The 144179-nt window shown below is 42.4% G+C and overlaps 2 protein-coding genes across 2 annotated transcripts in view; both read left to right on the forward strand.

The window, feature by feature from the left end:
- The first annotated feature begins 18103 nt into the window (after positions 1 to 18103).
- Positions 18104 to 83980, forward strand: adss1 (adenylosuccinate synthase 1). Its single transcript, XM_078562501.1, has 13 exons — positions 18104 to 18343; positions 28570 to 28672; positions 34082 to 34144; positions 45600 to 45650; positions 45853 to 45919; positions 46608 to 46715; positions 50196 to 50277; positions 57419 to 57545; positions 59721 to 59875; positions 68868 to 68992; positions 70013 to 70110; positions 83308 to 83457; positions 83681 to 83980. The coding sequence occupies exons 1-13, from the start codon at positions 18170 to 18172 to the stop codon at positions 83731 to 83733; spliced, it is 1356 nt and encodes a 451-aa protein (XP_078418627.1). The 5' UTR covers positions 18104 to 18169; the 3' UTR covers positions 83734 to 83980.
- Positions 83981 to 129897: 45917 nt separating this feature from the next.
- The window catches only part of siva1 (SIVA1, apoptosis-inducing factor), a 15072-nt gene continuing 790 nt past the window's right edge, over positions 129898 to 144179 (forward strand). The window contains exons 1-4 of the mRNA XM_078562502.1: positions 129898 to 130098; positions 138636 to 138869; positions 141678 to 141834; positions 143043 to 144179. The exon at positions 143043 to 144179 is cut by the window's right edge and continues 790 nt beyond it. Of these exons, the coding sequence (XP_078418628.1) occupies positions 129981 to 130098; positions 138636 to 138869; positions 141678 to 141834; positions 143043 to 143091 (558 nt within the window). The 5' untranslated portion in view covers positions 129898 to 129980 and the 3' untranslated portion in view covers positions 143092 to 144179. The remainder of the gene's footprint in view (positions 130099 to 138635; positions 138870 to 141677; positions 141835 to 143042) is intronic.

The following is a 144179-nucleotide window of genomic DNA, read 5'->3' on the forward strand; positions in this document are numbered from 1 at the left end:
TCCTTCCCTAAAGGACATTAGTGAACCAGGTGGGTTTGATAACCTGGCCTCTTCCCATGAGGAGAAGCTGGGGATTTGCCCCAGCATTAATACATAAACCTGCCTCAGTTGAGTACTGTAGCCTGTGATTCACCTCAGAGTTTGCCAATTAAGATCTCTTCTCTTAAAACACTGTCTCATTAACATTGGCCTGAAGCCAATTCTAGGGTAACGGGGAGTGCTCAAATGAATTGAGTGGCAATGAGAGTGGCGATTGGGATAGAATCTAAAGCACCTTCTTGCTTCTCTAGGCTTCACGAGAATGTTGGGGTTTTTTTCAGATTTACCTTTGTGGACATTTAATCTGAAGAGAACCTTCTCAACAGCAGCCACTATTCTGAGATACAGGCTAGGTTAAACATAGCACCGTCATAACATACTTCATATACCAAATATGCTGTTATTCATACAGAAGATAACTCAATGATGTAAATTTGAGTTTAGTGGTATCAGTTGCTCCTTGAAGTGATCCTGTTCCCTGCTATGTTTTACACACTGCCCTGCATCTACTAGTATCGCAGCAATGCCTGGTCATGTAAGAATGAAATCCCCTGGTGATGTGAACCACATTTCTAGAGTCTAAAGGGAACTCCTGCTCTTCCAGGCTTCACAATAATGTTTTTTCAAACTTACCTTTCGTAGATATAATAGTACCCTTAGCCTGAAGAACAACCTACAGCAGCCAGAATTCTAACTGTGCATGAACAATTAAAAGGCTTGTTTATGCATGCACTTTCTTTAAGTGTCTCATTTACTTCCTGTCAGCACTATTTTTGTAATGCATCTTCTGACATGCTATTTCCATCATGCCTGTCTGTCATGCTTATCTGCCACAATAAGTCTTAAACTAAAAATGTGGGGGGAGGAGGGTTAGGAGAGGGAAAATTTATAAATCTAAAGAGAAAGGTCAAGGCCATGGAGCAGTGTGGGGGGTGGTTAGCTTAGATGACTATAATGTGATGCAGAATGACACCAGCAGTGCAGGTTCAATTCCTGTACGAGGTGTGGTAGTTCATTGAGGTCTGCCTCCTCGTTTTGTGGCATGCTTGATGAGGAACGGTGTCCATCAAGCTACATATTACGAATTGTCTCTCTCTAAAGGAGAGAGATGCCTAAGGTCCTTGTGGACAATTGCTAACAACCTTGTTTTGTTACCTTATGGAGCGATTCAGGTAAAAATAAGCAAAGTATGATAGGAAAAGACAAGAATGCCAATAGTACATCAGTGAATAAAGTCAAATCAGGGAAAAAGGTAAACAGTTAAAATTAAAGTCACTTTATCTGAACGCACAAAGTGTTCATAACATTATAGGCAAATTGATGGTGCAAATAGAAATAAATGGGTTTGATTTAATAGCCAGAATTTAAACCCACTCAAAACTCATTCACTTCCACAGAGTGAAAATTGAGCCCTATGGTTTGCATGGTGACCAAGGTTGGGAATTAAATATTCCAGGGTATTTGACATATGAAAAGGTAGACAAAATGGAAACGAGATGGGGTTTGCCCTAATAATAAGGGGTGACACAGAATCATGGAATAATTGAATAGTTCTGGCCGTTGTGTCCATGCTGGTTCTCCATGAGAGCCACTCAGCTAGTCCCATTCCTCTGCCTTTTCGCCATAGCCCTGCAATTTTTTTTCAAATTATCCAATTTCCTTTTGAAAGCCGTGATTGAATCTGCCTCCACTACATTTTCAGATCCTAAACATTTGCTGTGTAAAAGGTTTTTCTTCATGTCACCATTGCTTCTTTCACCAATTACCTTAAATCAATGTCGTCGGGTTCTCAATTCTTCTGCCAATAGGACAGTTTCTCCCTAACTAGCTTATCTAGACCCCTCATAATTCTAAACATCTCAATTAAATAGCCTCTCACTCATCTCTTACCTAAAGAGAACAGCCCCAGATTTGTCAATCTATCCTTGTTTACATGTGATATATGGCACAAAAACAGGCCATTCAGCCCAGCCAGTTCATGCTGGCATTTATGCTCCACTCAAGCCTCCCCTCATCTGTTCTCATCTAAACATATCATTGTGGCCCTCTCTTCCTTTCTCCCTCAAGAGCTTGTCTCACGTCCCCTTAAAGGCATCTTAAGAGTCATTTATAGCACAGAAGGAGGCCATTCGGCCCATTGAGTACACATCAGCTCCCTGTGGAGTTATCCTGTCAATTCCACTCCCTGCCTGATCTCCGTAGCCCCTCGAATTTCCTTTTGAAATTATTGATTTTTTCCACTTCCACCACATTCGTGAGCAGCGAATTCCAGGTTATTACCAGCCACTGCGTAAAAATGTTCTTCCTCACATTCCCTCTTCATCTCTTGCCCAAAATCATAAATCTGTGTTGCCTAGTCCTTGTACCATCAGCTAATGGGAAGAGGTTTTCCTTAGAATCAAAGGTTGGCAGGAAGAACAATGGGCTACCTTTAAACAAGAGATAGTTTGGGCACAGTCAAGATATAATCCCATAAAGGGGAAGGGTAGGGAAACAAATACAGAGCTCCCTGGATGACAAAAGAGGTGGAGGTTAAGATGAAGAAGTGTGCTTATGACAGATGTCAGTGGGATAATACAACTGAGAACCAGGCTGAATATAGAAGGTTCAGAGGGGAAGTGAAAAAGCAAATAAGGGAAGGAAAAGGGGATATTAAAAGAGATTGGCAGCTAACATAAAAGGTAATCCCAAAGTCTTCTATAGGCATATAAGTAGTAAAATGGCGGCAAAAAGAGGTGTAGGACCGATTAGGGACCAAAAAGGGGATTTACACATAGAGGTGGAGGACATAGATGAGTTATTAAATGAATACATTGCATCTGTCTTTACCAAGGAAGAAGATGCTAACCAGGCCATTGTGAAAGAAGAGGTAATTCAGACATTTGAGAGTTTAAAATCGATAAGGAGGTGAGTATTGGATAGGCTGTCTGTGCTTAAAGTTGATAAGACACCAGGAACTGGACAAGGTGAATCCACATAGCATTGTTACGATCCCTGTAGAGACTGACAACTTTTGAAAAATTATTTGAATTTTCAGTGACTGCCTAAAAGGATCATACGAGAAGATTTCAAGTTTTAAGATTTTTACTGTAACAAACTAAAAGCAACATTCGCTAAACACTAATTGTTTGGCAATTTGTACTCTAAACTACAGAAAAGAAATCCCCCATTTAGCTTTTAACATAACTAAAAGTGCCACGCCATGATTAGACTACATTGTCCCTTTAGTGGACACCTTATTGTCCCGGAACCAGTCCAAAGTTATTTTTGGCTTCTGATGGCATGCTTCCTTTTCCTTTCCCAGCTGGATAACTTCTAATCCCATAACTGACCTTCACTTTGAGGGTTACACTGGAGATTCTTCCATCTAACCTACGCCAGGTGAATCTTCAAGCCTCCTTTAAATTCTCATGAACTTGGTCTCTTCAATCTGAGCATGAACTCCTACCCATGTTCTGCATTTTCTCTGCTTCAGGTGTAAGTCTGGCTGCTTCTATCTCCTTTCTGTCTCTTAGATGGCTGCAGATTGACATGTGTCTGTGAGGTTCAGTAATATCTTAGAAAGCCCACAACACAAGACTACAATAGCTTTCTATTTGCTTTTCCCTTCTCAAAACTCATCTGCATGGCAATGTGAATTACATGGGCCTTATATCCAAGCAGAAATGCTAAATAGCTATCTTTCAACTCCATTCTATCTTGAAATTAAACAGACAGTTTAAAGTATAACCAGATATAAAGCCTAACATTCCTAACACCTCCCTGCGAGGTTTGGAGATTAACAGTCTAATCACAGTCAGCTCAACTGCTTTTGCCATTGTCTACAGGTGTGAACATCTTGCACCTTCTACCCATTAGGTCAAGCTGGGCCCCACTGTCCGCTCAGTAACCAAGCACCAAGCCTTGTTGTCAGGCAGAATTCAGAACAGGTCACATGAACCCCTTCATTCCTCCATTTTGCCTTAAATTAAAGAGGCATTCCCAAAATATAACAATCTTATAAACTTCATATTTGTAACACTATTCATTTCAACCACTCCCTGTGGCAGCTCGTTCCACAGGTTAGAGGCAACTGAAGTCCCTTATCCCTTTTTCTGCACCGTCTCCACATAAGAAGAATGGTGAGGAAGGATCTAGGTTTGGAAGCACTGGAAACAGGAACAGTGTGGGCAGAGATAAGAAATAACAAAGGTCGGAAAATGCTGTTTACAAGCCCCCTAATCATAGATCTACTGTTGGACAGAGTCTTAATCAAGAAATAAGAGCAGCTTGTGACAAAGGCAACCACAAAGGCAAGGTGGGGATGTTCACTGATGATCGCACAATGTTCAGCACCGTACGCAATTCCTCAGATATTGAAGCAGTCCATGTCCAAATGCAGCAAGACCTGGACAATATCCAGGCTTGGGCTGACAAATGGCAAGTAACATTCCCACCACACAAGTGCCAAGCAGTGACCATCTCAAACAAAAGAGAATCTAACCATCGCCCCTTGACATTCAATGGCATTACCATCATTGAATCCCCCGCTATCAACATTCTGGGGGTTAACAGTGACCAGAACCTGAACTGGACTAGCCATATAAATACTGTGGCTATAAAAACAGGTCAGGCACTAGGAATCTTGCGACGAGTAACTCACCTCCTGACTCCCCAAAGCCTGTCCACCATCTACAAGGAACAAGCCAGGTAGTGTGATGGAATACTCTCCACTTGCCTGGATGAATGCAGCTCCATCAACACTCAAGAAGCTTAACACCATTCAGGACAAAGCAACCCGCTTGATTGGCACCCCGTCCACGAACCTTCACTCTCTCCACCACCGACGCACAGTGGCAGCAGTGTGTACCATCTACAAGATGCGCTGCAGCAACTCACCAAGGCTCCTTCAAAAGGACCTTCCAAATCCACAACTGCTACCTACAGAAGGACAAGGGCAGCAGACATATGGGAACACCACCACCTGGAAGGTCCTCTCCAAACCACTCACCATCCTGATTTGGAAATATATCACTGCTCCTTCATTGCTGCTGGGTTAAAATCTGGAAGGCCCTCCCTAACAGCACTGTGGGTGCACATACACCACATGGACTGCAACAGTTCAAGAACGCAGCTCACCACCACCTTCTCAAGGGAAATTAGGGATGGACAATAAATGCTGGCCTAGCCAGTGACACCCATAACCCATGAATGAATAAAAAAAAATGTTTTTTAAAGTTCGGATGCAGCTTCCTCTATTTCTTCTCTCTATTAAGAGGGCACAACGATTACCACCAGGCTCACAGAGGCCATTTCTGGTGGAGGAAGAGGAATCATAGAAAAGTTATAGTGCAGAAAGAGGCCGTTCAGGCCATTGTACCTGTGCCAGCCAAAAAGAGAAAAAAGAAACTAGCCGCTCATTTTAATCCCACTTTCCAGCACCTGGTCTGTAGCCCTGCAGCTTACAGAACTTCAAAGGTACCTGGATCTGCATTGGAAATGAGTTGAGCGTTTCAGCCTCAGCCACCAACTTAGGCAGTGAATTCCAGATGCCCACCACCCTCTGGGTGAAAAAGTTTTTCCTCATGTCCCCTCTAATCCACTACCAATCACCTTAAATCTACATCCCCCTGGCAGCGACCCCCTAGCTAGGGGAAACAAGTCTTTACTGTCTTCCCTGTCTAAGCCCCTCATAATTTTGTACACCTCAATTAAGTCACCCCTTAGACTCCTCTGTTCTAAGGAAAACAACCCCAGCCTCTCCAATCTCTCCTCATAGCTGCAATTTTCAAGCCCTGGCAATATTCTTATAAATCTTGTAGACAGAGACACAGAAAGAAAGAGGGAGAGACAGAGAGAGAGAAAGAGTGACAGAGAAAGAGGGTGAGAGAGACTGGGAGATAGAAACAGAGAGAGAGAGAGAGAGGCCGAGATAGAGAGACAGAGAGAGAGGGAGACAGAGAGACAGAAAGAGAGAGACTCACTCTAGAGCAATTATGTCCTTCCTATAATGTGGTGACCAGAACTCTATACAAAATTCCACCTGTGGCCCAACCAGCATTTTATACAGTTCCATCACTACATTCCTGCTTTTGTATTCAATGCCTCGCCAATAAAGGAAAACATTCCACATGTTTTCTTGATCACCTTGTCCATCTGTCCTGCCACCTTCAAGGGCCTGTGGACATGGACTCTCACTTCCTCAACCCCTCTCACTAATTTCCCATTTATCGAGTATTTCCTTGCTTTGTTTGTCCTCCCCAAATGCATTAACTCACACTTTTCTGGATTGAATTCCATTTGCCAATTTCCACCCACTCAATCAAAACATTGCTATCATTCTGGAATCAACAGCTATCCTATTCACTATCAACTACACGGTCAATTTTTGTGTCATCTGCAAATTTCCCAATCACGCCTTCCACATTTAAGCCTAAATCATTAATACATACAGCAAACAGCAAGGGTTCCAACACTAAGCCCTGTGGAACACCACTGGAAACCGTTTTTCATTCGCAAAAACATCCGTTGACCATTGCCCTTTGTTTTCTGTAACTCAGCCAATTTTGGATTCAACCTGCCATCTTCCCCTGTATCCCATGAGATCTCACTTACCTGACCAGTCTGCCATGTGGGACCTTTGTCAAATGCCTTCCTGAAATCCATGTAGACAAGATCCACTGCACTACCCTCATGAATCCTCCTTGTTAATTCCTCAAAAAAAATTTATGAAGTTAGTAAGACACAATCTTCCCCTAACAAAACTATGCTGACTATTCCTGATCAATCCATGCCTTTTTAAGTGACAGTTTATCCTGTCTCAGAATCGTTTCCAATAATTTCCCCACCACCGAAGTCAGGCCGGCCTATAATTTTCTGGCCTATCCCTGGCACCATTTTTAAATAATGGTACAACGTTCGCAGACCTCCAATCCTCTGGAGCCTCACCTGTATCTAGTGAGGATTGGAAAATGATCCTCAGAGCATCCATTATTTCTGCCTGTGATGTTTGTGTTTAACGTTTATGCTTTCTTGTAATAGGACATTTTAGTTAAAAAGAAGTGCTATATAAAAAAAACCTGCCAGTAGGGTGTGCTAAGTCCCAAATGTATTGCCCTCTGGTGTAGAAAAAGAATAAAGGAACTTTCCGGTTTTACACAGGAAGTGGGTGTTCAGAAGCAGGTACATGTATGTGTGTTTGTATTCTTAATTGTTAATAAATAACAAAACACTTCAAATGGCGACGAGGATGGGATCATTATTAGGGGCTTTAAAGGCTTTTGATCTGACTACTACGGACTTTGTAGTTTATGTCAAGCAAATGGAACAGTTTTTCATTGTGAATGAGACTGAAGAGGAAAAGCAGGCCTCAGTGTTTCTTACAGGTATCAGAATGAAAAATTTCACTTTACTGGGAAATCTCATTGCTCCTGACAAATCAACAGATAAAAGCTTTAAAGAGCTTGTGAACGTTTTGAAAAAGCACTTTGATTCCAGACCAGCAACTATTGCCAAAAGATTCAAGTTTCACTAAAGAGAACAGCATGAAAGTGAGTCAGTTTCCCAGTTCCTGGCTGAGTTAAGAAAATTAGCGGAACATGGTAACTTTAAAGGTTACCTGGAAGAAGCTTTGCATGATTGCTTGGTTTGTGGACCAAGAAATGAAAGAATTTAGCATAGATTGTTAGCAGAGCAAGAGTTGACACAGAGGAAAGCATTCGAGATTGTGCAAAGCATAGAAATGGCAGAGAAGCAAGCTGGAGATTTGAAAGGACATTCTAACAATGCCGAAGTTAAAATAGTAAAGTCATGGAATACTTGCTTCCAAACATGTTACTGCTGTAATGGAAAAGGGCATAATGCAGAAGTCTGTAAGTGGAAAACCACTGATTGTCGCTACTGTGGGGAAAAAAAGGACACATACAGCGTGCATGTAGATCAAAGGCTGATCACACTAAAGCAGTAGCACCAAGAAAAGGGCATCATGAAGAGCATAAAGACAAGTCGCACTTGAAAATGTACAGATAGTTTAAAAAGATGCATTACTTGGAAACAAAATACAAAAGTAATGCGAGTCCAGGTGAGACAGAAAGTGAAACAGCAACAATGCAGAAGAGCAATTGTATCGCATTCAGTCTGATCTGAAACGAGATGAAGGACTAAAAATTGGCATTGCCTTAAATGGTAAAATGGTTGAAATGGAGGTTCACACTGGAGCATCTGTTTCTATTGCTTCGGAGAAGACATGAGAGAAAATTTTCAAGAAGTGCTGATTGGAGGAAACCCTCCTCCAGCTAAGTAGCTACACTGGTGAGCCTGTACATGTACTTGGAAAAATGTCCGTTCAAGCTAAATATTGAGATCAAATAGCAAAGTTGCCACTTATCATTGTGAAAGGGGATCGTTCATCACTTATGGACAGAAGCTGGCTAAAAGAATTTCAGTTGGGCTGGAATAAAATAAATAAAGTACATTGCAACCCCATGTTGCAGTCCTTGTTAGACAATCATACTGATGTCCTCAAAGAAGGTCTTGGAGTTATTAAAGACATTGAAGCCAAACTTGCTGTGAAGGCCGAAGCTTCTCCAAGGTTCTTCAAACCACGTTCAGTTCCCTACTCAATGTGACAGAAAATCGAGCAGGAACTAGAACGACTTGAAAACTTTCAAATAATTGAGAAAATTGAGTGGGCAGCTCCTATAGTCCCTGTAGTGAAAGATGACGGGTCTATCAGAATATGTGGTGACTATAAAAACACCATTAATCCTTCACTGGAAGTGCATCAGTACCCCCTACTGAAAATTAAGGACCTGCTCACTGCTCTGAATGCAGGTGAATTATTCACAAAGCTTGACCTATCACAGGCATTTTTGCAAATGCAGCTAAGTAAAGATTCCAGGAAGTATACAACTATTAGCACACACAAAAGTCTATATCAATTCAAACGATTACCATTCGGAATCGTGTCATCACCAGCCTTATTCCAGCAGACCATGGATAAAATACTGCAGGGCCTCCCTGGTTCTGCTTCCAAAACGACATGCTCAAGACCGAGATAACCTCCCAACTCATTTGGAGAGCCTAGGCAGGGTCCTGCCTAGACTGGAAAAATACAGCACCCACTGTAAGAAATCCAAATGCTCGTTCCTGAAGCCCTCAATGGAGTTCCTGGAACAGGTGATTGACGAAACTGGCCTCTCAACCTCACCCGGAAAGGTGGAGGCAATGGTGAATGCACCACAGCCCAAAAATGTTTCGTTCGTTTTTGGGACTTGTGAATTACTACAGCAAGTTCATTTCCAGTTTGGCTACTAAGGCAGCACCACGTAATAATCTACTGAAGAAGAATGCAAGATGGGATTGGTCACAAGCCTATCAGGAAACTTTCAAGAAACTCATAAAGGAGCTCACTTCTGCTAAAGTCCTGGCACATTTCGATGAAAAGCTGCCTGTCAGCCTGGGTTGTGATGTATCTGGATATGGTGTTGGAGCTGTCATCTCCCACACATTTCCTGATGGCAGTGAAATGCCCATTGCATACACCTCACGCACATTGTCCAAGGCAGAACAAAATTATACCCAAATTGAGAAGGAAGCTCTTGGACTAATCTATGGAGTCAAGAAGTTCCACCAATATTTGTATGGGAGTAAATTCATGTTAGTTACAGACCACAAGCCTTTGACCTGGTTGCTTAGCCCGAAGTCACAAACCCCAGCACTTGCTGCTGCACGCCTACAGAGGTGGCACTGATCTTATCTGCTTGCCAGTATAAAATTACATTTTGCTCTACTGAAAATCATGGAACTGCGGACGCACTTTCCAGACTTCCATGACACCACAGCTCCACAACCTGAAGTGAATTCACTGCTTTCAATGTGAACCAGGTAGACATGTTACCTGTTAAAGCGGTTCAAATTCAACTTGAAACACAGGATGCTGTGCTCTCCAAAGTTCACCTGTACAAACAGAAAGGTTGGTGTGCACCCCAAGAAGTGACTACTGAGCTTAAACCTTACTACATGCGTAGACTTGAGCTGACTCTGCAAGATGGTTGTTTGTTATGGGGAATCACAGTTGCTATTCCTCCAAAATTCCAAACACGAGTGTTAGAAGAACTTCACCTCAGTACATGGGAATCGTCAAAATAAAAGCATTAGCTCGTTTACATGTATGGTGGCCACACCTGGATAATGACATTGAAGGCATGGTCAGTGATTGTCTTCCATGCCAAGAAATGAAGTCTCTCCTGCACCTGCCCCATTACATCCATGGGCTTAGCCTGACCACCCATGGCAGAGACTTCATGTGGACTTTGCCAGACCATTTCTCCGACATACGTTCCTGATTGTGGTGGATGCCCACACAAAGTGGCCTCATGTTATTCCCACGAAGTATTCCCATTCCAACAATGACCACTGATGCTCTCTGGAATGTGTTCACTACTTTTGGATTGCTGGAGCAGCTTGTGTGTGACAATGGCACACAGTTCACATCATGTGAATTTCGAACATCCCTGAAAAACAATGGGATCAAGTAGACTCCCATCTCGCCTTAACACCCATCCTCAAATGGTGAAGTGGAGCACTTTGTCCAGACATTCAAAACGCCATATTGAAGGGGGGGACACAAACAGATTGGAAGTTGAAGCTGAAGAACTTTTTGATGATGTATCATAACACTCCACATTCAGCATAGGCGTATCTCCTGCTGAGCTGATGTTTGGAAGACAACTGTGTACCAGAATGGATTTGCTGTGTCCAGATTTGAAAGGAAAGATTGGTTCAAGGCAACTTGATCAGACAAGGTCACATGACACAAGTAAACCAGCTCGTGATTTTAATCTGGATCAGTCTGTTTGGGTCTGAAATTACTGTGGAACACCAAAGTGGCTCCTGGGGAGAATCATCAAGCGTCGAAGACCACTGACCTATGATGCTGAATCTTCCTATGGAATCTGGAAGAGACACACTGACCAGATTAGAGAAGCCAAATCCAAGGAACTAAATTTCCAGGGCCTCTAGTCACAGTGGAAGGTTTCTGGGAAACATCTGCTCCAGTTGGTGAAACCCGACTTGATTCAACTGACAAACCTGTAGCACCTGTAGCTGCAACTGTTGAACCTGAACAGAAACCAGTGGAACAGCAGAACCTTCCATTTCTAAGCAAACAAACCAGGATGCCCAAGCCAACACTCCTCTCTAGACTAAAGCGAATCTGCAAACCGCCTGACTGATTTGTTCCTGGCTAAAGAGGGAGAAGATGTGATGTTTGTGTTTAACGTTTATGCTTTCTCATAATAGGACATATTAGTTAAAAAGAAGTGCTATATAAAAAAACCTGCTAGCAGGGTGTGCTCAGTTCTGGATGTATTTCCCCCTACTGGAGAAAAAGAATAAAGGAGCCTTCCGGTTTTACACAGGAAGCGGGAGTTCAGAAGTAGATTCGTGTGTGTGTGTGTGTATGTGCACTTGTATTCTAAATTGTTAAGAAGTGACGAAACACTTCACCTCCCTGGCTTCCTTCAACAGCCTGGGATACAATCCATCTGGCCCTGGTGATTATCCACCTTCAAGGATGCCAGTCCCTCCAGTACTTCTTCTCTCACTATGCTTATCGTATCTAATATTTCACACTCCTCTTTAACTACAATGTCTGCATCATCCCTCTCCTTAGTGAAGACAGAGACAAAGTACTCATTGAGAACCCACATCTTCAGCATCAACAAACAAGGTACCATGTACATCCCTGATAGGCCTTTTCCTTAGATAATCTCTTGCTCTCAATGTACTGGTAAAACATCTTAGGATTTTCTTTGATTTTACCTGCCAAAATTTTTTTGTATCCTGTTTGCTTTCCTAATTTTCATTTTTACTTCACCCTGTACTTTTATACTCCTCTAGGCTTTCTACAGTATGAAGTATTTTGTGACTGTCATAAGCTTTCTTTTTCTGCTTTATCTTGGCCTGTATGCTTCTGGATAACCAGGTGGCTCTAGATTTGGCAGTACCACCCTTTTTCTTTGTGGGGACATGTCTACACTGTGCCCGTAGAATTTCGTCTTTGAATGCCTCCCACTGATTTGACAGTTTCTCCTTCTAGTTGTTGTATCTAGTCCACTCTCGCCAACTCAGCTTTGTAAAATTTATCTTCCCCCAATTTAGAATTTTTACTCCTGTTCTATCTTTGTCCTTTTCCATAATTATACTAAATCTAACTGTATTATAGTCATTATCTCCAAAATGGTCCTCCACTGCTACATCTACTTGCCCAGCTTCATTTCCTAAGACTAAATCTGGAATTGCGCCCCTTCTCATTGGATTTGTTACATGCTGGCTAAAAAAGTTCTCTTGAATGCAGTTCAAGAAGTTTGTGCCCTCTGTGCCCTTTACACTGTTCATATCCCAATTGTTATTAGGGTAGTCGAAGTCCCCAACGATCACTGCCCTATTGTTTTTGCACTCAGAAATCTGTCTACATATTTGCTCTTCTAACTCACTTCCACTATTTGGGGGTCTATAGTACACTCCTAGCAGCATGGCTGCCCTTTTTTTTATTTCTGAGCTCAACCCATATGGCCTCATTTGATGCTTCATTAAGTATATTATCCCTCCTCATAACTGTAATTGATTCTTTAACCAATAATGCTACACCCCCACCATTTTTATCCCCCTCCCTATCCTGCCTGAAAACTCTATATCCAAGGATGTTGAGCTGCCGTTTTTGCCCATCCTTAAGCCAAGCATCCGTTATAAAAATTATATCACGTTTCCATGTGTCTATCTGTGCCCTCGGCTCATCGGCTTTATTTACTATGCTCCTTGTATTTATATATTTACCTTTTAACACTGCCAAATTCCTGTGCTGTACACTTTGTAACCTGTGCTGCTTCTGTCGGAGTCACTCACTAATTCTCCATCTCCCGTTCCCTGCTCTGAATTTGCTCTCAGGTTCCCATCCCCCTGCCCATCTAGTTTAAACCCCACCTCCTCCAAAAGCACTAATAAATCTCCCTGCGAGGATATTCAACCCAGTCCTGTTCAGGTGTAGATCGTCCGGCTTGTACGGGAGGAGGAAGAGGGGAAGACAGGAAGGAGGCATCCAGACCTCTTTGCTCTAGATGGGCTGTCCAGGAGCATCTACTAAGACTCCAGTTCCCTTAGGACGTCATCCCTTTGCCATCATTGCTCCACAATTCCCCACATTCGCATTTATCTGTGAGCTCCCATTACAGAATTTGTTTGCTCAAAATCCTACAAGAAAAGCCACCAGCCAAAACCTTTCCATAACAATGTTATCCAACAAACCATCCAGTAATACAAGAACTATTCGCCCTTGTGCATCCCCTCAGTGTCTGTCTTGCAGCTGTGGTTGCCCAGCCTAGTGCTCCAATGCCATACTATCCCTGTGGCTGCAGAAACACTACTGACTTTCACTGGAGGAGATTACAGATGGACTTGCAGAATGCCATCAGGCAGCTCTTGGCCCTGAGGATCCTGTTTTGAACTACACCACCTTGACATGAGTGGCAGTCTGGGTTACCCAGCTGACAGGAAACAGCAAGGGAGCTAGCAGAATGTCATTGGTGGGAGCATGAATATTTTCTTTCTGAGACAGGACAGCAAGTTCCTGCTCCATGAAGCCATTGCCACCCACCCCAGGCAATGCACCTGCATTTCCTAGTAATCTGTTGGCAGGCAGGTTCCTGAAGTGCTATGTGAGCTTGCATTCCCCTCTGAGCACTGTGATGCGCAGCCATGGAGGCTGCATTCTGAACTTGCGTGGCATCAAGAATGATTATCATGACCTGCATCAGAGTTTCCGCTGAAGCACTAAGGCATTGGGTGGCTTCCGCCTGTGCTGCAATGGAAGCTGATACAGCTCCCAGATGCTGTATCATGGCTGGGTCCAAAAATGCAATCATGAAGTTGGCCACCACTTCCACGTTAGAAAGGAATGGCTCCAAGCTCTGGGTGATGCTCTATGCCACATTGGAGCTGTACTCCTAGACAGTAACAAGAGGTTGTCCAGCACGTCTGTTCATGCACCAAGGATCTGTGTCCATGTGCATCAACATTCTCCTGTATACCTCTCCATTTAAATTCGCATCTGTGTCCTCTATAGCAGAACCAGTCTGTGACCTCGCATTCCAGGGAGCTGGCATACAAACTCTCCTTTCTCCCTAGCCCACATACAATCTACTCATGCCCAGTAACTAACCATGTGCAGATCCTAAGATTACTTGCTAAGCTACATGTAGTACTTGTAGCGGAGTTGTTGGCTATGAGTGTCAGATCAAATGATGGTGCTTCTTCCTCAGAGGTCATGGAAATGAAAAGTCAGCATGAATTTTGCGTGCTGTCTGTCTCAACAGCATGGGGGCCCAGTGCACAAAAACTGGAACAAACCAATTTTTAGCCCACAGAGTTTGCAGAGAGATATAGATAGGTTAAGTGAGTAGGCAAGAAGGTGGCAGGAGTATGATATGGGGAAATAAGAGGTTATTCACTTCAGTAGGAATAGAAAAACAAAATATTTTTAAATTATGGGCAACACCCATGCCACCACTGTGCATTCAAAGCCTCTTAATTTTTTTACCCGACCGCTATCCGCAGCAGAGGCGGAAGCAGCCTGCTGACTATTATGCCCTGGTGTCTGTGATGACATTCCTCCCCCCTCCCCCCCATTATTGCATTTAGTCCCCAGAATGGAAAATTCCACCCACTGTCTCAGTGGGTCAGCCATTTAGGACTGAGATGAGCAGAAATGTATTTACCCTGAAGATTGGGAATTTTTGCAATTGTCTATGTTAGAGGGCTATGTAGCTGTGTTCTGATGAGAGGTCATCAACCTGAAACGCCAGGTTGGATTTTCATCCTCCAACGGGTAGGTAACGGGAGTTGGGAAGATTCTCGGCTTGGCCCACCCATCTCCGGGGAAAGCGCCCACAGGGATGGGATTTTCATTGTTTGTGGGGGAGGGGGTGGTAGCGGTGTGCCAGTGTAGGCTGCAATCAGCCAACCTGGCGAAAAATTCAGCGGCAGCCACAGGGGCTGCTGGGTGTGGAGTAGGGCTATTTAAAAGGCCTACCTCAGTGCTGTGGGACTTTGCCCCAGTTAAATTAAAAACAGAAAGGACCTCCAGCCCTCAGCACCACTCCCCCATACACTCCCCCTGCCATATATATGCCAGCCCATGCCCCCAAGCATCCCCTACAGCCCCTCATGACCCATGCCAAGATATGGCACTTCCATTCCCATTCATCAACAATACACTGTATTGAGCCAGTGAACCTTATAGTGACAGTAGGAAGAGTGAAATAAGTTTTTTAAGAAGTTATTCATTGATAACTTTCCACTTTTTTAAAAAAAAACTCCTTTTTACCACAGGCCAATAAAAGTGTCAATCATCCAGACTATTTAAAGTATCAATAGCAGACACTGCAAGCAATTGAAAGAGGCTTGCACACTTTCCTGGCCAAGACACTGCTCTTGCATCCACTCAGAGTATTGCTACACGTGTTCCTCCATGAGAGTGGCCAATCTCTCATGGTCGGAGCTCACGCGGTTATGCCCCCAGAACAATGTGGAGCTCATGACAGCGATGGACTTTCCTATTCGCAGTCCAAGAGTTTCCACTGCCTCAGGGAACGCTGTCAGATGTCCACGCATCTGCTGCTGATTGAACAAAGTGTGCCCCAAAAAGTGATTCATGAAGCTCCACATTCCTGCCCACTGGAGGATCATCATGATTTTCCTTCCCCCTCCAAGAAGGATTGTGCACAGATATTTCTGACTCTGACACCTCTTCCTGTAGTCTGATGCTGTGTCCTTCAGCCTGTGCCACTGACTCGACAAATGCGCTACATCCCTCCGATGTGCTGGTATCTGAGTTGAAGGGCTGTGCACTAGTAAGATGTGATGTTACATCATCGGATATCTCTTGCTCCTTCTGATGCCTGAAGAATGAGGTGGCCCAGGGGTGGGGTGAGGGGGGTTAGTGAGCAGAGCTGGAACCTGCATGAAACACAGAATGAGATATTTAGGTATAGCCCTTCACATCGTGATAGTATGCTGATGCATGCCACTGCCTTTAATCATGCTCACGCTGCCATTATGACACAACTCCATTGTTGCACTCTTTCTCATATCACATTCCTTTCTGCTCAGTGAGGCGACAGGAGGGTCTCCACCATTACCACTATGCTCCAAGGTGATTTCAAACACCTGCTACTTATTTATTCCACCAGACAGCTGTTCAAGCACTCTGGAAATCTCCATGGCCAAATGTTCAACCGAGCAAATTGTTCTGAGCCAGGCTAACCCAGCCCAGGCCATCTCCGTGGCGTCCTTCACCCTTTTAAGACTGGAACAACAACATGACTTTATGTTAGCCTGATATATTGCATGCAGGGATATTTCTCTTCACTGTGTCTGTGCATCACAGTGTTCATTCACGTGTTCTGTGTGCATCTACACAAGCTGCTTATTGTTACAAGCCTCAATGCCGAAGCAGAGGTATGTGCCAGGTCTCCCACCTTAGCTGCAGCCTGCAAGAATGAGCCTTCCCTCGGACCTGTGTGTGGATGAGCCAAACTACTTACCTTGCCAGATGCAGCAGATCAGAACCTTTTCCTGCACTGAATCCAGGGACGTGCATGCTCTCCTGCTGCTTTTGCCCCAGTCACAATTTGTATCCAGGCTTTCTTGGCTGTGGCAGGTGGATTTCGATAGCCAGCAGGGTACAGGACGGATCTCCTCCTCTGGACCTCTTCCACTAACATTTGAAGGTCCCGATCTGAGAAGCACAGAGCATCTGGACCCATCTCTCCTCTATGTGACATTCTATGAATAAAAATTTAAGGTAAAAAAGGCCCTGAGCCATTCAGATTACAATGCCCTAATTCACTTTTATATGCTTACATGCACTAACAATTTTCTGCATATCAATGAACACTGTTAAGGTTTGAGAGGTGGCGAGAATGGCTCTGCACAAGTGCTTGGTGCCATGGATGTTGTGGCTGTTACTCCAAGATAGCATGCTGTGCTCCAGGACCACTGACAGCCCTATTGGTTTCCTCCCTCCTAGTCACACTATTACAGTGCACAGATGTGAGGGAACTTGTCAGGGGGCAACAGTGTGGGTGCATCCTGACAGATAGGTGGCAAGAGGGCAGGTGAATAGGGTAATAAGCATGGCACTGTTCAGCTTTCACCTACTGAGTCTTGGCAGCTGGCTATATCACTGCAGAATATATGTACCAAGTCGTGGTGGCAAGGTGATGCAGGTCGAACAGCATCTGTGCAGAGAAAAAAAACGTTAACGTTTAAGAGTCGGTATGACTCTTCTCTGAAGCTCTGAAGAAGTCATATGGAATTGAAACGTTAACTTTTTTTTTCTCTTCACAGATGATGTTAGACCTCCTTTAGTTTTTCCAGCATTTTCTATTTTTGTTTCAGATTTCCAGCATCCACAGTATTTTGCTTTTATTTTTAAAAGTCAGGTTCGTGGAGCGGGGAATTCTCCTCACTCTGCGCATCTAACTCTCAGGCAAAAATCCAGGCCTGCGGTTCAAGACACCTCTGAGGCGCTGTTAGCCACGACTCTTTGAAAAGCTGGTCCAACTCCATGAAAATGGTGGAGGGCTAAGACATGCCTATCCCCGCAATGCAGAGGGTGCAGGTTGGCAACCTGAATTAGCCCACGCTGTTAAAAGGCGCTCCTGAAGGTTGGAAACCCCAGGAATGGTGTCCCACCACCATGCTCCCAGGTGGACTGGGCGAAAATCCCGCCTGTTTCTCTCTCCACAGCTGCTGCCTGAGGGTTCCCAGCATCTGCTGCATTTCACTCTTGTTCTAACGAATCCATTGCTGGCTCATTGTGATCCCAGCCCAGTGCCCCATAACTCACCCGCAAGGGTGCCCCCCGCCAGGCCACGCCCCTCCCCGCCAGGCCACGCCCCTCCCCGCCAGGCCACGCCCCGCCAGGCGATCGACGGGGGGGGGCGGGGCCTGCGGTCACGCACTCAAGCCCAAGCCCGCGCGCTGCGGTCACGCGCTCCGCCCAAGGACGCGCGGTGTCAGTGCTCGTGCGCGCGCGGAGTTGCAGCGGGGGGCCAGTGCGCGCTCCGGCGGGAGACAGGGAGAAGCAGCAATGAGCGAGTCCAGCCGGCGGTTCAGTGATCACAGAAATTACACCGGCTGCAAACGGCCTCGAAACGGGGGCAATAGAGTGACAGTGGTCCTCGGTGCCCAGTGGGGGGATGAGGGCAAGGGGAAGCTGGTCGACCTCCTGGCCACCGATGCTGACATTGTGTGCAGGTGTCAGGTAAGGATATGTCCCAGTGCAACAGGTCAGCTCGTGTATGACCAAGTGAGAAGGAGATTCTGGAATATACTGTTGTCCTGGAAACAGATATGTTGTGAGAGAATATATTCATAACACTTCTTTTAAAGTTTATAACATATAAGGCATGCAGCTTCTGTTTCATTCCAGTATTTCACATAGCCTGCGGACGGTGGTGAAAATCGGGTCTGATTTGAACCTTTCTGGTTGTAACACCAATCTGCCCTGAGAGTAGGTCAGTTATCCAGCCCGGGGAATGAAATGCTACTTGAAAAACATCACTAAAAATAGACATATTTTGTTTAGTTAAAAACTAGCCTCTGGTTCAAGCAAGGTCGGTCGTCCTCTGACGCAATTGTAACTGATAGTTAAGGCAGGTGTTTTTAGCAGTTCTGTGAGCCAGCATTTGCTGCACGGGAATTAAATATCAGACCGAGTCAAGCATACATTTGTTTTTTAAATGTTGAGACAAGTTTCGATATATGTATGAACTTGATTGTGAAGTTGTAACTAAAGAGGAATGAACATTTTTTTTATATTTGAACTGCCGAGTGGTCAATGGATACATTCATGCTGAAGGAGGTAATTTAGTCCAAATTATTCACCTGCAGAAAAAATCTAGTCATCTCATGCAACTGTCTCTTAAACAATTACAAGAATGTTATCCTACCCAAAAATGTATTTCAAGTTTTGCACAATGTTTGGAGAACTTCCTGAAATCAGCCCTTAATTTTCCTTTACAAAAACAGAATTACCTGGAAAAACTCAGCAGGTCTGGCAGCATCGGTGGAGAAGAAATCAGTTAACGTTTCGAGTCTTCATGACCCTTCGGCAGAACTGGGGCTTTTAGCTTTTTGTTTTTATCTTAATTTTCCTTTTGCCTGTTTGAACATAATTGTCACACAAAGCCTCAGCTTTGGAACAGATGGTATCACCATCTGTACTTTACCATTTAAAAAAACACCAGTTACTAGCCAAGTTTGTTTTTATTGGTCAATATTAATACAGTATCAGTGAGTGGGAGCTGATAAAACCACAACTGCCTTGAAAATTTTACAAAATCATCTTTTCCTTGTTTTAGTAAAGGAAATATTACTTTAAATGGAAGTATTTGCACTGTAAACTATTTTACATTTTATGCTTTGTTCAAATTGTTACCTGGAGAGAATCCTTCACTAAACAACTGTGTTTGCACGAATACACTTAACTGAGATGAGCAGCAAGTACTTTCAGAAAGTGCACTTGTGTATCAGTTTATCCATTTAGCAGTGGAACAGCCTACACTCAATCTGCCCCTTTGTTCATGGATATAGCATGGAAGCTACAGCTTACAAATGCCAGAATGTACATACATCTAAAAAATATACCAAACTCTTTTTCGAGGGTTCCTGGCTGTAACTTTGATGTAGAACAGTCTAAGAATATAAGAACAATTCAAGAAGAAACAATGATGAAAGTAGAAATTCCCAACTGGAACCACCATAGCAGCCAGCTGCTGGTGCTAACCAGCTTTCCTGGTAATCAGGCTGTGAATAAAGGTTAGAGTTCAGAAAAGCAATTAGATACTGGACTAAAGGCACAATTGACACCATCCTGACTTAGAAATATATCACCGTTCCTTCACTGTCGCTGGGTCAAAATCCTCGAACTCACTTCCTAACAGCACTGTGGGTGTACCTACACCACATGGACTCCAGCGGTTCAAGAAGGCAGTTCACCACCACCTTCTCAAGGGCAACTAGGGATGGGCAATAAATGCTGGCCAAACCAGCGAAGCCCACATCCCATGAATGAATAAAAAAAAGATTGGCAAGCAGCAGATTTTAGGGATATAGATTATCTAAATTCATCAACAAAGTAAAATCTCAAAGCAATACACTACAGGATAATCTTAAAGGTAAACTGTCTTCTCAAACCATGATCTGTGATCAAATCAACTGGCAAATATCATATCCTTTACAAATAGCATACACAGAAATGTTAATGACATTTATTTAAAAAGTGAAGAATTAATTAGTTGTCCATGGAATGTTTTTCCATTTGATTTTATTGATCAAGTAACATTGTCTCTGGGGAGAGTACATTCCACATATTTTTCAGCAAAAATCAGATCCAACTGCATTTTCATTAAGTTTGCAGAAAGGACCACAATGTCCCAACTTCAGCTTCAAATTTTACTTAAACTTTACCTTAAATATTCCATATTGCTCAGACCAGCGTGAAAACAAGGTTTGCAGTATTTCTAAAATGGAGGGTTAGCCGTTCATTAAACATGCACAACAGTTGAACCCATTGTATGGCATATGATCCTGCATAAGCATCCACATTAAATTTTTCCCCTCACTGATTTCAGCATTATTGAAAGAACAGCCATGGGGTGATTTTGAGATGGAAAAATTAAGAGCCCAAAATTGGGGTAAGTAGCATTGCTGCCCCGGTAAGCCTGACAGTTGGTCTGCTACAACGTTCAGAGGTCTACCACTGGGCCACCTACCTAAAATAATTGTTAGTCTTCTTTCACATGCCCTAATCATGTAGCTCAGACCCTGATTGCAATTTTAAGGTACTCTTGTGATACACATGCCTCACCAAGTGTGCCGGCAACTGTTGAGCAGTTAACGTTTCGAGTAAAGAAGAGTCTTACGGACTCGAAACGTTAACTCTGTCTTTCTCTCCACAGATGCTGTCAGACCTGCTGAGTTTTTCCAGCAATTTTTGTTTTTGTTACTATCCTTACCCGATCTGGCCTATATGTGACTCCAGTGTCATGTGGTTGACTCTTAGTTAGCCTTTAAAGTGCCTAGAAATCCATTGAGTTGTATCAAGCTTCTTTCTCCAGTTCAAGGCAGCAGCCCTCTGTCGCCTTCTAAGGGCAACTAGAGTGGGCAATAAATGCCAACCTTAACAGTGCCATCCACATTCAGATAATGAAAACAATTTTGTATTTTACACCATTCATCTGTTTTACTGCAATCCTCCTATCCTATTCTAATGATGGTGATATTTCATGTATCTTGCTGCATCTTTCACGTTTTGTATAGATATATACATGTTTTCTATAGATAGGCCTTAGCACACCAGGGAAGTGCACTCTACATTGGAACATTATCAGTCAAATGAAGAGCTTGGTCCATGTTGCCTTGGCACATAGCTAATAACCCTGACTACTTCCTTCTGAAACTCTTTAAAGTTTCTTGCTCCACCACCTCTGCTGGTAATCTGTTCCATATAGTTACCACCCTGTTAGTAAAACTGTTATCCTTAGTTTATAATATGACCATATATTTTTCATGATAGTTATAATCTTTCAGTTCTGGTAATAATATATTTGCATTTATATAACACCTTAATATGTCAAATGTTCAAGCAATAAATTAAGTAGAAATGTGAAGAGTGTTTTTATATGGGATAATTTGCCAGCTGATTAACTATAGATTGAGGAGAATGAGATGATAAGTATAACTAACACTTAACAGCCTTAATTATACCAAAATGACTAGAGGCATTTATTTACCTAATGACACAAACAATAATTATTTATATGGATTTACATTATTCAGTGATTACAAAAAGTGCTAAAATGCCAATGTTTTCTCTTCCAGTACATAAAGTTATAAATTATGTAGCAACAGTTCAAATAATATACATGGTTATGGCTTTAAAAGTTGCTATGTGATCTTTACATTCATCTGAAAGGGCAGATAGGGCCTTGATTTGATGTCTCATTGGAAAGACAGCACCTCTGATGGTGCAGCACTCCCTTAGGTACTGCACTGGAGTGCCAGCTATGTCTTACAAATGGGACTAGAACCCACCTTTTAACTCAGAGGTGAAAATGCTACCACAGAACCAAGATAAATTTGTTCTGCTTAGTGGAGAATATATCCAGCACCTGCTTGATACAGCAATGCACTGCAAATTGACTGCTGTTGCTTATGTCGTCCGTTGAGCCTGAGGTATCAAAATTCAGGCAACCTTCAGAGACATAAGCAAAGAAGTGTGTGACCTAGTGCAGGGCTGTGATTCATGTTGAACCAGTTACATAGCGCTGCCACAGTCTCTCTAATGTAATAGAGTTGCTGCTTAGTTAACTGGAGATGAAATGTGTTTCTGTCAGATATCCTGTGCCTTCCACTCCTACACCCCTCCTCCCAGCAGCTAAATGTCTTTGCACTCTGACTTGCTGCTTTTCCTCCTCCTAATGTTCTGGCCCCAATGGCAGACAAGTAGCACGCTCATGTTGGCAGAGTAAGTTTGCACAGAAGCCCCTGGGCAGAGATTGTCCTACAATTCCAAATAATTGCACAATTCACGAACTTAGTAGAGCAGCCAACAGTGCCAGAAATGGGCCTAAAATCTGCAACCAGTTTAAAACAGCTATATAGAGACATACCTGGATGTATCTGAAAATTTCTTTAAATAACCTTGTTGCCATTTCATTCCTGGCTAGTGCTGCCAAGGATTTGTAGGTAAGTTTTAGAATGATTGATTACTGCGCTCCCAAAGTTAAACTTTGGCAAAGCTCTAAGTAGGCCCAAGGATCCTAATTGACAAATATTTATTGGGCTTCTGCTGCCTTGGATGACTAAAAGTTACTGAAGTCAATGTTTGAGTCCTGTACAATTCCAGAGTATTTAGACCACAATATGAAATTCACAGACTTTATGCTGATTTTATGTACAAAAAAAGTCGCTGAGAGTTGAATTTCTTCCCCAAAATGGCTATATGTAAATGTTCAGTTATGATTTTGGGAACAGTTTAAGTGTGTTTTTCTTATTTTAGTCATTGATGGGTTTCTCTCATGATCCTTGTATAAAAATTCAAGACGTTTGTATGCAAAAGCACCACCATATTCCTATTTAACAGGGCTATGTATCCAGCCCAGTTCTCCCATGTGGAATAGCTGAAGGTCAGATTGGAGTCGTAAGAAAGAACATGAGAAGGTCAGTTAAATGTTTCAGTTGTTGGCAGCCGTACAAGATCTAATGTCATGTCACCAATCACCTCTGACGTTTCAAGATTTCTTTGCATGTTAAGCTGTTTTAGAAATTCATTCAGAAACCCAAGCACAATGAATTGTTGTTTAGAAATAGAACAAATTTGCTATATTATCTTTATATTTTGTGATTCATTCTATGTCCCAAGTAAAAATGTTAGAAAAACTCAGATTATGTGAAACATACAGCTTGATATTAGGGAAGCATGTTTCTAAGCTACTTTATGTTCCATGAAATAAATAAGATGTACTGAAATGTGAATCAATTTAGCACTCCCACCAAGCATGCAATAAAGCAGCATATATAGAATTCTTGATGTTGTTATATTGTACAGATTGAAGTACTGAAGCTTGCTTCCTCGTCAGGCAGCTGTGCACAGTGCTGCTGTGTAGTATCACAGCAGTGGGATAACTATTGTTGCAGTCAAGTGTAAAATATACAGATTAGAAGAAATCATTTGGTGCGTATTACACAGAGGGGTGATCAGAGAAACCAAAAAGCTATTCATGCACAATTTCTTGTTCACAATACCTTAGAAACCTAGACTTTATTAAATAACACTTTTGTCCACAAACTCAGTTACCTACTCAAAAATGCACTGCCTGGTGTGCACTAAAAACATTAAGTGGTAAGAACACAACATGCAGGAGTTTATTTTAAGCAGGAGGGGAAAAAAGAAAAAAAACACATGCAATTATATAGCACTTTTCAAGGCCACCAGATGTCTCAAAGTGCTTTACATCCAATGAAGTACTTTTGAAGTGTTGTCACTGTTTTTATGTAGGAAACGCAGAGCCAATTTGGGCTCAGCAAACTTTGACAAACAGCAATGTGACACTGACCAGATAACTTGTTTTTGTGATGTTGATTGAGGGATAAATATAGGCTAGAATACCAGGGAAAATTCCCCATCTCTACTTCAAAATAGTGCTATGGGATCTTGTACACTAACCTAAGCAGGCAGATGGGACTTCAGTTTAACATCTCATCTGAAAGACGGCACTTCCGACAGTGCAACATTCCCTCAGTACTGAACTGGGATGTCAACCTTGATTTTTGTGCTCATGCCCTGGAATGGAACCGAGAACCTTAAGGTGCAACACAGTTATGACTCAGAGACAAGACTGAGTCACAGTTAAAACCAATGTAGGGAATTCTACAAAAGCCCCAAGCAATTTTAACACCTGGATATTATTTGAATAAAGTAGGACTGTCTGCTGCCTAAAACTGACAGGAGTAACATCAGGGCAGGAACAAAAATAAGGTAAGGATGCCAGGGACTTGAGGGACCAATACTGGCAAAAAGTAAGTGCTGGGGAAGAGGTTTGGTACCTGTACTTGTGCTGGGAGGGAGAGGCGCAATTAAAGCTAAGGGCTCCTTGAGGAACAAGAATATTTTACATTTTTAAACTTACCTTGGCTTCTTTTGGTCACTTAGCAATCCTGCCTCGCCCCCACCCGAATCCAGGTTAAAATTCCACAGCAGTGTTGGAATGTGAATATACAATAGAAAGTAGACCCTGCCTTCCAGTGGTGGGTGGCCCTTCTTTGCCTGTTCTCAGGTAAGTCCCAAGGGGGACGAGAACACTGTGATACCACCCCCACCTGTGACTTGTTAGAAAATAAATATTTCCAAATTGCATTTTTATCTGTAAATGCATGTTTGATGTTACACCCTCACCCTTTTCAGGTGATTTGGTGGTTAGCACATTGGGAGCCCCAACATGCTGTATCACAGATTTGAGGATCATGAAAGCAACCAGTTAAATTCCCAAGCTCAGCTGTGCAACTGTCGGGACTTGTGAATTGAGGACCTGCCAGTTCTCTAAAGACTAGAAATGAAGGACTAGAAATTAAGTACCCTGGACTCTGCGCTCATCTTACAAACTAGTCACAGGCTGGCTTTAGATAAGTGCTGGCAGAAGTGTGGAAGCAGGTGTCCCTCCCATTCTTTTAACTGTAGCAGTAATGTGACAAGAATCGAAGTGAGAGAAAGCAAAATATTTAAAAAGTACAACGAAGAAAACATTGTACAGCTGAATAAACAGGAACAACTTAGAACATCTGCAACAACTAGTTAACAGGATAATGTACGGTGAATATAATACAAAGTATTATAATGAAGCAAATTACTTTTGATTTTTTTTGTATTTGGAATGCATTAAAGAAAATATTGGCATTTAAAATTTTGAAGAGCATGAGAATTACAGATGGAGTACCAATGATTTACATAGTAAATATTACCAGGAATGAAGTCAAAAGATCATTTAAGTTAATTGAGAAGCTACTTGAAGCTTGAGTAGAATTATTTCATGCTAATCACATTTATCATGGCAAATTGTAAGATGGCTTTCTTTTCAATATTTCTGTAAATGTACTTGAAAATATTATAATGAATGTACACTTTTACACTAATGCAGCATTTGTCAAAAGTGCTCTCTAAACCATCAGAAAAATGCTTTCAGAATAGGGGAAAATGTTCTGTATATGGACTGAATATTCCCAAAATGCCCATCTTTAAAAGCTGCCCACTCAACCTGGATTTCAGTGATGAACTAAATGCTGCTGATTTTAACATATTCAGACCAATAGGAACATGACAAGTTCAGGCTGTTTTACACCCTGTCCATTGGCATAGTTATTTAAGTTTTGGAACATTGCTGATCATGTATATGGACTCTGAACTACCACATACTGGATATGTAATGTTGGTAACTTGTCAGCTATCTAAGGATTAAACCCTGGAAGGTGTGGCTAAGGGGGGAGGGAGCACCCATGGCAGGGGCAGACCTTGTGGGGGTGGGTGCCCAATGTGGAAAGGGGAGCCTTAACAGACGTGCCCTCCACCCCTCCGAGGCCCAAACCAGGGCCATCTCCCCTGGGAAAGGCTGACCAGCCATCTCCCACCCCTGAACCCCTCTCACCAGCCTCAAAATTGAGACCGGATGGGAAGCAGCCCTTAAGTGGCCAATAATTAAGTTGAGGGCCAGCAGGCCACCCTTGGCCTCACCTGCTCTCCAGTAAAAGTGCAGACAGGAGACAGGTCAGGGGCACAAGGGAAGGTGGTGGGAAGGCCACCTGGGGAATTTTCCACATCCCCCTACCTGCAAACCAGCCAGTGGGGGACTATAAAATTCTGCCCACTAAATTGCAGGTGTATCCTCTGCTATTCATTTTGTTAAGTATTTTTGTCCTTTAACAATTTGCTATTCAAGCTGCTGGGTAACCCTGACTGCATACCCTATATCCATTAAGGACTTGGATACTCAACATTTAATTTCATGAGTTTGTAGACAATAAAGTTTGTGCATGACACATTGTTGACTCCCTCGTTGAATTTTTTTGGCACAAAGGGGTTAATTTATTTGCTCAGTAGGTTGTATCAAAGATTGGTGGAGTGAAGTTAAATACAAACTGGTTAATGTTTGGTGAACAAGCTTGGGCATCATTCAGTCCAAGACCCAAAACTGGACAGTAAAACCCCAGACCATCCTTGATGAGAAGTGAGGGTAATAAAGACTCATCTAGTTCCTTAGCACATACCTGTCAGATAGTAAAACTAGCACTGAGTAGTCCTGGGCACCGCAACTTAGGAAGGACACATCGGCCTTGGAGGGAGTGCAGCATAGGTTTACCAGAATGACACCTGAACTCCAAGAGTTAAATCATGAGAGATTAAATAAATTATGGCTGTATTCTCTGGAATTTAGAAGGTGAAGGGGTGATCTGATCAAAGTTTTCAAGACATTAAGGGTAACAGATAGGGTAGATAGAAATAAGTTATTTCTGTTAGTTGGAATGTGTTGGACCAAGAGGCTGTTATGGCACAGTGGATGGTAAATGCTGAGCTGCTCAAATCCCAGAGGGAAACTTGAAACAACTGTCACAACTGTTTTGCAATTTGTATTTTTATTTCGGATATGTGCCTTGAATTCAGTTGTGACAATTCCATCGAGTCTTAGAGGATTTTTACAAAACTAAATTAAACATTTATTAATAAAATAATTGTAAGCACATCATAGTTTACAAATTACTACTATGATAATTCCTAGCTCCCCTATTTATTGGAATTCCTAGTTACACCCCTATTAAGGCAATGGTAAAAACAAAATAGATTATAGCAGATCAAGGCAAAGTACACAATCCCCCTGGACAGGGATAGTCATTGTGAATTCTCTTAGCTTCAGTTCCTATAGACAGCAGCTTGGTACATAGAGGCTGGAGGCTTTTTGCACTTGTTAGATCTTAGAATTCCTTCTTACACATAGCCTTCTTTATACATATTTTCCCCTTTGAATGCAAATTTCATTGTTCCGATATGTCTTTGGACTTTATCTTTCTAAATAAAATTCTTTCTTAGTACCAATTTTATCAGTAAGCTTTGGGAAAAATAAACACATTGTTTGGCTTCTTCTGGTTAAGTGTAACATTTCACCCTCTCTTTTGAAATTAAACTGCTCAGGTTTATTTAAAAATGCTAATTTTCCTTTACACCTCACATTCTAAAACTTCAGCCACGTTTACCTATTTAACATTTCAAACCCAGCTTCTCTTCTGATACATCAAAGCCTTCAGACCAGCTGTCTTTAATTCAATTAAGTCCCACACACACACACACAGACTATCCAGACCCCACTGTTCCTACTTTACAATAAATCCCAATAACATTATGAAAATTATTATATTTTCATGATGGACATAGTCTAAAAGTTAGAGCCAGACTTTCAGGAGTGAAATTAGGGAACAATTCATCACACGAGGGCGGTAGAAGTTTGGAACTCTTTAGCATATAGCTATTGATGCTAGATCAATTGTTGATTTTAAAACCGATATTGATAGAGTTTTGTTAATCAAAGATGCTAAGGAATATGGGCAAAGGCTGGTATGTGCATTTAGATCACAGATCAGCCATGATCTACTGAATGGTGTAACAAGCTCAGGGGTAAAATGGCCTAATTTCGTTCCTCTGTTCAATATTCTATATTTATATAGTTTCTCCTCTTTCCATATCTTTTTCATCTCCCCCTCCCTCTGGGAAAGGTCTCTGTTGAACATCTGTTCATGGTGTAGCATTTGAGATTGGGAACTCTCTTTGCAAGAACTCAAGACAATGCTGTTTCCTAATATTCTACTAATATTTTCCAAGCAATACATTTTACTTTTAAATGTTTTTCTACGAACACTAATTTGCAATTCCTCATGTCTTGGTAGGGTGGAAACAATGCTGGCCACACAGTTGTCGCAGATGGAAAAGAATACGATTTTCACCTTTTTCCAAGTGGCATTATTAACCCAAAAGCTATTTCCTTTATTGGTAAGTAAACAGCAAATGAACAGCAAATATTTAAGAAAAGAAATCATGGGTAAATATGTCATCGTCATACAGGTCAAAAAGATATTATGGTTTATCTTTGTTCTATATCATTAGGTAATATTTGCTGTGGTGATGGGGATGCTGCAATTCACATCAGCATTCTCAGGCTGGAGGAGAAAAATCAGCTAAGGTTCCCGTTCTTGTGATTACTCAGTAATTTCTAGTGAAAACTTGAAGACACTGGATTGAGAAAACATGGTCAGGCTTGTTTATGATTTCTTCTCCTATAGTGGAATAGGCACAAACATTTGCTGTCCACATCAAGTATGAAGAATGACCACTAGCTTGAGAAACCCAAAGGGGACCTGTTATCTGTGGTACAATGTTTGAGCATACATCACTAAATACTGGAGATAAAAGATCAGTGGAATTGAAGGAAGGAGTAAAAGAAGAATATCTGCGTACCTAAACTATAAAGATGCAACTTAGCATTGAGTATTATGGTTAAAAATCACCCGTTATCTATTGATGAGAGCTACTTAACTAGAAACAGCTGGACCCAAGAGTGCCTGATGACAATGATGAAGATAATTGGTTGCAGTAAAATCTGAGTACCAGTTTTCAGGACCATTGGGACCCTGCAAGGATGTTATTGCCACAGTTTTACTGCAGATCAGTGCGTTAAATTGTTCAATTAATTTGGAAGGAGTGCCAATTTTTATCAATCACATTGTTAAGGTCCAATAGCAATCACTTTGTTAAATGGCAATTACATTGTTAAGGCAATTGCATTGTTAAACAGGTGATGGGTACTGGTCCGCTTATAAATGAGGACAGCTGGAACAGTAAGGGGAGGAAGAACTGGGTGAGTCTATTACTTTGCTGCGCTGTCTTGGAAATACACCTGTTTTAAAGTTAAGGCTAGCTTCAGACCCATTCTTCCTCAACATACAATTAATGGAAATAACATGGTGGCAGAGGATGAACATTAAGCTTTGTAAGTTGACCCTAACTTAGTCTACTGCATTCGTTGCTCCCAATGCGGTCTCCTCTATATTGGAGAGACCAAACGCAAACTGGGCGACCGCTTTGCAGAACACCTGCGGTCTGTCTGCAAGAAAGACCCAAACCTCCCTGTCGCTTGCCATTTTAACACTCCACCCTGCTCTCTTGCCCACATGTCTGTCCTTGGCTTGCTGCATTGTTCCAGTGAAGCCCAACGCAAACTGGAGGAACAGCACCTCATCTTCCGACTAGGCACTTTACAGCCTTCCGGGCTGAATATTGAATTCAACAACTTTAGATCTTAAACTCCCCCTACCCCCATCCCCACCCCGTTTCCTCCCCCTCCCTTTTTGTTTTTTTTTGTTTTAAATAATTTATATAGATTTTTCTTTTCCCACCTATTTCCATTATTTTTAAATCTACAACTATTACCTTGTCAATCTTTCCACCCCACCCCCACTAGAGCTGTACCTTGAGTGTCCTGCCATCCATTCTTAATTAGCACTTTTCTTAGATAATATCACCACCTTCAACACCTCTTTGATCCCTTTGTCTGTGACATCTTTTGATTATCTGCTCCTATCACTGCTTGCTTGTCCCTACAACCACCCCACCCTCAACTCCTCTCCCCCCGCCCCCCACCTTAAACCAGCTTATATTTCACCCCTCTCCTAACTATACTCCAGTTCTGTTGAAGGGTCGTGTGGACCCGAAACGTCGACTCTTTTCTTCTCCACCGATGCTGCCAGACCTGCTGAGTTTTTCCAGGTAATTCTGTTTTTGTTTTGGATTTCCAGCATCCGCAGTAGTTTTTTGTTTTTATTAAGCTTTGGTGATTGGTTGCTGAATAAGAAATTTTTTGCCTCTATCCTCTGAGAGAAAAAGCAGCATCCTGCTGCTAACAATTTCAGTCACAAAATGACAGAAGGACGTTGTGAAATCTCAGGTTTTGACTACCTGCCGCTTTTCTTCGGAGGCAGAACCATATCAGCAATGGGAAAATGAAATCCGGATGTGGACATGGGTTACTTTGTTACCTTGAAAGAAGCAAGATATGGCTTTGGCTTTGTCATTGCCAGCAAAAAGTATCTTCAGAATTGAATGTGGATGACCTGGATACAAAAATAATGATTTGTTGGAAGCATGGTCAACCTTTGATAGCTTTAAGAAAACAGATGATCAGTCCAAGGAGGAATATGTTATGAACTTTGACAAGTCATATAAGTGACTGAAAAGTTTGACCTTGAAATTCTGGAGTCTGTATTAGCATTTAAGTTACTGGATTGTGCATGTGTTTCTCATGTCAATAGACTTTTGGTATTGATGGGGATTCAATTCCATGGCAAAGACTTGCTGTTAGACTAAATGACTGCTGCCATGAAAACATTTTTGTATTCCTATTGAATGCAGACAACTCCACAGTAAAGTATAGAATAGGGGATTCCATGGTGGCAGAATTCAGAGGTCGACAAAATATTAAACACAGATTCCAGTACACAGATGGGGTTGCTGATAGGCAGCCTGATGATGGTTGTACTTTTAGCCAATTTGAGAGTCGAGACAAAAAGCGGGTCTGGGACGACAACTGTAGGTGCTTGAACCCGAGAAATACACGGGGAATGGTTAATTGGTTTGATTCCAGGCATCATTGCACATTAATTTCCTGCAGTGAAAGAATCATGTTTTTGAAGAAACGTATGAAATGGATACTTCGGAGGCTGAAAATGATGGTCGCTGCCATGAAGGAATTGTGTTGATCACTGGGAGTTTGAATCCTGTGATGAGTATTTTTGATGGCTGATTCATTCAACTGCGCAGTTTTAGAAAATGGTTTCACTTCCACAGCGTATAGCATGGATTGGTTTAACTGCAAGCAGGAGTGCCTTGATGAAGCAGATCGAGGAAGGTTAAGGAGTATGGAAGCTCTACCTGCTCCAGGTTTAGGGATGGTAACTCGCTAATGTCTTCCAAAAAAAGTAGTTCTCACTTGCAAGGTAGCTGGGATCAGTCTCTTCATCAGTACTGATGTGGTCTCTAGCGAGATACTTCTATTATTAAGCAGATCTTCGATTGAAGAAAGCACAGATGAAGCTAGACATGGAGAATGACAGAGCAATTGTGTTTGGGAAAACTATGGATCTACATTTTACTCGGTCAGGCCATCACTGCTTGCCATTTAAGGAAGCCAGATATTTTTCATCAAAGTTCAAGCAGTCTTGTTAACCTCAGTAGAAAAAAATGTTTGGTGGACAAAAAAGATTATTTGGAAACTGCACAGACAATTTGCACATCCAGCGCCACAAAAATTGAAAGCTCTGCTGCGAAATGCTGAAATGGTTGATAAAGAATACGACTACTTTATTGAGCAAGCCAAGGCTCAATGTGACATTTGTGTTAAATATCGAAGGACACCACCACGTCCTGTTGAGTCTGCCACTGACCAGGGAATTTAACAGTGCAGTAGCAATGGACTTTAAAAGTTTTTTTTGCTGCACTTTATAGATATGGTGACCAGATTTAGCTTATCTATAATATACGGTGAGGATAAACGGACCGTTGTCGAAAAGGTCATGGAGAAATGGGTGGGTACTGGATTAGGAACACCAGTGAAATTCCAGCTGGATAATGGTGGGGAATTTGTGAATGAGGAATTTCGGGACATGTGTGAAAATTTGAATATCATAGTTATGCATACTGTGGCTGAGGGCTGTTCAGTAATGGTTTCTGAGAGAAGAATCATGCAGTGATAGATGACATGCTACATAATATACTGGCCAATTAACCAGATTGCAAATGGTGCTCGCATGGGCAGTACATGCAAAAAAAAAACTCTGCAAACGGCTGGGGTTTACAGTCCGTACCAGTTGGTGTATGGAAGGAATCCAAAATTGTCAGTGCTATTGGATGCTTCCAGCTCTTCCAGAAGATACTAGCATTAGCTCTACTTTTCTGCTCACTTGAATGCCTTGCATGCAGGCAGGAAAGCTTTCATTAAAGCTGAGGTTTCGGAGAAAATTTGGCGAATCTTACGGCATTGATTAAGGCCATCGGGAATACAGTTTAATCACGGGGATATGGTATATAACAAAAGGAAGGACTGAAAAGAATGGAAAGGATCTGGTTAAGTTAGAGGCAGAGATAGACAAACAGATTGTACAACTTGAGAATCATACTCTTAGGGTACGTTCTTCAAGGCTAATTGGCACTGATTATAAGTTTCTGATCTGATTACAGATTCTGATCAGGACATAGAAAGCGAAGAAAATAAAAAGGGTAGAGAAAAGTACCTTAGCTGCTGCAACAGTGGCATTAGTAGAAGTAGTAGAAATGGGGGTCTACTTATCCAATATACTGATGGAAATACTATACAAGGGGCAATCTGAGAAAAGTTTACCCATAGAATGCTATATTGATAACCAGTCTCTTTGGGACAATGTTCACTCGATGAAAAGTGTCACTGAGAAAAGTCTAAGAGTAGATCTAGCTGCATAAAAGAAATGTTAAAAAGAGATCGCCAAGATACAATGGATTGATGCAAGTCACCAGTTACCAGACTGCTTTACAAAAAGGAATGTCTGCTCCAAGAAATTACTAGATGTAGTAGAAGAGGGGTGTCTTCTGTTATAATGACGAAATAGAAAACTGGCATTTTTGTTTTTGTATGTATGGTAAAGATTTTTTTTGTTTATAGGGGAAATGTGGGATCTATTAATGGTTATTATAACATATTGTGAAACTTAGAAGTTGGAAAATGCTTGATTTTGTTTCCTTCTTGTTTAATTTGAAAAATTGTTTTTGAATTTTCAAAAGTTTTAATTTGAATGTAAAGAGGGGAATCTTTCAATGTCTTATTAATCCCATTAAAGTCCAATGGCAATCACTTGGCTAAATGGTAATTACATTGTAAAGGTTTAATGACAATTGCATTGTTAAGACAATTACATTATTAAATAGGACTTGGTCTACTGTTAGTTTGTTCCCTTTTTGTTAATTGGTTATTTTAAGAGTATAAATAGGGACAGCTGGCATAATGAGGGGAGGAGGAATTGGGTGTTACTTTGCTATGCTGTCTTGGAAATAAACCTGTTTTAAGGTATGGGCTATCTTCAGACTCATTCTTCCTCAACATACAATTAGTGGAACTAACATGGAGCCTGTAAAACTGTTGGATGTCACAAGCAGAGTGGGGGAAACTTGTTTTCTGAAAACTCTCAAAACTTTAACAGCCAGTAAATTTTACAAGAAAATAATGCCTGATATTCATTCAGCAGTAAGAGATGTTGCCTCTGTAGGCAAGCATGTTTTAGGGTATTGATGCTCACCTGAACTTCAGATTTTTCTTTTAAGAATTTTAAAACTATTACTAATTACCATATCCTAATGCATACTTTTTTTCTACTTTAGGGAATGGTGTTGTAATACATTTGCCTGGCTTGTTTGAAGAAGCTGATAAAAATGAAAGGAAAGGTATACTGGTTCAGTTTTTACTGGTTCAGTTTTTGAATATTGTGTTTGTTGAAATTAGTACATAACATTTAATAATTTTTGGATGTTTATGATATCAATGGATATCATTCTATTTTTCCTCCTCTTCCTCATACAACTTTAATTGTCCTCCTGTTTGTTACTTTTCTTGTACCTCCCCAGCTGATAAAGCAGTTAGGCAACCTATCCCAGGAAAACACCTGGAGTATTCTCTTAACTGTCAACATAATGTTTTTTAAGAGCAGTGTAAGGTCACTGGAATCATAGAATGATATAGCACAGAAGAAAACCTGAGCCTGTGTCAGATTTTTGGAAGAGGTATACAGTTAGTCTTTCAGCTTTATAACTGCTGAGATCAAGAGATGCCTGCGAAGAAATAACACCCACATTGCAGTTATACCAAGGGGTTTAACATCCATAGTTCAGCCTTTGGATGTGTGCCTCAACAAGCCATTCAAGGATCATGTTTGGGTTGAATGGAATAGGTGGATGGTTGATGAAAAAAAAACCTTTACAAAGAGTGGCAATATGTTCTTTCCCTTTGCCCTGCAGAACTTTCAAGTATTTATCCAAGTCCCTTTTTGAAGGTTGCTTATTAAATCTGCTTCCACCATCCTTTTGGGCATTGCATTCCAGATCATAACTACTTGCTGCATAAAGAAAACCTTATTTTGTCTGTCAAAACTGTTCATGATTTTGAACATTTCTATAAAATCTCTTAACGTTCTCTGCTCTGAGGAGAACACAAGTTTTCAGTTTTCCCACATAATTGAAGACCTTCATCCCTGGTACCATTCTAGTAAATCTCTTCGCCTTCACCAAGACCTTCATATTCTTAAAAATGTGGTATCCAGAATTGGACAGAGTACTCTAGCTGTGGCCAAACCAATTTACAAATCAGTTTACAAAGGGTTAACAAAACTTCCTTACCTTTTTAATAACTCCATTTATAAGGACCTGATTGTCTTTTTATTTTAAACTATCTTCTCAACTTGCCCTGCTAATTTCAAAGATTTGTGTACATATACCACTAGGTTTCCCTGTTCCTGCACCAACTTTAAAATTATACCATTTAGTCTATGTTGCACCAGGACAAATGCAAGAATGCCAAATTTCAAACGATCACAACAGGATGCCACCAGAGAGAAGGAGTGCTGATTGATGGCAAGTAGACTCTGGCTGAGGTGTTGCTATGGAGAAAGCAACTGGGGTAATCAATTTAAGATAATCAGTCAAGCTTGTCATGTGGCTCAGTTATGCTCACTAAAAGTGACATACATTCAAATGCAGAGACCTGATCTCTGCAAACAAAAGGAATATATTTAAGCCTCATGCCTTTTTTTTTAAAACTACCCTGAAGCATAGTCAGTCTGATTCCCTGTTGCTTTCTCCATGGCAACGCCTCAGTCAGAGTCAACATGCCAACCAATCGGCACCCATTTGCTCCTGTGGTACAAATTGTTGCAATCGTTTGAATTTTGGCATTCCTGCATTTTGCCTGAAGAGTGTTAGATGATAAACATCAGAAACATGCCTCTCTTTTCAGCAATATTCAAGTTCTGTACTGCAACGTGACCATTTAGTTGAAAGTGCCTCTCATTCTTCTTACTGAAAGGTATCACTGCACACTGCAAATCTTAATTTGATGTTCTACCCTGTAAATCCAAGTCCAGGTCATTAATATACAAAGAGCAGCAATGGCCTTAATACCCATCCCTTGGGAGCGTCAATGAATACCTCCATTCAGTCTGAAAAACAACTGTTTACCATTACTTTCTGCTTTCTGTCTCTTAGCTAGTTTTATATCCATACTGTTGGTGCCCTTTTTTTAATCACATGGGTTTCAATTATCCAATCAAGTATATTACCATAGATCTGTGGCATAAGTAGACTTTGAAGCTTCCAAAAGTGATGTTTGATTTATGTGCCAAGTATAAAATGTGAACTGCTGGTGTGGTTGTGGATAGTTGCCATTTTGAAATGTCATTTAAAAAATGCATAGCACCAGTAATCCATATTGAATTAATGTGTAATGGCCTATTGAATGAATTAATTGTATAAAGATACCTTTAACCACAAACAAAGCATTTTAAAACCATCAATTTCATTATTTGCACCAGATGCTGAAGTGTGTTCAGTGAATTCATTGAGTCACTTTGGCTTTGTCATCATCATAAGGTCCCACTCTGGATCAGGTGTGACACTTACTTTCAGAATCATCCCTCCACAGCAAATCATCTTCTCCACGTCAATTGAATTGGATGTTTGCATTTTTTGAACAGATGGCACTTGGTGTACAAATCCCTCCACGGCAAAATCTTCTCTCCATCCATTGTTCAAAAAAAAATGTGGACTATCCAATTCAATCTGTTGACGCAGTACACTAATAGCATTCCATGATCTGATAATGAAGCCACACAAAATATCAAGCAAGGCAGTGCAGATATCTCCATTCTTTGTAAAGGGTTTTTTTCATCAACCATCCACCTATTCCATTCAACCCAAACATGATCCTTGAATGCAAAGATAAAAACAAAAAGCTAAAAGCTACTGCGGATGCTGGAAATCCAAAACAAAATAAAAACAGAATTACCTGGAAAAACTCATCAAGTCTGGCAGCATCGGCGGAGAAGAAATCAGTCAACGTTTCGAGCCCTCATGGCTCTTCGGCAGAACCAGTTCTGCCGAAGAGCCATGAGGGCTCGAAACGTTGACTGATTTCTTCTCCGCCGATGCTGCCAGACTTGATGATCCTTGAATGGCTTGTTGAGGCACACATCCTCATAGTTGAACTATGGATGTTAAACCCCTTGGTATAACTGCAATGTGGGTATTATTTCTTCGCAGGCAACTCTTGATCTCAGCAGTTATATGAGATCTGAACATGCCTTACACTAAAGCTGCATTCTTTACAAAGGCCACTGGGTCACCTATTCCACATATTATTGATCCATAACTTCACTCCATCCAATCATTGTCAAGGATATGCACAAAAACTCCTGTGGGGAACGTAATGTTTGGCATGGTTTTACACTTCAAAATTACCATAGGCTTTAATTTTGTTCCACCAGCCATCTAGGTGAGGACCTCCATGATCTTATCTTCTCATGTCCTGTCACTTTTACCAGAATTGTTTTTGAACTTTTCCACTTCACAATTTGGTTGCTGGGCATATCAAAATTCATGGGCATTTCATCCATGTTGCTGATCTGACTTAATGGGTACTTGTGTTTTTGCTGCTAGCTGATGACGAACCTGTGGAAACTGGTAAATTTGGCATTGAGATCTTTTGGTCGACTTGTACACCCAAGTATATGCACAAGCATGATTTTTGGCACCAAAAAAAAGTCGTCATCTACACCAGGTTGACTTATGCACCACAATCTACAGTTTGTGATACTTTATCCAGTGCCATTGAAAAAGTCCAAAATACACACAATCAATCACAATACCCTCACCAACCCTCAGTTACTTCATTAAAGAAGCAGCTTAGTGCTGATTCTCATTTTGTAGCCCATACTTTTTCAGTTCCATTTCATTTTGCCCTGAATTATTGTTTCTAAAAGTTTTTGTACATTTATGACAGTTAGACTGACTGGCCTGTAGGTGTTGCCATCTCCCCTTTTAATAGGGCTTCAATGTTTACAATCCTCCATTCCTCTGGCATCACTTCCATATTTAGCAAGATTGTGGCTTAAAGCTCCTCAATTTCCACCCTTCCCTCAGCAACCTAGGATGCATCCCATCTGGTCAAGGTAATTTTTCTACTTCGAACACTAACAATCTCTATTATCTCTTCTTTTATCTACTTCTATTCTATCCAATATCTCTACTACTTCCTCCTTTACTATAACATTGATAGGAACTCCTTTCCTCATGATAATAGATGCAGCTACACCCTCTGCCTCCACAAGATGATCTCTTTTACAGTCAATAATCAGCCCTACCCTTCATATGACTACCCTTTTTATTATTTATATATTCATAAAGTACTTTCAATTTTTTTGTTAGTTTCTAATCTCTTCTCATACTATTCTTGCCCCTCTTTTTTCCTTTTACAATTCTCCTGTGTACTCTCTGTATTGTCTTGATTTGCTACTTTATTTAGAACTTAATATTTGTCATGAGCCTCCATTTTGTTTCGCTTTAATCTATACATCTTTAGTCATCCAGGGAGATCCAGCTCTGGATGCCCTTTCATTTACCCCTTGTAGGAATGTGTCTAGGCTGTACCTGGCCTATCTTCTCTTGGAAGGCTCCCATTGTTAAATTACTATTTTGCCTGCCAATCATTGATTCCATTCTATCTGAGCCAAATCCCTTTTTAAACTGACTGAAATTAGCCCTGCTCCAATTATATTTTACTGAATGTTCTTTATCCTTTTTTTCTATAGCCATTCTAAACCAGAAGGTATTATGATCACTGTTCCGTAAGTCATCCCCACCCCCCACTGCCACTCCCCTTCCACCCTACTGAAATGTGTGCCACATTGACCACTTCATTCCCCAGGGCTCAAAGGGTTCTATGTTGTACCATTTTATAGCTGATATTACTCATCATGTTGTTGTGGAAAGAGGAGATCACATTGAATAGCTTTGGTGGACATCCAATTTTCTCCAGCAGCTTAAATAGACCGCTTCTGCTCACATGGTCGAATGCCTCGGGTGAGATTGATGAAGGTAATAGATAGTGGTCTCCTTTGTTCTTGGTATTTCTCATGCAGCTGCCGGACTGAGAAGATTATGTCTAGATCTTCAAGTTCAGAACCCTACTAGGATTTGCGTTCACCCAAGATCTGCAACCTGACAAGAGCGACACAGGCAACTACTTTTCCCACAATGCTTAACAGGGAGATACTTTGATAGTTGTTGCAATCACTGCGGTTGCCCTTGTTTTTGTACAGGGTCACAATCTTTGCATCACGCACATCCTGGGGTACTGGCCCCTCCCTCCATCAGAGACAGAGAAATAGTGCAGATGCTGCAGGAGTGCCGGTTTCCCGTGCTGTTTGAGTTCAGATGGATAGCATCAGCAACTGGAGCTTTGTCCATGGCAAGTGAGTCAATAGCTTTGCTAAGCTCCTCCACTGTTGGTTCAATGTCCAGCTCTGCCATGACAGATAGGTTTTCTATGGTGTCTAGAGCTTCCTCGGTGGCAGTGTTCTCTTTTGAGTACAACTCAAGTAGGGAAGTCCTTCATTATTAATACTCTATTGTCCTTGCAAATTTTCTCCTCTAACTCCTTTTTAATCATTCGTGGGATGTGGGTGTCGCTAGCTAGGTCAGCACTTATTGCCCTCCCCAAATTGCTCTTGAGAAGGTGGAGATGAGCTGCCGCCTTGAACCGCTGTAGTCCATGTGGTGTAGGTACACCCACAGTGCTGTTAGGAAGGGAGTTCCAGGATTTTGACCCAGCAACAGTGAAGGAATGGCGATATATTTCCAAGAGAGAATGGTGAGTGGCTTGAAGGGGAACTTCCAGGTCGTGGTGTTCCCATGTATCTGCTGCCTTTGTCCTTCTAGACACTAGTCATAGTGGGCTTGGAGGGTGCTGTCCAAGAAGAAGGTGAGTTCCTGCAGTGCATCTTGTAGATGGTACACATTGCTGCCACAGTGTGTCGGTGGTTGAGGGAGTGAATGTTTGTGGATGGGGTGCCAATCAGATTGACTGCTTTGTCCTGGATGGTGTCAAGCTACTTGAGTGTTGTTGGAGCTGCACTCATCCAGGCCAATCTTGTGGCCTATAGTATACATCCAATAGCAAAATAGTTCCTCCATTGTACCGTAATTCGAACCAAATTTATTCTTTGGCCACCCGTCCCCACCCCAACTACATTTTTTTCCACTGCCATATTTGTCTCTTTGATCAATACTGTTGCTATTTCCCCTCCATTTTTCCTATCCTATCTTTCCTAAGCACATTGTAGCCAGGAATATTAAGTTCCCAGTCTTCCCCTCCTTTGTGCTAGGTTTCTCTTATTGCCAGTCTATCATAGTCCCACATTACATTTACTTGCATGTCAGGAAGATATAATAATTTTCATAATGTTATTGGAATTTTTTGTAAAGCAGAGTAACAGTGGAGTCTGTGTGTGTGTGTGACGTAACTGAATTAAAGACAGCTGATCTGAAGGCTTTGATGGATCAGAAGATAAGCTAGGTTTGAAATGTTTACTAGATAAACATGATGGAAGTTTTAGAATGTGAGATGTAACAGGAACATTTGCATTTTTAAATAAACCAGAGTAGCTTGAATTCAAAACAGGGGGTGAAATGTTTCACTGAGCCAGGAGAAGTTAAGAAACAGTGTGTTTATTTTTTCCCAAAGAGCACCAATTTTACCAGTAATATGATAGTTTTATTATTAGAGAAGTAAGTTTTATTATTATAGAAGTAATCCAAAGACATTGAATGCAAATTCCCATTTTGTTTCACGAAGGGGAAAATATGTATAAAGAAGAGAAGGCTATGCGTGAGGGCAAGCATTTTAAGATCTAGTAAGTGTGAAAAGCCTCCAACCTCTGTGCCCACACTGTTGTCTGCAAGAACTACTGAAGTTAAGACAGCTCACTTTGAATTCAACTGTTCAGGGTGTCGTGTTACTTTGCCTGGGTCTTTTTAAATCTGTGTTTTACTGTTGCCTTAATGGAGGTGTAAGTGGGAGTTAAGATTAACTAGGGGAGCTAGGCGTTTTCATAGTAGTAATTTGTAAAGCTATGTATGCGCTTAAAATCATTTTTTTCTTTTTTTATTAACAGAAGGTTTAATTTAGTTTTGTAAGAAGCCTCTAGCCTCGGTGGCTGCCTTTTTGCTGAATTCAAAGCCCGCATCTCGAAATAAGTACAAATTGCATTTTGTTATACCAACCTGCCCAAATCCCAGAGGGAAACTTGAAGCAGCTGCCACAACAAAATTGCAATTTGTACTTATTTCGAGATGCGGGCTTTCAGTTCAGTAAAAAGGTCACCAAGGCTGAGGTTTCTTACAAAACTAAATTAAACCATTATTAATTTAAAAAAATGGATTTTAAGCACATACATAGGTTTACAAATTACTACTATGAAAACTCCTAGCTCCCCTAGTTAATCTTAACTCCCAGCTACACCTCCATTAAAACACAGATTTAAAAAGACCCAGGCAAAGTAACACGATACCTGAACAGTTGAATTCAAGGTGAGTTTTCTTAACTTCAGTTCTTGCAGACAGCAGTTTGGGCACAGAGGCTGGAGGCTTTTCACACTTGTTAGATCTTAAAATGTTTGCCGTTGCACACAGCCTTCTCTCCTTTATACATGTTTTTCCCTTAGTGAAATATATGGGAATTTGCATTCAATGTCTTTGGACTTTACCTCTCTAATAATAAAAATCTATCATAGTACCAATTTTACCTGTAGTCTTTGGGAAAAATAAACACACTGGGCAGAATTTTGCCTTTGATGGGTGGGCGGGCCCCACCGGCTCGGCTGCGGGCAGGCAGCCGATTGCCACTGCCGAAACGGGCCCCGCCGCCATTTTAAGTGGGCGGGCCGCCCAACAGGAAGCGTTATGCACTTCCTGTGTGGGCAGGGGGGATTCCCCAACAGTGAGTGTGCTCTTTCGCGCATGCGCGCAGCGCACATCTCCCTGAGACTTAAGTGCTGCATCAGGGAGATAAGTTTAAAAATAGAAAAATAAAAAAATTATTAACATGTCCCCCTCATGTGACAATGTCACACGATATGGGACATGTTGGTAAATATCACAGAAACTTTAGTTTTTTGAAAGTTTTTTAAAACTGACATGAAGCCTCATCCCGTCGGTGGATGAGGCTTCATGTTTTTTCAGAAGCCCGCTGGGGCTCCTGGCCTGCCCACCAGCCTTAAGCTTGGGCGGGCAGGGCCTTTAATTGATTTAACTACCCTGTCAATGGCCTCAATTGGCCATTGACAGGTCGGCAGGCGGACAGCTGATCGCACTGTCCCCCCGCCTTCCTGAATATTTAAATGGGGCGGGATGACGTCGGGTGTTCGCCCCAATGTCATCCTGTGTCGGCGAGCGGGCCCCGCCCCCAGCTCACCAATGGAAAAATTCAGCCCACTGTTTCTTAACTTCTCCTAGCTCGATGAAACATTTCACCCCTTCTTTTGAATTCAAGCTAGTTTGGTTTATTTAAAATGCAAGTGTTCCTGTTACACCTCACATTCTAAAACTTCACCCATGTTTACCTAGTTAAGATTTCAAATCTAGCTTATGTTATACATCGAAGCCTTCAGATCAGCTGTCTTTAATTCAATTAAGACACACACACACACACACAGACACAATTACTCTACAATAAATTCCAATAACATTATGAAAATTATTATATCTTCCTGACATTGCATTTCACCTACCTGATTTACAGAAATGCATCTTGGAATGCCTCATATTTATCACCCATATCTGATAACTCCTATTTTTGAACTTTTTGTACTCTAATGTTGCTTCTCTCCAGTCTTATGTACATTGTTTCTCCTTTCCATTACTTTATTCTGGTGCCCCTCCCTCTGCCAGATTAGTTTAAACTCTTCCCCTCCAGGGAGTTGTCCCATTTGTTTTCCCTACCCCTCTTTTGGACACACTCGCACAAGAGAAACCGACCTTAAAAAGGGCCTTTCAGCCCCCTTACTTTATCCATCCAAGATAATCCTAAAGCCTGTTACAAATATGAAGTTTGAAATTATGTTTTGAGATTGCCTCTTTAATTTATGATAAAATAGGGAAAATGAAGGACCTTATTGTAGTCTGCCCTGAATTCTGCCCGACAACAAGCTTGGGTGGTGTGGTTGTTATGGGGTCAAGAGGAGCCCAAGACAAGAGATTTGCTGAGAAGGTGCAAAATGTTCACATCTGTGGACAATGGCGAGAGCATCTGTGCTGACTGGGTAGACTGTTAGTCAAGCTGTTAGGAATGTCAGCTCTTATAAATGGTTATACTTTAAATTGTCTATTTAATTCCAAGATAGAATGGATCTGGGGGTTTGAGGATAGCTAATTAACTTTCCTACCTGGATACAAGGTCCATGTGATTAATGTTACCACAAAGATGAGCTTTGGGAGAAGTGGAGTCCATAGAAAGCCATAGTAGTATTGGCATACAGGTGTTTCTAAGATATCACTAAACCTGTCAAAACAAGCCAGCCTGCGAGAACCTGAGAGCAAGGCAGCCATCCTGAAACTGAAGCAGAGAAAATGCTGACTCTACTATTCACCACACAATGTGGGTGAGAATTCACATTTCGATTGAAAAGGTCAAGTTCATGAGGATTTAAACGAGGCTGGAAGATACACCTAGCTTTGGCTAGGGGTTGGAATCTCCAGGCTAACCCTCATGGTGAAAAGTGAGTTCAGGGATTAGAAGTTACTTGGGTGATGACTTGTAAAAAGATATCTGACTTTTATCGGTCTTTACAGGGATCATAAGCCCCTCTGATCACTACATCGGGCTTTAAAATGACTGCAGGAATTTTGTGTTCTTTACCATACCCAGATCTCCATCGCATGTGTTGATCAGCCTTTGTACAAAGTAGAACTTGTTGACTTCCTGCAAAGATTTCCATCATTCTATTTTTTCCTCCTTGCAATAGGATTTGTATTTTTTTTGCTTCACCCAGGACATTATGTCTGCTGTTGTGTGAAAATATTGAGAGTCATAATACCTAATTGCAACATGGCCAAATGAAACAGGTACAATGTACCAACTGGTCTTATCCTGCCCATCATTTTTGTATGTTTTGTATTAGTCATAAATTTGCTTTTCACTAACACCAACTTGCATCCTTTGCCCTACTCAAATGGTTTAGTATGAAGTAGTGTTCTGAATTTATCTTTTAGATACCACTCACTGGAGCCAATTTACATCCTGCAGGCAGGTGCCCAACACGATCGGGCATAAAATCACACGAGAAGACATCAGGCGAGCGTCCTGATGTCAACCTGCGCTCGCATAATATTTCATTTGGTGGGCACGTGCAAAATTCTGAAGCGTGCCCACTGACAATAGGGCAATTAAGCCCATTAACAGTGTCTAGTGTTTGCATTGCTTTAAAAGAGCTGACTCTTGGGATGATACCACCATGAGGAAACAATTCTATGTAAGTCAAATTTAGAGGATGGAGACAATTAAAGTGGTGTCACAAGGAAGGGGTCAAGAATTTTGAAAGCTTCTCGAGATCACTAAAATACAACCCAGCCTACCAGCAACTTTTCCAAAGGCTGAAGGGGCATGCGAGTAACAACTAGCAAGCCAGAATGAAGAGAAAGGAACTCGTAAATGTAGCCCAACATTTGGCCGCCTCTTTCACCGCTGAAGTTGAGGTGGTGCTCATCAGATGTTTGCAAGGACAGGTGTCAATACCATTCCATTGAGGACTGGAACATACCTGTAAGAAGGCACATCAAATTTCAGGTCACCACTGAGCATTACTGTCCCTGCACATGTGTAAGCTGTGGCACACTGTAGCTGTTGGTGCCCTGCAGCAAATGGCAGCTGCTCATTATCTGTCTCTCTGTTGATCCTGATGCTGAGAAGGCAGATTACCACAGCCATTTCCAGGTTGGCTTACCAGGCCCCATAGAAAATTTTCAGGAATTGGTCCAGCTCTCAACTGAGGTAATGCAGCGAATCTGCTGCATGAGCCAGCAGCTTGTTCCATAGGATGGCCATTATCTTGGAAAAGAACCGCCTGTGGACACCTAACTTCGTTCTACACTTATGTAGCTTAAACACATGACCTCAGCAGGTACCTTTAACTCTCCAGTCATTTATAAGTGAAGCTCAAGGTCCAATATCTGATGGGCTTCCGGTGTACTTGTTCTAGCACCGGGATTGCTCTTGGCTATTGAGTCAGGAAACGGTTTTGTATGATTTCAACAAATCATTCAGTTTATGTTATCTTCAACGTTAGATATCTCGTCTCATATTCAAGCAAGTTAATTCTTGATAAATTAGACTCCCAAATTAAACAGACTGTTTCAGATGCCATAGTAATTTATTTCCAGCATGTTTTATCGTATGGAACTAATTGACCTGGCAGCCTATAACAGGCATCAATCATGAGTTAATGGCCATGAGGATCCAGATCAGAAATTGGACTAATTCCCTTCCTATTTCTTAACTTTATCCATATAGATTTTGTCTTAATGTTGTAGTCTGTGTTCTAGAACTATAATAGAACTAACCCCTCTTCATCCTGCCTATCTCTAAAACATTATGACCAGGACTGAGTTCCCACTCTGTCCAAACTTAAACCTGCCTCTTGTTATGACCATGAAAGTCCTTGGAGCTGCTCTTGCTCGGCTGGTTTTAATTCAGCAGAGGAGGAGCTGCTCTGGGCAATTTACCAACCTATAATCTTATGAATGCATCTAATTCTCCAATTTTGTTTTGATCTCCTTTGCTCATATACATTTTTATTAGGATTAAAAGAATGGGAGAAGAGGCTGATCATTTCAGACAGAGCACACTTGGGTGAGTAATTGATGGTAAAGCTGTTCAGCAACATTTTAAAATTTGGTTTGTTGAAAGTGTCAAACTTTGAATTTCTTGCTAAGAATTGGTGCATTTTTGGGGGTAGGGGGGTAATGTTTTCTCTTGCATTGCATTTTCTATTTTTCTTAAATTGAATGTGATATATATTTTGAACTGCGCTTTCTTCTATTTAATTTGACAGTGTTTGATTTTCATCAAGCTGTTGATGGACTTCAAGAAATCCAGCGTCAAGAGCAAGAGGGAAAAAAGTAAATATGCTCGCCAGTGTAAAATGTGTGCTGCAACAAAGTTAGAAGAACTTGAGTATGGTACTAAAAGTCTTGCCTGTACTGCATTTACTTTATAGAATTGATTCCGACAATAACAGCATGATCAGAACCAACCTGGTGATTATAATGATAGCAGTGCTGTGAGATATTAGATTCCTTTGAGAGGGGGCTTTCCTACATGTTCGTGACCACCAGTTATTTCCAACACGAGTATAGGGCGTGGACGTGAGCAACATTAAGATAACATCTGATTGTAATTCTGATGTAACCACAGGCCAGCAAGCAGCAATGTGTTTTTACAATATTGGTCTGTGTAGGCTTTTTCTTAACTTCAGGAAAGATCAGTGTCCTGATTAGCAATGGTGAAAATGTATCCTTAACTGCACGTACACAGTGTAAATGGAGCAGCTTTGGCAGCAAGGTAACTGCATCACATTACAGAATAGCTTCCAGTGTGAGGTATCCAATTGATATCACTTGGAAAGAGAACAAATGTGCAGTTACTTTTGCTACATTTATCTTTAAACATTTTCTTTGTAAAATTTTCCTTTGTCAAGCTATTTTTAGTGACATGAGAAGATATGTATTGCTGTATTTTTGTTTTAAAACCAGTAAAGACTGGGTTTCTTTCTTATGCTACTTTAATGTACTGTATTTGTTTTTCTAGTATTGGCACTACAAAGAAAGGGATAGGACCAACATACTCTTCTAAAGCAGCACGAACTGGTCTCAGAGTCTGTGACCTTTTGGCTAACTTCAGCAACTTTAGTTCCAGGTAACGGTGCAAAAACAGTGGTAAACATCCATTCACCATGGTACTGAAGTTAGCTTATGTACAATGTGTTGACCAACTTGGAGATGACATCAAGTAGCGATGGAATGAACTTAAGCCACACTTGTGCACTTCCATACATGATTACAGGGTCACAGTCAGGTTGCCAAGGATCACCAAGTGTTGCTGAATATGCAAAAAGGAGCAGATAAATATTTTAAAGTGGAAAATTAATGTTAACAAAATAAAATATTTTACAGTTCCAAATTCACACAGTATTTTCAGACCTGCTAAACTGTCAGTTGTCTGAAAGTACTTACTACGTGTGAAATGTTGACCCATTATTTTTTTTAAAAATGGTCTACACTGGTGTGAGGTATGGGAACCATTTGGTTCATAATGATGTAACAGCAAATAATGTAAATTATTTTCAAATACAAATTTACTTCAAACCTATCCTTTAATCATCATTGAAACTAAAAGAGGTCACAGTGGGGCAGTGGCAATTAAAATGAATTGATTGGACTTACCGCTCCATTCCTACGATAATCGTGCTAGTTGCCATTTGATCTCCAAACATAATTTGTGACTGAAGTAGCTACCTGAAGCAGACACTCCTGCAGACACTCATTATAGGGAGCTATGTTGTTTCATGATTGGTAGATTTCCTATGGACTTTTGAACATGGAGATCGTGTAAGACAAAAAAGACAGAAGCAATCTGATTAAGCTATCAGAGTTATCATAGGCGCCATATTTGTGTTCAATGCTTCAGATGGAAGAACAGTTAAGACTAAGAAGAGTAGCAGCAACAGCCAGGGCAAGCAGACTAGAAGACAGCAAGTGAAGGAGCTGTTTGTTAAAGTCCTTAACTAGTCCAAAGGGCCTATAAGCCAAGAGTCAGTTTTCTGAATCGGGAAGCTGCATTACATCAGGCAGGCTGTCGCTGATCTATGCAGCCCTCTCAAACTGGGCCAGGATTCCATGTTTTGCCAGTGACTGTAAGGTCATTACTTCCCTTAACATTTTGCACCCTGGTTATTTCTCTGCTGTTACGTGGGACATTACTTTCATCTCCCAGTTCAGAATGCGCAACTGCATTAACTGGACATCATTGCATTCATTGGCAGGGCCAATGGATGAACCAGCTCTCCATGGGTGTTTAATCAGCAAGATGGGTAAACTCTGGGATTTGCCGTAGTGGTTATCTTTCATTATGTCCAGGGCCTCAGAATGTACTCATATAGCCACCAAGGGACCAAAAAATGAAGCAGCATCTTTTGTCAACAGAAAGCACCATCACTTTGTCCAAATGCTGTATGATCACATTAGGAGAATCATGCAACTCTGCTAGTTTCTCAGCCAATTTTCTGCCCATGCTGCTACATGTCTTTATATATCATATGACTGAATTTTTCTAGCAAGCATCTGGTGAGCCACCTTAGCTATGTCTCCTGAAAATCCATGCACAAATTTTAAATTTGTTTTCATGAGGTAAACAATATTAGCAAGGCTACATTTCTTGCATATTCATGGTTGCCATAAGAAAGTGATGGTGGGCTTTCCACTTCAACTGCTGCACTTATTGGAGTGATGTTCCCTCTATAATGGTGTTAGGCAGAGAATTTCAGGGCATTGATTCAGTCACAGTGAAAGAATGATTGACTGACACCGAGCCAGGAGTTAGCGCAAATAGATGTTGTTTAGAGTGGATAAGGGCTGTATTCTAGGATTCCAGCTGCACCAACTTTTATACTTTTTGTATCTAAATCCAAATCATCTATTTATCCCAAGAGCACAATCTTAAAATTAGGCGTTTATGCGAAAATAGGACATCTGTTAAAAAACAAACTGGATTCAAATACTTTGGAAGACAGGTTAGCAACATGGACAAGCAGGTGAAAATTAATGAATGTGTCAAGTAATATACTTTTGGGATAAAAAATTAGGAATGGAATCATACTCCCAATGGAAAGATGTTAGTGTGAATAAACAAAGAATCCATGAGGTTCAAATACATTCTGAAAAGTGTGCATACAGCAATGAAACATGCCTACAGCATTTTGGGTTTTATAATTGGGGGTACAGGCTTAAAAAACAATAGATTTATACTAAACATTAGCTAGGCCATAGTTAGAGAACAATGTGCAGTTGGGGAACTATGGGTGTTCCATTATAGAATGGCATTAAATGACAGAATGCACACAACATAGATTCACGAGGATGATGCCAGGGATGGGAAGCTATAGTTATGAGGGTGCACTTCAGATACTGGAACTTTCTGCTGAAGTAGTAAAGGCTAAGTATAAATTTAATGAACGTTTCTAAAATTCAGATATTTTTATAGTGAACTGAAAAAGACCATTTGATAACCTGTCTTCCTGGAGTCTTTCAGAGTTCACTTTGTCATTTAACAAATGTCCTGTTTTTAGGTCAGCTAATTTTAAGATTGTGTGGCTCTGGTTGAACAGTTAGTGATGAGAAATTATCAACTTAGTGATAATTTTAAGAGAGTTAAAAGAAAAGTTAAGAGAAATTTCTTGACCCAGGGTTATTGGAGCTTGAAATGCTTTGCTATAGGCAGTGGTTGTGGCAGAGTCCATTGCATCCTTCGAAGGAAAATTGGGTAAATGTTGGAAGCAGAAGGTGATAGAGCAGTACAGGGGGGAGAATTTCCCCCCCTGTTGGGGTTGTGCGGGGGCGTGCACAGACCCCATGAGGTCTGCGCCACCATTTTACGTGGGCGGGACAATTAATGCCTGCCCAGCATGACATCCTCCCTGTGTGGTGGGGGGGGTTCCCTGAGTCGGGGCCTGCACTCTTTCTCGCATGTGTGCACAGATCTCCTTGAGGCAAAGTGCCACCTCAGGGAGATTGGTTGAAGTTATAAAAAATTTTTAAGGGTTAAAAGAAATTTTCCTGATGTCCCTTCATGTGGCATTGTCCATTACTTTCATTTAAAAATATTCCGAAAATTTTAAATCCCTCATGAAACCTCATCCCACCCATGGATGAGGTTTCATGCTTTTTCGGAAAGCCGCCTGGGTTCTTCACCTGCCCGACCAACCTTAAGGTTGGATGGGCAGGTCCATTAATCATTTCAATTACTTTTTTAATGGCCTTAATAGGCCGTTGACAGGTCGGTGGGCACGCAGCCAAGTTGGCTGCATGCCCGCCGAACTGAAAGTCTAAATGAAGCGGGGAGACGTCAGGACGCACGCCCGATGTCACTCCACGTCATTTTACGGGTCGGCGAGCGGGCCCCGTCCCTGCTCAACAACCGGAAAAAGCTGCCCAGGGAGAAGGCAGGACAGTGGGATTAGTTTTAAATTGCTCTGGTAAAGAACCAACAAGAACAGAATTGGCCAGATGACCACCTTCTGTACTATAAATGTCTATGGTTCTTTTTCAGATTATAAATAAATCCCCGTCATCAGGAACTGAAGCTAATAAAGACTTTTTATGATTCTTCAATCCTTCACAGGTTTAAGCTTCTGGCTCAACAATATCAGTCCATGTTTCCTAGTCTGAAAATAGACATCGAAGGACAACTTAAAAAATTAAAGGTAAAACGATGAAGGAGATATTTTTAAAAATCGGCATATTTCTGGCATGACTCAAAATTGCATGTGAGCGTACATTGCTGTTAGGCCATTGCATGATAAACTTTATCCTTGATATTAATTCACCTACTCGTACAGTAATTCCAAATGTTTTTTTTTCTGTAGGTGATTACAGTGTAACTATGCTTAAATAATACTCCATGTTTCCTATTAATTTCTACAAAGTTTTATGGTTATCCAGAAGGAACGTTTTTAAAAGAAAGAAAACTAGCAGTGAGACAATAATGTAAAGTATGAGGATACATACCCTCAAAATTAAACAGAATAACCTTTAGGATCTGGAATTATAAAGTATGGGTGTGCGATACTATAGAGTGCTAAAGTGCGGGCTAATCTTACACGTCACCATACTGAGTTCAGAATCTCATTCTGCGGTGGAGGAATCACTCTGAAAGCCAATTACTGGCTGCCTTTGAATACTTTCTAGTGAATGGTTCAAGGAAGAAAGGGCAGGAACCTAAGAGTAGGTTATTTCTTTTGCTGTTCCAATAATGAAATTATATAACATAAAGGGGCCCTAAAGAACTAGAAAATTTAATGCACAATGTAGAAGAAATATTTTCTTTTAACTGGAAGTGGAGGTGTTTACTTTGACAAACAGGAGTTGTTTACCTTATTGTTAGTGATCGTTTAGTTTACTGGTAGCATTCTCTATAGGTGCAGGCTTCAAATCCCATGTCAGAAAGTTCTGATGAGTTACTGGAGCTCAGGCTCTGAATATTGGGTTGATATCCAGCAGGATACTCAAATTTAATTAGTATGGGTGTCCTCCAGCATCATGAGTTGTGGGAGTGCATAAAATAGCTTCTGGGTGTCAACATAGACATCATCAATAGACACTGTTCTCTCTCCACCATGTTAGTGACCTCAAAAAAAAAACTCAACTAGATTAATCTGACATGAATGCAAACCTATGCTGGATCTGCTCAGACTAGTTCAAATGCTCAGCCATTCTGCCCCGATGATTGATTGATTGATTGATAGTTGTATCTTTTGGATTTATTGTGGACACAGCTCTATGGACCACGATCACAAAAAGTCTGGACAGATATTTGTCAGTCATTCACACTAGATTCAGTGTACCGAGTTCATAGAGATTTTTTAGAATCTTTGTGTAATACACCAAGTTACATATTCAAAGGAAATACTTTCTTGTAATTCAATCTCAGGCTGTGGTTGCTGCTTGGCATCCCAAGGTGACCTGAGAAAGTCACGGTGGGCCGCCTTCTTGGAACCTCTGCAGTCCAAATCTTCTCAGTGATACAATTAAGTAACTTGATGGGCCACTTTAGATAGCAGTTAAGAGCCAACCACTTTGTTCTGGGATTGGAATCTCATTTCAGCCAGACCAGGAAGGAATATCAGATGTTACACTGAACCAATATTAGTGAACCAGTTGCATTTCCAATGACAATTCAACAATGTCATAATCACTTTTTTCTATTAAAGGCATCTTTTTAATTACAAATTTTTAATAACTGAATTCAAATTCACAACCTGCCATAGTGAGATATGTACTGATGTTTTCTCCGATTACTAGTCCACACTACCTTCATGGGACCAATTTTCATTTTTTTTAAAGCTAGAAAACCAAGTTCCTGATGTCAGAGGAAAAGGACCTAGGTCTCCATCTTTGCCCTAAAACATATATTTCAGGGATCTCCCCAGATGAACAGAGAATGGAAACATTCTAATGGAAGGCTAATGAGGTAGTAACGAAATCAACATACTTCGTCACATTTCCATTGGCCCCTCTCCAACAAAAGCCAAAACAGCAGAAGACCCATTGAAGTTGGAGGTTGTGTCCAACCTCCTCAAGTTTAGGGATCTGAGAAGGGGTTGCCAGCAACCTCTTTGAATATCCTTATGAGGTTGCAGGGGCATCATTAGGTTTTGAGATCTTCTGGCAGCTATTTTTCGACAGCAGCCATAAAAACCCAGATCTGCTAGCCAAAAGGCCTTCCCCTGCTTTGGTGTTGAAAGCTTTTCCGAGGGACATCCCTGTACTGGGCATCACTAAGACTATGATAATTACATGAATTTAATTACAAATGGGTGCAGAGCAGGAGCTCAAAGTAGGGTCATATTTGTCCCTTAAAAGATGTGCATCATTCACTATCTAGACCATCCATCTCATTAGTCCATATGGATAGGTACAGATGGCAAAGGGGAGGAAATTAGTGTGAATTCACTAGTTACAAACATACAAATTAGGAGCAGTAGTTGGCCACTTAGCCCTTTGAGTCTGCTTCACCATTTTAATAAGACCCTGGCTGAACTGATTGTAACCTCCACTCTACATTCCCAACTGACCCCTATAACCTTTCATCCCCTTGCTTATCAAGAATACATCTACCTCTGCCTTAAAAATATTCAAAGAATCTGCTTCCATCTTTTGAGGAAGAGTCTTTGGAACTCTCACGACTCTCAGAAAATTTCTCCTCAACTATCTTAAATAGGTAACCTCTTATTTTAAAATGGTGACCCCTAGTTCTAGATTCTCCCATAAGAGGAAACATCCACCCTGTCAAGACCCCTCAGGATCTTCTACGTTTCAATCAAGTCGCCTCTTACTCTTCTATACTCCAGCGGATACAGGCCTAGCCTGTCTAATGTTTCCTCATAAAACAACCTGCCCAATCGAGATATTAATTTAGTAAACCTTCTCTGAACTGCTTCCAATGCATTTACGTCCTTCCTTAAATAAGGAGACCAATACTGTACACAGTATTCCAGATGTGGTCTCACCAGTGCCCTGTATAACTGAAGCATAACCTCCCTCCTTTTATATTAAGACCATAAGACATAGGAGCAGAAATTAGGCCATTCGGCCCATCAAGTCTGCTCCGCCATTCAATCATGGCTGATAAGTTTCTCAACCCCATTCTCCCGCTTTCTCCCCGTAACCTTTGATCCCCTTACCAATCAAGAACCTATCTCGGTCTTAAATACACTCAATGACCTGGCCTCCACAGTCTTCTGTGGCAATGAATTCCATAGATTCACCATTCTCTGGCTAAAGAAGTTTCTCCTCATCTCTGTTGTAAAAGGTCTGCCCTTTACTCTGAGGCTGTAACCTCGGGTCCTAGTCTCTCCTACTAATGGAAACATCTTCCCCACGTCCACTCTATCCAGGCCTTTCAGTATTCTGTAAGTTTCAATCAGATCCACCCCTATTCAATTCCCCTTGCAATAAAAATATTCAATTAGCTTTCCTAATTACTTGCTGTACCTGCATACTAACCCTTTGCGATTCATGCACTAAGACATCCAAATTCTTCTGCACCTGAGTTCTGCAATATGTCACCATTTAGATATGCTTCTTTTTCATTCTTCCTGCTAAAATGGACAGTTTCAGATTTTCCCACATTATACTCCATTTACCAGATCTTTGCCCACTCACTTGACCTATGACCCTTTGTAGCCAAATTATTCCACTGCACAACTTACTTTCTTACCTATCTTTGTCATCAGCAAATTTAGCAACCATACCCTTATTCCCTTCATCCAAGTCATTTGTATAAATTGTAAAAAGTTCAGCCCCAACACTGATCCCTGTGACACAATGCTCTTTACATCTTGCCTACCCTCTGTTTCCTGTCAGCTAGCCAATCTTCTATCCATGCCAATATGTCACCCTCTGAACCATGAGCTTTTATTTTTCACAACCTTTGATGTGGCACCTTATAAATGCCTTCTGGAAATCTAAGTACAGTATGTCCACCGGTTCCCCTTTATCCACAGCACTTTACTACTTTAAAAAAAAAACTCCAATAAAGCTGAACTACCAGCCCTCTGAGTTGGCTGCTATAAGGGGCGTCCTTAATAGGAATGACTCCTGCCTATAAACTGCTGCCTGGGGTCCCACCAGCTCTCTCCCTCTTTCCTCCCCCCACCAACCCACATTCAATCCAGTAGCGGAAGTCCTGCTGCCTCTGGAAAACCCTGGCCAATGGAAGAGGCATTGATTTTATGGGATGTGGGAGTAATAAAAATACAGATAGGCGGTGCCACATGTGTTTCAGAACTTACTGTGGTCTGTGAACTAATGGTACCTGCCATTCATTATAATTGTCCCTTCACTTTTAATTTCCATGAACTTTTGCACTGGGAGTTGCTGAAAGTTAGAGATCTAAGTGACACTATGCTCTTTACAGGGCATCTTAGATCTGTATGAGCTGTTACAAGTTTATGCCCCTTTATTTTTGAAATATGATTTTTCAACTTTCAACTGACTGGACATTTTGCAATTTGAACTGAGATGCAGCAAATTGCTAAAATGTGCAGGTGAGAAATCAACAAAGCACCCTCAGGGGAGTGAGAAGAGACATGTCCTATAATTCAGACACCCATCGAAACTCATAACTATATAAGGAAGAGATATTAAAAATGCAAAGCACTGGATATTGAAACAACGGCTGCCACAGACAGACTCGCCCAAAACTTCCTGGAAATACACAATGGATAAAGTATTTCAAGGCAAGGCTGCCAGACACTAGCGGTTAGATTTTCATGTTGCCAGGTTCAAGAAGCCAATTGTACCAGAAACCTACCAGCGAACCAAGATCTTGTAATAATTGCAACATCTCCCACATCTGACCACACCCAAGAAACCAGCTAACCTAAATTGGCCACAAGGTTTAAAATCTATGCCTCAAGGATATCAAAAGGCGTTGAACCATATACTCTTGTACCTTTTTTATTGGACTCTAACTCTTTTTTCTGGTGTGTGTGTGTGTAAGTGTACATGTGCGGGTTCTAATGACTGCATGAGGGCCGAATGCTTGACTGACGTCACTTTTTGTTTTTCTCAGGTTTAGAGGTTAATAAATTTGCTGTTTGTTTGCTTGGCTCCTTATTGCTCTCAGCTTAAATATTTAAATATGTTCTCATTTGGAAAAGGCATATCCCCATAAAAAGAAACTTAAACCTTTTGTGACTGAGGAGGTTGAATAGAGGGAGCCAGCTCACTCCTTCTCACCTGGTCATAACAGAACAGGACAACAATCAGATTGAAGTATTGTTAATGAACTGTTCTGAACTAAGCATTGTAAGTTAGAATAGTGAATTCAATGTTAAACCAGGTACAGAAAGCAAGAGAGGAAAAGATTGGATGAACCCAAAAAATGAGGAAATCATAAAGTACAATCATGTAATTTAATTTAAAAATCTTCAGCAATTATAATCTGAAGGACAAAGTCTCCACATCTCTAAAAGTTAATTTTCAGTGCCAATGAGATTGTTTGGCAGTAATTAGGACTTCAGCATTAGAAAGGATGCTTGGACTGAATGGCCAAGCTCCAACTTTTTGTGAAGAGATGAGTCTATACTTAAAGTCCACTCAGGAACTTAACGCCATTCAATAAATTAAAGGGGAGCCAGACAGGGAGATGTGCTATTCCTCCATAAGCCACATAAAAATGGCATCTCGGACAGCTGCTTCTGGATTCTTGCATTTAACAGGATATCTGCATTTACCTGAAGTTGTCTAATGTGCATAAATAACAATGAGCACTATTGGCCTTTACTGCAAAAATAATCACTACTAAATTCTGGCTGAGTATGAAGATATTTACATACATGGCACTTTAATTTCCCAGAACCTATAAATTTAGGCTACGCTCTTGCAGAGTGTGGAGGGCATTTATAATTTAAAGAATGAGGAAGATCCTAATCGGTAGGTACTGTGTTTGTCAGCTACTTCAAATGACCTGCTCCAACTCATCAAATTTATATTCTCTGCTACCTGGAGTCCTACAGCTGCTTGTTGTATTTTTGTTTGCTTAATACAAACTTCCCAATCTCTCACAGGACTAGTAAACTAAAAGTAGGTTCAGTTTATTTGAGGACGTAGTACAGGATTGCTCAGACAGATTTGCTATAAAGATTTAAAAGCTATTGTTAATAGGAAAGTACAGCTGCAATCCTTCTCGCCACATGCTGCTAGCTGAACTGAAAGCTACTCTGCACAATGTCTGCTGGCCCATGTGGTTTACATCCTGGCTACTTATTAATATTTTCTCAAAGCTATATCACAACATTGCTAAAGACACAATCACGGTAAAATGTTGTCACAGCTGTTTGAATTCATTCTTACTTTGGACATTTGAAGACTTAAGAACATTAGGAGAGGTGATGGCATAGTGGTATTGTCACTGGACTAGTAATCCAGAGACCCAGGGTAATGCTCTGGGAACCTGGGTTCGAATCCTGCCACGGCAGATGGTGGAATTTGAATTCAGTAAAAAATCTGGAATCAAAAGTCCAATGATAACCATGAAACCATTGTCGATTGTTGTAAAAACCCATCTGATTCACTAATGTTCTGCAAGGCACAAGTCAATAATGTGATGGAATACTTGCCTGGATGAGTGCAGCTCCTGCAACACTGAAGAACATCCAGGACAAAGCAGTCCGCTTGATTGGCACCACATTCACTCCCTCCACCACTGACGCACAGTAGCAGCATTGACGCACTGCAGGAATTCACCAAGGCTCCTTAGACAGCACCTTCCAAACCCACGACCACTACTACCTAGAAGGACAAGGGCAGCAGATAAATGGGAATGCCACCACCTGGAAGTTCCCCTCCAAGTCACTCACCATCCTGATTTAGAAATATATCGCAGTTCCTTTGTCACTGGCACTGGGTCAAAATCTTGGAACTCCCTTCCTAACAGCACTGTGGGTGTACTCCACAGTGTACTCCAATGCCCTCCACATGGACTGCAGCGGTTCAAGAAAGCAGCTCACCACCACCTTCTCGAGGGCAACTAGGAATGGGCAATAAATGCTGGCCCAGCCAGCGAAGCCCACACTTCCTGAATTAATTTTTTTTTTAAATTTGCTCCCATACAGTTTCACCTAGAGATTCTGAAGTCGATAAGTACAAGTTTTCTTAGAAGAGAAACACATCACATTCAAATTGTACTTCTGTAATATAGAAATGAATGGGAGAATGCCTGCTCATACAGAAAACTTGCTGTTAATTGAAGCTTGCTCTTAATTAGAATCACCTATATTTCCAACTTATCTGCGTTCTTTAACAAAAATATGCTATAAGATTCTAACTCTCACTTGTTAGGAATATGCTGAACGAATAAGGCCAATGGTGAAAGATGGTGTTTATTTTATGCATGAGGCTCTCCATGGTTCAGTGAAAAAAATTCTTGTGGAAGGTGCCAATGCAGCGTTACTTGACATAGATTTTGGTAAGTTTTACCGATTAAATAAAACTGAATCTGTATAATTATCAATAACTATTAAACATTCAGGTATAAGCAATGTGAATTTCGATTCAATATTTTGAAGCACGTGCCTATTAGCAAACATTTATTTCCTTCCTGTCACGTTATTGCAATACTAATGAGTTAAGATCAATAGTTGGCACAAAAATGTTTCCAGATCATATCATTTTTGCTGATCACTAACTTGGATGTTTCTTTTTTCACTGAAATTATTGTGTTCCACTGCAGCGTTGTTATATCTTGCAGACTGGCATCAGAGGGCATCCACCTTGGTTGTGGATATCCTGCTAAAAGCCAATGTCCAGGCCAGTTTCCTTTCAGGGGCAAGATGATCCAGGCCCGATTGTGTGGAAAATGGTAACGCAAGGAATCGGCCAGATATTTGTGACCCAAATATATATTGATTGAGATTAATTGTGGCTGAAGTTCAATAGAAATTAGCACTTGTTAGACTGCTTTCAATGCAGACGAGTTCTTTGTTGAGATGATCAGAACTGCTGTGTAGGTAAAACAAGCAGATACCAAAACAGGGTTATGTAGCAAAGACTTAAAGCGTTCAGATTTATGTGATGTCTTTAGTTCCTAAAACAATTCGAAATTTGTATAACAGTATTAGGATTTCTCAGCTGCAGAGCATCCCTAATAACAAAGAAAAACATTTTGCTGCTGAAAGGGCCTCTAAATTTCTAACCCTTCCATGACAGCTGTTTTTTAATTATTTTCTAAAATTTTATAGACAATTGATGTCTCTTAATCTACGTTCGTGTTTTGCAAGCTTGAAGGTAGAAATCTTGAGCAATCAATATAATTAGCCTCTCCTTGGCATGGAGTTTCACCAGTAGATAACACCCTATTGCTTAAGAAAATTCACAGCAAACAAAAAAAAAGCCATTCAGCCTATCAAGTTTACTTTGTACAGTCAGTGATACCAACTTTATAGAGAACCAATTTCCTTCCCCAAACTCCTTTTTAAAAAAAAAATCAAGCTGTATTAAATATGACTATTAACATCAATCCCATCTCTCAAGGGATACAGATATAGCTCCTTTATAAGGGTGCCATTTGACCTTGAGTCAACTACTTTCCCTAGGAGATTTTCCACAAATCCATTTTCCTGGGGGAAGAAACCCTCCCTCTTGAGGTATGTGAATTTTGTGCTCATCTCCTTTAGTCCAATGTTTGTTACCCAAAGCTTTTAAATACTTTTGAACCTCTGTATCCCGTCCACCTTCAGGTTTTTTTTTCCCAGTGCTGATGGTTTTAAGGCTGTACATGCACAGATGCAGTGTCGGAGCCAGTGATTGTTTAAAGTGAGATATGCTTAAGTGCAACTCTGCTTTCTGTTGCTGAATTATGCATTTTCTTTTACAAGCTGGTGTCCTATAATTGTTTTCTTTACAACAAAATCAGCTAATGGGGAAAAAAAGAGTACAGCCATTTTAATGTCCTTTCAAATAGTTATTCAAGCAGTGAATAAAAGATAACTGGGAATGACAGGTCGATATTTTATTTCCAACACCCAATTAGTGTTAACTGTGGAGTTTCACCATTTTTTTTTAATAAGCAATAAAGTAAATATTAAGGAAAAAAAACCATCACCTGATGTGGGGCTCAACCATGATCCTGGAATCAAATCTCATTGTTTACCAATTGAGCTCACCAGGCCAATGTAGGAACTCCCTACACAAAGCCTTTCCACTAGATCATTTATTCAAATATATCATTTAGTTATTAAAAATATCATTTATTGGTTAAAGTTGCAGTTAAACTGGCCATTTTACAATGTTAAGCTAGCCTGGGAGCGAAACAGTACACACCCACCATCTTGGTGAGAGAATCTGTGTATTCCCAGCGACTGCAAAGCAGGCAGAGTGCACATGTAGAACTTTTCTTGACACCTTTCCAGTTGGCAGCAGGAATTATAGTGTTGTTTTAATTGCTTGAACCTTTCTTCATTTCCTCCATGCTTGATCAAATAGTTTTAGTGCCTAATTCAGGCCAAACATGCAATTCTGCATTGGTTGTATGAATATGTAACATGCCTATTTTGTTTAATAATTTTTAGATTAACATCTTGGAAAATGTAATTGTTTAATAAGGCTGATTCCAGCAACTGCAATTTTTTTTTTCTATTTAAAGGAACTTATCCATTTGTGACATCATCCAATTGCACTGCTGGAAGTGTATGCACAGGGTTGGGTATTCCTCCATCGAACGTTGGAGCTGTATATGGTGTTGTCAAAGCCTATACCACTAGAGTCGGTATTGGTGCATTTCCAACTGAACTAACAAATGTAAGTCTGGATTTTTGGAGTTGGAAGATTGAGCATCGAAGCACAATTAAAATTGTGTAGTGAACACACTTTACTCCCATCAGTTTCAGTGCCTATGCAACTCTTCAAACAGTTACCGACCAATGAATTTTCCCCCTCCTGTCACTCAATTTCTTATGTGTTCGCACTCTCTCAAATTACTAAGCTTCTGTACTATTCCAATAAATGCAGCCAAAATCTGAAATTCACCGAATAAGAAAAGTCACAAGTGAAAGCCCAGGCCTGGCCGTGACGCCAACCCCCGGCCATCATATTGCAGTTTGGAATACCAACTCTGAACCACAGTGAATAAATCTTAAAGCCATCTTCCAGTTGTGATCAATTAGAACTATTTCCACAAAACTATATTCTCTGCTAATGCTGCTTATTTAGCTAGAGCTAGGCGATGTAGAGTTGAATTGCATTTTCACTTCTACCTCCCTGTGGTGAACTGACTAATCCTATTTCTAGCCCAACCTGCAAGCTTTCTTCAGAGTTCAGGGATTTAGTGAGGGACACTGTCTGACTGAGGCTGTAACTGCGGAAACAGCCTTCACTGTGGATTATATGAAACCTGTAGGTGTTTCTTCCATGGATTCTAGGTTATTTATAATAGGTATGTGATCCAGGGATCAACTGACATTCTTGGCAGGATCAGGCCAAACCTAAAGACGGACTTGTGTAGGCTCTCAATTAGGCCAATACATTACTGAAACTTCAGCACTTGAGCAATTCTGCCCACCCCAGGGGCAATATTTTATGCTCCCCTCCATGTCAAGTTTGGTGGCGGGGAGAGCAATTAATCGGGTGGGATGGAGAACCACATCACTGCCTTTGTTGACAACCCCATTCCGCAAAAGCCCTCTTCACCATCATTTACTCCTGGCCTGGGTCACTCTGTGATCCTGGGCCCTCCAGTGGGTGCCATTCCAGCAGCAGCCACCATCTCCTTAGTGGCGCTGCTGTTCAACAGAGCTGCCAGCTCTCTGTGGGTGGGACTCCGCCCCTGGGGTCCTGATCCTGTGGAAGGCCCGCTGGTGACTTCTCAACTGCCTGATTTAACACATAATAACCGCAGGCCCTCCTGCAGAAAGCAGCACAGGCCTCTCGCTGGCTTTTCAGCCAGTGGCCAAGACCCCTGTCACCTCCATAAAATTCCACTCCTCCCCTTTTGTGCATGTCTGATCCAGGTGTATTTTCTAGGGCAACTATTTTGAATGAGCAAGGATGATACCTGATGGCGATTCACCAACGATTGGATGCATGATAGTGATAGTGTGGTGTAGAATATCACTTCAAGAATGTAGAATTGGGCAGCTGCATGTAAAGCATTTTAATCTCTCCACTGCCAGTTTGGATTGAGATATCTTTAAAAATAACTATTTCTTTCAGGGTGGGTTATCACACCTCAGGTGGGATAGATGTCCATGTGCAGCATGTTGCAGTGCTGCTGCATTGTCTCCTTAGTGAAGTAAAGCCACTTGACACCACCCCTGCTGTGTATAGCTTGGAGTGGAACATGTTTTCATACAGCTGCATTCTGCATACATGCAAAATTGACAGGCGGGAAAACTAGCTTAAGTCTGTTACACACAATGATAGCCAAACCATCATGGTTAAATATTTCTTCCTAATACAGGGCACGGTACTCTAGATGTGGTCTGATCAGCAAAATGAATAGTGTCAAACGATGCCCTTTAATTTATACTGGGGACAAAATTCAATAGTCTCTAAAGTATGGGTGCAGAGATCACAATGTGGGATTAACCAGTGGCCGTTACTTCCGATGCACCTACTTCTGCCTTCTAACCTATATGATTGTATTGTACAGCCGGTACTAATCACATCGTTGAGCAGCTGCATGCTTCAGCAAGGACCCGCAATTATCAGAGGACAGCACAAGTACAAGCTATCATGTGCCGCTTAAAGGGGAGGTGCATTCTGCATCTGTTTCTGATCTGGGAAATGCTCAATGACACAACACGGGAGTGAGCAGATGCCAAATGATTCTAATGCTGCACTGGAGGCCCAGGTCGAAGTGAGTCGGGATTTATCTGCAGACAGTGGGGAGGCCCTCCAGACAAACTCTTAGAAGGCAGAGAACAGTCATAGTAGTGGATGCCAGGAGTAAAGTGCTGAGAGCTCGGATGTGGTGCCACGAAATATCCAATGAGCACATACTGTGGCACAGTCATGACTGCATCTTAATGCCATATCAACTACACCAGTAGCCTCAATGCGCCACACCCTACCATTCACCATACCAACGTGCTCTATCAGGACTCATACCTAACATTCATAGTATCACCTCACGCTCACATGCTAAACACTGCTGCAAGCCTCAACATCCACATCTCCCAACTTGCATACCTTGCCAGCTATTTAACCAAGACAGTCACATCAACCAATCACATTGCACCACACTCACTGGCACATTTCTTGTTGTATGATAAAAGCAAAATACTGTGAATGCTGGAAATCTGATATAAAAACAGAAAATGCTGGAAAAACTCAGTAGATCTGACAGCATTTGTGGAGCGAGAAACAGAGTTAATGTTTCAAGTCTGTATGACCCTTCTTCAGAGCTAGAGAGGTAGAAATGTGATTAAATTTATACTGTTTAAGAGGGGGTGGAGCAGGTGAAGCTGGATAGAAGGCCAGCGATAGGTGGGGGCTAAGGAGAGATTGACAAAGATGCCATGGACAGAAAGACAAAAGGAGTGTTAATGGCAGTGGTAAGGGCTAAAGAAGGTGCTGATAGTAGCATAAAGGTAAGAGAGCAGAATGAGTTAATAGCAGAACAAGGGTGAGCACTCTGTGAAAGAACAACATGGAAGAAGTGACAGCCCTGTTGGGGGTGGGGGGAGGGGTGGTGGTAGGATAAAAAAAGGAGGATAAAACAATGAATAAATGAATAAAAATAAGTAAAAAATTAAGTGGATAAAAAATTAAAATTTTAAAAAGGGGAGTGGGGATAGAGGAGAGAGTTCATGGTCTGAAGTTGTTGAACTCAATGTTAAGTCCGGAAGGCTGTAAAGTGCCTAATCGGAAGATGAGGTGCTGTTCCTCCAGTTTGCGTTGAGCTTCACTGGAACATTGCAGCAGGCCAAGGACGGACATGTGGGCATGAGAGCAGGATGGTGTGTTGAAATGGCAAGCGACAGGGAGGTCTGGGTCATGCTTGTGGACAGACCAAAGGTGTTCCGCAAAGCAGTCATCCAGTCTGCATTTGGTCTCAGTGTAGAGGAAGCCACATTGGGAGCAGCGAATACAGCAGACCAAATTGAAGGAGGTGCAAGTGAAGCGCACTGCTTCACTTGAAAGGAGCGCTTGGGGCTTTGGACAGTGAGGAGGGAGGAGGTAAAGGGGCAGGTGTTGCACTTTCTGCAATTGCATGGGAAGGTGCCGAAGTGTTGGAGGTGGTGGAGTGGACCAGGGTGTCCCTAGGGAACGGTCCCGACAGAATGCTGACCAGGGGGTGGTGAGGGGAAGTTATTTGGTGGTGGTATCATGCTGGAGTTGGCGGAAATGGCAGAAGATGATCCTTTGAATGCGGAGGCTGGTGGGGTGAAAAGTGAGGACAAGGGGGACCCTATCATGGTTCTGGGAGGGAGGGGAAGAGAGGCGCAAGTAATGGGTTGGTCACGGTTGAGGGCTCTGTCAACCACAGTAGGTAGGAAACCTCTGTTAAAGAAGAAGGAAGATATGTCAGCAGCGCCATTTTGGAAAGTGGCACCATCGGAACAGATGCGACGGAGGCGAAGGAACTGAGAGAATGGGGTGGAGTCCTTGCAGCAAGCACAGTGTGAGGAGCTGTTGTCAAGGTAGCTGTGGGAGTCGGTGGCTTTTAATGAATATTGTGGATGGTCTATTACCAGAAATGGAGACAGAGAGGTCAAGGAAGGGAAGTGTCGGAGATGGATCATGTGAAGGTGATAGAGGGGTGGAATTGGAAGCAAAATTGATAAATTTTTCCATGAGAGCATGAAGCGGCACCAAAACAGTACCAAGAAAGAGTTATGGGAGGGGGCCTGAGTAGGACTGGAACAAGGAATTTTCCACATACCCCATAAAGAGACAGGCATAACTGGGGCCCATGCAGGTACCCATAGCCACACCTTTTATTTGGAGGAAGTGAGACAAGTTTAAGGAAAAATTGTTCAGTGAGAGAACAAGTTTAGCCAGGTAGAGGAGTGTGGTGGTGGATGGGGCTTGTTCAGGCCTCTGTTCAAGGAAGAAGCGGAGAGCCCTCAGACAATCCTGATGGGGGATGGAGGTGTAGAGAGATTGGACATCTATGGTGAAGAGGAGACGGTTAGGGCCAGAAAACTGGAAATTGTTGATTTGCAGTAGGGCATCAGAGGAATCTCGGATGTCGGTGGCAATAGACTGGACAAGGGGAAAGAGAATGGAGTCAAGATAGGAAGAAATGAGCTCCGTGGGGCAGGAACAGGCTGACACGATCGGCCCACCGGGAGAGTCCTGTTTGTGGATTTTGGGAAGGAGATGGAAGCAGGCTGTCCGGGGTTGGGAGACAGGTTGAAAGCTGTGGGGGGGGAGATCTCCAGAGATGATGAGGTCAGTAACAGTCCTGGATACAATTGCTTGATGTTGCATGATAGGGAGAAGTATTTGAGAGTTGGCGCTCAGCCTCTGAGGTAGAGGTCAGTACATCAGACAACAACAGCACCATCCTTGTTGGAATGTTTGATAACGAAGTCAGGGTTGGACCTAGGACTGGACTGGACTGTGGGATTGGAGAATAGTATCACCCACAGTATGATGTATAGAGTCACATGGTAATAGACGTGGAGAACACTAGAAGGAGCCTGTATAGAGACAGCCGCACCATGCATGACAGTAACTGGGACCTGTACATAGTTGAACACTTTATTATAGTTTTTATGTTTAAATGTAAGTGTCAAGATCCCATCAATGAGACATCAAACAAACCTCTCTCTTGCAGGAGGATATGGCACAAACCAGAGGTAGATGTTGATAGGCATGGCTGCATGTCCTTACCTTGATGGAGGAAATGGAGCTATCATTGGAGCAGCCATAGCTTAGGTCATGGCTTAAATAATAGTAGATGACAGTATCCTCATACCTAATCCTTCTAATCACATCTCTCATCCCACAATATCTTCTGAAATAGAAGCAGCAGATTGTTTAAGCATACACATTTTACTTACCCCTCCACCTACCCTCACCACAACCCTACCCTGTGCCTCCCCCCTTTCATGTAACCACACAACTTTAATCTGCAGGCCAGGCAGTGATGAAAGAGCAGGAAGACAGTGAGGATGAAGAAACACCATCATTTGATCTCACAGTCACAACCGCCAGCTCTGATACTGACAATGGTGTACTTTAGAGGACAGCTTAGAGACAGAATATGCATGCGGCGAGACACCAGTCATGAGTAGCCTGCACATAGGACTGGGGTAAGGGTAATGCAAATGCTAGTTTGCCAGAGGGCAGGTGCGCACACCAAGTTCTGAGGCAGAGGTTTCAGATGAGCACAAGCACAGAAGGTGTCTAATAGGTATGCACAGTGAAATGCTTGATACATTGGCAGGGCTGCCAGAAAGCCTGTGTGAAATATCAAAGAGCTTGGAGGAGTCTGGCACAAGTTTGCATTGGGCTTTGTGAAGATTTGGAGCCCAGCCTTTCCAGGGTGGAACTGATGACCAACCCCAACTTGTGAACCCAAATATGATGCATCATTTGAAGGCTGATGCCAGAGCTTCCATTGCAGTACAAGTAGAAGCCACATAACATCTGGGTGCTGCAGTGGAAACTCCATCTTCTGTCATGCAAGGTCAGCTTGTTGCTGTGCAAGCTCAGAGCTTAACCTCCTGCTGAGAGTCCTTCTTCCCCCTTCTAGCAGTTTGCCATGTTCTGCATACCCTCTACTCATTCTCCGTGTCATGCTGCATTCCAAGAGAAATATTTACTACTGCACCCCTGTCTGACAGCAACCAGTTTCTGCAAAAGCCTTGAAGATGGAACCATGACCTTAAGCATCAGCCCTTTAGACTTTAGCACCTTAAAGTTCTAGAAGGCACAGAACTATTGTGCAATTGTAACAACAGTCAGTGGAAATCGATCTGCAACTAACCTGAAAGTAACTGATTATCCTTTTAAATAGCACTAGTGGGAGGTCCTTGCTTCTGGTAAACATGTGTTGAGCTGTGCTTAATTAAGAGGCAATGAAAGCTGGGAGAGAGACACTGCATGCTCAAACGTCCTCACCAATTTGGTGGCCGGCATGATTCGCACCAGAAGTTTGCATGCATGTCACAGATCCAATTTTGGACCTCTTAAGGCCACTAGGTGTAGCACTCCAAAAAAGACAGACACTACACATCTGAATTTTGCACAATGAATAGTTCTACTAATACAAGCCAATACCATCTTGGCTTTAGCTACAGTTTCTCTACATCGATCATGAACCATTAGTGGTCTGTGCACAATAGCACAGAGATCTTATTCTCTCAACTTTCTTTAGCCTGTAAATGAAAAGTACACTTTATGTTGGCCCTACCCAACATGCATGACACTACATTTACCCAAATTAAACACCATTTGCTGATGTAATCCTTACATGTAAATCTTTTTGGATTGGTGGCACACTTTGCCATCTTAGCCTATGTAAACTTACTTACCATACTCCTAACACCACTGTCCAGGTCATTAATAAAGATCATGAAACTAGTAGGCCCAGGACTGATTCCTGGGGGATACCAGTCAAAAGATATCTCCAAGCTGAACCACACCCATTAACTACAATTATCTGGCTGCGGGATTGGAGCCAATCACTAATGCAGCATTGCAAATTTCTACTGATACAAGATTCGATCTTGTGATGTAACCTAGTGTGAGGTACCTTATCAAAGGTTTTCCCTAATGACTGCTTCAATGACCTCTATTGAATTTACCAGGCACCACCTATTGTCAGAAGCCATGTTGTAAATTCCAATGATCCCTCCCTTTCCCACTGATCATAAAGGACATTTGTTAAGATCCCTTCAAGTTTCTTCCCATGAATGGATGTCAGGCTAACAGACCCATAGTTCCCTGGATGAACAGGTACGTTTTTTGGAAAATAGGAACTACCTGTGCTAGCTTCCAGTCTAAGGGAACTATCCCTGACACTGTTGAAGATACAGGTAAGAAGAACATAGAGCAGCTACCCCATCTCTTAATCACCCTTGGATGGATATTATCCAGACCTGATGCTCTATAAATTGAGCTTTCTTAATTTATCCAAGATTAAATTAACATTAAAATAGATAGTATTCAATACCCCTCATTTGGAACATAAGCATCATCAATAGAAGTAAAATAGATGCAAAATAATCATTTAGCAGCTCTACTATTGCCTGAAAATTAGTTTGAATCTGTCTGCATTATCTTTTAGTAGTACTATAAGTCTTTAATGGTCTTGACTTCTACCATGGATGATAAAGCTTTTGCTATTACTGCTACTATTGTACACCATCTTCTTTTCCAGAGATCTCATGATTAATCTTACAGCTGTTTTTGTCTAATGTGATTTTTTTTTCCTGTTCTCCTGTGAATTAAATGCCTTATGTTTGTAGAATATATTCTGCTTCATTCAAATTTGCCTCTATATGTTCCTCGTTAACCTTTAATGGTTTCATTTGATGATGTGCTCTCATAACCATTGGGACATACATGGCTTTGTTCTGTTTGAGAATGGTTTTAAATAGAAACGTTTGCCCTCACTACTTGATTGCCTATCTAGAAGGATTGCCCAGTCACCTTTTGCCAGATCTTAAACTATTTTTGCAAAGTGAGTCCTAAATAGGACCAGCCTTAGATTGGCTGTAATCTTAGATTGATCAATAAGGATAAATCTAATTATATAATGATCTGAGCTAGTCAGGCGTTCTCCTACGTGGAGGATTGATATAAAACTAGGATTGCTGCTAAAAATCAAATTTAGAATTTGCCTCATTAACATGTGTAAGAAAACGATCATTGGTGATTTTACTTCTAATCATTGGTGTCTACAAAGTCTCAACTATTCCTTCCATTAAACTAGATGGTTCCCTATCAGACTACTTAGTACAAGGAAGTCTCCCATAATGCAAATTTGGCCTAGGCGAGAAGCCTTTTACTCTGTTGTTCACTCTCCTCATCTTCCATTGCAACCAAGAATAGGAGAATATCTGGAAGAAAAAGCCATCCCTTTGCAAAAAAACTCTGGAGGGGTGTGGGGGTTGTTTTGTTTTAGTTTTACAAATCTACTGGATCTTCTCCTTGGCTGCCAAAAATACTTTCCTGAAAAAGAGCGCCCAAAAAAAGGGCATTTAAAAAGAATTTAGGATTCCGTAGTTTTAGCCTGAATGAGTAATTGTTAGTAAATTTCCCATTTACTCAAAGCACCTTCATGATAGGGACTGCCTATTTCATACAGGCATCCCAAACAAGGCATTGGGAGCCAAAATTAAGACATGCGATGTCAAATCTCATGTTGTTGCTGAACAGTGGACGGGTGCCAAGCATTACTGCCACTGGAAATCAGGAAAGATGCAAAAGATGGCTCACACCTGCCAAAATGACATTGCTATACAAGCAGAGGAGCGACCGAAAATCCAGCCTACCAATTCTACAATGGGAGATTCTGATCTTGTAAGATGCCGATAAATCCAATCTTATTAAAAAAAAAAGTAAGAAAAACTAAATATAGTGTGGAGATGGGGCTTACTCCAAAACCTATAATAAAGCCCCCCAATAAATTTCCTGTAATTATCTGAATTAGTATTGCTGTTACTCTTAAAGGCAGACATAACGGTAGTAATACTTGGATAGTCCAGCATTTGTTCTAAATAACTATTTGTACATATTTTTAAATTAAGTTGTATTATAAATGAACGTACTACTGTATACCAAGATTAAGCTTGCTTCACATGCCGGTTGCTGAAGTTGAACTGGAACATTTCAGGAAATCGGTGAACTACTACAATCTCGAGGCCATGAAGTGGGTGTAACTACAGGCAGGAAGAGACGCTGTGGCTGGTTAGATCTGGTCATATTGAAATATGCTAATATGATCAATGGATTTACTGCGTGAGTACATTTGACCAAATTCCATTTTGTCTATTAACAGTAAAGTAAGAATTTTGATTTATTTAAGGCCTTTACATATCAGAACATTACAGAGCATCTCATAGTGAAAGATCAAGCTTTGCTGTGATACACACTTGCACCCCAGTGTTTAAATAACCATTTGGCCTTTACTGTCATGGTTCATCCAGAAAATCACACCCTCACGTGAGTCACTGTCTAGAAGAAAGAAAAGAAAACTGAGTGGCATTCAATGGAATAAAACTTGGGAGAAATATAAAATGGGCTACTGATTTCTTCTCATCACCCATTTATGCTTAATCACACAATGTCACCCCCAGTCTGATTTGGCTCAATGCTACCTCAAAAGCACTCAATTGCTAATTTTAGTGCATTTATATCCCTTCTGAATATAAGGGATATATAATGTAAATATTTGCCACAAAGCAAATATTTATTTTCTGCTCTTTATGTTTGCTGGGCATTTGTAGTGCACACCAAAGTCATGAAGAATGAGTTGATGTGGTGTCCAAGAATTACTGAAGTTAAGTTACTGCCACAAAAGCAGCACACTTATGAGACCAGTATGCCACAATTTTCTTATATTCCTAATGATATAACTTTGACTATTTCTCTATGACTTCTCCTTTAAAGGGGTAATCTACTTTGGGGGGGGAGGGGGCGGGAGGGATGTTGTACAGCTCCCTTCTCTCCAACAAAATGTTCTTCAAGATGTTCATGGGTCAATTGAGGAATGAAAGCCAAAATCTCTCATACCTTACTGCACAATATATATGTGCCTGGAATTCTAATGTACCAACAGAAAGACACAACAGAAGCCCATATAACTTGAAAGCCTACAATACATTTATTACGCAGCACCTCTTTGTACTCCAAGTAGTATAACTGAACCAAAACACAGGGCACTGTGATGCATAGGTGCTGGCATATCCACTTAACTATCAAAAGTAATAAAAGTTGTCACGCCAACAGAGTGTAGTTAACATTATTTCTATACCATAGGTTGGCATTAATGAAGCTGGATATCCTGGAGGTCCTTGATGAGATTAAAATCGGTTTAGCTTACAAACTGAATGGAAAAAGAATCCCTTATTTTCCAGGTATTGTATGCAATACGACAGCCAAATATTTTAGCCTCATGATTAATAAGCTTTTGACATTTTTCAACCTAGCTTTGCTTCGATACAGAAAATATGCACTTCTATCAAGAAAATGGGCACAACTTTAAACATCTACGTCTTAACCTAACACATTGATCTGAAATTGCAGAGAACAAGTATCACATTCACCTTATAATAGAAAGCAGAGACAATGATGATTGTCAAAATACAAATCACAGAGCCAGTCAGCATTTGGGATATATGATTGATGTCACTCAAGTTTTCTTCAGAAAACTCAGCCCCATCAAATATTATATGTACATTTAAAATATTTTTTTAATATTCCCTATAACTATTGTTTATGCCATATGATAGAATACTTTATTTCACATATAAGCACTGTTTCTAGGACATGCTCATGACTTCATGGGGGAGATTTTCAACCTCCCTAGAATAGAGATGAAATGGGTAAGGTATCTTCAGCACCAGCTGATTTTATGGGCGAGAACACAAACTAGTTTTCTGTTTGTACCTCATTTATATATGAGTGAGCCATGAACACAGCTCACGCTGGTCAATGCTCACGCATACAGGGGTGTGAATTCAGGCAGGAGTGTCACCATTTAAATGTAACCTGCACCTCTTAAAGGGGAGGTGTGTTTGTCTGCCCTGCATGCTTTAGACCTGTACAAATATAGAACATACAACAGTTTGTAAATTCTTCAAGGGCTCCTCAATTTTCAGACAACACCATGGAAACTCTTGTATAAAGTCAGCAGGAAGGAGAATCTGCTTCCAACTAAAGAAAGATGGGTGCTAAGGCAAATTGCATAGTAACAGTGTGCAGAGATGTCAGGGCAGGCGACTGCACCTGGTATAGTGCTCAGGATCCAGCGGCAAAGTTGAAAGAAAAAAATTAAATGATTTGACCAGATTGTTTTAAGGTAAGTCTCCAGCTCACAACTCTTTTCTGTCTGCTTAGACCTGCACCAGTAGCCCCAACATGACAAACCTACCCTCCCCTGGTTCCCATCACTTTCCTCTAATCACAGAATCACATTTTACGGTTTTCTGCTTTGTTTTGCACATTCTGTAATTGCTATTGTCCTCATGATTACTGCCCTCACTTCCCCACCCCTGTGCACCTGTGACATTTTTCACATGCCACTCCATCATCCAGCTTAACAACCTTCAGACTACACACAAACACATCCGTGAAGTCCTTTAGGACACTGTTCAATGGTTCAAAGATGACCCCATCTCTAACCATTAAGATTTTATCTAAACATAGGTGAGACTTAGCACATTGCAGTATTTGAGTAGCAATTTACAAAGAACAATTGAGAATTATATCAGCCATTAATGTCCTTTGGGTAATAGACAAGTCCTATTCCTTGTTCCTTCTATTCACATATACGTTTGCATCGGCATCTGTCCTGATTGGAGTTTCTCCTGTTCCTACAATGCTGAGAATGACCCAAACCCACTAGAATATACCCAAGAACCCAGAACTAAAAGATCCATCCAATCGAGTACACCTCCCCCCATTTTTACCTAACCAGGAGGCTGGAAAGATCTGTGGTCAGCTCAGCTCAAAGACTCATAGATGTTTACAGCACAGAAGGAGGCCATTCGGCCCATCGTGTCTGCACCGGTCAACAAAGATCTGACTACACTAATCACATTTTCTAGCGCTTGGCCTATAGCCCTGGAGGCTATGGCAATGCAAGTGAATAGTTAAATACTTCTTAAATGTTACGCGAGTTTCTGACTCAATCACCATTTCAGGCAGTAAGTTCCAAGCTCCCACCGTCCTCTGGGTGAAGGAATTTCTCCTCAACTCCCCTCTTAGCCTTCTACCTCTTAGCTTTAAATCTATGCCCCCTGGTTATTGACCCCTCTACTAATGGAAAAAGTGCCTTCTTATCCACCCTATCTATGTCCCTCATGATCTTTTACACCTCTATCAGGTCCCCTCTCAACCTTTGCTGCTCCAAGGAAAACAACCCCAGCCTATCCAATCTTTCACCATAGCTCAGACCCTCCAGCCCAGGCAGCAGCCTGGTAAATCTCCTCTGCACCCTCTCCAGTGCAATCACATCCTTCCTATAACGTGGTGACCAGAACTGCACGCAGTACTCCAGTTGTGGCCTAACCAGCGTTTTATACAGTTCCAGCATAACCTCCCCGATCTTGTATTTTATGCCTCGTCTAATAAAAGTAAGTATCCCATATGCATTCTTAACCACCTTATCTACCTGCCCTGCTACCTTCAGGGATCTGTGGATATGCACACCAAGGTCCCTTTGATCATCAATACTTTCCAGGGTCCTACCATTCATAGAGTAATCCCTTGCCTTGTTAGCCCTCCCCAAATACATTACCCCTCACTTTTCCGGGCTGAATTCCATTTGCCACTGCGCTGTCCGCCTGACCAGTCCATTGATATCCTCCTGCAGTTTTTGCCTATCCTCCTCACTATTTACCACCCTACCAATTCTTCTGTCATATGCAAACTCCTTGATCGTAGCCCCTACATTTAAGTCCACATTATTTATATACGCCACAAAGAGCAAGGGACCCAGCACCGAGCCCTGCTCTTTCCCTTACCTGTTTTTTGTATCCCTAGCACAAGCTTTTTCTGTTTTCATGGTGATGGTGTAACCCAGGATCTTGGTGACTAGGAACATACTAACATGAGCAACCCATTTAGCACCTCCAGCCTGTTCTGCCATTCAGCGAGATTATGGTTGATCTGTGACTGAAGTCCATGTCCCTGCCTTTTCCCCATATCCCTTAATACCTTTGGATAAGAAAAATCTATCAATCTCAGTTTTAAAATTAATAATTGATCCAGCATCAGTTGTCATTTGTGGAAGAGAATTCCAAACTTCTACCACCATTTGCATGAAGAAGTGGTTCCAAATTGCACTAAAAGATCTGACTCTAATTTTTTTGACTATGCCCCCTTGCCCTAAGGCTGAATTTTGCTGCAGGCTTTGGGATCTCTGTTAGGTGAAATGGGGGTCACAGGCCTACTCTTGCCAGCAGCGAGACAAGTTTGCTGAATTTTTTTTTTTCCTCGGTGTCCAACTGTGGCCCCATTGTCCAGTTCAGGACAGCTGGCAAACTCTCCATGCTGCCAGCCCAATCAGAGAGCCAGGAGAGATGGTCATTGCTGATGCCTGCAGGAGACATTGAGCCTCTGCCAGGTAAGTCAAAAGGAAATGAAAAATTTAGCAGGTTTAGGTTGGAAGGCGAAACCTCGCCAGAGAAATCCTTGGGGCCGCAGGGGCTACCTTCTCTGCCCACAGCAATCTTTTTGGGCCATGGAGCCTCGGGCTCTGTTGGACCTGGGCTGCCACAGGGAAGCCACCTCCGTTAAGCTGGTGGCCTCCCCACGCATCTGGGCATCATCCCACGGTTGGCAAATTGCCTGTAACTCCATAAAATGGGCCTTAAAATGGCCTTTAAATAGACAAATTGGCTGCCTGTTTCCTTGGAGTAAGCAGCTGCTCCACTTCAGATGCCACCACTAGGGAAAATGCCCCAGCACCTGGACTGCGTTGGGAAGCCATTCTATTTTACTGCTGCCCCCTCCCAATCTGCCACCTGGTAGAATTCTGTCCCTAGACTCACCAACTTGTGAAAATGGTTTCTCTCAATCTACCCTATCTATTCCCCTCAATGTCTTGAAAACTTTGAAGTCAATCCTTAATGTTCCAAATTCCAGGAAATGCAACCATGGTTTGTTTAACCTATCTTCAGAACTGAACTTTGGTATCCAGGTATCATTCTGGTAAATCTATGCTGCACATCCTCCCAAGGACGATGTATACTTTCTAAGGTGCGGTGTCCAGAACTGCTCTGAATACTCCATGTGTGGTCTAACCAAGCTTTCTATAGCTGAACATGACTTTTATCCCCTCGTATTCTATTCCTCTAGATATAAAGGACAGCACTCCATTTGTTTTCTTTTTAAAAATATTTTCTGTACCTAATCATGACATTTTAATGATCTATGTATCTGAACCACTAAGTTTCTATGGACCTCCACTGTTCCTAGTTTTTCACCATTTAGAATGCATCCTCTTCTATGTATCTTTAGGTCCAAAGTGGATGACCTAATTTACCAACATTTAAATCCATTTGTCAGTGTTTTGCCCACTCACATAAAATTACAGAGATATTGGTAAATTATGCTTCCATTTACATTGCTTACAATACTACCTATCTTTGTGTTATTGGCACAGTTGAATATGTGGCTTTCTATCCCATCATCTAAGTTGTTAATGAATGTAGTGAATAGCTGAGGCCCTGAAACAGATCCTTGCAGGACACCACTAGTCACTTGCTGCCAATTGGAGTACCGGCATATTATTCCGATTCTCTGTCTCCTGCCACTCAGCCAATTTCCTAACCAGGTCAATAATTTACCTTCAATTCCATGAGCTTCAGTTTTAGCTAACAGTATATCAGAGGGACCCTCTCGAATGTCTTCTGGAGGTCCACATGAATAAAATATATAGACATTCTTCTGTCCACCTCTTCCGAAAATTCAGTCAAGTTCATCAGGCTTGACTTACCCTTGACAAAGCTATGTTGGCTCTGGCTGATCAGCTGAATATTTTCAAGGTAAACATATGCGCTATCCTCAATTATATACTCTAGCAATTTCCCAACATCAGATGTTAGGCTAACTGATTAACACTAGCAGACCTCCGATCCTCAGTGGATATAGGTGAGGTGCCAGAGAATTAGAGGCCTGCTAAATGTTGTATCTTTGTTTAAAATGGGGGTGAGGGATAGACCAAATAATTACAAGCTAGTCAGTCTGACCTCAGTAGTGGGCAAATTACTGGAATCAATTCTGAGGGACAGGATAAACTGTCACTTAGAAAGGCATGGCTTAATCAAGCACAGTCAGCATGGATTTGGTAAGGGAAGGTCATGTCTGACTAATCTGAATTTTTTGATGAAGTAATAAGGAGGATTGACAAGGGTAGTGCAGTTGATGTGGTCTGCATGGATTTTAGCAAGGCTTTTGACAAGGTCGCACATAACAGACTGGTTTAAAAAAAAAATAAAAGCCCATGGGATCCAGGGGAATGTAACAAGCTGGATACAAAACAAAGGGTAATTGTTGGATGTTTTTGTGACTGGATGGCTGTCTCCAGTGGAGTTCCACAGGACTTAGTATTAGGCCCCCTGCTTTTTGTGATATAAATGATTTGGAAGTAGGTGTGGGGGGACAGAACAAGAAGTTTGCAGGTGACACAAAAATTGGCTGCGCAGGCTGATACCGAGGAGGATAGCTGTAGACTGCAGGAAGATATCAGTGGACTGATCAGGTGGGCAGAAAAGTGATAAATGGATTTGACCCAGAGAAGTGTGAGATGATGCATTTGGTGAGGCCAAATAAGGCAAAGGATTACTCGATAAATGGGAGGATACTGAGAAATGTGGTGGAAATGAGGGACCTTGGAGTGAATGTCCACAGATCCCTGAAGGTAGCAGGATAGATTGATGAGGTGGTTAAGAAGGCATATGGAATCATTTTATTTATTTGAAAAGGCACAGAAGAGCAGGGAGGGTATGCTGGAACCAAAGAAAACACTAGTTAGGCCACAACTTGAGTACTGTGTGCAGTTCTGGTCACCTCATTTTTACAGAAAGGATGTAATTGCATTAGAGAGGATACAAAGGAGATTTACAAGAATGTTGCCAGTACTGGAAAATTGCAGCTATGAAGAAAGATTGGATAAGCTGGGGTTGTCCTCTTTCAAACAGTAGAGACTGGGGAGCGATTTGATTGAGATGCACAAAATTGTGAAGGGCCTATTTGCTTTAGCAAAGGTCAGTGACTAGGGGACATAGATTTAAAGTGATTGGTAGAAAGATTAGAGGGGAGATGAGGAAAACGTTTTCACCCAGAGGGTTGTGGTCGCCTTTACTCACTGCCTGAAGGGGTAGTAGAAGCAGAAACCCTCAACTCATTTAAATGGTGCCTGAATGTATACCTCAGGTGCCGTAACCTGCAGGGCTATGGGCGAAATGCTGGGAAGTAGGATTAAGCTGGGTGGCTCGTTTTTTGGCTGGCGCAGACATGATGGGCCAAGTGGCCTCTTTCTGAGCTGTAAACTTCCAATGATTCTATGATCTATAAATCTCTGGTTTCTTTCTGTCACCTTTCTTAAATAGCGCACAATTTTCTAAACTATGGAACGGTTCCTGAATCATGAGAGCTTTGTAAGATTTTAGTCAAGGCATCGAACATGTTCTCGCCCACTTTTAAAACCTTGGAATGGAATCCTTCTGATTCTGGGGATTTGTCACCCTTCAGTAGCATTAATTTCCTCATCACTGCTAGCTTCCTGACATTTTTTTTTTGTATCCCTGTCCCTGATTCAGTAATAGTTTCAGCAACAGTAATAAAGGTATAAGACCAAATCATTAAAGCTATACTAGCTGAATAAAACTATACACAGGCAATCATATAATGAAGTATGGCCTAACAAAGCTTAATACTGAAAATTAGCAGAAGGAATTTAATTGGTTATATTTCAATAGCTCAAAATTGTTACTTTCCCACAGACAAGAACCAGATAAAATACAAAACTGAGACAGTTCAGAGCCTCCCCTGTTCTTTTCCTTAGTCTCTAAAGCAAGAACAAGTGCAAACCTGCCATACACATTGTGCCTGGGATTTTCCAGCCCCATCACAGACGAGGCAGCGCCCCAGCCAGAAGTCATAGAATCACACAATCTCTCAGTGCAGAAGAGGCCCTTCAGCCCATCAAGTCTGCACCAACACGTGAAAAACACCTGACCTACCTACCTAATCCCATTTACCAGCACTTGGGCCATAGCCTTGAATGTCATGACGTGCCAAGTGCTCATCCAGGTACTTTTTAAAGGATGTGAGGTAACCCTCCTGCACCCCCCTCCCAGGCAGTGCATTCCAGACCATCACCACCCTCTGGGTAAAAACGTTTTTCCTCACAACCCCACCACCCCCCCCATCAAACCTCCTGCCCCTCACCTTGAGTTTATGTCCCCTCGTGACTGACCCTTCAACTAAGGGGAACAGCTGCTCCCTACCCAACCTGACCATGCCCCTCATAATCTTGTACACCTCGATCAGGTCGCCCCTCAGTCTTCTCTGCTCCAACGAAAACAACCCAAGTCTATCCAACCTCTCTTCATAACTTAAATGTTTCATCCCAGGCAACATCCTGGTGAATCTCTTCTGCACCCCCTCCAGTGCAATCACATCCATCCTATAATGTGGTGACCAGAACTGCACACAGTACTCCAGCTGTGGCCTCACCAAGGTTCTATACAACTCCAACATGACCTCCCTACTTTTGTAATCTATGCCTCGATTGATAAAGGCAAGTGTCCCATATGCCTTTTTCACCACCCCACTAACATGTCCCTCTGCCTTCAGAGATCTATGGACACACAGGCCAAGGTCCCTTTGTTCTTCAGAACTTCCTAGTGTCATGCTGTTCATTAAATACTTGTCAAATTACTCCTTCCAAAGTGTATCACCTCACACTTTTCAGGGTTAAATTCCATCTGCCACTTATCTGCCCATTTGACCATCTTGTCTATATCTTCCTGTAGCCCAAGACACTCAACCTCACTGTTAACCGCCCGGCCAATCTTTGTGTCATCTGCAAATTTACTAATCCTCCCCCCCCCCCCGCCACATAGTCATCTATGTCGTTTATACAAGTGACGAATAATAGGTGAACCAGCACAGATCCCTGTGGTACGCCACTGGACACTGGCTTCCTTAAAGTCTGTTAACTCGCGGCGGGACTGGAAGATCCTGGTGGCGGGCTGGTGCGGAAGATCCTGCCCACAAGACATACGCAGCACCTACAATCTGAAACCTGTGGAATTCTCTGGAATAGCAGTTCTAATGGAAGCTTGGAATCACTTAAATCTTGCAAATCCATGAGGACTCAAAACACCTTCAAAAGCCCATATTCTTACAAACTCTTTGTTACAGTATAACCATGCACATAATAGGAGAGAGCAAATATGTATTGAGGGAGAGTTACCGTCAATCCAAGTGCTGTCCCTAACGTAGAAAGCCTCCATTGATGGACTGGGCAAAAGGCAGGTCAGAAGCGTGTCTGGTGCCAGGGCACATGAATTTGGCCACCTTTTCTTCTATTCCTTTTCTTGCTGACCTGTTTTCCTCTCACACTCAACGTGGCAAACTATTGGTGGTTTGTGCTGCCACTCATCTGTTTCTGTTAACTGTCACCACTATCTGCTATCCCTGTCACAGTCTCCTCTTTCCAGTCTCATCTCAAGTCAAGGGCCCAGCTGGATCATAGAAATAGGAGGACGGTCCTCTCAAAGATGCACTGTCATTCAATCTTATTCTTTTCAAGCATTAGGTCAGGAATCAGCATACTTTAGAAAGTCACAGGGGTCTGCATGGGAGATTACCGAACACCAGCGGAGCAATAAAGGCAAGAGGCAAGGACAGCCTAGAAACCAGTTTATCAGATGGAAAAAGCACATCTGTTGGAGAGAGCACAGATAAAGACCATCAGGGCCTAGCCTATAAAAGAAAACTGATGGCTATGCAGCACCAACTGCTTGATGCACTGAACTGCCTGAAAGGTAGCCTTTCACATTGTTGCATCACTAGTTTGAGTGGTCTCATTGCCCAAGGCATCAAATCAATGCAATCAGTCATGAAGCATATGGTCACCTAACATGCACAGCATAGCCATTAGTTGTGGAGCCTGTGGTGATAGCTATGATGGCTTTGATGGATGTTCAGACAGTTGCCTTTCAGGCTCTAGTTACCAAAATCTTCAGCTTGCTAAGCATGAATGAACAGACAGGATATCAAACCAACACATCATTCCAACACTTATGAAGAACAATTGAATGCTGAGGCATAGTCCCATGTATGGCAAATGCTGTCCTCTCCCAGGATGACAGCACATCTGCTCTCCTGTCAGCTGCTCAGTGCTTGCATTAGTGTCAGAAAGGCAGCTGGGTCGGATTGCCCAAGCTGTAGTTGAGATGCTGCAGTCTGCAGATGTGTCCCCTCAGCCTGAACTCATCCACAGCCATTTCAAGTGCTCTCAGTGAATGAAGAGCAGCTGTTGATCCGTGTTGCAGCCACTAAGATAACGCCTCATATCAGCACTAAGTTAGGTAAAAGGGCACCTAAAACAGGCACTAAAGATTTACATGAAGGTGACTTTTGGTTTGTTCATTACTGAAAAATGAGCCATTTGGAACCAGTTCCATATTTTGCAGTTTCTTTGAATTGGTTTGTATTGAGCATGCCATGTGATGTGATAGAAACACCCATGCTTGTGTTCAAAATGACACCATTCATCTGGAGGCTGGAAGAAATGAGTCTGAAAATAGGAAGGAATGTTAATATGGCAGGAGTGGGAGAACGCGATGTTCAATCAAAGCATTCATCAGTGATATGTATGTGAACATCAAGTGGAGGAATATGTTTCAGATTGCCAAATGGTTGGTTCAATCAGAGCTCTGGTAGAGGTATGTCTCTGCTCCGGGTTTCTGCTCATGCTCCTATCTGGTATCATGAGCCTCTTTTTCAAGTTATAACCCTTGTCCTGAAGCAACCAGCCTCGCACCCCAATAGTCTGGATGGAATTGAGGGGGATTGAGGACTGGCTCAGGCTAAAAGCATCATGCCAATTGGCTAGCAATCAAGTGCAGATCTCCATGATACAATTCCTGATATTGCATACCAGCTGCCAATGAAAGCCCTCCTTCATGTTTTCTGGGTTATTTTTATGGAGCACCCAAGGCTACATGGGTGGAGCCAATAATGCCTTGCATGTGGGGATAGCTTGTTATCCTAGCAAAATCCCAAACCCAATGTTACTGCTTTGTTGCCACCACAGGTTCCTTCTGAAGCAAGGGACCCAATATTTGTTGTCTTCAACTGGCAAGCTGTCAATTGAGGCACCTAGTTTAATATGAATGAGTTTCAAAACCAATTCTAATATGGACTCTGGTCTCACCTTGTCCAATCTCTTCCCGCCTACATCTACAACTCTTCCGATGACCTCTTCTATCTTAACAGTTTCCGATTTGTTGGGCCCTAACCGTCTCCTATTCACTATGGACATACAGTCCCTCTGCACTTCTATCCCCTGTCAGGATGTCCTGAGGGCCCTCCACTCTTCTGTGAACAGAGGCCCAACAAGTGCTCATCTGCCACAGCCCTTCTCCGTTTGACTGAACTTGTTCTTACATTGAACAAATTCTCATTTTGACTCAACTCACTTCCTTGAAATAAAAGGTGCTAATATAGGAACTTGTTATAGCAACTTGTATGGGCCCTGATTTGACTATTCTTTGTTCCAGTCCTACATAGGTTCCCCCTCTCACTTCTTTTTCTGGTACATAAATGACTGTATTGTTGCCACTTCCCGCTTTCACCCAAAAGGTGAAAATCTCATTCACGTGGTCCATTTTGACACTTCTCTTCCCTTCCTCAATTTCTCCATCTTCATTTCTGAGGATAGGCTGTTGTCTAAGATCTACTGTAAGCCCACTGACTCTCTCAGCTAGTTTTAGTACATTTGTTCCACCCCACTTCCTGTAAGGGCTCTCTGCCGTTCCCCAGTTTCTCCGTTTCCATCACATCTGTTCTGACAATGCAACCTTCTATACCAGTGTTTCCGATATATCTTTCTCAATCGAAGATTCCTGTTCGCCTAGTTGACAGGGCCCTTCACCATGTCCATCCCATTTCCCAAACTCCTGCTCACTTCTGAGCCCTTTCTCAACCATGATAGGGTTTCCCTTGTTTTCACCTCTCACCCCACCAGCCTCCAGATTCAACAAATCAACTTCTAGCATTAATGCCACCACTAAGCAAATCATCTCTTATCCCCTTTCAACATTCTGAAGGCACTGTTCCATTTGCCATGTCCTAATCCACTCTTTAAATACCACTAATTAACCCCACCACCACCCCCACCCCCAACTTCACATGGCACCTTCCCGTGCAAACACAGGAAATGCAACAGCTACCCTTTTACCCATTTCTATTTTACTGTGTGACCCTGAGCTTTCAGACCACTTGGTTTCTTACGCTAATGAAATAGGACTATATAGGACTTAGGAGTAGACCATTCACTCCTTTGAACCTGCTCTGCCATTTGGTAAGGTCGTGGCTGATCTGGCTGTGGTCTCAAAGCCACTTTCCTGTCTGCCCCCATAACCCTTGACTCCCTTGTCTGTCAAAAATCTGTCTAACTTTGCATTGAATAAATTTAATGACCCAGCCTCCACTCCTTTCTGGGGAAGAGAATTAAGAGAACTAATGACCCTCTAAGAGAAAAAAAATTCTCCTCATCTGCATCTTAAAGGGCGATCTCTTATTCTTTAACTATGTTTCCTCGTTCTATTCTCCCCCATAAGAGGAAACATCCTCCCGGTATCCACTCTATCAAGTCCCCTCAGGATCTTACACAGATCGGGTATCCTTTATCCAAAACCCTTGAGCTCAATCGAATTTCTGATTTCAGATAATTTTGGTTTTCATATACTGCATATAAACTTGCATTACTTTATACTAGGCTTAGGTTATTGTAAATAAAGTGGCTAGATAAGTAAGATATATCACTGAATAATAAATACAGGATACCTGTAATAAGTTTCTTATTGACATGTTCACCATAAACATTGCAAGGTAAACGGTGCAGCCAAACAACTAGACTTCCTGCACTAAAGGTCAATGAGGTTCGAAAGAAGTGCAGTTTTTGGATATGTTCGGTTTCGGATTTATAGACAAACGATACTGTATGTTTCAATAAGACCATTTCTCATTCTTCTAAAATCCAATGGGTATAGGCCCAACCTGTTCAAACTTTATTCATATGATAAGCCCTTCATCTCAGGAATGAGTCCAGTGAACCTTCTCTGAACTGCATCTAGTGCAATTATATCCTTTTTCAAATAAGGAGACCAAAACTGTACACGGTGCTCTAGATTCGGGCCAGGATTTTACAGCCCTTCCCACCGGGCAGGATATTACCATCCCGCCGAACTGAATGGAGATTTAAATGGCTCGCTGCATCCGCCCAGGTACAGACACTGCAGCGGGACCATAAAACCCTGGCCATGGTCTTACTAAGACTTTGTATAGCTGCAGTAAAACTTCCTTACTTTTATATTCCCCTTGCAATAAATGCTAACACTCCATTTGCCTTCCTAATTACTTGTTGTACCTACATGCTACCCTTTTGTGATTTATGTACCAGGATACCCAGATTCCCCAGTACCACTTAGTGCTGCCATCTCTCTCCATTTAAATAGTATACTGCTTTTCTGTTCTTCCGGCCAAAGTGAACAAGTTCACACTTTCCCACATTATTCTCCATCTGCCAAATTTTTGCTCACTCACTTAACCCAGCCATGTCCCTTTGCCGTACAACAGAAACTCAAGGAACAGTGTCTATTAGACACTATACAGCCTTGTAGATTCAGCACTGAGTTTGTCAATTTCAGATTATAACCGCAGCTCCCATTTTCTGGACAGCAGCTGTTGGTATTGATGTTGTCATTTACAGCTCCTTTCAATCAACCTATTGTTTCTTCACCTGTCCCATTACCACTCCCTTTTGCCTTACAACATCATCCCTTTTGCTATTCAATCACATCTGCCTTCCACCCTATCCCCTTTGTTCTTTCCTCTATTCCCTTTCCCTGCTTCTGTATTTGTTTAAAACCTGATACATCTCCTAACCTTTGCCAGTTCTGAGGAAAGGTCAACAGCCTGAAATGTCAACACTGTTTCTTTCTTCACAGATCATACCTGAGCTGCTGAGTATTTCTAGCATTTTCTGATTTCATTTCAGATTTCCAGCATCTGCTGTATTTGCTTTTGTTTGATCTAAAACTGCATGACCTCACAAAAATGTACCATCAGCTGTATATGCTATATCCTTTTATTCTTCTTTTACATTTTGAAGTGCAGTATGTGGACCAGTTGGAATCATATAACACTATTACATTATCATTTCCTGCTGTTCTCAGGTATTTTGACTTAATAGTTTCGACCAAGTTATTTTAATTATCATGTATAATTTGTTGTACCTCACGCTCTGATAGCATAACCTGTCAGAATATTATTATTGCTTCACTATTGTGGTTTATTCATTCCTTCAGCAAACCAGGAAATCCTAAACCAAGTTCATGTTGAGTATGAGACACTTCCAGGCTGGAAGTGCAGCATTTCCAATGCTCGGACATGGGATGATCTCCCACCAAAGGCTCAAAACTACATCAGATTTATTGAAAATCATGTGGCAGTTCCAAGTGAGTTTTCAGGAATAGCAATGCAGGGAAGTTACTTGATAAGATTTTATAGCAATTAAATATCAGATATACATTTAAGCATTAAATCCATCAGTATCTACTTTTCAGGACATTTCCTTTTACAAATATGTACAAGGTCTTCTAATAGTGAAGAAGCAGAATTGACTTATTTTGTTACACAAACATTGGACAGTGACTGAAATTTGTCTTTGTTTTCTTTTAGTTAAATGGATTGGTGTTGGAAAATCGAGGGAGTCTATGATCCAACTTTTCTAAACACAGAACTGGATAGGATTGAATAATTTGAACAAATAACCCTGATCTTGTTTTCCTACATAAATTCAAGATTGATGTTCAAGTATTATTATTCCTGATATTGTATGAAGCATAATTAATTTACAATTTAAGTTCTACAGATAAACAGTAATGAAAGTCATTAACTGTAAGCATAGAACACCTAAGCATCACCATATTCTTATCATTCATGTTCATATTACTAAAACGTAAAAAATTACACATTATACACTTGTCTGTCATTTCCATTAAATATTGAATGAGAGTGATATAATACTTGTGGATGGATACTACTTTGAATGGATAAAAGTTTAAAGTAAGATCACTGAAAACATTTATGCTTTTCCTAGAGTTTGTACTTAAGTACTATATTTACATCTAATTTTTATTTTAATTAACTAACATGGTATAAAAAAAAATGCATGAGGATCTGCAATGTTGGAACTATGTCCCGTTTGTATTATCTGCCATGATTTATTCAGAAGACCCTCATGAGTTATCTGGTCCACTCACTCATGGGATGTAAATCATATCCCACAGCTCCGGGTGCTTTTTTAAAAAATAAGTATGTACAACGGGCATTTGTTTTCTAGTGTATGTCACTACAAAAAGGAAGTGCTTTTATTTTTAACAGCTTCAGAATTTTTTGCAATAGGTAAACTCATGAGTTAAATCCAAATGTAAAATATTTATCTACTGAAAAAATCACAATGTATAGGGTTAAGTGTGAACTTCTGTATTTATTAGACATTAACAATAGACAAAAAAAATGTTTCTCCAAATGCCTTTTCGAGCCTGTTGAACTTTGCGAAATAGAGACTACGCTGTTTATTTCCAAGTGCCCTGTAAAATGTATTCAGCACAGTTAGTAATGCATGACTTGGGGTTATATAACTCGATGAATCAAGTTTCACTTGATTGTTAATTATAACTTACATCAGGGTTCATGTTGTATGATGAATCATATTCTGTCTTCCAGCGATAAGTGTCAGGTTGCCCGTATACATCTTTAATGACTTTTTTAGATGTCTCTCTTGCTGCTTGCAGATTATTATAAGGGCCAACTTTACACTTTAGTTCTTCAATAGTTCTTGCATATTCATTACTGTAATGTTTAGTAAATAGCTAATTGTTAATGCACAAAATTAAGCACTTGCAATCTTTCATTTTCAAGTTCTATTCTTTATTACAATGATAGGCCAGTTAACTTGAAATCAGTAGTAGGGAAAATACTAAAATCTATATTAAGGACGTGGTAACAGGGCACTTAGGAAATCATAATTTGGCTGAGTCAACAAGGATTTATAAAAAAGTAATCATGTTTGACAAATCTATTAGCATTTTTTGAGGTTGTAACTAGGCAGGTATATAAAAAGGCACCAGTGGATGTAATGTGTTTGAATTTTCAAAGAGCATTTGGTAAGGTGCCAGACAAGAGGTCTGACACAAAATTAAGATTGAAGGGATTTAGTGTAGTATATTAGAATGGATTGACAAATAGGTAATTTACAGAAAAAGAGCGTACTAGTAAACAGATCATTTCGGTTTAGTAGGCTGCAACTAATGGAGTATGACAGGACCAGTGCTTGGGCCTCAGCTATTTACAATCAAATGACTTAAGTGATAGGATTGAAAGTAATGTATGTAAGTTTGTTGGCATTACAAAGTTTGGTGGAAAAGGGGCTGCAAAGGCAGATCAAGTGAGTGGGTAAGAATGTGGCAGATCAAAAAAATGTGGGAGAAATGTGAAGATATCCACTTCTGTAGGAAAAACAAAAGCAGAATATTTTAAAATGGTGAAAGACTGGGAAATGTTAGTATTTAGAGGAACCTGGATGACCTTATAATTGAAGTGACTAGGAAAGCAAACAGTATGTTAGACATCATTACAAAAGAATTGGAATATGAGTAAAAAAGTCTTACTGCAATTATATCGGAGGCTGCATTTTACCGGAGGGTGGACTGCTCATTCCCCCTCCCCCACCCCAAAGGTAAAGTTGGCCAGAAGCCATGCCAATCCATGCCAGCCTGCCCCACAGCCATAACACACTGTGGGCAGGCTAAATTGGTGAAGAGCAGGACTTTCGGTCCTCGCTCAGGAGGAAGTCCTGCCCTGGGGAGCTGTTGGCCAATCTAATTGACCGGCAGCTCCATCACTCCTTGCAGTGCCAGAGCTGAGTAGTTGGCACTGCAGGGACAGCAGGAAGATGGCTGAAAAGGAATATGTCTATCTCAAGAAGGTAAGTCCCGAGGTTTTAAGGCAGGGAGGGATTCCCAGAACCCGGTGGGGGAGGGGTGGGGGGAGGTGGTGTGCCATATTCTGTTAGGCAGGTAGCGTGGAAGGAAAGGAGGAGGGATGACATCCTGAGGGGTGTGCCCCAATACATGCAGGGCACCCCCTGAATGAGGCGTCCCCCTTCCCAGTTTTGTTCATGCTGGCCTTTAAAAATGCCCAGTCCTTCCCCTCTGCCCATGCCAACCATGTTATAACTTGGGCAGCATATTATTCAAGCAATAGGCTCATTAACGAGCCTAAATGACCCTTAATTATGTATATACATATGGCAGGCAGCCTGCCGATTTTTGCGCCTGCCCACCTAGCCTATTATGGGGTGAGCTTGGGCGTGGCCGGAAAGGTGGTGGGATATCCACTGGATTTTACAGCCCCCCCCACCACCTCGCCTTCACTGAAAACACACCCAGCAGCAGCACGTAAAACCTGGCCCAGAGCCTTGACGAGACCACACCTGGAATACTGTGTGCAGTTTTGGTCTTTTTTAAGGATGGTAACCCTTTCCTTAGAGGGAGTGCAACAAAGGCTTACTGGACTAATTTCTAGGAGGAGGGGAATAGTCCCTTTTGAGGAGAGATCGAGTAGACTAGGCCTATCCTCCCTAGAGTTGAAAAGAATGAGAGGTAGTCGTATTAGAACACACAACATTCTTAAGGGGCTTGATGGAGTAGATACTGGCAGGATGTTTCCTCTGGTTGGGGAATCTAGAACGAGGGGACCTCAGTTTCAGTATAAGGGATTGGCCATTTAGGACTCAGGTGAAGAGAAATTTCTTCTCTACCCAAGGGGGTCGGTGGATGTTTACACATTGAGTGTACTCAAGACAGAGATCAATAGATTTCTGGATATTAAGGGAGCCAAGTGAGCAGATAGTGAGAAACTTAAGTTGAGTAGAAGATCTGCCATCATCTTACTGAATGGCAGAGCAGACTTCAAGGCAGAACGGCGTACTCCTCCTATTTCTGATGTTAGGCTCTTATTAGAGTTTTGCTGTAATTCCCGATCCCATAAACCTTGAATCTTTGAATTTTCATTCCAGAGGAGGCTGCTAACAGGAGTCTGGCCCACCAACCTCAAAGAGTTTGGAGGTTGTCACAGGGCTGCCGGTGCAGAGGTGGGCTGGTTAAAAGGCATGCCTTGGTGTTCTGGGACTTCTTCAAAGTTACAATAAAAAACAACAAAACAAAAAACGCCCTCCAGCCCTCACCCGCCACACCTCTTCACCCACAAACATACCCCATATCCCATCCATGCCAACTCATGCCACCTCACATCTCCCACCCACACCCCATGGCCCCTATGCCATCCAACCACCCCATAGCCCTTCCTATTCCATGCCAACCCATGACCCCCACTCATCCCCTTGCCCTTTATAGCTGCTATGCCAACTTAGTGACAACCCATGCCCCTCACCCACCACCCTTTGTCCATACACCCTCCATGCTAACTCACCCAGGACAGACCGCAGGAGCCATGGTAAGATTGAATAAAGTTCTAAATGCCTATTGCCAACTTCACTAAATTTTTTTAAAAACTCATTGATAACAACATTTAAATCCCTTCAAATACTTAATTTTTATTTTAAAAAAAACAAATTTCGTTCTCTTGTAAAAACAAATGTTTCCCTCAAGTAATTAATCCTTTATGAAAACATATATTTGTATTCATAACTCCACATCAAAGACAGCTAATTTCTTTATAACTGCTTGGAGCTGTCAATCAAACTTACAGCCCCCCTCCCCCCACTGTGATGATGATAGGTGAAAGCAGTCAAGCAACATTAATCCTTATGTCAACAAAACAGTGAAATAGCAAGCACTGACTTTTTTCAACTGCAGGTGAATGTTTTATTCCAAAAATGTTAAGGGCCTGGGGACTTAAATGACTTGACAACTTGACAATTCCACAGAGCTTATCTACTTTTTACGCACATTCATGTCTACTCTTAACCCCAAAGGGATACCTGACCGCTCAAGTAACTCCATCAGCTTTTCCTCAAATGTGTAAAGTCCAAACCACGACTCATGGACTTTACATATTTGAGGAAAAGGTATAAAGCTGCTGGAGTTATTTGGAGTGGTAAGGTGCCCAGTAACGAAAATTGGATCTGTTTGAAGGCAGCTGCACTTTTAATTCTGCAGCTGCCTCCATGAACCATGGATGTGCAAAGTACAACCCACTCTTGTCTCCCGCCCCCCTCCCCCATCCCATTTGGCAAAAATGGGTGCAGGTTTGGGGCAGGACTTTCAGAATCGGGGCTCCGGCACCATTTTTGCTAAGGCATGTCTCTGAGAAAGTTAAGGCCCATGTGTCAGCATGAGGTCAGAGGCAGATGAGCAGGGAATTTTTCTAACATTTTAGCCAACGTTTATCCCACACCTAATCTTATTGAAACAGGCTATCTGATCTTTTATCTCAATTCTGTGTGGACCTTCCTTTGTATAAATTTGCTGCACCAATTTTGTACAGTAAACAGTGACTACAATTCAAAAATAATCTATTGCCTGTGAAGTGTTTTGAGATGTCCCATGATTATGAAAATGCACAATATTAAGAATAAAACAATTCTATTTAAACTATAAAATACTGATGGTGTTTTTTGTATTTCGTAAAAATCTTGGTTGGATACGGAGGTGGTGGAAGTCTTGACAATTTTGCTTCAATTTTTCTCCTTTCCCTCCTCTCCTGGGTAGACTCTTTGCTAGGATCTGGCACCTCCCGTCCTCATCCAAGTGTTCAATATAAGCATATGATTAATGATGGTGACTATTTGTAGGATATGCATCTACAACAGGGATCACAGCTCAGCAAAATCCTGTCCTCATCCTACATCCAAATAAGTGTTAAGGTTAATTTTAGTACTTCTACTGCCTGAGCTAAGCTCTCGTAATGTGGCAAGACCAGTGATTGATTCTGGCTATTATTCCAATCAATAGGACTCAATTACTCACACATAAATGTTACAACTATATGGCCCTAAAATTCCTTGACCTTACTCTGCCATTATAACTATAACAGAATGGGATTCACAGAATATAAGAAGGAGGAAGGGCCCATCTTGTTATTGTATACCTTTAAGAATATTATAATGGGGCTACAACCTCACTATATTTTTATAAGATATATATATGTGTATATATCATGACTAATTTCTAAAATTTTAAAACTGGACAATGACCTTTTAAAATGGCTGAAGTGATGCCTGGCTGTGACCCTCGAACAATGAGAGCTATTTGGTAGTATAGCAGAAACTCATGCCTCATTATCGCTAAAGAGATAATGTGGGCTACAGAGACCAAATTCAAAGGGAATTATACAAAGGCTGTCTGCATTTCAGAACCCAGGCTGGCCAACTAGCCTGCTGGGACAAAGAGTCTTGCAACCTTCTTCAAATTCCTAATAGTTGGAACATTAACAACCTCAGGAACCCAGACACAGAGATATATACCTTTTGTCCAAGCCAAAGCGGAGTGGTGGGAGTCATATGACATGACCCCCCAAGCTGGTGGAACCTGTAATATTGCCTTGTGGAGCTGCTAAGCTCAGTCTATAATTTTTCTATCAACCAAGCAGCAGCACAGAAAAGGGGCTTTGTCCAGGTTTGAATGCTTGGCCCCCATCTACACTAAACCAATACCTTATGTGCGATTAGTGCCTTGATGTTTATATAGCAAATGAGCTCAAGGACTTATAAGGGCACAACGCATCTCACCACACAAGGTCATTTACATAAAAAAACGGGCACAGGCTTTGGGAATGCAAATGCAATACTTAAAACCTGCGTGGGGCTGAAGTCAGCAGGCCTGGCTTACAAATTGATTAAAAAGTGACAATTGATCTTTATACGATGGTCAATATCGTTGTACTACCCGTAGTATTCTGGAGTAGGTCATAATCTGGAACACTCCTGTGAGATTCAATTTTAAGCCATTTCTTTTTATTTAATTCGCAACATCATACCAACACCCTGGTCACTTGGAGCTGGGGAGATGGGAGCCACAGGAAATTATTGTGCCCCATTCTCACGGGTCTTTAGTAGAACAGATGGAACCCTTGCCTGCCTAATACCCAATGGAAACACCCTGTGTTTCATCTTTGGTGAGGAGACCCAGAAGTAACCTGCTCACTGATATTCAGTTAGGGTTCTGCCAGGACTGCTCAGCTCCAGACCTCATTACAGCTTCGGGTTAAACATGGACAAAACATTTGAAGTCTAGATGTCAGATAAAGAGTGACTGCCCATGACATCAATGCAGCATTTGACTGAGTGTGGCACCAAGGAGGCTCTATACATGAAGTCAACAGGAATAAGGGGAAAACTCTCCACTGGTTAGAGTGATATGTAGCACAAAAGAAGATGGTTGTGGTTGATTGGAGGACAATTGGATGGATTGGATGCCTGAGGGTATCGTTGTAGGAGTTCCTCAGGATTTCCGAGGCCCAACCATCTTCAACTGCTTCATCAATGACCTTGCGTCCATCATAAGGTTAGAATTGGGGCTGTTCGCTGATGATTGCACAGCGCTCTGATCCATTCACAGTTCCTCAGATAATGAAGTGGTCTTTAGTCTGCATGCAGCAAACCTGGGCAACATCATTGGGCTGATATGTGGCAAGTAACATTCACGCCATTTAAGTCCCAGGCATTGACCAACTCCACTAAGGGAGTACCTAACCTCCTCCCTTTGGCATTCAATGGCATTATCATAATCAAATCCCTCACCATTACCATCCTGGACCAGACCATTGAATAGAAACTAAACTGGACCAATGACATAAATACTGTGGCTACAAGAGTTTCCCTCTTCTACCAACTGTGGGGTCCTCTAGATCTAGCTTTCAGCTACTTACATGAAAGCATGGAGCAGGAGGTCCTCAGGGTAGTGTCTTAGGCCCAAACACCTTCAGCTACTTCATCAATGACCTTCCTTCCATTATAAGGTGGGGATGTTCGCTGATGATTGCACAATGTTCAGCACCATTCATGACTCCTCAGATACTGAAGCAGTCCATGTCCAAATGCAGTAACATTCACGCCACACAAGTGCCAGGCAATGACCATCTCCAACAAGAGAGAATCTAACCATCGCTCCTTGACATTCAATGGCATTACCATCACTGAATCCCCCATTACCAACGTCCTGGAGATTACCATTAACCAGAAACTCAACTGGACTAGCCGTTTCAATACTGTGGCTAGAAGAACAGGTCAGAGGCCAGGAATCCTGTGGCGAGTAACTCGCCTCCTGACTCCCAAAGCCTGTCCACCATCTACAAAGTACAGGTCAAGAGGGTGATGGAATACTCTCCACTTTCCTGGATGAGTGCAGCTCCAACAGCACTCAAGAAGTTTGGCACCATCCAGGACAAAGCAACCCACTTGATTGGCACTCCGTCCACAAACATTCACTCCCTCCACCACTGACGCACAGTAGCAGCAGGGTGTACCATCCACAAGATGTACTGCAGGAACTCACCAAGGGTTCTTAGACAGCATCTTCCAAACCCACGACCACTACTTTCTGGAAGGACAAGGACAGCAGATACATGGGAACACCATCACCTGGAAATTCCCCTCCAAGCCACTCACCACCCTGACTTGGAAATATATCTCTTCACTGTCGCTGGGTCAAAATTCTGGAACTCCATCCCTAACAGCACTGTGGGTGTACCTACACCACATGGACTGCAGCAGTTCAAGAAGGCAGCTCACCACCACCTTCTCAAGGGCAATTAAGTGTGGGCATTAAGTGCTGACTTAGCCAGTGACACCCACAACCCATGAATGGATAATTTAAAAAAAGTTCCTTTGAGTCCTCAGAGGTGCTGCCCAAGATCTGCTTTCACCCATCAGTCAGCAGTTGTTTTCTGTTGGGCTTGACCAGGTGGCTGATAAAATCTACCAGTCCCCACGTTTCAGAGAGCTAGATCTCCTCCTTAATCATCCCCCTCAATGTCTGCCAGTAATGATTCAACAGTTTCTAACACGTTTTGGTCGAGTAAATGTGAAATTCTTTCACTCTACCTGCGAGTAATCCTGCCTCTACAAAGTTCCATGGTCCCTAGTGGTGGCACAATTGTAGTCTGGAAGAAGAAAATAGGTTCTCAATAAATCATCAATTTTGCATCAACTGTTGAAATAATATCTTAATTTATTGTGTTATAATTTAGTACTTCCCAAAGAATCCAAACTTTTCATTGTTATTTATTCTGTTCTTCAATATCGAGCTAATTACTAGTCCATTTTTATTTCTGTGTTCTCTGCTGCAAATAACAAAAGAGACTGACTGTGCGGAACACTCACTGATTGAAATTTCTTTTAAAAAATTGGCAGAACAAGAATTACAGGAAGATATTGTAAAATGTTATGTTGCAGTTGTAAAAAATTTACTAATGCTTATGTTAGAAGAGTTTGCGCGTTAACAGTGAATAGCAGCGTCAGCTTTGTGACCTCTCACAGGCAATATAGAAATAACCCAGGTGCTAAGCCAGTCTGTATTTTGTATTGTGTATCTAGGATACATTATAATCATCTATGGAATGTATTAAAGGACAACAAATATCAACACAATGCACACAGTATAGAAAGGTAAGAATTATATTGTTTCTTAACATTATCCAAACAATGGGCTGGATTTTACCAGCCGTCTAGGGACAGGCGGTGGTGAGGCGTAAAGTGGAAAGGGAAGGTGAGGAGGAGGGCATGGAGTGCCCATCACCTTCCCAATGTCTTGTGTTTTTACCCACTTAAGTGGCCTTTTAAGGGCCTCTTCCCACTCCATTTTACCAGCAGCCCTGGGGGCCTCTGCTGCAGAGAGAGACCGCCTGGTGAGCATTGGTGACCTTCCTGCAAGCTCATGGTGAGGGGGCCCTCCTGATCGGGGTGTCTGAGGAGGAGCCCACCGGTGGCAATAGTGTTTCTCATGAGAAACGTCTCCCCACACCCCCTCGCTGTCACCAACCCCTAACTAATTAACCCCTAAATCCAGCAACTAAATTTTTACCGGACCAACTAAATTTCAGCTAATATGTACAACTAATTCCACCTATAGCCTCTAAATGACCTCCACGAGTTGAAACAATCAAATAAAAAATTGGAAATAATCTTGGGTGATAGTATTAGTCATCATGTAAGGCACGGGTGAATCAAGGACAATCATGGACTTTAGTAAGGCTTTGACAAGGTTCCATATGACAGTTTGGTCAGAAAAGTAAAAGGCCCTGGGACCCAAGGGCAAGTGGCAATTTGAATCCAAGAAGCAAAGGGTGATGTCGATGGGTGTGTTTGTGACTAGAAGACTTTTTCCAGTGAGGTTCAGCAGCACCAGGTCCATTGTCTCTCATGTTTCTCATATCAATGATTTAGACTTAAATGTAGGGTGCATGATTAAGAAGTTTATAGAAGATACAAAAAGGGTAGCAGGACAGGTAGATTTTGTGGTTAAGAAGATGTCATGCTCAGTACAATATTGGATATTGTGGACTGTAAGATCATACTTTTTGAAAGTGGCCACAAAACCTGTTTAGATGGCTGCAACTTAACATGTGACTATGGGCATTTAAACTGTGGACAGTGTTCAATTTTGTAGCCTGTATTTAGTTAAAAGTGGACCTGAATAAGGGTGCTTCACAGCCACCTGTGAACTTTACATATCTCATTGTTTAAGGATGAACCAGCATTTGAGGAATATCAGGTCTTTAAACTGTTGATCTCCGAGTACCATTTTGAACAAAGGAAAATATTTGAGCTCGTGTTGGAGCAGAGATAAAAGTGAATGCCCATTGTCAACTGCTATTGTGTCGTGATAGTCTGGATACCAGAAGTGTTAACTCTGCAGTCATGTGACTGAAACTAACTTTGAGGGACTGCAATATAATACAGACTGAACAAAGCAAGTCTGGTGGACAGAAACATCTGAAACACCAGAAATACCTGAAATATCATAGCTGAAAGTCTTCTATTGCAGCCAAAGTACTGTACTTGTTCCAGCTTCCAAGTCTACCTGAGAAGCAATCTCCTGGTTATCCATCTACATGAGTCTTTGCACTTTATGAGAATCATTTGTTACTAAAAGACCTTCACTCCAACTCAAGTGTCAACTGAAAAACATAAAAGAGTATGCAATCTGCAATTTGGTGACTCGGCTGGCTTCAGGCTGAATTTGATGGTCTTGATTCTTCTGATTTAGGGATGTAGATGATTGAGTTGGTTGTTCTTTGGGAGATGGTAATACTGAGTTGGATTCTTTTAAGAAACCTCTGTCTGCAGCAGGGCATTCCTGGATGTTAACAGTCAGCAAACAGGGCTGGAGGTTTACCAGGTGAATTAGAGAAAAAAAGAGACAGGAGGGACCCCGTTTAGGTCTTCACCCTAAGCTGCTCGTCCTCAGTTTGGCTGAGAAAACATGCGCTTAAAACACATAAAGGGTTGTCTTGTCATGTGACCTTCCTTCTTCAACTACCAGGGGGATTCAAAAAAAGACATTGCCTGTGTATTCCAAAGGTGACTTGATTAGTTCATGTCTGGAAGATAACTGAGCCGGGTTCCCATTGTCCAAACGATTAGTCTTAATGATCCATTTCCAACAGTTGAATACCTCAGGTGATTGCCATAGATGCCTTGCTTATGAGACAGGAGATGTGAGTCCTTCACACTCCCCTGAAGTCCTTGCCTTTGATGGGTTTTGCAGGCAGACTGACTCCAGTCCAATGAATTGGCATGTGGAAAGCACAGTAATGCAAATTAGGGTTGGCTATCTTGGGCTGTGAGTTCAAGGCTGGGATTTTCCAGCCCCGTCATGGGTGGGACCCGCCGTGGGCGAGGTGGCACCCCAGCCAGAAGTCCATTGACTTGCGGCGGGACCGGAAGATCCTGGCGGCGGGGCGGGTGCGGAAAATCCCGCCCAAAGTCACTTTAGGCTCTATGATTTTTTAAGAAATCTGTTTTTAAAAGTTCCATTGAGGTTTCCAGCTTGTGGATTAAAAATCATTATTTTGCTTAAAGCAGATCTTCCTGACAGGCTGCATTCGACTTTACCCACTCACGTGAGCTCCTTAAACTTCTTTTGGTACTGCATCCAGGTCCTTGGGGCTAGACAGCTGGCAATGACAGCTATGGCTACTTGTTACCAGGTCTCCTGACCCCTGAGGGAAAAGGACCTCCATACGACTGTCAGCCTCCTGTGCCAAAACCTCCAGCATGACATCTGAGAATCTTGGGGCATGCTCTCTGGCCTGTTTCAGCATTTCTGTAGCTTCCTCCTAATCTTCCACTCTTTGTTAAGCAGCTCTAGCAGTAATTTTTTTATTCTTTCATGGAATGTGGGCATCATTGGCTAGGACAGCATTTATTGCCTATCCCTAATTGCCCTTGAAAAGGTAGTGGTGAGTCGCCTTCTTGAACAGCTGCAGTCCATGTAGTGTAGGTACACCCACAGTGCCGTTGGCAAGGCAGTTTCAGGATTTTGACCCAGCGACAGTGTAGGATCGGCAATATATTTCCACTCAGGATGGAGTGTGGCTTGGGGGAGAATTTGCAGGTGGTGGTGTTCCCATGCAACTGCTGCCCTTGTCCTTCTGGATGATAGGGGTTGCAGGTTTGAAAGTTGCTGTTGAAGGAGCCTTGGTGCATTGCTACAGTGCATCTTGTAGATGATACACACTGCTGCCTCTGTGCGCCGATGGTGGAGGGAGTGAATTTTAAAGGTGGGGGATAGGGTGCTAAACAAGCAGCCTGCTTTGTCCTGGATGGTGTCAAGCTTCTTGAGTGTTATTGCAGCTGCACTCATGCAGGCAAGCGGAGAGTATTCCATCACATTCCTGACTTTTGCCTTGCAGTTGGTCAACAGGCTTTGGGGAGTCAGGAGATGAGTTACTCGCCGCAGAATTCCCAGTTTGACCGTTCTTGTAGCCACAGTATTCATATGGTTGGTCAGATTCACTCTTGTTAGAGCTGGTCATTGCCTGGCACTTGTGTGGTGCGAATGTTACTCACCTCTTGTCAGCCCAAGCCTGGGTGTTGTCCCGGTTTTGCTGCATTGAGACATGGACTGCTTCAGTATCGGAGAAGTCCTGAATGGTGCTGAACATTGTGCAATCATCAGCGAACAGCCCCACTTCTGACCTTATGGAGGGAAGGTCATTTTTAAAAATTCATTTATGGGAGGTGGGCATCACTGGCTAGGCCAGCATTTATTGCCAATACCTAATTGCCCTTGAGAAGGTGGTGGTGATTTGCCTCCTTGAACTGCTGCAGTCCCTGTAGGTACACTCACAGTGCTGTTAGGAGGGAATTGCAGGATTTTGACCCAGTGACAGTGAAGGAACAGCAATATATTTCCAAGTCAGGATGGTGTGTGCCTTGGAGGGGAACTTCCAGATAGTGGTGTTCCCATGTGTCTCCTGCCCTTGTCCTTCTAGATGGTAGTTGTCATGGGTTTGGAAGGTACTGTCTAAGGAGTTCCTGCAATGCATCTTGTCGATGGTACACATTACTACCGCTGTGCTTCGGTGGTGGAGGGAGTGAATGTTTATGGATGGGGTGCCAATCAAGTGGGATGCTTTGTCCTGGATGGTGTCAAGCTTCTTGAGTGTTGTTGGAGCTGCACTCATCCAGGCAAGTGGAGAGTATTCCAATACACTCCTGACTTGTGTCTTGTAGATGGTGGACAGACTTTTGGAGTCAGTAGGCGAGTTACTCGCCACAGGATTCCTAGCCTCTGACCTGCTCTTCTAGCCACAGTATTTATATGGCTAGTCTGGTTCAGTTTCTGGTCAATGTTAACCCCCATGATGTTAATAGTGGGGTATTCAGCGATGGTAATGCCATTGAATGTCAAGGGGCGATGGTTAGATTCTCTTGTTGGAGATGTTCATTGCCTGGCACTTGTGTGTCGCGAATGTTACTTGCCACTTGGCAGCCCAAGCCTGGATATTATCCAGGTCTTAATGCATATGGACATGGGCTGCTTCAGTATCTGAGAAGTTGCGAATAGTGTTGAACATTGTGCAACCTTCAGCGAACATCCCCATTTATGACCTTATGATGGAAGGTCATTGATGAAGCAGCTGAAAATGGTTGGACCTAGGACACTACCCTGAGAAACTCCTGCAGTGATGTCCTAGAACTGTGATGATTCGCCTCCAGCAACTACAACCATCTTCCTTTGTGCTAGGTATGACTCTGACCAGCGGAGATTTTCCTCCCTGATTCCCATTGAGTCTAGTTTTGCTAGGGCTCCTTGATGCCTCCCTTGGTCAAATGCTGCCTTGATATCAAGGCAGTCACTCTGAACTCACCTCTGGAGTTCAGCTCTTTTGTCACAGAATCACAGAATCACACAGTGCAGAAGAGGCTCTTCGGCCCATTGAGTCTTCACCAACATGTGAGAAACACCTAACCTACCTACCTAATCCCATTTACCAGCACTTGGCCCATAACCTTGAACATTGTGACGTGCCAAGTGCTCATCCAGGTACTTTTTAAAGGATGTGAGGCAACCCACCTCCACCAGACTCCCAGGCAGCGCATTCCAGACTGTCACCACCCTCTAGGTAAAAAGGTTTTTCCTCACAGCCCCCCCTAAACCTCCTGCCCCTCACCTTGAACTTATGTCCCCTCGTGACTGACCCTTCAACTAAGGGGAACAGCTGCTCCCTATCCACCCTGTCCATGCCCCTCATAATCTTGTACACCTCACTCAAGTTGCCCCGCAGTCTTCTCTGCTCCAACGAAAACAATCCAAGCCTATCCAACCTCTCTTCATAACTTAAATGGATCATCCCAGGCAACATCCTGCTGAATCTCCTCTGTACCCCCTCCAGTGCAATAACATCTTTCTTATAATGTGGCGACCAGAACTGCACACAGTACTCCAACTGTGGCCTCACCAAGATTCTATACAACTCCAACATGACCTCCCTACTTTTGTAATCTATGCCTCGATTGATAAAGGTAAGTGTCCCATATGCTTTTTTCGCCACCCCACTAACATGCCCCTCCGCCTTCAGAGATCTATGGACACACACGCCAAGGTCCCTTTGTTCCTCAGAACTTCCTAGTGTCACGCTGCTCATTGAATACTTCCTTGTCAAATTACTCCTTCCAAAGTATATCACCTCACACTTTTCAGGGTTAAATTCCATCTGCCACTTGTCTGCCCATTTGACCATCCTGTCTATAACTTCCTGTAGCCCAAGACACTCAACCTCACTGTTAACCACCCGGCCAATCTTTGTGTCATCTGAAAACTTACTAATCCTACCTCCCACATAGTCATCTATGTCGTTTATATAAATGACGAATATTAGGGGACCCAGCACAGATCCCTGTGGTACGCCACTGGCTTCCAGTCACTAAAGCAGCCTTATGTCATCACCCTCTGTCTCCTACAACTAAGCCAATTTTGAACCCACCTTATCAAATTACCCTGTATCCCTTGTGCATTTGCCTTCTTTATAAATCTCCCATGTGGGACCTTGTCAAAGGCTTTGCTGAAATCCATATAAACTACATCAACTGCACTCCCCTCAGCTACACACCTGGTCACCTCCTCAAAAAATCCAATCAAATTTGTTAGGCATGACCTCCCTCTGACAAAGCCATGCTAACTATCCCTGATCAAACCTTGCCTCTCCAAGTGGAGATAGATTCTCTCCTTCAGAATTTTCTCCAATAGTTTCCCTACCACTGACGTGAGACTCACTGGTCTGTAGTTCCCTGGCTTATCTCTACAACCCTTCTTATATAGCGGAACCACATTAGCTGTTCTCCAGTCCTTTGGCACCTCCCCCGTGGCCAGAGAGGAATTAAAAATTTGGGTCATATCCCCTGCGATCTCCTCCCTTGCCTCCCTCAGCAGTCTGGGACACAAATCATCCAGACCTGGAGGTTTGTCCACTTTTAAGCCTGCCAACACCTCCAATACCTTATCACTCCCTATATCAATTTGCTTAAGAACCTCGCAGTCTCTCTCCCCGAGTTCGATACCTTCATCTTCATTCTCTTGGGTGAAGACGGATGATTTTCTCCCCTTGTACCTGCTAAAAGCCTCTCTTTTCCTTCTCATTGCATCCTGAACTTGCTTGAACCAAGGCTGTAATTAGGTCAGGGGCTGATTGGCCCTGGTGGAACCCAAACTGAGCATCAGTGGGCAAGTTATTGCTAAACAAGTGCCACTTGATGGCACCGTTGATGACCCCTTCCATAACTTACTGATGATCAAGACTAGAGTGATGGGGGCAGTAATTGGTCGGGTTGGATTTGCTCTGCTTTTTGCGTACAGGACATACCTGGGCAATTTTCCACATTGCCAGGTAGATGCCAGTGTTGTAGCTGTACTGTAACAGCTTGGCTAGGGGCGCAGCAAGTTATGGAGCACAAGTCTTCAGTACTATTGCCGGAATATTGTCAAGGCCCATAGCCTTTGCAGTAACCAGTGCCTTCAGCCGTTTCTTGATATCACGTAGAGTGAATCGGATTGGCTGAAGCCTGGCATGTGTGATGCTGCATACCTTTGGAGGAGGCCAAGGTGGATCATCCACTCGGCACTCCTGGCTGAAAATTGTTACAAATTCTTCAACTTTATCTTTTGCGCCGACGTGCTTGCTGGTCTCCCCCATCATTGAGGATGGGGATATTTGTGGATCCTCCTCCTCCAGTGGGTTGTTTAATTGTCCACCACCATTCACAACTGGATGTGGCAGGACAGCAGAGCTTAGATCTGATCCGTTGATTGTGGAATCGCTTGGCTGTGTCTATCGCTTGCTGCTTATACTGTTTGGCACGCAAGTAGTCCTGTGTTGTAACTTGAGAATATAAATTGACTGAGAGCATATCACAAGGTAAAGCACAGAACACGAAGAGTAGGAGGAGATGAGGTGATGAAGAACCATCATCTCTCCATGGAACCAAGACAGAAATGTCTACCTTGGATTAGGAAACCAGCAACTCAGATTTCAGAGATCCAGTCTTAAGAACTAGAGAAGTTCCATGAAGGTTCTCATATTTAATGGGCATTTCCAACTCATCCATCTTAACCTCAGTGGAAAACCCACAGAAATCCTGTGAAAGCAACTAAAGGGGCAACAACAAGCACTGACACACTTCTCTCTCTTGCAGAAAAAGATGGGAGACAATTAAAAGCAACAGGAACTAACCAGATGGCGAGAGGCGCAATGGCATCCATTGCAAGTTAGAACTAAGAGCCATGTCTTCAGTGGGTAACCCTTGTCACCCAGTAGCAACTCCTTGTTTTGTCATGGTGGCTGAAATGCAGCTGATATAACAGAAAGCCACAGAATGAAAGCATCATGAATTCTTCCAGTTACTGGGCATTGACCTGCGTCATGTGCTGCCTATTGACAGTCCCCAACTAGATGTTGAGGGAGTGGAAGCTCTTTCACTTCTTGTACATGGAAGGGTTGACAAATGGCACCTCAAAGCAATGTGCATGCAGTCAATGGAACCCTGCACCATGGGAAATCCTACAAATCTTGCAAAACCTCATGCTCACTCCATCTGATGCTCACTGACAAGAGGCAATGAGATGAAGTTATCTCAAATTGAATAGAGAGCCTCAGTAACCTCCTTCATGCAACAGTGGATTGCAAACTGCAAAATGTTGCAAATATCTCCAGCACTAGCTCTGAAGGAATCTGATGCTTAAAGTTTGTAGCCACAGTCATCTTCACAGCCACAGGCAATGCACTCCCCACCAAGCTCGAAAATTGGAGTTGTGGCTGAAACCGTTGGCAGATCCATAAGGACCTTCTTAGTGAAGTGGCTGACTTCTCACATTGTTCATTGCTAAGGTTCAGGTAAGAAACTTGCTCCCTGAACGCACAGGATGGATATGGCCTTGTGCTGGGCCTTTCTCCCCCAATCCTCCTCCCTCTTCCATCAGCTTGTCCTTCTCTGTGAAACAGTTAGCTCTATTCGAAGAGGAAGGCTTACTTGTGCAAACATGCTGGGAAGCAATTGGTTTGTGAAGAAGCCTTGATGTCAGCAGGAAGAACCTCAGTACCAGTCACATCACTCCCTGCAAACTTTTGAAACAACAATGGAAAACACTAAAAACATGTAGAATTGTAGCAACAGCCAGAAGAAATCAACCAACAATGATCTGGAAGTGGTTGATGATCTCTTTAAATCATTCCGCTAGGGAGGTCCTTCCTGCTGACTAACACATATTCAGTTGTGCAAGCTTAAGAGACGGCATTGGCTGGAGCATTGAGCTTCACAATGGCAGCACTGGTGTTAAATCTGTGTCACAGACTGATTGGCATCATGATCCGACTGCTCTGTATGCTTCCAGCAGATGCTAACCGCATGCCCTAAAGCTTTCTCTGAGACGGTGTCTGACAAGCTTTACTTCAGAAGTATGTGCTCACATACAAAAAAACAGGTGCTACTGAGCCCAATTTTTTGCGCAGTGCCATAGGAGAATCTGTTATCCAATTAAATAAGTCAACACTGATAACTTTGAAACTGATGGTTAACAGTGAATTTTTTTTGTATCTTGGATGATCACAATCAAAAAATCAGGAAAGAGATGAATAAAAGAACTGTGTGTATTACAGAAGAATTAAATCAGAGTCCAAGATGGCAAGAAAGATATGCAAATAGTACAAAGGTGGAAAAGGAAAAGCTGCCAGTCATTGATTTGCCTGTTAGATGTAAGATTATCTGTACGAAGTATGCTGCAAGAATTCCTACAAAACTACTCATAAGCCTTTAAGATTCCCAGTGAGTACACATGAACTTTACCCTAATGTTTGTGAAAGTTCTGTTTGCTATTGGCAAAAGTAAGTGTTTAATATTGCCTTATTACTCAGTTCACTGCTATTTTCAATTGTTACTGCATTTTCAATATATTAATGAAGCTAATCTTCTACTTACTGTGGGACCATGCTGACATCCTACACACCCGGCCTTTTCTTGTTGCCGTTCTTCTTCTGTTTTCCAATTAAAGGTTAAACCCTGAAACATTTATTTTTAAAAATTAATCGACCCAGCAGTATTTGGTTTGTAGGATTAACATTTCCTATCAGGCCCACTCTTCTCTCAAGACAATAATAGCATAACCAATGGAGCACTCCAATAGTGCAGCACACTAGAGTTGTAGCTGTACCAGAGGCATTTTAAACACATTTAATATAGATTATAGACATCATAAAAGAAGCATCAATTATTAACATTCCCGAATTCTTCTGAGGGAAAATGGTAAAAAAATAACAGTCTGAACAGTTTGATAAAGTTCCTCATAAGACACTTTTAACTAAATTTGAAGCTCAAGGAATTGAAGGCAAATTATTGACCTAGTTAGGAAATTGGGTGACCAGCTGAAGACAGGAGAGTAGGGATATTGAGCAGGTACTTTAATGGGCAGGATGTGATGAGTGGTGTTCCGCAAGGATCTGTGTTGGGCCTCAAAGGTTCACCGTTTTTATTAATAACTTAGGTGGTGGGATAGAAAGCCACATACTCAAATTTGCCAGTGACATAAAAATAGATGGCAATGTAGGCAATATAGATGGACACATGAAGTTACAAAGAGATATTGATAGATTACATGGGCAAAATTATGACAAATGCATTTCAATGTAAGTAGATTTGGGGTCATCCACTTTGGACCTAAAATGGATAGAGTGCATTCTATATGATGAAGAGCTAGAAATAGTGGAGATCCAAAGAGAGTAAGTGGGTGTACAGAGAATAGACTACACCTAAGTGAGACATAGACCAAGTGTGAAGTTGGGAATTTGGCTCACGTGGGAATTTCTGGTGAGTTTATCTCAAGTTTAAATTTAGATTAAGAGTCAGACTCTGACGCAGAACTTTCAAACTTCAAGCTAGTTGTGCAGCCTTGTTAAACAGGAGCTGCCTGACTGTGGCAGATATCTGTCAATTAGTTGAATGTGGTTGCCTTGTATAGCTTTTAATTATTGTAGCGGGAACTTGAGCTAGTGTTGCAGCTTGGGAGTGAGCCATATGTACTCTATAAAAGCAGACAGGTCTGCAAATTGCACTGAGCAAGGGGATGCATGGAGAGGAGACTGCGCCTGGGTGTGACGTAGACCGACTGAGAAATCGGGAATTCGGTGCAGAGTGGGTAAGAGGTGCTCCTTTTTGTACCTTTTTTCATCCTCCAGTAGCTGGTGAGTCTTCTTCCTTTGTCCCCACACTAGATAAGTGTAATTTACTATTACTTAAGCTGTGTAAATTAATAACTAATTGACTAATCAAACAAAAAAAGGTTAGGCAGACATGGTGGGGATGGTGGTGTGCTGTGACTGGAGCATGTGGGAATCTGTGGAATGCACTGCAATCCCAGACAACCATGTCTGCAGTAAATGTCTGCAGCTTGCACAACTTCAGCTCAGAGTTGCTGAGCTAGAGTCCAAGTTGCAGACATCGGGGATATCAGGGAGGGGGAGAGTCACAACCCTTAGGCTTGACAGAACTTTAGAGTTGGTCAAAGGTCAGGGGCAGGAGGTGTGACCGTGAGTTAGGCAAGTATGGGGAACCAGCATGTAGCAATGGAGGAGCCTTAGCCCCTGACTTCATCCAACAGGTACGACATGTTGCTATTTCTTTGGATGAGACAAAGGACTGCAGGTGTATGAGCGAACTGACCATGGCACCAAGGTGCACGATGCCATTCAAGTGGGGGGACCAGCAGCCTGGCCAATCATTTAACTAGGGCTGTGTACAGGGCTTTAAACTAATATTAGAGGGAGGGCGGGTAAAGACAAGCATAGGAAGGGACAGAGACTTTAACATTAATTGTGCATCAGCGAATAAGGTCAATGCAACGAATTGCCAGAAACTAGAAGAACTGGGAAACTAGGCTGGAGGGTAGATCAATAGAGAAACAGTGGCAGACATTTAAGGGGATATTTCAGAGTATTCAGAATAAGTACATTCCTACTATAAAGAAGAATTCGAAGCGGAGGACCCACCATCTGTGGTTAACTAAAGATGTTAAGGAAAGGAAAAAACATACAATTCCACAAAGATGAGTGGCAGGACAGATGATTGGACAGAATATAAAGAATGGTAGAGAATGACTAAAAGGTTAATCAGGAGAAAGAAATTAGAGTATGAGAGGAAGCTAGCTAGAAATGTAAAAACAGATAGCAAGAGTTTCTACTGGTATTTAAAATGGAGAGGAGTAAGTAAAGTGAGTGTCAGTCCTCTAGAGACCTCTAGAGAGTCACAGTGGGGAGTTAATAGTAGATAATAAGGAAATAACGGAAGAGATGAACAAATATTTTGCTTCTGTGTTCACTATAGAGGATACAAAAACATTCCAGTAATAGCTGCAATATCAGGAGGTGAACGGGAGAAAGGAACTTGGTGAAATTGAAATCACTAGGGAAACGGTACTGAGCTAATTATTGGAGCTGCGGGGTGGCAAGTCTCTGGGTCCTGACGGACTACATCCTAGGATCTTAAAAGAGGTGTCTAATGAGGTAGTCAATGCGCTGGTGTTAATTTTCCAAAATTAGCCAGATTCTAGAAAGGTTCCATCAGACTGGAAAGTAGCAACTATATCCCCTCTATTCAAGAAGGGAGGGAGGCAGAAAACAGGAAACTATAGGCCAGTTAGCTTGACGTCTGTCATGGGGAAGTTATTAGAATCGATCATTAAGGAGGTTATAGCTGGGCACTTAGAAGAGCTCAAGACAATAGGGAAGAGTCAGCATGGTTTTGTGAAAGGAAAATCATGTTTGACCAATTTATTGGAGTTTTTTGAAGGAGTAACATGCGCAGTGGATAAAGGGGAGCCTATAGACTTACTGTATTTGGATTTCCAGAAGGCATTTGATAAGGTGCCGCATCAAAGATTATTACAGAAAATAAAAGCGCATGGTGTAGGGGATAACATATTAGCATGGATAGAAGATTGGCTGGCTGGCAGAAAGCAGAGAGTATGCATAAATGCTTTTTCTGCTTGGCAGGATGTGATGAGCGGAGTCCCACAGGGGTCTGTACAGGGGCCTCAACTTTTTCGATTTACATCAACGACTTAGATGAGGAGAGTGAAGACATGGTAACTAAATTTGCAGACGACACAAAGATAGGTAGGAAAGTATGTTGTGAAGAGGACATGAGGAGGTTGCAGATGGATATAGATAGGTTGAGTGAGTGGGCAAAGATCTGGCAAATGGAGTTTAATGTGGGAAAATGTGAAATTGTTCACTTTGGCAGGTTGTAAATGGTGATTGGCTGCATAATTCTGAGGTGCAGAGGGATCTAAGTGTTCTAGTACATGTCACAAAAAGTTAGTATACAGGTACAGCAAGTAATTAAGGAGGCTAATGGAATGCTATCCTTTATTACGAGAGCGACTGAACTTAAAAATAAGGATGTTATGCTTCAGTTATGCAGGTCATTGGTGAGACTGCACCTCAAATACTGTGTGCAGTTTTGGTCTCCTAATTTAAGGAATGATGCAAATGCATTGGAGGCAGTTCAAAGGAAGTCTACTAGATTGATACCTGGAATGAGTGGGTTGACTTATGAGGAAAGGTTGGACAGACTAGGCTTGTTTCCACTGGAGTTTAGAAGAGCGAGGGGTGATTCGATTGAAGTATACAAGGTCCTGACAAGATGGACGTCAAAAGGATGTTTCCTCTTGTGGGTGAGTCCAGAACTAGGGGGCACTGTTTTAAAATTAGGGGATGCCCTTTTAGGACAGAGTTGAGGAGAATTTTTTTCTCTCAGAGGGTTGTGCGACTTTGGAATTCTCTGTCTCAAAAGGTGGTGGAGGCGGATCATTGAACATTTTTAAGGCAGAGGTAAATAGATTCTTGTTAGGCAAGGGAATCAAAGGTTATCGAGGTTAGATGGGAACGTGGAAACCAAAACACAAGAAGAGCAGCCATGGTCTTATTGAAAAGCAGAGCAGGCTTAAGGGGCCAAATGGTCTATTCCTGTTCCTATTTCTTATGTTATTATGAAAAGTAATAAAATGAAATTAAAGGTTCTTTATCTGAATGCACAAAGCAACTGCAATCTTCTTTCTTCTTCTTTCGTATGCCTGTCATCACAGTTTTAATGACAAGTTCCTTAACCAGTCCAATGCCCTGCTGGAGAGCAAATGTAGCTCCAGGATGTCACCCTCAAACCTGAGTCCGGCACAAGATGTTATGTGCTTCAAGGGTTGGTCTGAGTTTCCACAATCGCATCCAAGCAAAATTCTAAGGTGCCACTTGTACATCAGGTGGCCACATTGTCCATGTCCAGTTCACATTCTATCCAAGGTTGTCCACGTGCTCCAGGGGAAATTGAAGCCTGGTTGTTGAGATGTTGGGTCTTTATTTGGGATGGTGTTTTCTGCCCAAGCCTTCCTCCAGGTTTCATCAGTGTCATGGAGTTAGAGATGTTCCGATTCGTGTCCAGAGGAGTTTTGTCGAGTCGCCCTGAGTTAGGGTGTCTTTATGGATGGGGAATTCCAAGTTGCTGCTGATATGAGTTATTTCTCTGCGTATTGCTGCGTCCTGTCAAATGGAGGGAGGGGCGATATTTGAGAGGATTGGTAACCACTGAACTGGAGTTGATCACTACGTTCCATAGATTACCCTCATTACTGAGTGAAGTTAGTCATCGAGCTTTATAGAATGGAAAGTGCCCATTCGGCCTATCATGTCTGTGCCGTTTTGTGTCAGTGGCCGGGATTTCCCGTGCCTGCCGGCATCGGGCGTGTTCGGTGGCGTGAGCAGACAATATGCCACAATCGGTTTCACGACGGTGTGAAAACAGTTTGTGATCGTCCGCTCAGCCCACCATCGGACATCAGGAACCTCATTGTAATACATCTGTATATCATTATTAGGCCTGCCCACCGGAATCGTCCCCTCTTGCTGGATCATCCACCTACGTCGGTGGGAAAGCACGCTAGCGTGTTTCACAACAGCACACAAAAGACATGCACTTGGTGGGCTGCACTTTGAGGAGAACTCAGAGGTGAGTACACTGTAACATTGCACAGCGCTCAACAGGGTTGCCTGTTGGACTTCAAGCTTGAGGTGCATTGGGGGGTGGCGGGCAAGGGCAGCCCAGAGGTTGAGGTGACTTGGTGGGGGGGGTGGCTAGGGCTGCCCTGTGGTTGAATGTAACACACAAGCATTCAGAATGGGGGGTAGGGTGGGAGGGGGAAGCGGCCACGCAATAGGACACCTTATATAAAGTGACCATTCCTCTGCAACAGAGACAGTTCAGGCACAGCGATTGATATGATTGGCATTAGGCTTCTAGCTTATCCGCCTACTCAAGCAACACAGAGACAACAAAGTGCCACCAAGTGCTCCAGAGCTTTTCACCCCTCAGCAAAATCTGCAATGTAACAAGTGTTTTAGTGGACTGCAGAACAGTTGGATGACTGCGCACATTGTACAATCTCCTTGCTAAAGCTGGCCATGGAGCAGTCACTGGTGGAAATGCTCACAGCCCCTTGCAATGTCACTATCCCGGTTTGGACTAGTCTATCCCATGGTTCAAGCTAACAGTGCAGCCTTGCAGCACAGGTAAGGAAAATGCCTGTGCCTGAGCTGAGAGCACAGCATGCAGTCCAGTGGGGAGGCTGTCGATTGGTCAGGTAGAGTGGGGTGGAGGTGGGTGAGGTTTCAGGCAGCCATGCAGCGCACTAATCTCTGGCCAGAACCCCCTGGGATACATTAAGAGCCCTTCACGCTTAACCAGGACGGGTTCTTAGTACATCTGTGCTAACCCACATGTCTCTCTATTTCACCCTGCAGGAGGAGTACATCAGGATTATGAAGCTTGGTGACCTAGCTATATTCCTTGTGGTGTACAGAGAGCGAAGACAATGGAGGAGAGAGCAACTAAGTCGCCTTGCTGCACAGAGGGAGGAACAGCACCCTCAAGAAGAAGGGGCAGCTGGGTCTCCCGCACACACTGCTGAAGATCCATAGCGAGCCGTTGCTGGTCAGTGTTTATCGGCACCCAGGGTCTACAGACACCGCCTTTCACTCTTGCAGATGACGAGAACCAGTGTCACCGAAGACTGCGCAAGTCTAGGGAACTAGTCGGTCACATCTGCCAACTGCTGCAGAATTTGACGCCACGGGTCATGGAGGCCACAAAAGTGACCACGGTGCTCAATTTCTATGCCAGTGGCTCCTTTCAGGGTTCCACAGGTGACCTCTGTGGGATATCACAATCCGCCACCCACAAATACATCCATGAGGTCATGGATGCCATCTTCGTGAGGCCACAAAACTTTGTGCATTTCGCCCAGGACCAGGACAGCCGGGATGCAAGAGCGATTGGATACACCCAGTTCTGGGGTTTCACACAGACGCAGGGTGCGATCAACTCCTCTCACGTGGCACTCAAATCTCCATCACAACACACGGTCAGCTACATCAACTGCAAGGGATTCCATTCGCTGAATATTCAGCTGGGTGCAAATGCATCCTGCAGGTCTGCGCACGGTTTCCAGGGAGTGTGCATGACTCCTACATTCTTAGTCAGTCACAGATCCCTGATGTATTCCAGGGTCCACAGAAGCTGCAGGGATGGCTCCTCGGGCCCAAGGGCATAGGCCGTGGCTGATGACACCTGTGCGGCGACCTCAATCTGCAGCGGAGTGAAGGTATAACAAGGTTCATGCTGCAACTCGCAACTTGGTGAAGCAGATCATCGGGATGCTGAAGTTGAGGTTCCGGTGCCTGGACCAGTCTGGTGGAGCCCTGCAATACAGTCCACCAAGGGTGTCATGCAATTTGTCGTCTGCTGTGTGCCAGCTTGTCCTGCATGAATAGAGATGGAGAAAGTGTAAGCAGGACGCCTGCCAGGCCAGGTGATAAGTATGTCAGGCACATGTGGGTGGTGAGTGGTCCCTTGGACGGGATGAGAACAATGAGGGTGTGTGTGAGAGAGTGAATGGTGTTGTCCCTTGAACTGGCAGTGAGTGAGATCCCTGTGGATGTGTGATGGGTTTGTAAGTTTGTGAGTTGAGAGTGTGAGAAGAGTGACTTACCCTGGCGGAATGGAGGAGATCATTCATCCCCTTGTGACACTGGGTCGCTGTCCTCTTTTGAAAGGCGTTGGCACTAACCACAGATGCCAGTGTCTCTCAAGTCTGGTTGGTCACGCCACTCCCCATTCTGCAGCCAGAGCAGGTTACAGGACATCATGGCAGGCCTCCACGGCATGTCGCTAAACCTGGGGGCTGCAGTCTTGTTGCCTTTCGTAGACATCTTCCCTACAGTATTAGTGGGCTGGAAGCACTGAGATGTGTGCGCTTGGCTGGACTTTCAATATGGTGCCCGGCGTGATGAAGTGGCAAGATGATTGGATGGCCGGAGAATGAGAGCCCGTCCGCCATGGAAACAGCATGTTTCCGGGGAGTGCATAAGTAATGCGACGGGTTTGGAACGATACAGTATGAAAACCCACCATTGTGACCGGCAGGTAAAACGTCGTTTTACCCACCCGCTACCACACTTAGTGCAAATCTGGGACGATTCTGCCCAACGTGTTTGGTGTGATAACTTGAGGCCCATAAAGGTGCACAGTACTCTGCTGTTGAGAAGATCTCAGAGTTATGGCAGAAATACGAAGGACTGGTGGATTTTGCACCCCAGATTGTGCCGGCGAGCTTGTGGATGATGTTCACATGTGTCTTGGTCTTTTCAGCAGTCTTTCAGAGGTGGTGATGGTAAGTCAAGGAGCAGTCAAGGGTCACTCCAAGATAAGTGGGAGCTAGGACATGCAGCATTTTTTCTCCAGGGATGACATTTAGGGTGTTTTGTGCCTTGCGATTTTCAGGGTGAAATGCAGAGACAGTGGACTTGGCTGGGCTTGGTTGCAGTCTCCATTTATAGAATTATTCAGCCATTTTTGACAGCTCAGAGTTTAGTGTGGTTTCCGTATCCTGGAAAATCCTTTGCCTGAGTTGTCAAGGCAATATCGTTGGTGTAAATGAACTTTCGTGATGATCTGGTTGCTTATGTAGATGTTAAAGAGTATCAGTGCCAGGACACGATGCTGTGGGACTCCGTTGTTGAGTGTTCTTGGAGTGCTGCCTCATAGGTAGACCTTCATCCTTCTGTTTCTCAGAGATGTCCACAGCAGCCAGAGTAGTTTGGCACCTGGCAGCATCAGGGACAGTTTGAGCATCGGTCCATGTTTCCACACAATATCATAGGCTAAGAAAAGATCTATGAAAGTGGCTCCAGTCTTGCGCTTGTGATGAAAACCAGCCTCAATGCTTGTGGTGATAGCAAGGACTTGTTCACAGTAACTGTGTTGGATTCTAGAGGCATTCTGATCTTGAGAGAGGGATAAGTTGGTAATAGGGCTGCAGAGATAATGGATGCACTAGCTATGCTTTTCCAAATTCCTAAGATTCGGGAATGATCCCATCAGATTGGAAGTTGGAAAATGTAACACTGTTTTTCAAGGAAGGAGGGAGAGAGGAAACCGGGAACAGCAGGCCAGTTAGCCTAACATCAGTTGTTGGGGAAAAGCTGGAGTTTATTATTAAGGAAATCTTAACAATGCACTTAGAAAAGTATAGTATGATTAGAACCAGCCAATATAGTTTTAAAAAAGGAAAATCCTGTTTTACAAATTTATTAGAGGTTTTTGAGGATGTAACTAGTAGGGTAGATAAAGGGAAATCAGTAGATATAGTATACCTGGATTTCCAAAAGGCATTGGTAAGGTGCCTCACCTTATCAATGGTTGGTTAATAGGCAAGATAAGGGTTCATGGAGTTGAGGGTAATATATCAGCATGGATAGAGGATTGGTTAACAGACAGGCGGCAAAGAGTAGGCATAAATGGGGCATTTTCAAACTGGCAGGTTATGACTATTGGAGGGCCACAAGGATCAGTGCTGTGGCCTCAGCTATTTACAATCTATATTAATGACTTAAATGAAGAGACAGAAAGTAATATATCTAAGTTTGCTGCTGATAACAAGCTAGGTGGAAACATAAGGTGTGGGGAGGACACAGAGAGGCTGCAAAGAAATATAGAAAGGTTAAGTGAGTGGGCAACAAGATGGCAGATGGAGTACGATGTGGGCAAGTGTGAAGGTATTCACTTTGGTCATAAGAATGGAAAAGCAAATTATTTTTTTAAAGGTGTGAAATTTGTCAATGTTGATGTTCAAAGAGACTTGGGTGTGATGATACAAGGAATGCAGAAAGTTAACATGAAAGTACATGCAAGCAATTAGAAAGGCAGATGGCATGTTGGCTTCTATTGCAAGGGGATTGGAGTACAGGTGTAAGAAGTCCTGCTACAATTGTACAGGACTTTGGTGAGACCACATCTGGAATACTGCAGTTTTGGTCTCCACATTTCAGGAAGGATATACTTGCATTGGAGCTGGTACAGTGAAGGTTCACTAAACTGGTCCCTGGGATAATGGGATTGCCCAAGATTGAGAGGCTGAGTAAATTGGGCCTAACTTCTCTGGAATTTTGAAGAATGTGAGGTGATCTCAGTGAAACATACAATGTTCTGAAGGGGCTTGATAGAGAAGAGACTGAGAGATTGTTTCCATTGGTCAGGGAATTAGGCTGATCATTTAAAACTGAGATAAGGAGGAATTACTTCACTCAAAGGGTTGTGAATCTTTGGAATTTTGTACCCCAGAGGGTTGTGGATCCTCCATCATTGAATACATTTAAGACTGGGATAGACAGATCTTTTGATCTCTCAGGGAATTAAGAGATATGAGGAGTGGGCGAAATTGAGTTGAAGCCCAAGGTCAACCATGATTGTATTGAATGGAGAAGCAGGCTTGATATGCTATATGATCTATTCCCGCTCCTATTCCTTGTGTCCTTGTGTTTTTCTTTCTTGAAACTTAGGAAAGTTCATGTGCATATATCATTAAAATATTATAGATAGGTACAGAAAATAATCAAGCAGCCTAATGGAACACTAGCCCTTATATCTAGAGGACTAGAATACAAGCGAGTAGAAGTTATATTGCAGCTATGTAAAGCCCTAGTTGGACCACTCCTGGAATACTGTGCAGTCTAGGCACCATACCTTTAGAATGATATATTGGCCTTGGAGAGAGTGCAGTGCAGATTTACCAGATGATACCTGGACTCCAAGGTGAAAATACAAGGAGAGATTACACAAACTAATGTTCTATTTTCCGGAATTTAGAAGGTTAAGGGTGTTTTGATCTCTAGGTTTTCAAGATATTAAAGGTAATAGAAGAAGTAAATAGAGACAAAGCATTTAACTGGTTGTGAAACCTAGGACTAAGAGGCAGAGGCTGAAAACTTTTACCAGGCATTTCAGGAGTGAAATTAGGAAACATTTCTACATTCAAAGGATGATAGAAGTTTGGAACTTTCTTCTACATACGGCAATTGATGCAAGATCAATTGTTAATTTTAAATCTGCAACATATAAACTTTTTGTAAATGCAAGGTATTAAGGGATATGAGGTTGATGTACGGGGAAAAATCTCCCCCACAACGGGAGCGGGTGTGAGCGGGCGGGCTCCCGATCGGTGCCCCCAGCCATTTTAAGGCCTGCCCAGCGTGACGTCCGCCAGGAAGCGCTGTGCACTCCCTGTGCGGACGGGGGGAGATTCCCTCAGCCAGGAGTGCACATTATCGCGCATGCACGCGAAAGAGCGCACAGATCTCCCTGAGGCTAAGTGCTGCCTCAGGAAACTTTTAATAAAGGAGTTTAAAACTTTCCCTATCATGTACCCTCATGTGACACTGTCACACGAGTTGGGACATGTCCATAACTTTTATTGCAACCTTTCATTAAAATTTAAAAACCCTCATGAAGCCTCATCCCGCCAGTGGATGAGGTTTAATGTTTTTTCACAAGCCCGCCTGGGCTCCCGGCCTGTCCGCCAACCTTAAGACTGGACGGGAAGGCCCATTAATGAGCTAAATTGGTTTCTTAATGGCCTTAATTGGCCGTTGACAGGTCGGTGGGTGCGCAGCCGACTCGGCTGTGCGCCCGCCGACCTGAAAATGTAAATGACGCAGGGTGACATTGGGAGTTCACCCCGTGTCATTTTATGCATTGGCAAGCAGGCCCCCCCCCCACCCACCTAATGCCGACGGAAAAATTCTACCCATGGAGTCAGGTCAGAGTGGCCATGATCTAATTGAATGGTGGAATAAGCTTGAGGAAGTAAATGGCCTACTCTTGTTCCTATATTCCTATATTGCCAAGATTTGTCAAGTACACAGTCTGACAGAGGTAAGAAAAGGAGAAGCCAAAATGCTCCTTTACTCACCCACCCTTAAGAAAAATATGTAGCTGATCACACATCTTCGACTTTCAATGTATTACGTTTCACTTATTTCCATAAAAAGAACATTTCAGCTTACATCCCTTGGATCATGGTATGTGTTGTAGGCATCATGGTAAGTTGTCCTCCAACGATCGATATTTGGTCTCCCATACACATCCAATGGAACCAGCTTTTGTGGTCCAATTGATGTTGGGATACAGCATAAATTGGACTGAGTATTCATATACGCTTGAGCACGATGTGATTCTTCTGCAGTTCTCACATATTGTTTACTGTAATGTTTATTAAACAGTCAGTTTTTGTTGCACTACATTTTGCCGTTTCTTAGCATCTCTCATTCTGTACAGTGCAGGTTTTCCTTTTAAAACTGTATCACCTTTCAAATACATGTTTCTTTATGTATCTTTTGCATCATTTCAAATGATAAGTGCTTTAATATTAATTTAATGGAATTCAAAGCACTGGGGAATATTTCTTAATACAATCTAAAGTAGACTTTAAAAATAACCTGGAGATCAATTCATTCATCTTTTCACGTAAACCTGTAGAATCTGGTCCTGCTTAATATGATTTTACATACATGATTTGTTTTTAAAAAGTCAGGTCCATGGAGAAAAAAATGGATGTTAGTGGTTGTCTCCCTATAACTAATTCCCTTTATTGGTTTCTGATTCCCTATGATCCTCATTGTAGTGTATTCCAATCACTTTATTTGTAAGCCTCGGGGAGGTGGTGGTGTAACTGGACTAATAATCCAATGACCCAGAGTAATGCTTTGGGGACCTGGGTTCAAATACCACCAGGGCAGATGGTGCAATTTGAAGTCACTAAAAAAAATTCTAATGATAACCATGAAACCCCTATTGATTGGTGTAAAAACCCATCTGGTTCACTAATGTCATTTAGGGAAGGAAACCTGGTCTCCAGACCCACAGCAAGCCATTCAATTCTCAAGGGCAATTAGGAATGAGCAATAAATGTTGGCCCCATCCCATGAACGAATAAAAAAAAATCACCACTGGAGGATTGGGGTATGAAAAGGTCTAATTTACTTTATTTGTTGCAAAAGTGCTGATGTGTGAATATCTGTGGCAACATATTTTGTGCAAGCATTGTGATGGAGTTCTGTACCACTTTGTCATGCAGAAGAGCCAACAGATCACTGCACAAAAACAGACAGTCCATTGATCAGGCTATCTTTTTCTGTACGAATGTTGTGCTCATCAGTTGGTGCTGGAGAACAGAACATTTTGCAGCTTCATTATCAAACACTCCCATATTACTTATCACATGGCTAGATCCTGAGGAAAACCATTCACTGTGCTACAACAAAGGGTTGATTCTCCTCTACTTGGTGAGGTCTCTGCAGGATAAGGCTTCTGTCCACCACTGTGATGGTGCTGTAATCTTGGCCCAAATACTATGCAAGCCTGCCCCTGTACCACCAAAGAGGTGGCTGGAGATTTAAAGGGGATGAAAGAATGAAGCTCAGGCCCAAAAAGGTAGGTTTTTAGAGGCAGAGAAGCTACAAATAGGCCCTCGTCCTCTTGGCTGTAACTTTGGAGGTTTCCACTACTCACACAGGGACAATTACCACTTTCTCCTTCTAGTCATTGAGATTGTCAGAGACAGCACTGGTAGGCAGGAAAATTGAGCAGCTAGCTGGGCCCTATCTCCCTATTAACATTTACATCTGGCAGACAGAGAGGTGGGTGCTTGGTAGCTGGAGGGAAATTGAGTTTGGGACATGAGCATAGAGTAGAACTTGCTGACCAATTTTGTCCTTTGTTTCCACCACGGTCCTGCCAAATATGCCTCCAACCCAAACCCTCAGTGAAATCTACTGCACCAATTTTCCATTTCCATGCTAGCCATATTGGGCCTCGCTGGATGAGATGATTAAATTATGTTATGGATCCATACTTTTTAAGAACTGATTCAAGGTTACCTAAATGTATCTAAAATATGCATTGTAGAGGCTTTCATACCATCAATCCAAGTTCTTGAAGTGAAAGGGGTTTGGACTGATCTAACACCTGTTCCTCCTCCTGTCATTTTCGAAAGTCAAATGTAGCCAAACGTATTTTTGCATACTTTGGACAATGCAGTTATTTTTTCAGAAATCTGGAAATCTATCAAAATAACATGAAACACTCACCCAGGGGGACACATATTTGCAAATTGGGGCCTGCTACATTCCATATCTTCTATTTTCGCATTAACAGACTAGGTAGGAAATTAGAAAATATGTTTTTAACGAAGATATGATATATGAAACACAGCTTCTGTATCTATCATAATTATTAACTATGTTTTTACATTTCTAAATATCAAAGCTTTTGTTGTGTGGTATCCAGCTGATTTATCCCAGGTACATTCTTTTCAATTATTCAGCAGGTAAAGGAATAATCGGCGCTAATTCCAGCAAGTCTCTCCTATGTTGTTCTAGGATAAGGTTCTCTTGTGCTTTTTAAAGGTTTTTCCACAGGATCCTCTGGAGCAGCCTCCACCCAGAAAGGCTGATTCTACAGAAACTTCAAAACACACTTCATAGGTCACATAAGTCTTTCCTCCCAAACTAATAAACCCTGGAATTTAATGTTAGTGCAATTAGTGAGATGCATGCTTTGGCTAAACTCATCAACTGTCAATTCATCTGTGCTTCATAATATCTTGAGGAAAACCGCCATTCAATGGTGGGTTTGAGGAATTTGATGTGGAAAAAAACATATTTCTTTTATAATGATGTGTTACTAGTTAACTATGACAAATTCACAGGAATAACATGGGGAGAAGTGGGAGCAGAGAATAGAAGCAGAAAGTGAGTACTAAACAAGTCACACCTGGCATTTGTCAATCGAGTGAAGTTTCACCACAGAAGTCCTCTTTTCTTAAGTTTGTTTTCCTTTCAGAGTCCTTACATTACGTTTACTACTTTGTATCTACAATATAGTGCACTGAATTACTAAAATATCAAAATTAAGTTAGAAAACAAAAAATGCAAGACACAATGATCCACAAGAGTTCACTCATTTCCATCCAATAGCCAAATGATATATTCAAGAACAGTTGCCAAGTCCAAAGATGTATTCTGACCATGAAGTCAATTAAATCTGGTACACTCAATATTGAGCCTTAACATGATTTGCATTACTTATAAATTGATCTTTACTGTATAAAATAATGAAATATCATACCTCAAATGAACAATGCAATTTCTGGCTTGTTGGAGGATAATCCTCAATTTGTTATTAAGTGCAGTTTAGTTTGATTGAGGTGATATAATAATCCTATTGTGATGTCAGGCAGACATAAACTACAACTGGTGGCAGGAGTTATGTTTAAAAATATAATTGTAAGTTTTTGTTTATATCAAGTGCAAAAGTCTTTAAATCAATGCTATCTTTATGAAATGCTTATTATTAAGGAAAGAAGAGAACCAAAATGAGCATTTCACAATGTCATCAGATACAGTGGGCACAATAACACATTATAACATGATTTGTGTTATTGTGTTGTGTTTGTAACTATAATTAGAAATGGTTTGCTAACAAATTTTGCTGAAATAATGTCCTTTGAACTGTATGATGTGGTCTCTTTGAAAATAGTTGCAACAATGGAAATTATTGCCTTCCTTTAAATGTTCCTGTCCAACATAAATTAGTCATTGCAGAACACATTTAAAATCATTATTAATTAATGTGATCACACCTTAGAAATACATTAAAGGTTACGGCACAGGAACAGATCATTTGTCCCAAGACCATGTCAGTGTTTTCCATACACATAAGGGAGTAATCCTAATCACATTTACCCACACTGTTCCCATATTTCTTTGTCTCTGTTTCCATTATTTGCCTGCCCAATCAGATTTTGAATGTTGGAAGCTTCTGCCTCAACTACAAATCGTAGAATTGAATTGCAAAGACGCTAACTCTCAGGGTAAAGAAGTTTCTCTTGCTTGCTGTTTTAAATCTCTTGCATTTAATCTTGTATCTATTGCCCCTTATTCTATAAGATTCAACTAACTACTAATAAATCTGCTTCTGCCTATTCTAACCATCCTTTCACACTTTAAAACATTTATGCCTTGTTATCCCGTAAGCTACATGTTTGCAACAGAAAATACGCAATTTTCAAACTTTACTTTGTATTCTGCATACCAGGCAACAGCCTAGTGAATTTCTGTTATTTTTCTCTTTAATGTTTCAATATCTTTCCTATAGCATGAAGCCCAATAGAAAGCATGATACTCTAACTGAGGTCTTATTAATGTTTTCTACAGACTCATCAATATATCTCAACTTTTATAATGTAAATCTTGTGATAATACCTAGAATTTAATAAGCTTTCATTAGAGGCTTCCTAACCTGAGGTGCTATCTATAAAGCTCTGTGAATTTGTATCTCCAATTCCATCTGTTCTTCCACCAACATAGGGCCTATTTTTGAGTATAATTATTACCCTTATTTAATTAGGGTTCATCCTTGAATGGTCCAATCCTCTCTTTAACTAACCTTTTACTTTGTAAATGCTGATAAAATCCATAACTAATTGCTCTTACATTACTGGAATACTGTTTGGTATGAAAAAATATTAATATGAAGAAATATATGAAAAATGGAGGACTTGATCTTCAATCGCCCATGAGAGTGAGGCCCGGTGTGGGCACGCTTTGAAAATAGTGCTCTCAGGTGGCATGTCAGTGTCCCAACCACAATTTTCAAAGTGAGGGTGAGGGGAACCATTTTCCTCCAATTAACGACCTATTAAGCTCTTTGAGCTCGGGCTGGGGAGAGCAAGTAGGCAATTTTCAAATTGCATATCAGCTAAGCTGAACAGCCCGGTGCACATTAGTGCACAGCTGCTAGATGCAACGTGAGGAGCCCTTAAGTCATGTTTCTGCTGAACAAAATTCTTTGGAAAAAAGGCCCATTCTTGAACAGTGGCTCTACTCCCTTTTCGTTGACCATTTGGCCACTTGTTGGTGTTGTGAGGCTGCTGGGCCTCTGATTTCCTGCCTCCTCTATTCTTTAAGGCAGCAGCAAGCTCGGTCATGGCTGTTGTCTGCCTTTGAGGATTGTACTCCAAAGTCAGTTCCTGCCTCCTGGCACTCATAATTTTATACACCCCAATTAAATCTCACCTCAGCCTCCTCTGATCCAGAGAAAACAACCCCAGAGTCTTTCCTCCTTATTATGAGGGGTCACTAACTGAGTACCGATCTTGCTGCTAGCCCAATTAGGGTATTTGCATGTAAAGGTAGTTTCACATCAGCGATACAAACACAGCACAGGATCGGAACCCAGTAATGACCCAGGTGCTGGGCTTTCAATCCTGGATTGAAAATCAAGCCGTGTGTCTTTTTTGTTAGAGAAAGAATAAATTATAAGGCAATACCTGCACTATATTTAAAATTGTGAAAGAATAGGATAAGATATATAGATGGAGACTGTTTTCACTAGTTGAGGGCTCAAGAACAAAGTGGGGAGAAATAGCTACAAGAGTAAATGTAAGAGATTCAGAATAGAGAGCAAGTGAAACACATCTGCATAGTGTTTTGAGTTTGTGGAATCCAGAGTTTGTTATTGAGGCAGAAACTGTCAGCGCTCAATATTAGATCTAATAGTGGATAAAGAAAAATGGGTTGAGGTGATATAAGAACAAGGATAGTCAAACTGGTTAGAGCTATTTGTTCGCTGGAGGTAAATTGACCGGTTGAGCATAAAGACTTGTTTTTACGTTGTAGCCTATGCATTTCTGCTTATCTGCTAATCTTTACTCATATCCGTTTGAGCCCCTTAGCTTCCCTTTTCACCCTCTCACAACACCGTCTATATTCCTAATGATTATCTTTAGTGTTGGTAGTCCTACTTTTAGCATATGCCTCCTTTTTAAGTTAGTTCAGTTTCAGTCATAACAATACACCATAAGTGGTAGGTTATTGTGAAATTAAAGGAACAGAGAGACCTTGGAGTGCATGTCCACAGATCCCTAAAGGTAGCAGAACAGGTTGATAAGGTGGTTAAGAAGTATTCTGAATACTTTCCTTTATTAGCCAAGGCATAGAATATAAGAGCACAGAGCATATGGTAAAACAGTTGTTCGGGCAAAGCTAGAGTACTGAGTACAGTCTTATCTCTGCATTACAGGAAGGTGATGCTTGCATGAGATAGGGTACAGAGGAAATTTGCATGGTTGTTACCAGAAATGGAGAATCTTAGTGAGGAGGAAAGATTCTGGGGTTGTTTTCTCTGGAACAGAGGAGGCTGAGGGGAGATTTAATTGGGTTGTATAAAATTATGAGGGGCCTCAATAGAATGGATAGGTAGAACCTATTTCCCTTAGCAGAGAGGTCAATAACCAGGGGTATAAATTTCAAGTAATTAGCAGAAGGATTAGACGGGAGTTGCAGAGACATTTTTCACCCAGATGGTGATGAGGATCAGTAACTCCCTGCCTGAAAGAGTGTTAGAGGCAGAAAACCACATCACATTTAAAAACCATTTGGATCTGCACTTGAAGTGCTGTAACCTATAGGGCTATGGACCAAGAGCTTGAAAGTGAGATTAGGCTGGATAACCGTTACCTTTTCTTGGTGGCATAGACATGATGGGCTGAATGGCCTCCTCTGTGCTGTAAATTTTCTACGTTTCTATTTATCCATGGAACACTTTACTTTGATGTATCCCTTTTTCACATTACAAGAATATATCAATTCTAAATTATGAATTTCATATTTGAAGATTTCACAGTGCTGATTATTGACCTGCTTACTGAGTTTTCTAATCAATTAATTTGGATCTGATCCCTTTTTTATCTTACTCAACTTTGCAATTTTCCAATCCTGCACTTGTAGAGTCATAGAATGGATACAGCAGGGAAGGAGGCCATTCAGCCCACTGTGTCCATGCTGGCCCTCTACAAAAGCAATTCACCTAGTCCTCCACCCCACCTTTTCCCCGTAGCTCTGCAAACCTTTCCATTTCAGGTAATGATCCAACTCCCTTTTGAAAGCCATGGGGAGAATTTTCCCCATGTCAGGCAGGCTGAGTGTGACTGGGCGTGGACCCGACCGCCACCCGCCATCAGGTCTGCGCCGCCATTTAACGCGGGTGCGCCAATTAAGGCCTGCCCAGCATCCTTCACGACTCCCATGCATAGCAGGAGTGGGCGGGCAGCGGCGGCAGGCATGCTCAGCCCGCCGGGTCCAATGGCGACCGGGCAGCCTGTACAAAGGAAGGCCTGGCAGCCTTGGAGAGGCTGCTTGCAATGGCTGGGCAAAGGGCTCTGCAGAGGGGCAATGGAGGTGATGCAAGTCCGGAGGGTAGGCCATTAGGGCAGGCCAGGCCGGAGGGTAGGCCAGCGGGGCTGTGTGCCCCTCGTTTTTCAGATGAGTGCCTAGCTGCCCTCCTGGAGGAGGTGGCAGCACGGCAGGAGGTCCTTCATCCGAGGAACAGGAGGTGGAGGCCCCCCCACCTGACCTAATGTGTGTGGGAGGAGGTGGCCGAGAGTGTCAGCTCCCCTGATGTGGTGCGGCGCATATGGCTCCAGTGCCGCAAAAGGTTCAATGACCTCCTGCACTCAAGAAGGGCGAATACCATGTTGCCTCAAGTCATTTAATGCAGCCGTCACCCTTTCTCCCAAACCCACCCCACACCCCCGCCAACTCTGAGTACAGTAACGTTATTGAATCATTCACAGCATGGATCCCTCGCTGGGTGTGACAGCAGAGATCGCCCATGCCCAACCTGAGAGGGTTGAGCTAGGATGTGTCCTGCATCCGCAGCATGTGTGACACTGACACCCAGAGTATAGAATGGGGATAAAAGTCAAGGGTCTGCACCTAGGCAGAGTGCTGGAACTGCGAAGCATGTCGAAGTCAGGGTGCTAACATGCTGGGAGGGGAGCTTCCAGTTGGCTGGGCACCTATACATCTTTTGGTGTTTGTGTCCCACGTGCTTGTGCCTCCTTGCTTAGCAAAGTGGCACCTGTGGTGCTGCATGTGAAGGAGGCAGCACCTGGGCAATGATGGGGAAGGGGGAGGGTCAGCCCTGGCTTGTTTGGGTGAGTGTGCAGCAGCTGCAGGGTGACAAAGACCTGGAGTCCTGTAATGTCCCTCTCTGGCTGGGTTGGCAGAGATGCGATGGGAATTCAGGTGCAGGCTGGACTAATCAATGCTCCTCTCTCCTTTTCAGAAAATGTCTGTGCACAACGCATCAGAATTAATGCAGACTGGTGGAGGGCAGGCCCAGTTAGCCATTCTTACGCCTTTCGAGCAGCACGCCATAGACCTTGAGAGGTGCCCTTCCCCCAGTTCCACTGGTGGCGATGAGGCTGGGGTGCCATGGGAAGGTATATTTGGCAAGCAGTCAGGTCACCATGTGTGTCCCAAAAGCCATGGCACTACTGAATGCTCCATGTTTGAACTAAGCAACATGGGTTGACCATTGATTATTGAAGGATGAGCGCATAATGATCTGCGGGAGTAGCATGCAAGTTGACATTGTCTGCACTGTAACTAATCAAATGTCCTTTTTCTTCCTTTCAGAGTAGGGCGGGGAGGAGGAGACAGAGGGCCCACCTCTCACTCCTGAAGCCCCCAAACAAATGCACTCTCCAGCGTCACACCATCTCAGCCAGGCAGCCACCAGCGCAGATACTAGCACCTCGGTGGGAATTAGATCTTCGGCTAGTATCGCGGGGCACGGTGGTGAGGGCACTTCACACTCACTTGAGGTGCGGGCAGAGACAGAGAGTACCCAGGGCGCTGGCAGTCGGAGGACTGCTGAGGACCAGTTACCTGCTTGGTCGGTGGCTGATGATGTGCCTCTGTGTCCACGAGGCAGCAAACGCTGGAAATACAGCAGGGTATGCGGGATGATCTGGCGGAGATACATGAGGCAATGCATGGCATGGCGCCTGTGCTGGAGGAGTCCACGCGGAGCATCACTGATGCAGTGAGCCTCAAGACTGAGCGCCATGCTTCCTCCATGGAGAGAGTGGCGACTCTCATGGAGAGGCTCCTCCAGGAGAACAATCAGGGCTTCCTGGGGATGCGCTCAGACCAGCAAGCCCTCACAGCAGCATTGGCCACAGCTGGTAAGTGCCAGTGTGGGAGATGGCCTGGGCACCAAATATCCCAGCTCGGCGCCCATCCATCCATGGTGAGCAGGGAGGTCAGAAGCGACCTCACATAGGCACAGCAGCTGTCTGTCGTCTCTGCGGGCTCCTCTCAGGGCACTCCGGATGAGGGCAGCAGCTCCTCTGCCCCTCTGCCAATGATCGTGGCATCCGATGATGCTGTGGCAACTGGGGAAAAGCCAACTGTGGAACTGGCCGCTTCCTCCCAGGCGGGGCCAGCACAGGCTCCATGGAACAGACGACGTCCGCAAAGGTCACCGAGGCCAACAGGACAGCAGAGCCAGCAGGCTGTCTCAGATGCCAGTGCCAGCGAGGGGACAGCACCTAGACGTAGCATCCATATTTAAGGCATCTTAGGCACACCACGGTTTTCTCACTGATGCTTTTATGTTGGTCCATAGTACTTATTCGAAGACTCGGTGTGATGTCCAACAATGTTTTTGCATTGTTTTATGAATTTACTTTTGTTTGCTCAATAAATTTTGACACGTTGCCATGCCTCAGGGTGATTCCTTACTTCTGCATGTGTACAGGAAGCCATGATGTTATGAGTGAGTTGTTTGACATTGAGCTTTATGACAAGGGCCTTAGTTAATGTTATTATCCAGGCTGATTTAGCACTCAGGTATCGAGCCTGCAGCCCTGGCGTATGTTGAAGGGCCATCTGTGGTGTGCTAGCTGAAGGTTCTTTGGATTAAAGCCTCCCGCGTGTCCCTGCCTCCCTGGAGTAGTCCCGGGTCAGCGTCTACCCCCTCAGCGTTCTCCTGTACGTGCTCATCCTCAGACTCACTGCTGGACTCATCGTGTGCATCCAGAGCAACTGCGTCCACATTTTCCTCGTCCACTGCATCGCCCCCTTTCCAGCGTCAGATTGTGGAGAGCGCAGCATGCAACCACTATCAGCGACAGACAATCTGAGGGTATTGGAGTGCAACCCCTGAGCGGTCCAGGCATCGGAAGCGCATCTTGAGAAGACCAATGGTTCTTTCCACCACAGCCCTTGTGGAGGCGTGGCTCCTATTATACCGCTGCTCAGCCTCTGTTCTTGGATGGCAGAGAGGCGTCATGAGCCACCTTCTGAGGAGATAGCCCTTGTCACCCAGCAGCCATCCATCCAGCCGGGCTGGAGCACTGAAGAACCCCGGCACCTGGGAGTGTCTGAGGATGCAGGCGTCATGGGAGCTGCCTGGGTACCTTGCACAGACTTACAGAATCAGCATCCTATGGTCACACACTATCTGCACGTTCATGGAGTGGAAGCCCTTCCTGTTGACGAAGGCACCGGGCTCACCTGCTGGGGCCTTGATGGCCACAGTCGATTGCACTCTGGATGCGGGGGAAGCCAGCAATCATTGCAAAGCCTCTGGCTCACTGTCTGACTGGCATCGTCCCAGCGGTAGTGGATGAAAGTCAATGCATGCCTGAATTGAGCGTCTGTCACCTTCTTGACACAAGTGTGGACAGCTGATTGGGAGACTCCACAGAGATCACCCACCAACCCCTGGAAAGAGCCGGAGGCATAGAAGTTGAGGGCAGCTGTGACCATTAGAGCCACTGGCATGGGGTGTCCACCCACACAGTTTGCGGAGATCTCAGGACTGATCATCTGACAGATGGAGGTGACTGTCTCCCTTGAGATACAGAGCCTCCTTCAGCACTGGACCTCAGACATATTGAAGTAGCTGCTTCGCCACCTGTAAATCCTGGCAGCAGGATATTGGCGTCTTCATGGCCCCTTGCGCCTTGGACTTCCTGTTGGCCCTGCACCCCTTGTGCCTGCACCTCTCCTCCCAAAGGTGGCTTTCCTGGAGGCAGAATGTGGACTCCTGGCTCTCCCTTCCTCCTCAGAGAAGGTGCGTCCTGTGGAGATCATAGCTCCCATTCCCAGGCTAAGGGAAGACTTCCTGAAAGCTGCAGGCCCCAGAAATGATTTCTACTGTAGAGTCCTGACGAAGGCTTTTACTCCTGTCCTAGCAGCTGGAATGAGTTTTGAAGTCTTCCTGTTCACTCAGGCAAGTAAAAGTTACTTTCACACTTAAATCCCTCAAACATCACATTCGCAACCCCACTCACCCCTCTTATCCTGCCAGTGGATGAGGATTATACAAATGTCTCCTACCCGCCTGCCCGTTGCGCCTGTGTGACGTCCTGAAGATTGCACAGGCTGCGAAAAATCAAGATCAATTTATGTCTCAAGGGCCTTAACTGGCCCGTTAATTGATGGCAGGCGTGCATCCAAACTTATAGTGCCCGCTTTCCCAAATATCGCGATGGCGTGCAGTGACGTTGGGACACTCGCCTGACGTCACTGTGCTTCATTTTACGTGCGGGCTGCAGGGCCCACTCCCGCATGGCAACGGGAAAATTCTGGCCCATCCCCATGATTCAGTCTGCCTCCACCACACTCTCAGGCAATGCATTCCAGATCCTAACCTCTTGCTGCAGAAAAAAGGTTTTCCTCATTTTACCATTGCTTCTTTTGACAATTACCTTAAAAATGTGCCTTTTGATTCTTGATCCTTCCACCAATGACAATAATTCCTCCCCATCTACCCTGTCCAGTCCCCTCACCATTTTGAGCACCCCTATCAAATCTCCTCTCTTCTCCAAGGAGAACAGTCCCAGCTTCTCATCCCTGTTACAATCCCTGTAGAGGCCAAAAATTTTAAAAAGACATGAATTTCCCAGTGACCTACTCAAAGGATCACATGACAAGATTTCACATTTTAAGATTTTTACTATAACAAACAAACTAAAATCATCATTGAATCAACTAAATATTACTTAGTAGTCAACTAACACAGTAGACTACAAAAAAACTATTCCCAAGTAACTCTTTAACACAACCAAAAACCCCATGCCATGTTTATATATTTCATCACATTCTCTGGAGAGATATAGTCTTGTGATTAAAGTCCAAAGCTCCTCCCAGGTTTAACAGGATCTCTTCTCCCTGCTTCACCAAGTGAATCTTCCAGTGAAACAAATCCCTTTCACTCAGCCCTTTGAGTGTAATCGAATGGACCTCCTATCTGAGGTACCCTCTGCTGATTCCATGGTCTTTAACTTCCCACAATCCTTGTTTCCTCGAACTGGAGTTCTGTCTTCATTAGCACTCCACTTGGTGAATAACCTAAAAGCAGCCCTTTTCTTCTGCCATGCATAGCGACACCGGCTGAGGGTCTTCTTGTCCCAAATATCTCAGTCTGACTGCCTTTGAGAGTCTGTGTGTCTGGACAGCAGTAAGGCTGCTTCCTCATTTGTGTCCAGGTGTGAAATCTTCACCTTATTTTCAATAGGTTTTGACCTGGTCCCCTCTCCCCATGGCAACCAGGTCACATTGTCTTGTCTCCAGGCAGACTCAGTAGGAGGTCCAACCCCCTCTCCAAAAACTCCATTTTACCTTTAATTACAGGAGACAGTTTAAAACATAACTGTCTTATAAAGTCCAGCATTAGTAACAATTCTCTTGAATCTTTTCTGTATTCTCTTCAAATCCTTCATGAAGTGTGGTGCCCAGAACTAGACACAATACTCCACTTGTGGTTGAACCAGTGTTTTATGCAGGTTTATTATAACGTCCTTGCTTTTGTACTCTATGCCCCTATTTATAAAGCCCAGCATCCTGGATGCTTTATTAACCATGCTCTCAACTTGTCCTGCCACCTTCAATGATTGTGTGCATGTATCCCCAGGTCCCTCTGCTCCTGAACTACCTTTAGCATTGTACCTTTTACTTTGTATTGTCTCTCCATGTTCTTCCTACCAAAATGAATTACTTCACACTTCTCTGCATTAAATTTCATCTGCCACTTGTCCACCCATTCCACCAATCTGTCTCTGTCCTTTTGAAGTTGAACACTACCCTTCTCACACTTAAAAATACTCCCAAGTTTTTTGGTGCTCACTAATTTTGAAATTGTACCCTGGACACTAAAGTCTAGGTCATTAACATATATATCAGGAAGAGCAGGAGTCCTAACAACCATCCCTGGGAAACTTCGCTATAAACCTTCCTCCAGTCTGGAAAACAGCCGTTCACCACTACTCTATGTTTCTTGTCACTCAGCCAATTTCATAGAATAGAATCATAGAATTATCAAAGCACAGAAGGCCATTTAGCCCATCATGACTGTGCTGGCACTCCTAAGGTGCAATTCACATATCACTCCCTCGCCCCCCTCACCCCCCACCAAATCCCTGCACATTCGTCCTTTTCAGATATTTAGAAAATGTAGAAAAATTAACAGCACAGAAGGAGGCCGCTCTGCCCATCATGTCTGTGCTGGCCAAAAAAAAGGCTGCCCAGCCTAATCCCGTTCTCCAGCACTTGATCTGTCGCCCTGGAAGTTGCGCGATGTCATGTACATATCCAGACACCTTTTTAAATGAATTGAGGGTTTCTGCCTCTACTACCCTTTCAGGCAGTGGGTCCCTACCACCCTCTGGGTGAAAAACATTTTCCTCATCTCCCCTCTAATCCTTCTACAATCACTTTAAATCTATGCCCCCTAGTCACTGACCTCTGTGTTAAGGAAAAAAGGTCCTTCCCATCTACTCTATCCAGGCCCCTCACAACCATGTACATCTCAATCAAATCTCCCCTCAGCATCCTCTGTTCCAAGGAGAACTACACCAACTTATCCAATCTTTCCTCATAGCTGCAATTTTCCAATCCTTGCAACATCCTCAAAAATTGCCTCTGTAACCTCTCTAATGCAATTACATCCTTTCTGTAATGAGGTGACCAGAACTGCATGCAGTACTCAAGTTGTGGCCGAATTAATATTTTATATAGTTCTAGCATAACCTCCCTATTCTTATAGTCTCTACCTTGGCTAAGAAAGGAAAGTATTCTATATAAAAGCAAAATACTGCAGATGCTGAAAATCTGAAATAAAAACAGAAAATTCTGGAAAAGCTTAGCAGGTCTGAAGGCATCTGCGGATAGAAAAACAATTAATGTTTTGAGACTGTATGACCCTTCTTCAGAGCTGTAGAGAAGTAGAAATGTGATTAAATTTATACTGTTGAGGGGGGGGAGGTGGCGGTGGAGCAGGTGAAGCTAGACAGATGGTCAGCGATAGGTGGGGGCTAAGGAAAAAAGTGCATACCCTTGTTCTGCTATTAACACATTCTGCTTTCATACCTTTATGCCACTATCAGCACCTCCTTTAGCCCTTACCACTACCATTAACACTCCCTTTGTCTTTTTGTCCATGAAAACGCAAGCCCACCAACTTCTACAGCTACCTTGACTACAAATCCTCACACCCTGCTTCCTGTAAGGACTCCATCCCATTCTCTCAGTTCTTTCACCTCTGTCGCATCTGTTCCAATGATGCCACTTTCCAAAACAGTGCTTCTGACATGTCTTCTTTCTTCCTTAACTGAGGTTTTCCACCCACGGTGGTTGACAGGGCCCTCAACCGTGTCCGACCCATCTCCCGCGCCTCTGCCCTCACACCTTCCTCTCCCTCCCAGAACCATGATAGGGTCCCCCTTGTCCTCACTTTTCACTCCACCAGCCTCCGCATTCAAAGGATCATCCTCCGCCATTTCCACCAACTCCAGCATGATGCCTCCACCAAACGCATCTGTAACCTGTATTAGAGTGTAAGAACAATTGGGAAATACCAAGTGTAACATATTTCAGTTCAATGGAAGAACCAGCACAGAATTGAAAATTTTACACCCTTGTTCAAAAAAGGGTGTGAAGAAGATAAGCTCAGCAACAAAAGGCCAGTCAGTTTAACCTTAGTGGTGGGGAAGCTTCAAAGAATGATGATTCGGGACTAAATTTTGGACAAACATGGGTTAATTAAGGAAATCCAGCATAAATTTGTAGGGCAAATTGTGTTTAACTAACTTGCTTGAGTTTTCTGATGAGGTAACAGGGAGAGTTGATGAGGGTGATGCTGTTGATGTGATGTGCATGGACTTCCAAAGGCATTTGATAAAGTGCCACACATCAGGCTTGTGAGCAACGTTAGAGCTCATGGAATAAAAGGGACAGTAGCAATATGGATATCTGGTGCCGGAGAACTGGAGGACTGCAAACGTTAAGATAAAAGCAAAATACCGTGGATGCTGAAAATCTGAAAAAAACAAAAATTGCTGGAAAAACTCAGCAGGTCTGACAGCGGAGAGAAAGACAGAGTTAATGTTTCAAGTCTGTATGACTTCTTCAGAACTAAAGAGAAGTAAAAATGTGGTGAAATATATACTGTTTAAGGGGGGGTGGGACAAGTGAAGCTGGGTAAAAGGCCAGCGATTGGTGGAGGCGAAGGAGAAATTGCGAAAGATGTCATAAACGAAAGGTCGAAGGGGTGTTGATGGTGGTGATACTGGCTAAAGGAGGTACTAATGGTGACATTAAGAGTAGAAAGCAGGATGAGCCAGTGACAGATGGCCCTAGTGGAGGTGTGGTGGGGGGAGGGGACGGTGTGGGAGCAAGGATCAAAATAGGCTAAAAGGTGGGGATAAAACAATGAATGGAAATAAATTTTTAAAATAATAATAGAAATAGGTGGGGAAAAAATGTAAACATAAAAATTTAAACATATTTGAAAAAAGGGGATCAAAAGGAGGTGTGGATGGAGGAGAGAGTTCATGATCTGAAGTTGTTGAACTCAATGTTAAGTCCAGAAGGCTGTAAAGTGCCTAGTCGGAAAATGAGGCGCTGTTCCTCCAGTTTGTGTTGAGCTTCGCTGGAACATTGCAGAAGGCCAAGGACGGACATGTGGGCATGAGAGCAGGATGGTGTGTTGAAATGGCAAGCGACAGGGAGGTCTGGGTTATGCTTGCAGACAGACCGAAGGTGTTCCGCAAAGCGGTCATCCAGTCTGCCTTTGGTCTCTCCAATGTACAGGAGACCGGATTGGGAGCAAGCGAACGCAGCAGACCAGGTTGAGGGAAGTGCAAGTGAAATGCTGTTTCACTTGAAAGGAGTGTTTGGGCTCTTGCACGGTGAGGAGGGAGGGAAGTAAAGGGGCAGATGTTGCACCTTCTGTGATTGCATGGGAAGGTGCCGTGGGAGGGGGTTGAGGTGTAGGGGGTGATGGAGGAGTGGACCAGGGTGTCCCGGAGGGAACGATCCCTATGGAATGCCGGCAGGGGGGGTGAAGGGAAGATGTGTTTGGTGGTGGCACTTTCTTTTGGTTTTGTTTTTTGTTATGTTTTTGGAACTGTAGCCTATGTTCCAATTTGAATATCCTATTTTTTTGAAGCATTTAAAAAAGCCATTGATGCCCCTGAATTAAACCATTATTTGGAGACAGTTCACAGCAAGGTGACTTTCTCAAGCCGGATGCACGGAGTGAAATTGCAACAAGAGGGCATGTGACGTGGGCGGGGATGAGCCTCCAAGCCCCGCCCCTTCTCCTGAAATCACGTGAGCGCCATTCTTTAAATAGCTCGCGCGCGTCACGGTGTCAAAGGTCAGGATTTGGCGCGGGAACTGGTTGCTTGGTGATTTTTTTTTTCCATGGTCTGGCGTACCGATCGAGATGACGAAGAGAGCCAGTCCTTTCGGTGACACGGCGCCGCTCCAGTGGAAGATCCATGTTACCCAGAAAGAGCTGAACGAGGGAGTCTTTGGGGAGAAATACAAGCGGGAGGTGTACGGTGAGTGAGCGGGAGGCCTGGGTCTGGGTACACGGACCGGGGCCTGGCCTGGCCTCGCCTCCCCTTCAGCTGCAACCCCCTCCCCTACCCGGCATTTTAAATGATGTAAAGCCGGGTACCGGAGTCTTTCAGGATTGACCTGAAGGAGAGGCCTCCCGGCGCTGAGGAAGTTACGGTAAAATGGGTAAATGTTGGAAATGTATTGCAGTAAAGTGGGTGGGTAGATGTGGATTTGTCATCCCCCCCCCCCCGTGAACTGACCACTAAAGAAAGCAGCAGCTTTCTATTCGCCCGCTTGCAGGCAGCTGATCCGGTGCGAGGGCTGATATTAAACTAAACTCGCTTTCTTAATGGAGAAAATGTTTGAAACACTGCATTTTGTAGTCGGCAGGGACTTTGCACAGGAGGTTACTATACTGAAGGGGGGCTCTTTTTTTGGCACGGGGGACCTGCGAACAGGGCAAGCAAGAGTGAGTCTTCAATCACTGAAGAGTCCTTGCTGAACTGTGCATTGTCTGAACCAGAGTATTTAATTCGACGCCAAATCATCTAGAGAAAGTGAACGATGAAATTAAGAATGAGAAATGGCAGTCAGCGTATTTTTTTTTAAAGTCTAACAAAAACTGAAGGGTGAGCCTTCACACCTGTAGAAGTTAATTTTCAGTGCTGATGAAGTTGCTTAGCGTTAGTGAAGAGTTGTGCTGTTAAACTAGAATGGGAGCCCCTAACCTTTTCTGTATTTTGGGTATCTATCATAGTGACTTTGTTCTCTGTATTTTGGTGTTGAGCCTCTTGGTGTGATTACATCCTTGTACAGCTTCTGGAGGAGTAAGACATCTGCAGTAACTTCCTGATTTGTGTTTACTTGCATATGTGGTTGCTAAAAGTAGTTATCTGGTTTATACTTTAATTAAAATGCTTTTGACATTGTTTTTACTGCAAGATCTGGACTAAGTTGCTGTGAAAATAATGGCGAGGCTGATGATGCTTACTTGCTATAGTAACTTGATGTGATAATGGCTGGAAGATTAAATGTGGAAATCCAAAAGTTGATATCAGGTGGGCTTTTATCAGCTCTCTCTTTTTGGCAATATGCCACAGAATGTTTTAAACCTAGGTTTTCCTTGCCCATCTAATTAACAGCAAATGTGCTACAAGAAATTCTGAGTATTTATGATCAGTAGCCTTTTTGGACTGCTGCAATTTCCTACAATGAAATTTCTTCCCTAGATGTGGAAAGCTGCTGCTTCATAGGTGGATTTTTTTTTTAGCCTGCCCTTGTATTTTTAGTTTTCTGGATAGCAGCTGTCAGAGAGCAAGATTTTTATAATGGATATTTGTGAAAGAGCTCTACATCGATTATAAAAAGTTACAATTGTATAACTCTCTCAATTTAACTGCAGTACCCTAAAAATTCAGGGGTGAAAATGTAATACTGGTAACAATTGAACCCTCCTTGGATCAGTATATTAAAGGCTGGAGACAGTTGTTTTTCATCTTTTGAGTGTGAGATGATCTGTGCTAGCCAGTTTATGCTGTGTTGTTTTTAGGCTGTGCATTATGCCCTTATGGCTCGTAAGGAAGCCTCTGGGCCAATCGCATCCATGGTCCTTAAAGTAATTTAGCCACTCCATTTTGCTGCAAGTTTATTTCCCTTAAAGTGCACACCTGTTTCCTTTTGAAATGACAATTGATCGCCTGTTTCGACCACTTGTAGGAGCGATTTCCTGGTCGTGACTACTTGCTATGCTATTTTTTTTAAAACTTCGCATCCTCTGGCTCATCCCTTGCCCAAAACCTTAAATCTGTGTCCCCTAGTCCATGTACCATCAGCTAATGGAAACAGTTTTTCTTTGTCTATACTATCCAAATCTGTCAATCTCTCCTCAATCTCTTTTGCCCCAAGGAGAATACCCCATCTTCTCCATATTAACCTTGTAGCTAAATTCCCTTATCCCTGGGACCATTCTGGCTAGTCTCCTGCACTTCTCAAGGACCCTCACCCTTCCTAAAAGTGTGCGTGTGTAAGTAACCAAAACTGGATACCATACTCTGATTGTGGCCTAACCAGAGTTTTTTACAAGTTCAATGTAACCTGATTTTTGTACTCAGTACCACTAGTAGGAGTCATTTTTTTCTTTTTGGGCTTGTTTTGAGATCTTCGCGAGGACTATGATTGATTTTCAGGGGTTACTTGAAGGGATAGCCTCCATTAAAGGATATTGAAGAAATAAATGAGGAACTGTGCTGGGCAGGCCACAAAGAATACAAGAACAATTAAACAGCTTTCCTTCATTCTCACCCCCCTCCTGCCCCACCCATTGTCATCCTCCAGTGGCTGATGAACTCAAGGCTGGTCTGGAAGGTCAGGCTCTTCTGAATCCACTGGGCTCCCAACTTTTCTCTACACATCAAAACTTTTTTTTAAAATGAGAGAACATGCACACAACAGACAAAAAAACTTGTGTACAGACACTGCTTATAGCAGAAACATTTAAAGAAAAACTTAAGGGGAACAAAAAACTGGATTTCCCCCACAATATTTTTCTCCATCTACCCTAGATCTTTCTACTTTAAACTTTACTCAAAGTAATTTATTGGAAATAAGAATAAAACCATTGGGCAGGATTTTGTTTGGTTATTGTTAGGGCAGTGGTTTGTAAGCTTGAAATCCAGGCCCAAGAGGAGGGTTTTAGAAGGGAAAAATAAAAAATTGTTGGGAAATCAGAGGGTACATAAATAAAATTTAAGCTGCAAGTGTGAAAGTGAGCAATGTTGTCCACACCCACCCCCTCCCCCTTTTGCCCTGTGAGGCCGCCTCCAATCTCCCTCTCCTTAGTGCCTCTCTCATTCCCTTTCTTTCAAAGACACTGGAGCCATTTTTACATGCCCTGAATCTATTGCCATCTTAGCCTCACTCTTTCCCCCAGACCCATCAATGGCGGTGCAGAGATCCTAGTTTTTTTTTATAAAAAAAAATTAAATGACTGGCCTCTGGAGACAGCCAGAAACAGTTCACTCCACCCACCGGATTCTTTTTTTAAAAAAAACTCAACGTTGAAAGATTTTTTTAAATCCCAAAGTGAGGGGGGAAAAGGTGTTGATTGTCCTTTGACTCCCAAGTTCTGAGGGTCTGCTCTGAAGAGAATTGGCTCACTCTCTTGCTTGGGATTGGAAGAACTGGAGCAGCAGCATGGGACTGACAGAATCTGATCGGAGGAGTGGTTCCTCACATTGTCCCTCCCACTCTCTGCTCTTCCAATCAAACATTGCATCATTTTCCTGCTCTCAACAATGTACCTCCATCTACAGTTGTTCAGTCCTACACCATGGAGGAGCCATAATGTAAACTAATGTTTTATGGGGATAACTTTTTTTTTGAACCATCACCTCCTATTTGCAGCCCAAGATTGCAATTTTTTTTTATTCGCTCATGGGATGTGGGCTTCACTGGCTGGGCCAGCATTTATTGCCCATCCATAGTTGCTCTTGAGCAGGCGGTGGTAAGCTGCTGCCTTGAACCACTGCAGTACCGGTGTAGGTACACCCACAGTGCTAGGAATGAATATGCTTTGCTAACCACTCTGAATATGTCCTGTCACTTCCAAAAATCTCTGCACAGATCTGTCCCTGCACACTTTTTAGAATTGAGTCTTTATTGTCTCCTCTCCTGCCAAAATGCATTATCTCCCCCTTGTCTGCCCATTCTGCTAACCTCTTACTGTTAGTCAGTTGGTAGTATCCTCACTGTTTGGCACCATTGAGAAATGTTAAAACTTTGCTATATTTCAAAGTGCTTTGCTTTGTTTGCCCTCCCCAAATGCATTACCTCACGTTTCTGGATTGAATTCTGTTTGCCACTTTTCCATCCACTCAACCAAACCATTATCATTTTGGAGCCAAAAGCTACCCTCTTTGCAATCAACTATATGGCCAATTTTTGTGCCATCTGCAAATTTCCAAATCATGCCTCACACATTTAAGTCTAAATCATTAATCTATACAACAAACAGCAAGGGCTGCAACACTTTTCCCTGTGGAACACCACTGGAAACAGTTTTCCATCTGTAAAAACATTCATCAACCATTGCCCTTTGTTCCCTGTCACTGAGCCAATTTTGGATCCAACCTGCCACCTTCCCCTGTATCCCATGAGATCTCACTTTCCTGACCAGTCTGCCATGTGGGACCTTGTCAAATGCCTTACTGAAATTAATATAGGCAACATCCACTGCACTGTCCTCATCAACCCTCCTTGTTACTTCCTCCAAAAATTCTATTAAGTTAGTAAGACACTCTCTTCCCTAACAAAAGCATGCTAACTATCCCTGATCAATCCATGCCTTTCCAAGTTATGGTTTATCCTGTGTCTCAGAATTGTTTCCAATAATTTGCCCACCACTGAAGTCAGACTGACTGGCCTATAATTGTCTGGCCTATCACTCGCAACCATTTTAAATAATGGTACAATGTTCACAGACTTGCAATCCACTGGGACCTCACCTAGTATCTAGTAATGATTGGAAAATGATCCTCTGAGCATTTATTTCCTCCCTGGCTTCCTTCAATAGCCCAGGATACAATCCATCTGGCCCTGGTGATTTATCCACTCCCTCCATTACTTCCTCTCTTGCTGCTTATTGTATCTAAGATTTCACACTCCTCTTTAACTAGAATGTCTGCATCATCCCCCTCCTTAGTGAAGACAGAGACAAAGTTCTCATTGAGAACCCTGCCCACATCTTCAGCATCAACGCACAAGTTACCATGTACTTCTGATAGGCCCTACCTTTTCCCTTAATTATTCTCTTGCTCTTAATGTAATCTTAGGGTTTTCTTTGATTTTACCTGCCAATATTTTTTCATATCCTCTTTGCTTTCCTAATTTCCATTTTTACTTCACCCCTGTACTTTCTATACTCCTCTAGGCTTTCTACAGTATTAGGTCTTATGTGACTGAGCTTCATTTTTCTGCTTCATCTTGGCTTGTATCTCCTGGATAACCAGGGGCTCTAAATTTGGCAGTACCACCCTTTTTCTTTGTGGGGACATGACTGTGCTGTATCCATAGAATCCTGCCTTTGAAAGCCTCCCACATGACTTGACACAGTTTCTCCTTCTAATAGCTGTATCCAGTCCACTCTTGCCAGCTCACCTCTCAGCTTTGTAAAATTTGTCTTCTCCCAACTTAGACCTTTTACTCCTGTTCTATCTTTGTCCTTTTCCATAATGATGCTAAATATAACTATATTATGGTCACCATCTCAAATGGTTCCCCACTGCTACTTCATCCACTTGCCCAGCTTCATTTCCTAAGACTAAATCTAGTCATCCTTCGGTCTGAAAACTACCATTTACCATGACTTGCTGATAGCAATAAGAATGTAAGAAATAGGAGCAGGAGTAGGCCATTTGGCCCCTCAAGCCTGTTCTGCCCATCAGTAAGATCATTGATTTGATGTGACCACTCTTCTTTCTTGCTTGTCCCCCATAATGCTTCACTCTCTTGTCAAATCAAGAATATGTCTGTCTTGAATATTCAATAACCCAGCCTTCACTGCTTGCTGGGGAAGAGAATTAACGACCCTCTGAAGAAATTCCTCCTCATCTCCATCTTAAATGGGAGACCCCTTATCTTTAAACTATACTGTCTGGTTCTAGATTCCGCCATGAGGAGAAACAGCCTCTTGACATGTACCCTGCTAAGTGCCCTTAGAATCTTATCTTTCAATAAGATCACCTCATTAAACTCTAATTAGCATAGGCTCAATCTGTCCTTGTGAGACAACCCCTTCATCCCAAGAATCCGTCTAGTGAATTGTTTCAGAACTGCCTCCAATACCAGTATGTCCCTCAAAGTGACCAAGTGTGCACATTATTCTAGGCGTGGTCTCACCAATGCCCTGTACAGTTGTAGCAAGATTTCCCTACTTTTATACTCCACCCTCCTTGCAATAAAGACCAACATTGCATTTGCCTTCCTAATCACTTGCTGTACCTGCATGCTGATTCTGTGATTCATGTACAAGGATAACCAGGTTTCCTCTGTCCAACAGCAAGCTCCCCATTTAAATAATCTGCTTTTCTATTCCTACCAAAGCAGATATACTCATTTTCTCATTATACTCCATCTGCCAAATTTTTTGTCCACTCTCTTAGCCTATCTGTATCCCTTTGTAGACTTTGTACTGTCCTCTCAACTTGCATTTCTATCTATCTTTGTTTGGCTGCAATATTTGGTCCCTTCATCCAAGTTATTAATATAGACTGTAAATAGTTGAGGTCCCATTACTGATTGCTGTGGCATTCCACTAGTTAGTTTGCCAATCTGAAAATGACCCATTTTACCCACTGTTTTCCTGTTAGCTAGTCCTCTATCCATGCATATACATCGCCCCCAACACTATGCTCTTGTGTACTAACCTTTTATGTGACACATTATCAAATGCCTTTTGGAAATCCAGCTACACTACTACTGGTTCTCCTTTATCCATGCTGATTCTTTACATCTGAAAAGAACTCTAATAAATTAGTCAAACACTTTCCCTTTCACAAAACCATGTTGCCTCTGCCTGATTATTATAATTTTCTAAATGTCTTCCTTAATAATGGATTCTAGCATTTTCCCAGTGACAGATGTTAAGCTAACTGGCATTTGGTTTTCTGCTTTCTGTCTAGCTCCTTTCTTGAACAGGGATGTTACATTTGCAGTTTTCCAATCTGCCAGGACCCTTTCAGAATCTAGGAAAGTTTGAAATTTGTCCTTTTAGTCAATTTCTATTCTAGCTGAAACTGACCCTCCTATTCCATGAGCTGCAATGTTCTTAACCAGCTTTTTATGTGCTACTTCATCAAAAGCTTTCTTAAAATCTGTATAGACAACATCTACTGAATTCCATGCAACACTGACTTCATCAGAAAATTCAGATTAGTCAAATGCATTTGTTTACCAACCTATGTTGGCTTTCCTTAATTAACTCCAAATCTCTCTCCTCCACCATTATTGTTTCACGCAGATGTTAAACTGACTGGCTGGTAGCTGCTAGAAATGTCCTTTCATCCTTTTGTGTACAATGGTGTCACACTTGCTGCTTTCCAGTCCTCTGGCACTTCCCCCATATTTAGGGAAGATTTATGGCCAGCCCTTCCACTATCTCCACCCCCACTTCCTTTAGTAAACTAGGAGGCAAGCCATTTGGACCAGGTGACTTATCCACTAAGCATACTCAGCCTTTCCAATACATCCCACCTATCAATTTTCATTCCATCATTACCTCTACCTTCTCTGATGCCACCAATATTTAGTCAGCATACTCTTCCTTATAAACACTGACACCAAGTGCTCACTAAATATTCTAACCTTACCCTATCCCTCTAAGTATATATCACACCCTTTGTTGCTAATAAGCCCAACCCTGCATCCTGTTTACATGATAGCTGGTTTTTGGATTCTCTCTGTTAACTACCATTTTAGTCTCATTCTCTTTGCCAGCCTTATTTTCCTCTTCACTTCCCTCTCCTCTATATCTAACTCTTTGGATGCCTGTAGGATACCCCTAGAAACATGATTACAACCTTCTTTGCTTCTCACCTCTAACCAGATGGATTTTGTCCTTGTCCCCTTTTTTTTGTACAATTACAATGTCTTCCCTAATTGGCATTGCGACCCTATGTTTCTTTTTTAGAATCTAGATGGTAGAGGTTGCAGGCTTGAAGGTGCTGTCAAGAGCTTTGGCAAGTTGCTGCAGTGCACCTTGTAGATGTTGCACACTGCTACCACTGTTCATCCATGATGGAGGGAGTGAATGCTTAAGGTAGTGGATGGACTGCTTTGTCCTGGATGGTGTCAAGCTTTCAGATCGGCAAGTGGAGAGTATTTGTGCCCTGAAGTTGTGACATTGTAGATAATGGACAGGCTTTGGGGAGTTGTTGTTTCTCATTGCGGAATTCTCAGCTTCCGACCTGCTCTAGGAATCGCAGTATTTATATGGCTGGTCCAGTTTAAGTTTCTGGTCAGTGGTGACCCACAAGGATGTATGTGCATGCATTCTAAAACTTTCTATTCCTCATTCCTTTTTGGTCTGCTCTTATCTAACATGGTACTACTACCTTCTCTAATACTTTCCAACACTCACTCCTCTTTTATGCACCTTATTCCTCTTTTCAACTTCTATATGCTGGTGCCCATCCCATTGCCAATTTAGTTTACACCCTAACCGCACTAGTGAACCTCCACATGAGCACATTGGTCCCAGTCCAATTGAGGTATAACCCTTTCCTTTGGAATAGGTGCCATCTGCCCCAAAACTCTAGATGTGCAGTCTACAGACCACCTAATATTGGAAGGGAGGTACAGGAAGAAATATGCAGACAAATTAGACGGTTGAGTTTAAAAAAAGAATAATATCTCTGCAGTAATCATCTACTCCACTAGTTGCAGAGTTAGTAATCCTGTGGCAGAACTTTGTATGATTGCTTTTTATGAATCATTCCAAATTGGCTTTCTCCTATTTCATCAACTTTATTTCTTTTTCCAGAGAAAACTAAAAACTTGCTGTTTAATGGTGCCCAAGCTTTTATGGGATACATGTGGACTGGCAATTCAGAAGAGAATTGCACACTGGTTCCCATGTCCAAACCTATTGAAGGTAACTGCCTAAAGGAACCAGAAGATGTTTGTAATGGATGTGAAGGACGTGAGTTACTCCATGGGCAAACCTTTCTAGGACATAATGGACAACTTGTAAAGGGTTCACTATCTTCATACAGATGTAAGCTTACTGAATTTAAATTGAATTCTTACTAGTTTTATGCTGAGATGTTTGTGCATTCTTTTGGGTTCTTGGCTAGTTACTGGAGTATATTAAATGATAAATATGTAGTCTAAAAATTAGAGGTGAGAGTGACTGCCCCTGACATCAAGGCAGCATTTCAGTTTGAAATCAATGAGCTCTACTACAATTGGAGTCAATGGGAATCAGTGAGGGGGTGGAGAGAGACACTCTGCAATGGTTGGAGTCATACCTGGCACAAAGGTAGATGGTTGTTGGAAGTCAATCATTTCAATCCCAGGACATCACTGCAGGAGTTCCTCAGGGTAGTGTTCTAGGCCCAACCATCATCTTCAGCTGCTTCATCAATGAACTTCCTTCCATCATAAGGTCAGAAGTGGGGATGTTTGCTGATGATTGCAGTGTTCAGCACCATTTGTGGCTCCTCTGATACTGAAGCAGTCTGTCCATATGCAGCAAGACCTGGACAACATTCAGGAAAGTTACATCTGTGTCACACAAGTGCCAGGCAATGATCATTTCCAACAAGAAAATGCAATTGCCTCTCCTTGAAATGAAATGGTATTACCATTGCTGAATCTCCCACAATTAACATCCTGGGGGTTACCATTGACCAGAAACTGGACTGGACATATAAATACTGTGACCTGCTCTAGTAGCCAAAGGCTGGGGGTCCTGCAGCGATTAACTCACCACCTGACTCCCTAAAGCTTGTCCATCATCTACAAGGCACAAGTCAGATGTGTGATGGAATACAGTGCCCTTGCTTCGATGAATGCAGATGCTACAAGACTGAAAGGCCAATAGCATCTAGGACAAAGCAGCCTGCTTGATTGGCAGCCCATCCTCCACCTTCAACATTTATTCTATCTGCCACTGACACAGTGCTGCCAGTGTGTCACGTAAAAGATGCACTGCAGAATCTTGCCAAGACTCCTTCAACATCATATTTCAAACCTGTGACCTCTACCACCTAGAAGAGCAAGGGCAGCAGATGCATGGGAACACCTGCAAGTTCCTGTGCAAGCCACATTACACCCTGACTTGGAAATATATCACCATTCCTTCACTCTCACTGGGTCAAAATCCTAGAACTCCCTCCCTAACAGCACTGTGGGTATGCCTGCACCAGGTGGACTGCAGCAGTTCAAGAAGGCAGCTCACCACCCTGGGCAATTAGGGATGGTCAGTAAATGCTGGCCTAGCCAGTGATGCCCACATCCTGTGAAAGAATAAAAAATTGAGGTCTACAAAGATTTATTTCTAGATATCCAAGAGTATGTGTAAGGTTATTGTAAGGCATATAGAGTAGTTGCCTAGTAGATTTTATTGAAGCTTGTTAGGATTTATGCTAGTTCTTTGTTTCATGAGTTCAATCCATTTGATGGATGAGCCCAACTCCTTTTGGTGATCAATGAATATTTTAACCATTTAGTCCCCAAAATGGCTTATCATGCCTGATCTTAAAAAATTTGATAGCCAGCATTTGTTTCCACATTTGCTAAAAATGGATAGGTATAGGTGTTTAACTTTCCTTTAAATGTAACTTGACAAATTCAGTACCTCCTAGAAATGTTAGGTTTATTCAGATCCATTTCATTTTAATACCCTAACTTGGAGAAAACAGACCATTTGGAAATTATGTAGTTGCAATTAATATCATATAGTGACAATATCTACTAGTCAAATGAATAATGTTCTTTGTACTGCTATGTTCAATTCATTTTAATAGTGATCCATTCTAGGCAACTCATTTCTAACTTGTGAATTACAAACCATAAAAACTGGTGTTTGTAAACAGATACTGTACCCAGTGGTGATTGGCATCACTGATTTTACACCAATAGATGGGAAGTCTGAGCTCCTGGACTCCTCCATTAGTTTTTATCTCCACTTGTACCCCAAAAAGTAAATGCACCCTTCTATCCAGATTGACAAAGATTTAACTTGATTTATTGTCAGAAGCCACACTGACCAAACTCCCTTGTCTGCACTTCTATTTTAAATTTGAGTAAAAGCAGGCCAATTCATGAAACTGTCATGCTAGATGCGACAGTTTCCAACTTTCTGTTGTGCAAGTACCTGAACTATTGAAGAGTTGTAGGTAACTAAGTTGTAATGTGAAATGGGTAACTCCTCTGCGCTCTATTGTGCTCATAATGAAGCTACTTTTTCTGTTACAAATGTTTGGGTAGATGGTGATATGTTGCTGGAACTAAAGATGATGTACCATAAGCTATGTTTTACTATGAAATGTTGCCATTACTGCCAACGTGGTAAATCAGTTCATGTTGAACAATTTTTGGGAAGCAGATAAAGCAATAATATAGTTTTTAACACCATAATCAGAAGTATTTGTCCCTTGCTAAGATTCTTTCCCCCCCCCCCCCACCCCACCCCAAAAAGGGTGGCTACATAGCTGCTCTTGTACACTGGCTTTGGTGATGGCTCAAAAGTATTAGCAGAAATGTGATCTTTTTTCAGTTGCATGCTGTCACTGAGGCTGTTTGACTCTGGTCTCTGCTCATGGTGGAGTTAACCACTGGGTGGAGTATGACTGAGTGGAGTGACTGTGCTGATTTTTTTTTTACAGTAGCATGGCTGAATTAGCAACCCTGCTTCCCAGAGCAATACTACGTTGCATTTGCTGATGTTTTGTATGGTGTTTCTGCCAATATGCAAGTCATGATACAATAAGATGAAAACTTAAAGCCACCTTGTGTTTGGCCTTTGTTTGAAACCATTGTTAGTTGTAGCTTAGTCTAACATGCTCTTTATTTGCCATAGCACCAATCAAGCCAGCAACCACAAACTGTTTTATCTGTTTGAAACCATCAAATTTCAAGGAACCATGCTCACAGTGTGACCGCTTAATATGCCAACATTGCAGCAAAGTGTGTGATCACTGTGCAAGGATTTGCTGTTCACTATGCTCATTTGATGAGTGAGTAATCTGATGCTTTCATCTTTACTTGTGGCTTGCATTCTATAAATTTAGAATATACATGCTTTAATATGAAACCAGTTTTGCAATTTCTTTATTGTTAAACCACTTAGTTCTTAAAATGTTCTGTTAACCTTGATGTGCTTAAACAGAAGGTATCCTGCTTCCACTTACAATGGTGCATGTGACATATTAGTGTTACTCCTCTCCACTTTTGCTGGGAGCGTTCTTCTTTGCTGCTTGCATAATGGCCCAGATTAGGATGGTGTGAATTCCAACCAGCAGCCAAACTTCTCTCTACTAGAACAATTGGGAGGACATGGAATGATTTCCTGTGTCATTGTAATTTATAGAACAGATCTTGTGAAGCTTGATGACATGAGAGAACTCCCATTAATGACTAGAAATCAATAAGCCTTCAACCATTCTATAAGTCTACAAATCTGTTCCTATACTAATTCTATAACATGCATACTTGAAATATAAATCAACTAGCACAAAAGGAGGAGGCAAAATCAAAGTGCATTATCAAACCCATTCTTGGAGTGGGTAGAGAGAATTGATGTTGAGTTGCATCTTATTTTCTACCCAACTGGAATTTTTATTCTTGTATTTTCAAAGTTGGATGGATATGTCCTTTTCTCAAGATTTTTAAACATAATGTCTACCACAAGTGGGTCATTGACCCATGGCTCTTGCTGTTGCTGGTTTTGAGCGATTTGGTCTAATCACTTGTTTTCCCCATACTCTTTATGGTAATCCCATATTCAAACAACTGTTTAATGCCCCTTTGCATCAGTGGCTTGATTTAATTTTGAAATTGCAGTATATAATGGAATAAGGATTAATGGAGTATGTTAGTGGCTAAAACAACTACTTCTGTGCTTCAGTGTTCCATTGATCATCAAACACCATGTGATTCTGCTTCTGCTTTTCAACCTTTGCCTACCTCAAATAGTAAATACTGTCTCTAGCTTTACTTAGCAATTGTGGATAAATGTTACCAATGAGGCACTGTTTCTAGTCTTGCTGCACAAGAGTTTGTATACACTGCATCCCTGAGTGGTGGTGATGTGGTTGGATTGCTCATCTGCAACATCTGATTTATTGACAATAGTTATAATGAAAACACATGTCCAATATTTGCACTCCCTGTAATTTCAGTGTTAGTGTTGTGTTTCTTATACTATTTTATTTCCCTTTTTTAGTTATAATGAAGCCTATGATCAAGTGTTCTGCTATGGCTGCTTTCCATGAAGAGGGTATTGAAGTTTGAACTGGTTCTAACTTGTATAGAAATGTTTACATTTAAAATGCATTAATTTGATCACCATTATACACAAATGGAAGTGAAATTCTACATTGTAATATACTGTTTTTAATTGTGTATTTGTATAAATAAAAAATTTTTGTATGATTTTTTTGCAGCACTCTATTGCTGTTCTTACCTGGAAATGCACACCCTTACATTATCTTCAGAGGGTTGAATCTCTAGTTAAATTGTGCTTTGACAGATGAGTGTTAATTTATGTCACCTGCCTGTTACTGAACTTCTGATGTTTTTATCCTATTGTTTTTATAAATCAGACCCATTCTGTAATTGGACAGTCTGCTCCAGTTCTTCACTACCCTGACAGTGAAGTTGAAAATGTACCCTGTCAATCTAACACACTTGGAAGATTCAGACTTAGATCGATGAAGGTGTCAGGGTGGCTGCTGCTGGAAATGAACCTCAGTGCAAAGTATTAAATTGAGGCAGATTAGAGAACTGCTAACCTGCCATGCCTTAACTTTTTTTAATTTTTGGAAATTTGAGGATAATTGCTAGGTGCAGAAAGTGGGAAACATCACTTGCGCTAATGAAAACCCTTCTAATATTACATGCTGCCTCCGATTATTCAATTGCAAATAGGTTTAAAAATCTGCACACTGATGCCTGTGGGCTATTCCCACAGGTTAATGGATATTCAAAGTTTAGATTGTTGAAGTCATTATTTACCTGTAGATTTCAAAGTAATTTCACACTTTAGAGTGAATACAGAATGTTGCACTGCCAATGCAGTAGCTTTATCTTTTATGCCTGATTATTTGGGCAACCTCCAGGTTATTGTATGTAATGTACTGAGGTGCTTGCTTTTATACATGGCTCTGAATTATTTTTGAGGAAATGCATTTGATGTGCCTGCCCAGGGACTCTGCTACAGATCGTATCAAATCTCATATATTGTAATGCTGGAGCTCTCTACCTGGAGGGCCACATGTACAATGCCTGGTTGCCAAACGGTGATCTGCTTCAGGGAAAAGCTGGGAACCTCTCTCCCTCAACCCCAAACATATCAGTATCC

The sequence above is a fragment of the Cetorhinus maximus genome, chromosome 18, assembly GCF_964194155.1.
Source record: "Cetorhinus maximus chromosome 18, sCetMax3.hap1.1, whole genome shotgun sequence".
NCBI lineage: Eukaryota > Metazoa > Chordata > Chondrichthyes > Lamniformes > Cetorhinidae > Cetorhinus > Cetorhinus maximus.

Excerpts from the sequence above, each read along its gene's own strand:
- adss1 (XM_078562501.1), top strand. The coding sequence starts at position 18,170 with ATGAGCGAGTCCAGCCGGCGGTTCAGTGATCACAGAAATTACACCGGC. Across the intron at positions 45,651-45,852 it reads TTCAGACAGAGCACACTTGG|TGTTTGATTTTCATCAAGCT; the intron begins GTGAGTAATTGA and ends TTAATTTGACAG. Across the intron at positions 83,458-83,680 it reads AAATCATGTGGCAGTTCCAA|TTAAATGGATTGGTGTTGGA; the intron begins GTGAGTTTTCAG and ends GTTTTCTTTTAG.